The sequence below is a fragment of the Dermacentor silvarum genome, chromosome 5 (genome assembly GCF_013339745.2).
Source record: "Dermacentor silvarum isolate Dsil-2018 chromosome 5, BIME_Dsil_1.4, whole genome shotgun sequence".
NCBI lineage: Eukaryota > Metazoa > Arthropoda > Arachnida > Ixodida > Ixodidae > Dermacentor > Dermacentor silvarum.
The window spans coordinates 170,542,603-170,686,781 of NC_051158.1; the positions used below are offsets into that span (position 1 = coordinate 170,542,603).

The 144,179-nt window shown below is 47.6% G+C and overlaps 1 protein-coding gene across 2 annotated transcripts; it reads left to right on the plus strand.

Moving 5' to 3' along the window:
• Positions 1–4,969: 4,969 nt before the first annotated feature.
• LOC119453898 (zinc finger protein 271-like) lies at positions 4,970–67,966 on the plus strand. Of its 2 annotated transcripts, XM_049667043.1 has the most exons (6): positions 4,970–5,432; positions 16,889–16,981; positions 26,595–26,795; positions 30,757–31,395; positions 43,850–44,404; positions 66,595–67,966. In XM_049667043.1, exons 1-6 carry the CDS (start codon positions 5,198–5,200, stop codon positions 67,053–67,055), a joined length of 2,184 nt encoding a protein of 727 aa, XP_049523000.1. In that variant the 5' UTR covers positions 4,970–5,197; the 3' UTR covers positions 67,056–67,966. The 2 variants fall into 2 exon arrangements, with proteins under 2 accessions (XP_049523000.1, XP_049523001.1); XM_049667044.1 differs by lacking the exon at positions 16,889–16,981.
• Positions 67,967–144,179: the final 76,213 nt, after the last annotated feature.

Sequence of the window (144,179 nt, forward strand, 5' to 3'; positions counted from 1 at the left end):
AAAATAAATAAATTTTAAACAAATTGAACTATTCGCTACCTACTAACGTCCTACCAAACTAGCCAAGAAACTAAAAAAGCATGAAAAACAATATATATAGATAGCTCGGGTACCCTAACACTTCTATCAACCAAATAAGAATAAACAAAAATTGAACTTATTCACTGCTCCTGCTGCGCTGAGCTCCACTCGGCCACGACCGTCCTGTTCGGCTTCACTCGAGAGACTCCGATCTACTGCAGCGCCATCTGTCGCTGAATTCTGAAGTCATTGCTGGCAAGCGTAAAAGTAATAGTGCAACACAGGGCCTCCGGGATCTGTAATTATAGTTGTCGCGGAGGTTATGCATGTCCGTGCCGATCGCTTGCTGCGGCTACTACGGCTGCGTTCGCATATTTTGCATGAGTGCGGTAAACGCTTGGTGTGGAAATTTTTTTTTTTTTCTGTGCGTTGAGGTTCCTGCACAACTATTAGAACAACTCGATCCGAGCTTCTTCAGATCGGGCACATTGAGAACATTGGCCACGGCCGCCTGGATCGGCGCGCGCGGCGGGGTTGCTACGGCCGTCCCATTCGACGCGCGCCCCATTGAAAACATGTAATTGAGGAAGTTCGCCCGCGCGCCGTGAGGCGGCGCTGTGCTCCCACCCCTCTGCTGACGGCGTCGCGGCCGTGGAGATGCTTGGAGAGATGCGCATTCGACATCGTCCAAGGGGTGAAGATGGGTTGATTGTTGGCCTAAAGTGGCCTGACAGTTGCAAGCAACGGCACGAGAATCAAGACACGTGGTGATAGATTCTTAAGCCGGCTTTACACAGCGAGGGTGTTTCTTTGTAGCATAATACGATAGAGATGCAGCTAACGCATAGGCAGGGTGTTTACGCGACTTTGTGTGGCGCATTGCATGCGCCTTGAGACGTATTCTGGCGAGTGAGTTGCCGCTGTGCCTAAGCGCTTCCCGTGACCACGCTCGTCATTCTTTTCTTGCGCTTGCTTTTCCCTTCAAAAAGAAACGTATTTCATTTTCGTGGTCACTGTATGGCTACGTTCTCGGGTCGAGCGCTGTGTTCACAGAAGTCTTCATATACAGAAATCACGGGGGTAATAATACTTTTGCAGTACATCTTCTCCAGCCTGATGTACCGGCCCAATTAATTATTCGGGGCCCTTGCATGCGCGTCGCATTGACATTGTGAAGTTCCCACGATACATCAGTGGTGCTGAAGCGGCTTTTCCTTCAAGCCTCGAACTACTATATGTTACTTGGAAGTGTTGCTGCTGAAGGCCCTGTGTAACTAGCATATATGCTTTCATATGCATTTCATATTGTTGTACCACATTGAATTGAGGCAAGTGATTTGTTTTGATAATCTCGCCTGAAATTCTGCGTGTAATTTACTCTATTTTTCAAAAACATGCCGTACTGCTGCGTGCCGTGCTGCAAGTAGAGCACCAAGAAAAAGCTTGGTCTAAGTTTTCACGCATTTCCAGTGGAGGAAACTGGAGCAGTGGAGCTTTAATTTGTCCTCACTTAGAGAGCTGCCCTCTTTTTGCTTGCCAGGCAAACGAAGAGCATGCATAAGCGATTTCTTCATGAATTGCAAGCAAATTTATAAAGCCCCTACTCTCAAATATTGGCGCAGTCGTTACGGGCACAGCGGCTTACCGCAAAAAACTAATGAGTAAGCCACTGAGCCGAAAAGTCCTCCGCGTTTGAAGAAGTACTGCGAGTGCACATGCGCTGTGTGTTTGCTATCGTAAATAAATTGTAGGTATTGTGAATGTGTTATGCTGGTAATTTCGCCATGAATACAAACATGGCATTCAATATTTACTGATGGCTCAGAAAATTGCTTAAAAATGCCTGTCCGTGGCTGTCGACTCAGGTAAGCAGCTTGATACTTCGTTCAGGAAGACGCGCGATGAGTTCGCTTACTTAACACGCTTATTTAACACAATAAACAGCGCATTCACATGTACAGATGCAAGAAAGCCGCGACTTCAGCTCTCCATTTAAAAGCACCGAGTCATATCTCTCGCTTTCCAAGGCGTATTTTGACAGTCAATTGGTCAAGCTGGGGAAAATGCAAGTCATAAACAAAAGTTTGCGGGCTGCGGATTCGCGAAAAAAAAAAAAAAACATCTTGGTTCCCTCGTCAGTCAGCTGGCATTCCTTCTAGCAGATAGCGCTTAAATGCCTTCTTTCGCGTGCAGGCTTTCCATTGGCATGCTGCGCTTGAGCGCGCGGAAATAATTTGCCCGCAAAACTTTGGCTTACGAGTGTACGCGTTTCGGGCAGCATCATCCTGACAGAGGCTGGAGTGCAAAGAAGAAAAAAAAATAGCGTCAAGGGACATCGGTGCTTTTGTGTGCCTTTTTGTTCGGCACAACTTCTCGCGGTTTCTTATAAAGCGATATTTTCATTATAGCGCGATTTATAGCGCAAATCGTCTCGCGCGCAGCCGTAGCAAGGGAGTTGAGGGGTGGGAGGCGCGCGCCGCGGTGCGGCGAAAGCAGCGGCCACGCCCCTTTCCGCAATTACACCCTCTCCGTCCGATTGGGACGGCCGGAGCAACCCTGCCGCGCGCGTCGATCCAGGCGGCCGTGCATTGGCTGTATTGTTGCCATTCGGCGCCTTGTGCGGAGCGACATGTCCTAACGATGGTAGCTGCATTCTTCACAGAACACTATTATTTTTTTAACCAGGCGAACGCTTTTCTGGCTTATGCAGCATGAAGGGAATCTCGTGCAACCCACCAGACACAGTACAGGTGCTCATTCCGGCCCTTCTGATCCTCGAATGTCTCGAACTAATTTGATTGCAAAAACATATTCGTGCTTACTGAATGGAACGAGCAAACGAGTGTTTGTCTTCTGCAACCGAAACGCTGAGCAGACGATCAAGAACACTGCATGACCAGTGGTTGGAAACGTGCAAGTTTAGGCGGCGGTATTAATGTATCCGAACAGTTTGTATGATTTTTTTTTTTCAAATTATAATAACTTCAATTGGGTTTTGAGAGCATTTTACTTTATAAATGCGGAAAGCTTTGAAAAGAATATTTAAATTTTGCGCGCTAGAGTGCACGACCTACTGTCGTGCTAGAGTGTACCACCATACTACGGTGGCTAGATGGGTAGGTGTGCCGACCGGCCCGTCTGGAGCGTAGTTCACCGCTTCTCCGCGTTATGACGCAAAATTGGCGCTGCGGTCAGTAGAATGGTTCCGCAGCGCGCGTCGTCTGCTACAGGGGGCTGGCGGCGAGCAAAAAAAAAAAAAAAAATAATAATAATAAAGCCCGTATTGGAATAGTTGTATGTCGTCTGTTCGTGTAAATTTCAAAGATGAAGAGCTCTGCGTCTCTCGTACTGTTCGCAAGTTCCTAAGCGATGTGGAATGTTCCAGGTCGGAACAATGATCAGCGAGATTAGCGGCTGCATTGCTCGAGATCCACCAAAGAAGACCACCAAAAAGACTTACTGCTTCACTCCGAACTGCAAGTCAGGCTCTAAATTTGTAAGAAAGAAAGCGGAAATGTTCCGCTGTCTGACAGCGGAAATGTTCGCCCGGGCTGCTCAGTAGCTTGCTCAGTATCGGCGACGTTATATAATGAGCAAGCCGTACACCGATAAGCGTACGTCGATTACCTCGACAATGGAAATTTACAAGCCTCACATGAGGTGTTCAGCGCCTGCGACAACGAGCACCGCTGCGCTGCTACGGGGAAAAGAAAAGTGACTCAAGGAAGTTCCTGCAAAGAACCAATTGAGTGCTCCGATTGCTAAGGGACATTACTGAATTCAACAGAATGAGTAGGTCAGGGCTGTTGCGCTCCCTTCTGAAGCACTAAAAAAACTGGTAGCATCACTCGAAGACGCCTTCAAGCTGTGCTTCAGTTTAAATGAGTTACGAAGGAACCATATCGCCGACTTTGAATCCTTTCTGCAGCTGAATCCTCTAAGTTTGATCGGCTGTGAGCGGCACAAGAAGGAGCTCACAAACGATGTTGTGAAGTTGTATTCAATTACACGCCTTTACTTTCTTGTCAAGGGCAAGAACATGGTTCGCGAAAGGAATCACCTGAAGCGGAGGCGTGTGCTGTGAATAATGTTATCATGATGTGGTGGACCAATTAACGTTGCGACCTTGCTGGCGCTAAGGCTGTTGGTGCGTCTGCTGACTCAAGTTATGAGAGCGTTTCTTGTATATTAAATATATTCATGATTCTAGCCCAAGACGTATTGCTTTATTTTATTGCAACCAAACAGTGAACCATATGCACTTACCAACACAATTCGTCTCGTAACAATTTAAATACCGTAACTGAGGCAGCAATGAACACAATAGCTGGATTCCTCGAAATTGAACCATTAGAACTCACTAAATATCTCGTAAACACGTTTCCATATGCCGTATAAAACCACTGCAGTATTGTTTTAATTATGCATGAAAAAAATGCAACTACCTATTTAATGCAATGAGCTGGAGCGCCGCGTTTATGCCAATAAATGTGATCAATCGCCAAGCTAGAAAATTAATTGACTTCAGCATAGCGTGTCTTCTGACTAGACGACAGTAACAAATTCCCCATTCTGGCTTTGCCTACACTGCTCAAAACGGCATTATGTGACGCGTACTTCAAAGCTAAAATTAGAGGCAGCGATACCATCAAACACGCTCTCGTCTACAGAGCGCACCCGACGTTGCGCGCAGCTGAACCGTTATACTGTCCGCAGCGCCACTTCTGCGTCATGGTGCGGAGAAGGGGTGAACTACGCTCGGTCGGCACACCTACCCATCTATCTAGCCACCGTAATCATACCCTACTGTGACCACGACTACTGTATTTGAGTAGGTCGTCGTGACTTTGACGGTGTTTTCCCTCGTCAAATTTGGCACGTAGTCTGGCAACATTGACCCCTAAGTCTGGCAACAAACTTCTCAAACTGATAACCTGCACATAGCCTATGACCTGCATCGCCTGCATCGTGGACACTACACTGCGGACTCAGCCGTGTCAACGTGATGGGGTTTTGACAGTTACCCCAGCTCCTGACTTAGCCAGCTTCTCGGTTTGGCTGCGCCGAGGGAACGCTAATGGCCGTAGCGCGCATCAATCATTTGGCTTGACAGGTGGTTGCTAACAAGCCACCTCCGCGCCTGCGCAAAGAAGTTTGATATGTTGCGTGCGATGGTATGGGTAGGCCGCGTGTAGTGCGTACTGCCAAAGAACAAGCTGCTCACGAGGCCCAACTTCGGCACCGCAGGAGTCAGCGTGACCGAGAGCGGCGGGCGGCACGAACCAGCGAGGAGCGGGCTGAGGAGGCGGCCCGCAAGCGGCGGGCTCGAGCGCAAAGCCCCCCAAATCGCGAAGCGATTAATGCGGCACAACGACGGAGATACCACGCTCGGAAGGCCGACACTTGCAGTGGTGCGTTTGCTTTTGTACAGTGACCTTTGCGTAGTTCTTTTACAGATCCGCTCTTGTAGCCTACATGGAATGGCTGCGAAATTTTAGAATATCAACCGTGAACTCAACAGGACCCTACACTCATGCTGCTTACAGCTAAAAAGATTGTTTTTCTTGTTGCATGAGGAGCAAATGTTTCTATTTGTGGCAGTGACATTGTGAGGAGCCCGAGGCCCAAATCTCTGGCTCTGTGTGCAGCACTTGCCCAATTTGATTCATTGTGCGGCTGCTGCTGCTGTCTTTACTGCTTCAGCCGATTTATTCTGCCTGCACCTGATATTTCTTCTGATGATGGAGATCTAGCTTGACTCTGCCTTTTTGACAACAAATATAGCCGCAAGTACTGATACAAGGGAGGCTGACTTGGTTTCACCTCCCATTTGTGTTGCTGGCATCAAAAACTACGCTATTGTTCCTACTAATCTTTAATATCCTTACCACAATAAAGTCCAGCACCTTCCAAAACTTGTACATTTCTATGATGAGGGAGACTATGCCGCAATGAACTTGGAATTAAACAATTATATCCTGCATTTGAAGATATATGCACTGATCAAGACATTAATGGTGCTTAGAGCATTCCTAAACCCGAGATACTTGCATTGATTTTGGAATATATAGCATCAAAACTGCGAAGCACAAGACATATGAAAGATAAACCATAGATGACCATTCATATTCATTGACTTAGAAGACAATTACACTGGCTTTATGCAAATTTTTACAAACCTAGAATGCAAGTTATCATTGAAGGAAAATTTTCCCTAAATGAAATATGTAAGGCAAAAATTAGACCAAAGAAAATGAATTTTCTTTAGTACATTCGATGGAAAGGTGCAAACCAATAAGGTCTGGAAGCTTGCAAAAAATGCCAGTAAAGGACACATTGGAATACCTTATCTTGCATCTGAAAATGGCAATGTAACAAATGAACAGAAGGCTACCACTTTCAATTGTTATTTCAAGTCTGCTTGTTCTAGTAATTCACTAATGCGCATTTCCCCTTTGCCAGCCTGTGCTGCAATTTCTGAGCAAATTCACAATGCTATTTGGTCAATGAATGGTGCTTTTCAGGTTCTCAGTGGCCTAGATACTGCTAAACGCAGAGGGCCGGATGGCATAGCAAACTGAGTGCTGAAGGAATGTGCCGCCCTTTGTGGAATCTTTTTCATATTGTATGTCAAGTCACTGATAGCAGAAGATTTGCCAGATCAATGGAAATTGGATCATGTTGTCCCTGTCCATAAGCAAGGATAAAAAATTCCATGGGAACACATAGCGTATAGTAACTCAATAAAGCACTTGAACCTGCATAACTTTTTCTACTCACGACAGCATTGTTTTCATGCGAGATTTTCTTGCGACACTCAGCTAGCAGAATTTATTTTTGACACCATATGCATTAGGTGACTGTTAATTGCTTGTTCCTAGATTTAAAAAAATTATTCGTGATATTATAATGCACAAATTTCGATATCTAATTATCAGTGCTAACCTAATGAATTGGTTGAATAATTAATTCACAAATTGTCGACAGGTTACTGGTGGTCAGTGGACACTGCTCACCATCTATTCCAATTATGCCTGGCGTGCCACAGGGGTCTCTTTAAGCTCATTATATTTTATTTGATCAATGATATTGCTGAAGACACGCAATCCAATCTGCAATTGTATGCGAATGACTAAATTGTTTATCGCTTACTGAACATACTGAATGAAAGCGACATTTTACAAGACCTTAACAAGATTTTACAATGGTGTGCCATGTGGTGTATAACGTTAAATGACCTGCCGTGGTGGCGTAGTTGCTTTGACGCGCTGCTAAGCCCGAGGGCATGGGATCGAATTGCGGCCATGACAGCCGCATTTCAATGGGGGTGAAATGCTTGTGTCATTAATTGGGGGGTGCACGTTAAACAACCCAGTACCGTACAAAATATTCACCAATTCCCAATAGAATCGGGACAACACTTGAATTCACTCAACCAAGAGAACAGGTTGGCTTCAGGAAGGGATATTTTACAATGAATCACATCCATGTCATCAATCAGGTAATCGAAAAATCTGCGGAGTACATTAAACCTCTCTATATGGCTTTCATAGGTTATGAAAAGACATTTGATTCAGTAGAGATACCAGCAGTCATAGAGGTATTACGTAGTCAAGGAATACAGGAGGCATGCATGAATATCTTGGCAAATATCTACAAGGATTTCACAGCTACCTTGGTTCTCAACAAGAAAAGTAGGAAGTTATCTATCAAGAAAGGAGTCAGGCAAGCACACACAATCTCTCCTATGCTATTTAAAATACTGCATGCTTAGAAGTATTTAAGCTCTTAGACTTGGAAGTCTTAGGAGTGCGGATCAAAGGTGAATATCTTGTCAACCGTGGTTTGCAGATGACATTGTCCTATTCAGCAGCAATGGAGATGAATTACAACAAATGATTGAGGACCTTGACTGAGAAAGTGTAACGGTGGGGTTGAAAATTAATATGCAGAAGACAAACATAATGTTCAATAGCCTGGCAAGGTAACAAGAATTCAGGATTGCCAGTCAGCCTCTAGAGTCTGTAAAGGAGTATGTTTGTCTAGGTCACTTACTCACAGGGGACTCTGATCATGAGAAGGAAATATACAGAAGAATAAAATTGCCAAATCATGACTGGGAACCAACCAATGTCGTTGAAAATGAAAGTGTACAATCATTGCATTCTACCAGTGCTAACATATGGGGCAGAAACTTGGAGGTTAACAAAGAAGCTTGAGAACAAGTTAAGGACCGCACAAAGAGCGATTGAATGAAACATGTTAGGCCAAACGTTAGGAAGGCGGTGTGGCTCGGAGAACAGATGGGGATAGCCGAGATTCTAGTTGCCATTAATAGGGAAAAAATGAAGCTGGGCAGGCCATGTAATGTGTGGGATGGATAACCGGTGGACCATTACAGTTACAGAATGGATACCAATAGAAGGGAAGCGCAGTCGAGGACGGCAGAAAACTAGGTGGGGTGATGAAGTTAGGAAATTTGCAGACGCAAGTTGGAATCAGCTGTCTCAAGACAGGTGTAATTGGAGATCGCACGGAGAGGCCTTCGTCCTGTAGTGGACATAAATATAGGCTGATGATGATGAAAGAACACCAGGTGGTCAGAAATATTCTGGAGTCTACGGCATGCCTCATAATCATATCTTGGTTTTGGTAAGCGGTACCTCAGGATTTAATTTTAATTTTGGATCACATTAATTTTGTGCCGTGCTGTCAATTCAATGCGTGCTACATTAAATCATTTCCGAGCATTACAAAAGCCCGCGATTATCTGTAAAATTTCCACTGTGACTGGCCGTTCGAGGCACTTTTGCATATAGTCACGGGCTTCTTTCATGCTCGGAAAAACACTTATGCAGCACGTATTGAGCAACAGAAAGCTGTATCAGGAGTTTTTCATGCTGCCTTACAATTTTCTGATTTACACTTTCAATCCAATAATGTTTCAGAAGTTGAATAATTAAGACTAATTATGTATTTAGGCAGAATGCACAAAATCTGCGTATCTCCAAGCGACGGCAAACATTACCTTGGTTCTGTCCAGCTATGTGGTATTTGCATATTTTTCAATCTTGGTGCATGATAGTCGGGACACCCTGTATAAATGTGCTTGCTTGGAGAAAGTTACAGTCGTATTGCGCGCTTCCCCACCCCCAAGTTGGCTCCCATCCAAATTTGGAGTTGGCCCAACCCCAAATTTCATTTAGCTCACTCCTACTGTAAGCTTCCCCATGCATTTTTATGGAGCCCTATGTATCCCTATGGGTATTCCTTCTGATCAAATTTTTTTATTGTTCCTTATCTTTTATAAAGCTACCAATCATCTACATTTATATTATAATGAATAAACATTTTAAGTTCAAAAAATACTCATTTTTGTGCAGATACAAGGCATTACACTTTTTGCTTGATGGACCTGTGGTACTCACCAAAGAATGGTTACGCATTAAAAGTTGTGCTTAGCTGACTACTTGTAGCCACTTGTTCAACCCGGTGCAAAACACGTCAGCATATCGCATGCTCGACACAAGCCAGGCTTCACACCTCCGCAGACCAGCAGGAGTACTCAAACCTCCGAACGAACTTCTGCAGGACGCAACGAATGCGCAGCACCATAACAACCACAAGGGACGCAGCCGCAGCAAAGACGCGCAATCGAAAGTGCTGCCGGTAGCGCGACTCGATTGCCGCGCCATTAGTTCTCGCGACCGCCATGGAGCCGATGTTTTCAGCGGAGCTGTGAAACTGAGTTGATTCTATTAACATTGTTACAGACCCATCGGTAATTATAGCCCTCATTCTAACAGCAGTCTTAACACCGGTGAGCCTTGAGTGTTTCACATTAATTCAGAGCATTTGATTCGCCCACATTCTGAACTATGTACCACACATGGCATGTGTCCGTAGTACCGGCACACATATGTTATTTCTGTGTCAAAAGAAAAGCAACACTATCGCTATACTAATACCGCACTATCATCTTAGCACGCATGCCACCTGTAGTTTTTCTGTGGTGCACGTACTAGTAAGTTTTGGTATAGTTAGTTTTGTCATTTTTTTGAAAGAGAACATGGTACACCAGGGAAAGCAAACAATCACCAGTAAGAAACCACGCCCGTTGCTGGTTCAACGACGGAAGGCATGTCAGCGGAGGATGAATAAACGCATGCGCAGAGCGCCGAAGAAGAAAGAGTAGCAGCAGACCGGTGTGCCCAAGGTTATTCGAGTACAAATCAAAATGGTAGACGGACGTGTGCAGACAACGTGGTCGCGAATAAAAGTGCGTGCTGTTGTCCGGTATGAATGGGCATGTTGGACTGGTGCGTCCGTCATTCATGAACGCCTACAGATTGTGTATGGTGAAGAGGTCATGTCTCGTCAAATGCTGAGGTGGAGCAGGCTGTACGACAATTTCTTGCATCGCAGGACACCGAGTTTTGCCAGAGTGGTTTCTTCAAACTGATTGCACACTACGACAAACGTCTCAATGTCGGTGGCAACTATGTGGGAAAATAGTGCAAGGTGTATAGTTCAAAATGCCATGATGTATTTTGTTTTGGCGATAAAGCCTCCGTGCGGAAATAACTGAATTTATCTTTGGAACATCCCTTGCATTTAGTGAAAAGGCCATTCAGAAATTAAGTTACTGATCAAACCTTATAAGGTTGCTGTCAGGCATATTGCCGTTACTTTTTATAGCTACGCATAAGAGACTTCTTGCGACATTGAGCCTTAAATGTGGTGATACCATCTCAGCATATCCCGGCCCACATTGCCATAAGCAAACTGGAAAAAGCCAACACAGTTCCATGCCCATAATTGTTTGGGGATGGAAGCAAGCAGTTTGTGACTCCGAATTTTCATATTCGAGTAACATTGTCTGTACTTTTACAAATATTTTCATAAGTAACATTGCATGTATAATTTTCATAAACTGCTGTCTTGCCCTGCTGCTATTGCACGATCCGCTTTTCACCTTCGCGACCTACATGAATAGACCTTGTCTGCACCTTGAGTGATCGCATACACCAGGCTGCAGACGTGAGGCAGTAGACAGCATTGGCTAGGAGTGGCACGTGCGAGTGCATGATTTAGGATGCTTAGCCAGGCAGGTACATCTGGCATGCCAACAGACTGTGAAGTGGGTCCAGTGGGAAGGAAGAAGGAGTAGAGAAAAAAAATGCAGTGCCAGAGTGCACGTTATGCATGCACTTATCCGGGCACGCGGGGGCTGCCTGGTTGAAGAAACCTTTGCTGCAGCCGCTTATTAACAACAAGTGCTCAGTACCGAACGTGTCCGCATAGTCGCTCTTTGGCTTAGTGTGTGTGTGAAAAGTAAGTACGGTTGCCGAGTGATTTTTTTTGGACATGGATGTGGTCTAAAAAGTTTGTGAAGGTTGAGGCTGCAGATGCGTTTCGCGTTGGCCCATCACAAAGTACAGATTTTGCACATACAACCTTGACTCCGCGACGCTGTCACTTTCAGTTGTGTTCCGCAAATTCAGTGTGGAGTGTTCATTCTGTTCAATCGTAAGTTTCTGTCATTCCTACCAGCACAAACTTGCTGTATGCGTTCACAGCAATTACCGGCTGATTGCCGCGAAACAAACCTTTGCTTCACGTGCACCGCCGTCAGTTCAGCCAGTGCACGTGATCACACACGTAATCTCTGTGTAACATCTATGAGTACGAACAAGAGCTGTGGAGTGGAAACTCAGGAGTTCGAATAATTCCGGAATTGTACCATGTTTTAAAATGCTGACACTAGTTCGTGCATATGGAGTGGAAGCCCCAGATTCCGGAATGGAGTTAGACTGGAATGGGGGGGGGGGGGGGGCACATAGTCCTGGAGCACTAAATGTTGCTTTTAAGCGAGACTACAAAACCAGTAAATTGGCCAACTAGACTAATATAGGCTTTGATGATGTATTGCATTTCTCTATTTTTACTCTATACTGGGTCTGTCACTATGTGCCTATAGGTGACTAGCTCTGCCGCAGTAATTATAAACACCATGGCGTTCTACAAATTCTACACTTCTGAAGACCTGGTCAATTTCTTTGCATTACTAAGTTTAAGTGAATATAAAGACAGCAGCATTTACTTATCAAGATTGATATTTAGCAAGAGCCTGCTTCTCCTATGACACAACGATGGTTGCCACAAACAATGTCGCTAATGGTTGCACCCTGTGCCAGTCCATGGTGATCTGGAACGAGTGCCATGTATTTTCGCACACTGTCAAGTATCCAGAAAGCACCATAACAAGTGGTCGGACAGGTGCACAGGAAAGAAGTTGTCGGGATTTGGAAACCAAAGTTGTGGTTTCATGCTGTTGACTAGGCGCCATCTTTGCTCAGAGCTTCCATATTTGCGACATCAAGCACACAGTTAATTGGCAGAACACCTCGTGGCATTAGAAATTGCAGCTATTGCTGTTAGACATCGGTGCTAGGGGTAAGGTGGTGCCGCAGGAATACTGCAGGTTGGAAAATTGTGTCTCTGAAGAATTGGTCGTCGACTACATGCTTTTGCTGCCAGAATATTTATTTAGAGGCTTGTTTAAACAAAAAATTGCTTCGCTATAACGATATGGTGACATAGTATTCAACATTCCCGATTTTGTGATAGCAGATGAATACTCCATTGACATAAAGCATGACGCAAAAAATGTTCTGCTTCTTTATTCGATAAATATTTTGCTTTGGCTGTTTTACTGTTCATCAGAGGAGTAGGCTTCTGATGCGAAGGCCACCACTGGTTGGTACTACAGAAGGACTGAGCCCAGTCCATAGTGGCTGGCATTGGCAGACATGGATGTTAGGAATTCTGGGTTGTATCGAGCTATGCATGAACATGAGGCAACTGTTTCCTTCAAGGAGCCAAAGATTGTTGCTTGTGCAGTATAGACGCTTTTCACTGCACTCCCGTGGGTGCTATCATGTTTGACCACGTGGTCCATTGCTTGCCTCAACTGGCCTTTGCAGCCTCTGTTTACAGTGACAGCGCAAGATACCGGTGTGGTGCAGCATGCCACTCTTTCAGTGTTTTTTGCCAACAATGACTGCCTCAATGGCACTGAACTTAGGCCAAAGCCTCGAAAGACATGTAAAGGTCACATATCTATCTCTTTGAGCTAATTACGCCTTTCCCACATGCTACGGCTGCTGCCGTATGTTGCGTGTACTAAAGGGCAGGGCTAGAAATTGTTTTCCAAGACACAGTAGTACAGATTTTCAGCTGCTGTATAAAATCAGAATTACTGTCATTCATTTTTTTATTTCCAATGGCTTGGATGCCATAGGACATCATGTCCTTGGTTCAGTATAACTTTCACTGTTGCAGTCTCATTACAATATTCATTTTTGATGTAGTCACTGCTGAATGTGTCAGCTGCACTATATTCGCTTTTAGCTGCAAGCTAAAACAGTTATGTTTAGAATTTTTTTAGTAGCTTACAAAAAAGACATAGTGTCATTTGTCACTCATTTGCGTGGTTGCTCGTGATGAGACAGATTTTAACAATCTTTTGTGATACATGTAAACAACTCATTGGTTGGCATACTCACTAACGAGGGCATTATTTTCGAATACATGTGCGACTGAGTCTCAATAAGTTTGAGTGAATGGGTGGACATTAGTGGAGACCAAAAAAATTAATGTATAAGTGCAAGGGGGCCTCTACTAAATTTACAGTGCTATCTGGCTATCAAATTTTTCATAGAGCTTCACCTTTGAAAAAGAATAATTGCAAAACTTCCACTTGCTTAGAGCAAGAACCTTGGTTTGGGTTAGTTGATGCTTTTACATTTCATTCCAGGGTTGCAGCCACGAAAAAACAAGCTGTGAGGGACTGATTACTCAGGGTTAATTTCGAGATTTATTAGGGGAGGTATTCGCATGAAATACTGCACCAGGAGGGCTAGTATCTGTTCTGACAAGTAAATGTCTTTTTTGAACCTGCATAGGCCGTGCTTATCTAATGGCACCTGGATTAGTGGAGCCCCTCTGGTTCGCTATTCTCTGTGTTTTTTTAATTCAGGTGTCACCTGAAGCCGTGGCTTCGATGAGGATTCCAACTTTGGACCCTAAGTACAGAAACTCAATGCCTATCCTCGATTCCAGGCCATTGTGCCGAGAGTGATTTGAAAAATTCGTACTGGCTCATTGTACTGCGTCTGGAACATCACTCTAGGAAGTCTACTTTAGGAATGGCACACTATAATCTGGTGTTATTGGGATAGCAATTGTACAGATGCTTGAGGCATGTTCGCGCTGTTACCATTGGCACAACCATTGTTGTGTTCGCACTATCACTGGCGCATGCGGTGCTCACACGTGCATGTTTAGTGAGTGTCGAGAGACACATAGTGCATTTTCTGCAAAAAAGAACTAAGGCAAATAGACGCACCAACAGTGCTTTACTCAATCGGCTCGGTGCCAGAGCCAGGTTAGTGTTCTTCTGCCATGAGTGTTGTGTGCAAACAGACTGTAAGCACTCTATGGCTGAGCTGCTGGGCTCAGCCATTTCAGCCGTCTGAGCAGAATGTACAGCAAATGTCAAGCTTGCATTATCTATTATTTCACTGGGTCTAAAAAATGCCGACAGTTTCCTGCAGGTCTGTCTTTGTGCACCATTGCGATGCCTATAATGCTACTGGCGGTGCTCCTCATCCTACCAGTGTTGTGAGATGCCTGGTAGTTGCAAAGGTGCACTTCCTTGAAGCGAGAACACTGTTCAAGGTGTTCAATCGTAAAGCTTAACCTACAATTGCACCCAATGCTTCGCCCTTCAGTTGAAAGTGCCAAGTTTTAATAAGCAATAGCCTTTCTTGGGTCTTCCTCCCGCATTGTGTCATGTGTTTCTGGCCATTTACTGCAAACTTGTGACTCTGTGTGTCGCTAGGTACTACTAGGTTTATTAATAAACCTAGTAATAATAAACCTAGTCCCATGGTCATTTTTGAACGTGTGCCCTCCAGTAGAAAAGCACAATGCTCAACTGAAGATGTGGAAGAAGACGCCTTTAAGAACTTTTCTATTGTGAGCCACGGCTTGAGAGGTTTGGTGTGTAAAGTGTGTCGTATAGCCACAACTACAAAAAGTGCATGCATCTTCTAGCTGGTGGTGAAGAAAGAAGCTACGAGACAGGGTGTTCATTACCGAAATTTGCTGCTTGTCTCTCGTCGTACTGTGGCACGTTTTCTACAAGGTCAAGCACGTCCCGTCTTGTAATTAAACTCGGTATTGGTTGCATGCTGAATAAACGTGCTGCTTTCTCTACAAGGACCACCATGGTAGGCTCAGGTAGGCGTTTCATCACTGAATCTGTCTGTATCTGTCGGTCCCGCAGGTTTGAGTCGCCGAGTTGTCTATGGTCTAATGTTTAGAGAATCGGACGGCTGTGATGTGGGAACAGGGTTAGAAGCCAGTCGTTGGGCCAACTCAGGTCATGGGTATGTGACGTTGGGTGTGGGTCGCTCAAGAGCTAGCTCATTTGTCGTGAATTTGGCTTACTGGGTATGCCACTCTTCAGTTAACCTCAGTCATCCAAACTTGAATCACTGGGTATGCTAAACTTGGTTTGGGCCACTCTTCGATGTACCTCTTCAGCACCAGCTTGGGTCACTAGCTAGTGTAACTGGGTACAATGGAATCTCATTGAGGACGGTGCTCACGGGAACTGGAAAATCAAGCGTATCGTCCAACAGATTATTCAACTAAATCGTATTATCGGGAAAAGCAAAAAAAAAAAATCGTATTGCGCATAATCGGTTTAATGAAGAATGATATACAGTGGAACCTCTTTGAGGACGACTTGGGTCACTGGGTATGTGCCTCTCTTTGTGGACAAAAAAAAAAAAGAATCATTTAAATTTCTGCCGTGCTGGGTAGGGTCAAACCCTCGTCATATACAAGGATAGAAGTGCTGTACCAATTGCATCATCTTGCCCCAACCTGCCCCATCTTGTGCCAGACTTGCCCAGAAACCCTAATTTCGAATGAAACCCCTAAATTTTGAGGAATGCGCATGTTCACTAGCAGCCATGTGTTGGCTAGTGTTTATTCGTTTTGCCTTGCAATCTAAGCAATCCGTTTCAGTGGCGGTGTAGTTGGAGTGTGGGTGTGTTTGGTGGCACATGGTAACATGGCCATAGGAAAATCAAACTCGTTTTATACTATTCAGTGCATTACGAATGTTTTATGTGTCTTACGGGTTTGCATACGATGCGGACCAGCTAAAGATGATTTGAACTGACACTCATTTTTATGGGGAAGGAAAGCCACGCTCTCAGCTGAATAAATAAGTTGTACTGTCTGTTCAGTGCATAGCTCACCACTTTCGTTATAGCTTTTAGTGCTCCAGCCTATTAGTAAATCTTAGTCACTTAATGTGCCGAACACTGTATGTGTAACATTCCAGGTATTCATGCAGGTTTTCTTATTGTTACTACTGACGATGACAAGAACTTTTATTGGACCTGAGAAACTGGCCAGGGGGAGAGGTCAAGTCGGTGGCTCCGCCCACGATGGCACCAGGAGGCGAAATCCCGTTGCAATGTCATGTTGTGTTGCGATTGTTACTACTATTTATGTTTTGTTGTTGTATGACCCACTCCTGCCAAAGGCATTGTATTGGAGGTCAACAGTACTTCCGAAATAAATTTTGACGAGCGTGCTATGGCTACCGTACGTTTCATGACCTGTTGTCTAGTGATAAAGCTTACGGTCATTGTGACTATTCTTGGCCTTTATATTTTTGTATTAAAGTGGCAAATGTTTAATTCTGTGTGAAGTTTCGAAAGGTTCTATCTTCCATGGTCAATCTTGGGAGGTGTTAATGAAGGGCTTTCCCAAACCCATGCAGTTCCAATCAGTGCGAAGCGATTGCATGGGAACCGACTGGCCTCCTTAGATCAACGCATTGCTGAAGAGACAGTGAAGACGTCCAAATCGACAGGTATATTTTTACATCATGATCAGCCTACATTTTATTTTTCACTGGAGGGTTAAGACCTCTCACAGTGATCTCCAATTACCGCTGTCTGATTCAACCTGGCTGATTCAACCCGGCGATCCATAGCCTACCCCCCCCTGCCCCTAAAATGTCATTACCGGAGTGTTGTTACCCAAATAATTTGAGGACTCTTTTGTGATGCCTCCACATTTTCATTTTTACGGTGGCTAAAAGCTTAGTGCACCATTGTTGGCATGGACGTGCACGGCTTTTAATTTATACTTTCGCTTTATTTCGGCAAATCCTGGCAATAGGAGGACAAGCGCATTAGAAGCACCAGCGGCGGCTACCTCATCCGCGTTTTCTCTCATGGACATTTTAAGAAAATTTCCGCTGAGAACACCATGCACAAACACAATATATTTAAATATATACAAAAGACAAAGTTTATTATATTTTTTAAAGAGAAGGAGGTAGCCAACTAAATGGATAGCCTATACCCAGAGAATGAATATGTTGATGTATGTTCACCTCACTTCAAATTACTTTGCCTGCTTTTTGACCCTGAAAAAAAAACCTGCCGACTTCAGTGACCCTTTCGGCAGAGTCTTCTATCAAGGGCGTGTGAAAAGCACGTGAGTGATGTGTGTCTCAATATTGATTCTCTTTGCAGTAGGCAATGCTAATGACTGGCTTCAAAATAAATGAAAAAAAAAAGCTCTTCTTATTATTTACAACATTTACGCATTAGGGATGGAAACATCGCCTCTTGCATGCAGATGCCATAAATACGGGGTGTTTCAGCAAACACTTTCAAAAAATTTTTAAAGGTTGCCTGTGGCAGATAGCACAATTCTAGTCATGAGCTGGTCTGCAGAGAAGAGGTGGACATTACTTGCACAAAAAATTGAAATGCATAATCAACTAATTAAAAAAATTACCAATTAGGTTTTTAACCTTAAGTTATGGCCCGTGTTGCAATTTACAAATTCTAGCCGTGCAATTCGCAAGGCGAATAGGAACTACTTCTCAGGATGGCACCAGTTTCGAGATATTAATTCCCGAATATTGCAGAGAAATGCATTGGCGTTCCAGTTACTTTTGCGCTTACCCGCCGTGCTTGTTTAGTTGCTATGGTGTTGGACTCCTAAGCATGAGGTTGCGGGATCAAGTCACGGCCACGGCGGCTGCATTTCAATGGGGCGAAATGCTAGAACAGCTGTATACTTAGATTTAGGTGCACGTTAAAGAACCCCAGGGGGTCTAATAGTAGAGTCCTCCACTACGGCGTGCCTCATAATCAGATCGTGGTTTTGGCACGTAAAATCCCATAATTTGCTATTTTCATACTTATGTGCTTTGATGCAGAAAACGACATTTTGCTGAGAAAGTGGCTGGCACGCCAATGTATTTCTCTGCAAAGTTAGAGAATTAATATCTCGACACTGGTGTCAGCCTGAGTTTTAGTTCAAAGTGGATCTGCACTCCACAGCTAGAATTTGTAAATTGCAACATGGGCCATAAGGTAATTAGCTGAAAACTTAATTTGTTAATTTTGTTCATTTGTCGATTATGCATTTCAATTTTTGTGCAAGTAATGCCCGCCTCTTCGAGTAGACGAGCTCATGAAGTAGAATTGTACCATCTGCCACAGGACACCTTTACAAATTTTGGAAACTCTTCGTTGAAACACCTTGCATATAGAATTCACTCAGTAATCGAAATGATGCAAAGCCGGATTCACTCCAAATCAGAATAAGTAGAAGTCTAGAAGTCATGCGCAGCATTGCTTATACTCTGACTCAAAGTACTAAAAAATAAAAAGGGTGCAGTTTGGCCAGGAAGGCGAAGCAGTATTAGTGATAGCGAAATAGAAGACAATTACATGCAGGAAAATTCTTACCGTTTAAATCCGTGTAAGGATCGCACCAGTGTAAGGGCCGCACCCATAACTTGACAGCCAATATTAGAAAAAAAAAAAAAGACATCCAACCGAGAAGAAATTGCATTCCATGCACTGATTCTGATCGGGTTCAAGAGCGAGTTGTCGCGCGTAGCGTACTTTCGTGCGTCGCTACTGGATGTCGAGAGGAGGCGATCGCGGATGTTTGCGGCGGATTTCATACTCGTAGTTGGAAAAATGAGGTCAAATGACCCAGTCCCACGAAAGGCTCGTCAAAATCGCGACCGAAAAGTGTGGCCCTTACACGAGTCTACACGTTAGTTATAGTGGCCATATAAATTGTAGTAAACATTCACCTAAAATTAAAATAGCAAGCATAGTGGACATAGTAAGCACGGACCATGTAAACCTGTAAATACCTCACTGGATGACCTGCAGCACTCACTTTCACAACGCAAGCATTGTGAAGAACGTCGGCAGCGGGGGCGAACGGTTCGTACAGCCACTCGATTCACCGCAACTCCGAAAATTAGATTCATCATCATTATCTGCCTATTTTTATGTCCACTACTGACAGCCTCTGTGAGTGATCTGCGATGACCTCTGTCTCTTAACTCTGCAAAACTAGGGGCGCAGAAAGACAGCCCAGCAAGGAAGACAGCACGCATGAAGTTAGCAGCCATCCCTGGTCGCCCTTTATCATAGCACCCACCAATGATTACCAACTATTAGATATGGCACGTGGGCCCCATAAGCATCAGACGCGCACAGTCATTCACAGCTACGGCAGGGCTAGAGGAGAAGACGCGTGCTCTCCTTCCCATTCACGCTTGATTACGTGACCTACAACTCAACCGAATATTGAGCGCGTGGGAAATAATGCACCTGTATTTTTGTTACTATTATCTATGCTACTTTTATAGAAGGTTGCCCTGAAAGTTTTACTTTGAGACCTCCTTTGATAACTTTTATCATGCAGTATTTGTAGCAGGTTACGAAGTTTTGACTGTCAATGTGCCACTCTTCTTGAAAAGAAAATTCTACAATCATTGCTCTTTACCCGTACTAACATATGGAGTAAAACCACTGAGGTTGACAAAGAAGCATAAAAAGAAGTTTTTAAACCATGCAAAGGAGCGATGGAACGAAAAATGATAGGCGTAATGTTAAGATGCACGAAGATTGCTTTTTAGATTAGGAGCAAACGGGACTAGCTGATATTGAAGTTGTGATTCAAAGGGAGAAAAATTGACAGCACATCCATCCTTTGGAGATGATTGGTGACAATAATGCAATGAAAAGGGTGGAAGTGCTGCGTCATTTGCGCCACGTTGCATCAGTGAGCTTTTCCTGCTCTATCCTGCTCCAAAACGCATTTATTGCACCGAAACTGCTCCCACGCGGTGCCTCCATGTGCTGTCAAATGAGAGGCAACAGTGACATGTTCAATGCCAGCCACTTTGCACAGGGAGCAGGTGAGACGCATTCATTCATCTGTCATTCGCGACGTGGCATGCTCAAGCGAACTCCCTGCTCGATACCCGCCCTGGTTGCTCAGTGGCTATGGTGTTGGGCTACCGAGCACGAGGTCGCGGGATCAAATCCCGGCCTCGGCGGCTGCATTTCGATGGGGGCGAAATACGAAAACACCTGTGTACTTAGATTTAGGTGCACGTTAAAGAACCCCAGGTGGTCCAAATTTTCAGAGTCCCCCACTACAGCGTGCCTCATAATCAGATCGTGGTTTTGGCATGTAAAACCCCATAATTTCTTTTTCTCTCTGCTCGCTCCCTGGCGGCACGGTTTGATGGGACCAGCCCGAAAAAGCTAGCGAGCAGGAAAGGGCAGGAAAGAGCTACAGGAAAGTGGTCGTCCAGCTATTTTCCATTTTCAGCCAATGCAGCTGGCATTGTCCCACCAGCAATGTGCGAGTCTTGTAGCGCTCTTTTCTTGGGCTTCTTTGGGTTGTTGCTCATTCAACGATGGTGTTGTGATAACACAAATATTTTTTTTTATTTGTCGTAAGTCTGGTCAGCTGTATCTATTCAAAACATCACTTATCTCTAGTTTCCCACGCTACACGTTCGTGATGTCGGAGATTACAAACGCAGGCCGGTCGCGATTGGTCGAGAGCGATTTATCGCTGTTAATAAAACGCAAAATGAAATACACCTTAAACCTACATAAACAGCATTTGCCAACTTTTTAAATCGTTTTAAGCGAGGAAGTACAAGCTTAGCCCAAAATTAAATCCGCGCTACATCCGGTAGTGATAGTTTCGTAGTTTCGTTCTTGCTCCATGCATCATCGCGCACGCCTGTTTTGTTCTACAGTGTTTGGTTGCGTGTTGCATGGCTCGAAAAACGTTGACTTCACGGGAAACAGCCAGAAAATGCCTCGTGTGTGTAGTGTTGAGGGCTGTATAAATGGCCCAAGGCGCTTGCTCAGGGGCAGCGGTCCTCGGAAAGGATCTTGGCGTGCCCCAGAGGCCAGTCCTTTCTCGAGCTTCCCTCAATGCGGCCTTCATTAAACTCCCTACCGGTGCCCCTGCAGCAGCAAACTGGCGTCTCGGTGAGTGCTGAATGTCATTAAATAAAGCCACGAAATAACCATACTGAGTATGTGCACGCTTGTTCTGTCGGGAACATCGTCACCAGGCGGACCGGACGCCTCGCCTTCCATCTACAAAATGAAGCTCTGCTTTCTGCCGGCATAGCCGGCGGCGCACCGCCATCGCACCGCCATCGCACGCGCAAACACCTACCGCTCGAGCACGGAGGATCATTTCGTGCTCCGTTTCACTGAATATCGCTGAAATGCAGTCCTGCTTCCCTGGCGAGCTCTTCGTTGCAAGGTTCAGCAGCAGCAATGGTATCCATCGCGGGGAACGCAAATGCAGCTGCCATGCAGCCATGATACAGCAAGCGCCTCGGCCGTTTACGCAAGCGGTGACGTATCATGGCGCATTCTGATTCGCTGAGAGCAATGAAATCTGTGACGACACTGCTTCAGCACCAAATCTGGAGTGAGACAAATTGAGGAAGAGATATTTGGTCTTTGTTTACGAATTTCTCCGCTAATAACTCATATTTTTGCATCCAACAAAAACTGCGTGCATTCCTGAAGGTCCCTCTTTTATTCCAGCTTAACTTCCTGTTTCACTTTAGTGTCCCTTTAACATGAACATTTATTTTTAATTTGTTTGAAGTCTAGTCAGGTTTAGCTTTTCAAAGCATCGCTTATCTCTAGTTTTCTCTTAGTTATTACTCTGTCAGCAGTGATGATTTAATGATGGGAACATGTATATACATTTTTAATTTGTTGGAAGTGTAGTCGGTTCAGTATTGAATGTTGAGTAAAAACCGTCTCAATTCTTTTCTTGTGTTTACCAGAAATTGCCATTACCAGTGGTGCTTGACCCTAGAAATTTGCTCCAAAACAGACTGGCACTGCTCCAAAACTCGCCTTTTGATGCTCCGAATCTGCTCCAAAGCAGCATTATTCTTGCTTCCCGAGCTTCTCCAAAAGACTCAAGCCTGCTTCCACCCCTCAATTAGCAATCCATCCTACGCTGCATGTGTAGTTGGCGATATGTTTTATATGTAACAATGAATATTATGAAGAAGGGCACACCCAGTGTCGCATAACATTATATACAGTCGAACACACTTGTAACGATACCGGTTTTAGCAATATATCGGTTATAACAATGAGAAGCTGCTGCACCGTCAACTTTTGGTATGTTTTCTATGGTGAAATAACCCGCTTACTACAATGCCTCCATGCTGCATTGTCAGTTATAACGAAGTCTGGCTACTGGGTGTACACACTGAAAGGGAATGGGAAATCCTTGAAGGGGAAAAAAAAAAAGAATCCAGTAGCTGACACGCTGCCGTGTGCTGTTTCCCAGCCTTCTCCGCATCGCCAGCCTCCCGCGCCTCTCTCCCGTCGCCCTTCTACCTCTCCGAACACGAATGGGCCGCCCCAACTGCGCTGATAGCCCTGATTATGCTGGGCGCTAATCCCCGATTGCGCGCTAATCCCCTCATTCTACGCACTTCTGCCAACAGATGAGGTCGCTCGTGCTCGTCTTTGTTGGTTGCGTCGAAGTCCTTCCGGGCCACGTGGTTTCTCAGTCTCGTTTGACTCACCGCCGAAACAATAGATGGCTGATCCACCCGCTCATCATTGGCAATGCACGATGTTGCCAGGGAAAAGAAAGCACACTGCTACTGATTTGGAAATGATGTGCTTTTAACCGATGAGGCAATCGTTGCGAACGTGCTTGCATCGGATAGCGACGATGGCAGCGATGACGCAGTAGGGCAGGCTGCCTCAACGTTGTCCTTGCAACAGGCCCTGCAGGTGATTCAGTTCCTGCGAGGCTTCGTTTTCGTGAGGGACCTTCGCAAGAAAAGGATGTCGGCAAGCTTCGCATAAAGCAAGCAAAGCTGATGGACATGGGGTTTTCTCGTGCAAGCCAGTGAGAAGTATGTAGCTAAGCGCTTGTGGCAATTTCACCCCAGCATTTCTTCTGGATTTCTCAAGGTGAGAGGCTGCCACAGCAACCTTCTCTCAATTTTTTAAAAGGCCCCTTTTGAGGCCACCAAAGCGATGCCTCGGCGGAGCTCGCATGTCACTTGCCGTTCGTGACCCTGCTTTGCAGTTGTTATAGCAGAGCCATTCTTGAATGCCGACAATTGCGGCTTGTTACGAGTGATCGGTGCATGCAGGAAGCAGAGTTAAACAGTTAAACGAGTGAACACAATCAGCAGCCGGATGCAGGAAGGTGGTGGGGAGAGGCACTGGCCTCCCTGACATCATAGTTTTCTCACGACAGCTCTGCCATCCCCCCATTTTGATTTTTTTCATGCAACCCGGCTATAACAATTATCGGTTATATCAATGGAATTTTCATGGCCCTTGAATATTGTTATATAAGTGGGTTCGACTGTATATGCGTGTAATGGCCACAAGTACAGTATAGACCACTTATAACGTAACCGCTTATAGTGCAGGACCGGATATAGTGCGGTCTTTTCAGACTCCCGTTAATTTTCCTATAGCACTCCATGTATACACGTATTGCTTATAGTGCAGTTGCGGGAAACGAAATACCCGTTACAGTGCGGCTGCCTGGGAGTATGGAAGTCAGCGGAGACAGAGAACGCTCGCCTCAAACGAGCGCCCCAAGGAGTGCTCGAGGAAGAAAGAGAGATGAAGTGGAGCAGAAGGGCACGTGGTGCGAACGAACGAACAGCCAGTGAGGCTGAAACCAGAATCTTAGTGCGAGTCGTGAAATATCACGGCGCGCATAGCGAGCGAGGGCCACGAAACTGCCAATGCCATCCGATGCTCGCTTCACGATAACGGCAGTAAACGAAACTTCAGGGAACGGGCGGTGCCGGCACAGCACGGCGAAGGGTGCACACGGAGACCGTGGAATGTGAGGGAGGAGGGCGACAGGGAAGCGGATTTTGCCTCGGCAACTCTGCCGCTTCGGTGGCTCCCCTCGCCCTCCCTCATAGCTCCCTCACTTTTGACTGTCACCGTGCGCGCCCGCCTCCGTGCAGGCGCCGCCCCTCCAGCCGGCCCGGCGCCAGCTCCCCGAAGTTTCGTTTTCTGCCGTTATCGGGAAGCAGGCATTTGCCGGTGTTGGGGGGCAGTTTCGTTGGCCGGCCTGGGACGGCGCCGCTGCTTCCCTCTGCGCCGTAGCCGCAGCGTGCAAGGTCAACATGTGACTAGAAAGTAGAGGAAGCATAAAGGAGAAAGAAGGGTTCACTGCCATTTTCTACGCGTGGCTACGGTAGCATGGCTGAGACGTCGGCACGTACACGCATGTTCCGGCGCAACGCAGAATTGGCGACCTTGCCATTTGAAAGAGGGTGAAATTTCCGCCGCGTTTTTGTTTTGTTTTGTTTTGTTCGCGCGCGACATTGAGGGGTCTCTCCTAAGCTTTTACTCTATGGCGATGCCGAAGCAATGCCATTCGGAGGCACCGCCGCGTGATTTGGTTCGAATTAACGAGATTCGACTGCAAATTGAATGCAAACGTTCTAGCCGCATTCCTCGACTGTCGCATACACGTGGTGGCTCGGTGCACATGTTTTGCATATGTGCGGGCCTTGAAAATTGTTGCTTTGGTTATAGTGCGGTACTGCTTATAGTGCGGATATTCGAGACTCCGGCGACTTACGTTATAAGCGGTCTACACTGTAGTTCTAAAAAGTTTGGGGTGTGAATCGGGGGTGCAGTCGTTACTCATTGAAAAGGGCAAAATATTTTTTTCTCACACATTTTCGGTTTTACTTGCCTTATCTAAGCTAAGTACTTGCAGAAGCGCTCGATCTATTCATTAGTGGCTTTGAACACCGTAGCCGTGCGATGTTGAGTGCTTTTATATACAGCATCTTCATTGAAACTGCATAGCTGTTGCTCCGCATCTCCGTCATGTACTTGAGAAGTGTCTTCTTTCTCCGCGAACATGACCTGCTTCCCTCAGAAAGCACGCCTTCATACATTTGTATTCCACAGTGCATGTTATAGGGAGCGCCATCGTGTACACATTTTTCGTCAGCCTCAAACTTTTGTTTAGCCGCTCTTTTTCCATCTCATTTTGGAAAGTCAACCACTCTCTATTTAAAGTGAGTGTTATAGCTCATTTATTTCCCCATCCAGAGGCGATGATAGTGGTGAACTTGTGAACACACGAGCGCAGGAGCAAACGTGGAGGATCGATGCATTCCAATTCAGAGATTTCACGTGATTGGCGAATAAGATAAAATGAGAAGCGTCAACAGGCGGCGGTGGCACTGGCCATTCTTGGCAATTCCCCGATGTTGCGAACTGCACCACACATGATTGTTGCATGTCACCTGCCAGGAGTAATTGAAAAAAAAAGGTTCTGGAATTCTCACATCACACAGTAAGTGGCAGTGCGCGTAATTTTTTTATTTTCTTTTTTCGCATTTTGTTTACAAAGTTATGGGTGAGGGTAACAAAATGAATGCGACCATTATACGCTTATTTATAGAATTCACTAATCCAAGCTAGTCCAATCGGTGGTTTCGAATATAGTTCTCTCAGTACTGCTGCCATTCTCTGCAAATACGACCATGGGCTACCCAGTGACCCTAATTGACTGGAAAATGGTGAGATATTAGGCAGAAAGATGCTCTAAAGTGCGTGAATTACCCTAAAAATGCTAATTACCTTAAAATAACTTGGGCAGGCAATGTAATCTGTATGGTCAGTGGTCTGTTACAATTACTGAATGGGTACCAAAGGAAGGGACATGGACAGCAGATAAAATGTGGAAATCTACAAGCAGATGATTCTACCAGCTGGCACAAGATTGTGGATAGAGGCCTTCATTCTGCCATGGACATAAACAGGCTGATGACGATGACCCTGCCATGTTGCAGTCAGCTTACATTGGTTGGACAACACCAGTAGGTTTAGAACTTATGACTGCATAAGATGAAAACTTGTCAGATGAGTCTGAGATATGTTGTTCTGTCATGAACCTTGCACAGAGAGAGGTTGTCCTGCTTTCAAGTGTTCAGTGTGCATTGTTCGTGGTAGCCCTTTACTGAACCCAAATGTTAGTTTTGTGTTCTACAGCTATGTATTGTAGTCTGCATCATTTTTACTATTGTATTTTTCCCTTGATTCTGTAATTGCACTGCAATTGCTCGAAACTATTTTGTGCAGGACTGACAAAAGTGATGAGCCTAGGCATCGCTGTTGCCGAAGCGTCATGCCACACTCCTCTCGAGGTTGGTCAGGTCAATGCTGCTATGCAGTGCAGCTTGCCTGTGGCTGACAAGTCTGTCGGATGCTCCTTCAAAGCAGGAAGCGAGTCGAGGAGCTCGCAAACTACACAGACTGTGCATCAGTCCAGCTCCACATCAGGTAGGCAGTGAGAGCAGATGTGCACACTTATCTTACTTTTGCTTGCTTGTGTGAGTTTATGGTAAATGGCGTAGTTTCCCTAGCTTGGTGCGATGACCTGCTCAGATGGTCACAACATTTGCTACTGACAACAACTCAGAAGGTGGGCAGAATTCTACATTTCAAATGCAAGCTGGAGCACCACAAAAAGCTTACAAGAATAGCTGTGTTTGATAGTGAAAATGAAAGAACACGTCATTTTTAGTGTTTAGGACTGTTCGACACTTTTGCTAGTGCGCAGTGATGAGGAAGAAAGAGAGTCATTTGGGAGTATTTATAAAAATCAAAAAGAACCTTTAAATATATATACAGAGAGTTGGTAAGCTGCGGAACGGCAGTCAGTAGGTCCACACGCAGCACACGAGGATAAACGGGCTGAAACAGTCCCGTGTTGCGAGGCTCATGGTCTGTCGTCACGGCACTGTGGGTTCACCCGTGCTCGAGCCGGCTGCGACGACGGCGCATTCAGGCCCCGTCCAGCACTGTTTTCGGGCTCGGCACGCTCAGGAGCAGCAGCGGCCGCAGCCAGGAGACGCCTTGTCCAACAGCACGGCCTCAGGGTCCGGCTCGTACGCCGCTCGCGACCGACGTGCTACAGTCGCACGTCCAGCACGGCCTCGGTGCCCAGCTCGTATGCCGCTCGCAATCCACGTGCGGCGCTCACACGTGAGCACGGCGACTAGCACAGCAACATCTGTGCCAGACTGAAACGCTGCTCAGCACAGCTCAGGTACAGCAGCTCAGGGACCGGCGGCCCTCGGGTCTGCCAGCGTCTCGAGCACTGGCAGCTGGAGCCCTGGTTCCTCGGACGCCCTCGTCCGCGCTCGGCTCCGCGATCCTCCGCACCTTGCCACGGAGGTCTCACCTGGCAGGACCTCTCGCCTCATTCACCCCAGAAGCTCGGCACTGCTGCCCAGCTGGTTCGAACACTGCGAGATCGTGCCTCGTGCTGCCATGCTCGTGCACCCGTTCACTTCTTCACGGAGCTTCGGTGGCTGCTCCGATCTTATAGCGGCACTTCGCGGCACTTATGACATCGTTATGAGTCGCTGGAAGAGACACGGCTATTTTTTGTGCCCCTCTGTGAATGAAAGCAACCTAAATAAAAGTGTGGGAAACCTGCACCACCACAGGTATCGCAGGTTTAAACCCATTAAACATAAATGAAAAGGGGTATGAACCCAAAACAGTTTTGAGAATAAGCCAATGAAAAAAAAATAGTAACTGGGAGATAGAGCCGAACCAAATGCCAAAATGATAGCGCGGGCAACAGAGAGTTCAATAGACCCAAAGGTCAGCATCGGCATGGTGGGATGTGTCTCGACTGCGTTTATTAAGACATAGTTCACAAAAACACTTGATGCAAAGAGGGAAAAGAGACACATGACTTAATGTGTGGCTCCTTGACATGACCTGCCAAAGTTACAACGGGTGCTTCCCAGATTGCAACAGGTGCCTCCAACATTGGGCCTGTTCGATTTTCTGTCCCTGACAGTCCCAGACTGATTGGGACTGCTGTCCCACACTCCACGATTTGCTCGAACAGCTTCAGAAGCTCCGCCCACCAGTCGAAAAGTTGTCTTGTTTTTCATTGAAGTCGCGGACTGTCCGTGGACTCTGAGCTGTCAGCTGATTTTTGCTCGGACAAGCAGCTAGCAGATGACAGCTGTCTTAAAACGATGCCCACGCCGTTAGATGCCATGATGTGAAAGATGCCATGTGCTTCTGCATACTTTGCACATTCCAGACAGCAAGTACTGTGCAATGAGCTATCGCTTCTGTTACATTGGTGGTTTGTGTGCCATCATGCAAGTTTTTTACAAGTGGTCTACTGGCTGTAGCTTTAGTCTTTGTGTTATTTAAGAGAGAAGCACTGTGATCAGGTGCACATGCTTGCTTTTCTTGATGTGTTTTGCAAAATCTGTCATGCTCATTAGGATGGATAGTTGGGCGTGTTGGTTAAGCATGATGACAGCTGGCACCCTGTGTCTGTGTGTGCTCTCTCTACGTCCGTCGTCGTTTTCGCACCTTCACTTCAGATCCTGTCATGCTCATTGTTATATGCGTTGTAAATAGTAGGTAGATTTCGCTTTTCAGGTGAGTGGAACTGGTGTGCGAGGAAGCATATAAATATTGCATGTGGCTATTTCACGCCGGTAGCTGGGGTGGTATACAATCAGATCCTCACCGATTGCTGTTGGCATATATGTTGATCACTTCTGTTGGCAAGTTCGAGCGTTTGTTTTTTACCATGCAGGATTAGTAGACAATGTACACGCGCTCTGTCCTAGACACACGTGGGGTCTTTAATTAGTAGACGATCTCACGAGCTTTGAAGATACCAGTGGGTGCTTTCTGCATGGAAAGCAACGTGGCACGATCGGGATTTTGCTTACGTCCGTGTGGGAATTCCACTAAAATTTCGCAAGCAATGAGCTAGCCTAAATACAGCGGTTAAGGGGCACGAAGGGCGAGAGAGCGACGTAAACTGCGCTTTGCAAACATAATCTATGCGCTCAGGCTGTGATTCCGCTATCCATGCTTTATGGTTGTGTCAGTGACATGACCTCTGAGACTGCGCCATTTCGGAGGCCAGGGTAATGAATTTGTTGGGTAGGGGGCTATCTACGAGTAGCTAAGATCAGACGACGGAAGCCAGGACAGTGATTTCTGGTCACGGTGGTTTTGTCACATGTTGCTAAATGATTGTCAAGGATGAGAGAGCAAGCTGGGTCGAAGCTTTTTGACACGGTTCTCTATGGTTTGTTGGGAACCTTGAGCATTTTCAAACAGTCTATGTTCTCTCATTTTATTATTTCTTACCTATTAGTTTACCTATTTATCACCTAAATAATGTACTATACTCGACCGCGTATTTTCATATAAGTACCTCGGAGTTCACATCAGTAGCAATCTAACATGGGATACTCCCATCTCTCATGTTGTCTGCAACGCTAATCGCATGCTCGGATATCTTCGTCGTAACTTGGCAAAGTCGCCTTCGTCTCTCAAACTAATGCTATATAAAACACTCATTCGTCCCAAGTTAGAATATGCCGCTTCGGTTTGGGATCCGCATCAATAATTTGGTACATTCGCTAGAAATGGTGCAAAATAATTCGGTCCGTTTTATACTCTGTAATTACAATTGAATCTCGAGCATCACGGTAATGAAAGCTAACCTTAAACTACCTACGCTTGCTTCTCGGCATGCGATGCTTCGTTTAAGCCTTTTTCACAAACTGTATCATCATCCTTAATTGCGCGATTTACTAATACTTCCTCCCCATTACGTTTCGCACCGTCTGGATCATGCTTATAAAGTTGGAATTCGGTTGTGTAAAACAGAATCATTCCTAGAGTCATACATACCACGCACATCAAATGATTGGAATTGCCTTCCCAAATTGGTAGTAACAATCTCAGATCATGAAAAATTTGTGACTTCATTAACGAATGCATTGTAACATCTTGTTGTATTCTGCCTCTTTATAGCAATTATTGTATAATTAGAAACACTGGACTGCTTCTTTGTATTTATTGTATTTATAGTATTTTTTGTAACATGTATTCTGCCTTTTCATAACTATTATCGTATAACCAGAAACATTGTGCTGCTTCTTGTAGTTAAAATTTTGTTGTTCTGTATTTTATACCGCTCCCCTCTGTAATGTCTGTTGACCCGGAGGGTATCATAAATAAATAAATAAAAAAAAAGTGTTTCTTGGTGAAAACAGGTAGATTTAGTGAGCAGGGTCAACACGCTTCAAACAAAAATGTTTTTAGTAAATAAAAAAGGTCAAGCAAAATCTCCCTCAAGCCCTCTCCAATGAAAAAAAAGAACAGAAAGCTCATCATTAGCTTTAGGATGTATGTTCTTTCGCATGTTGTAATAAATTCCATTTTTATTTTATTTGTGCAGCATCAAGGCCTTTTATATCTCCGTCAACAGCTGAGGGTGACAACTCACACCAGGGGCTCCGCCACCGCTGTCACCTCTGTGACTATGAGACCGATAAGGGTTATCTGCTGAAATTACACACCAGGGTCCATACTGGCGAACGTCCATTTCAATGTGATTTTTGCCCTCGAAGTTTCGCAGTAAGGTACAAGCTGAAGATACACCTGCGCACCCACACAGGCGAGAAGCCATTTCAGTGCCCTTCATGTCCTCGGAGTTTCTCGCATAAGCTCAGCTTGCGAAGGCATGTGCCCATCCACACAGGTGAGAAGCCATTTCAGTGCCCCTCGTGCCCGGAGAGCTTCTCACAAAGGTACAAACTGAACAAACACTTGCACACCCACTCAGGCCAGAAGCCATTTGACTGCCATTTATGCCCTCAGAGCTTCTCGTGCGAGTATAACATGAAGCGACACCTACGCACCCACATAGGCGAGAAGTCATTTCAGTGCCCATTGTGCCCTCAGAACTTCCCACAGAACTCCAAGCTGAAGGAACACCTGCGCACCCACACAGGCGAGAAGCCATTTCAGTGCCCTTCATGCCCTCAGAGGTTCTCGCATAAGTTCAGCTTGCGGAGACACCTGCTCATCCACACAGGTGAGCTATTGGCACGTGTACTTATTTATTGTTTTCTTGGGGACTGCCTTTCACCCTACAAGAACTTAAAGTTATCGCTCAGCGAAAGACGTGTCTGTGTGATTTGGAACTTACTCGAATGTTATCGTTGATTCTATGTGTTTTGTGGGTTCTCACCGAACCTTGTATAATCAGATTGCATGCGCAACACGAATTGTGTAGTGTCTGGAAGGCACGAGGGCACCAGCCAGGAACTTTCGACGAGTCATGCATAAAAGCCGACGCGCTGGACTCACAGATCATATTTTCGACGCTCACCACTATGATTGGGCTCAAGTGTTACTTGTTTTGCTGGGCACTAGTTTGCCCAATAAAGAGTTAAATTTGTAACTCACAGTTTTGACACTGGGCTTCTTCGATTATCCGTCTCTGACAGTCCTGCACTGTCCGGAAGACTGCATATGCAATGCTCATTGGCTGAAAGCATCGTGTCGAGTAGTCCGGGACTGTCGGGAATGGATAATCGAAGAGGGGGCCCAGTGTGTCACTCTTCACCGTCACTACAATGTGACAATATCATCTCAGTGCCTTTTGTGCTTTCACAGCTTCTTGCATAAGTCCAGCATGAACCAGCACCTGTGCATTCGTACAGGTTACCAAACACCACTGCACCCTCCACTCCATGTCCTTTGGTCTTGTTACCCGAAGTTGATATTGGGAAGGGGCCAAGGAGGTCCATTCCCATCTGTTGGAAAGACTTTGTTGATGGCTGTACAGGGTTTAGCAGTCCATCTGATCTGGTCGGCAGCATCTTTCGTCGCTGACAGTCACAGGAGGTTCTTATGTACCATGCAGCATCAGCGAACAGTTGTGGCCAATAGTATGTCTTGGATCCAACTCGGGTATACCCGAGGTGCCGAGCTGTCGGTTCGTTGTGGGAAGCTGGTAGAATTTGTTCTCGAAGGCTGTTGGGGACGACAAGAAGGTATCCATTCTTGCTGGGTGCAAAGTTGTTCACAACAATGCCACGAGAATCCACGCCTGAATGCTGCGGGGGTTGGAGAGGCCTTGCCTTCCAGGTATTGGATTAGATGCTCTTAGTCGAGGTCCAAGCGCTGCTGCTGCGCAAAAGTGCTGCTACTGGTAGGCCCAAGGAAAGCGTCATTGTCGTCGTCTTTCGGGGGTGCATTCACGGTGCTTTTGACAGGCACTCAGCGTCTGAATGCTTCCGCTCAGACTTGTATATTACGGTGACGTCTAACTTTTAGAGACACTGGCTCCATCGAGCGAGGCCGCTGAAGGGGTTCTTCAAATTGGCAAGCCAGCACAGGGTGTGATGGGTGCTGACAACCTTGAATGGTTGGCTGTAAAGGTATGGACAGAACTTTGATATTGCTACGATGAAACCTTCTCGGTAGTTGAATTGCAGAGTTTACCTTGGCATTTGACATCAAACAGTTAGCGTTTACAATGACTTTCTCCAGCCCGTCGTTTTTTTGAAGAACAGCACCTAGGCCCACGCTGCTTGCTCTGGTATGGATTTTAGTATCAGCGCTTTTGTCAAAGTGTGCAAGGACAGTATGGGACTGTGAATGACAGTGAAGTTCCTTGAAAGCTTCTGCTTGTAGCGCTTCCCATTTGAATGGCACCTCTGCCTTTATCAGCTGGGTCAAAGGCTCGGTGTTGCGCGAAAAGTTCTTGACAAACTGTGGGAGCCGCACGATAGCGATTGTCTTCTGCGAGTAGGAGCGTACACTGTCCTTGCTGATGATGTGGCCAAGAAACAGCAGCTTCTGGTACACAAGGTGGCACTTCTCAGGCTTTAGGGTAAGTCCAGAAGCCTTTATTGCGTCCAGTACTGCCTTTAGCCTCTGAAGGTGTTTTTTGAAGCTCGCCGTGAGGGCCACTACATTGTCTAGATATACGAGATAGGTTTGCCACTTCAGGCCAGCCAACCCTGTGTCCATTACTTGTTGAAACATTGCCGGTAGGGGAACAAAGCCTGAATGGCATGACCTTGGAACTAGAATAACTCATTGGAGGTGATAAAGGGCCTCTTTTCACGGAGTCTCTTGACGGGTTAAAATCTGCCAGTGCCCGCTTTTGATATCTATGGACAAGAAGTACTTGGAATTGCGGAGTTTGTCAAGGGTGTCGTTGATCTTTGGGAGCTGGTAGACAGCGTTCTTCTTTATGCTGGTAATATGCGGTAATGGACGCAGAACCGTAGGCTCCTGTCTTTCTTTGTGACAAGGGCGACCAGTGCCGCCAAAAAACTCTGCGAAGACTGAATGATGTCATTGCAAAGCACTTTATTCACTTGATCCCGGAGGAGTCTTGTTCTTACGGCAAGACAGTAGGGGCTCCGGCAGAGAGGTCAGGCATGTTCACCACTTATAATGCAATGCTTCGGCAGACTTTTATTGAGGATGCAGAACAGTCCCTGTAACTCCGAAGGAAACTGCGAATCTGGTCTTGTCTGTGCCTGGGCTGCACTGGGTTGACGTCGAAGGCAGGTTTGGAGTCTTGGTTATACGAGCCTTGTAGGGATCGGCCGAAAAGGCAGAAGGCATCTCGAATGTCCTCTAGTTCGTCCAAGAAAGCAATTGTGGTACTTATGTTGATGTGTTGGAATTCCGTGCTGAAGTTTGCCACCAGCAGCTCGACTTTTTCATTACATAAATGGGCTGTGACCCTTGCGACGCCCAGACCTCGGTCTTAGAGCAACTGCTTGTTTCTCTCGATAATGTCCTTAATGTTCTCGGCATTTATGGTAAACATGAGACGATGACGCCTGGTCAGGCTGGTATGCTCGCTTCTTCATCAAGGACACTTGGGACCGGGTAATGCTTCAGGGTCGTCTTTCATGGTATGGCTTTGTCCGTGGAAAGTGTGATCAGCTTGGATCGAAAGTCGATGCTCAGTAAGGAAGTCCATGCCCAAGATTACATTGCGGTACTACGAAGCTAGCAGGATAGGTAGTTGTGTCAACATTCACTCATGCAGTGCATCGTCCCGTCGGCAAGACGAGATGGCCTCCGGCTGTGCGGATCTGGGACCTCTCTCATTTTATTGTCACTTTTTCTTAGCTGCGCAGTGAGTCCTCCGCTTATCACGGAATAGTCTGCTCCCGTGTTGATTAGTGCTGTGACATTACGGCCATCGATAACTACGTCCAGGTCGTAGATTCTTGCACGTTAGTCTTGGTGTCAGGTCCCGGCTTCGGCGGGTGATGTGTTCGTGGCTGGGGCATGTCATCACTTCGCTGAGTGGTGATATCATTTTGAAGCGGGAGTGTGTAATGGAGCTTCTTTGTATGTGCTATCGTCTTAGTAGCCATGGTGGCATCATGGGCGCGCCATCGTCGTGTGGCGTGGTCGGAGGAGTCACTTTGCCAGCAAGCAACCTCACTTCCAGAATTTGCTTTTGGTTTCCCCAATGAGGGCTAGGGAACCTTGTTGGCCGTTCCGCTGCATAGCTGGGGCTTGGTGATGCGAAGCTTTTGGATGAAGCTGATGGTGACCTTGATGAACGGCTAGGCGAGTAGTTGGCGAGGCGCACCTAGTCTTCGATTTAGCTCGATTGCTGTGGGGGTCATGGTGTGTTGAGGGCGAAACCCCGAAGTGCCATCTGTTTGTATGAACTATGTCACAGAATGTGGCCGGCCTCACCACAGTAGAAGCACCATGGACTTTGCCGGTTGGGGGTCATCCAGGGGTCTGTTTTGCTTGGCGGAGCTTGGGGGGGGGGGGGGGCAGAAATATGAATGGGCGGGTGGACAACTGTGGTGGCAGGGGCTGCACATAGAGCTCCCTGCGCGGGTTGGCGGGGTGTACTGCAGTGGCGTGCGTTATAGTTTGAGGGTTTCTGTTCAAAGTCATCGTGTGAGGAATTCCCTATGCAGTTTGAACTCCTCAATGGACAATGCTGTCAGCCATCATTCTTGAGGCTGTGGTTGTGATGGCAACAGTCGGTGCTGTTCTTCGCAGTCAACTGCACATGTAATCTCCTGAAAGCTGCAAGTGCTTGCCAGCGTCACGTGCAGGTCGATGAGTGTTTCTGTTTTGCGTGCAGTGCAGGCACGCAAGAGAAAAGAACCCACATTGTCAACGATGCCTCGTAGTTTTCGTAGCATGTTTTCGCATGGCTGTCGAGGGCAAAGAAAACGTAATGGAGTTTCATGTCATCCTCCGACATGTTGAATGTAGCCACACGCTTGAATTGGTCGAGCCATTCTTCCAGGTCTTCTCTAGGCGTGCTGTTGTAGGTGGCAGGCACCCGAGGCTGCTACAGGATGATAGGTGGATGCCTCTGGCAAGGTCATAATGGGCACCGAATTTTTTTGCATGTCAAGTATGCTCTGGTAGAGTTTCCTGTTCCGGCGGTAGCCCTAGAAGATGGCGGCTACTTCGAGCCTCCTCGCTGGGGTTGGCAATCCAGTCTTTTCCTGTGGCTTTTTCAGCAGGGACTTGGTGCATACCCAGCACCTCCACCAGATGTCATGTAGTGGGGACAATGCAGGCGACAAAAGATGGGCAGACTGTGACATAGCACTGAAACAAGTCTTAAGTTGACTTGCGCCCACAAAGAAATGAACAACTCGGCGGGGGTGATACCAGCAAACGTGCTCGGCGGTGGTCAAAAAGCAGAGTGGCACCCGCTCTCGGCTGCGCTCAATTTTATAGCAGACGAGTGTTTGTGATAAGGCGCGGACAGTAAATACAACAATCTCTAAGAATGTAGAAGCCATTCCATGAGGCTGTGATTATTCCATATAAGTTTAGTTGCGTCATACACCACAAAGTGATAATGCCACGTGCTGGTGTATTCGAGCATAAACATTGCAAAAGTTTGTGGGAGTATGCAGTATGTTTTTACAAGGTGTTGCAACATGCTAGGGTATCCCTATGACTGGCTATGTTGAAGGTTGCAGGGGCATTGACGGTTGCATTGCATTCATCGGAGATGTTAGTGTGGTAGTCCTTCATCTGAAGGTGCAACAAACTTATAAGTGCTTATTCATCAACTATGCCTTCATAAAAAAGAAAAAAGTTGCAGTGGCTTAGCTCGGCTATGCCAGGATATACGTAGCGTTAGCAAAGCAGGGTTCGCACAGCCCCTTGAAATCCTTGAATATCCTTGATATTGACAGTATAAGTTCAAGGGCCCTTGAAACTACTTGAATACCTGTGAGCTCCTTGTGATCCTTGAAAATCCCGTGGGATTTGTTCCGCTAGAGGAAATTAACGACGTACCTCCTCAAGTCACGCTGATTTTTAAGGCCCTTTCGCTTACGAATGCCCATGAAAACAAGCTGTGTTGACTAAAGGGCAACATCGGGAAGTTTCGGTTTTAAATCTCGCAGCCCCTACGTCGTCTGGCAACTAATATGCACTGGAAATCCAATCCAATGCGAGGCATATCGCTCGCTCGGCTTGTGTATAGTGCCTAGAATATACTCTAGTGTGCCATCCACCGAGCGTTTCCAACGCGGGACGGTGGCCACGGGCAGTGATGCCTGCCACCGCTGGCCACCAGACGGCGATGCCTGTCGGTACCATGCTAAACCCTGCGGTGTTCGACTCGCGTTCGTTTGCGATGCATTGATTGCTACGCGTCGATTGCAATGCGTAGTTAATTTCTCGCTTTGCTGCCGCTTTCGTTGCAGTCTTTTCTTGTGAGTGGGTGTTTTGCATCTATGTGTGCACTCGTCTGTCTAAAGAAACTTTGAACAGGTCACGAAACCGCGATTTCCCAGACAGAGACGCGGAAAGAAACGGCTCATCTCATTACCCAGCGCGTCCGCAGACCCTGAATGTATCGCGGATTGGGACAACAATATAAGAGGCAGATCGCCTGGCAAATGGGGAGACTCGCGTCATGTCTCGCCTGAAGTCCGCCCATGTCTCAGCATGGTCCAGCACAGTCTCGAAGTGCAGCGCACCAAGCGGCCGGCGGCAGCAGGCATCACACTCGATGCTACCGCGACACCCGCTCTCGGCACACTAGTAAGTGTCTTTTAGATAGTATAGTCGGGGGCCGTCTGTCGGCCTCGTGCGTGCCATTTCAGTGAAGTTCGCGTTTGCGTTGTGTGTTTACTTTGGCAAGATGCCAGGCGGGAAGTGCGAGTTTCAGTCTGCGTGGCTGCAACATACGGACTATCGTCACTGGGTGAGACCAGAACCAAGCGATCCTTATCGAGCAAAGTGCACAATATGTCACAAGACGGTCGACATTGCAACGATGGGGGAATCTGCCTTGAAGAGCCACCAGAAAGGCGCGAAGCACTGATCCAAAGCTGCAGCAGGTGAGGGCTGCTTATCCGTCGCAAGTTTCATGCAAGAGGCAAATCTGTCGTCCGAGGCTGCTTGTCAGCGTGAAAGCACGGCAACTTCCTCTCGGGCTGCGACACTTGACGAAGACTGCAGAAAGCATTGATTCCGTGATCGAAGCCGAGATTTTGTGGACGATGAAAGTTGTGTCGTCACACTACTCCTACAGCTCCAGTGGATCCATTTCCCAGCTATTCCAAAAGATGTTTCCGGATAGCGAGGTCGCGAGAAGCTTCACTTGCTCCTGAGAAAAAGTGCGCATACGTCCCCTGCTGCGGTCTGCGCCCATTTTTCACTTCACAAGTACAACAAATGTTGGAGAAGTCTGACAATTTTCTTGTGTTTTTTGACGAAACCTTGAATGCATACCTGCAAAGAAAAAAACTTGATGTTCACGTCAGATTGTGGAATAACTGTGAGGTGACAACCAGATATCTGACTTCCACATTCATGGTTCACAGCACAGCGGACGACCTTATGCAGAAGTAGACGAAAACACTCGCTTCCTTTCCCCTGAGCAGGATTGTGCAGCTCTCGATGGACGGCCCGGCCGAATGTCAACTGGAGCCCTTTCAACAAGTTGCAGCAGCACATGAAAAATGACTTTCAAGTTCAGTGCTTGGATATTGGTTCATGTGGCTTGCACACAGTGCATAATGCTTACAAAGCAGGAATGCATGCGACAAGCTGGCCAGTTGACACCTTTCTGTCGAGCTTATTCTCACTCTTCCATGATGCACCGGCCCGCCGTGAAGATTTTGTTGAAGAAACAGGGAGCAAGCTGTTTCCACTTCCTTTTGTACCCCACCGTTGGGTCGAGAACGTGCCAGTACTGGAGAGAGCCCTGGCTATGTGGGAGCATTTGAGGCACTACACCGAAGCAGTGAGCGACCATAGGCTACCCTTGCCGAAATGTAGAGCGTATGAGAACATCAGTGCTTTTCTAAAGGACCAGCTTGCACTTGCGAAACTGAACTTTTTCCTAAACGTTGCAATGGTTGTGCAGGTGGGGTTGGCAATTTTCTTGACTGTTTTTCAGAGTGATTCTCCAAAGACATTTTTTTTAGCAAAAGAGCTTTAAACTGTTTTGAGGAGCCTCCTTGCAAGGTACGTGAAGCGCTCAGTATTGACAGAAGCCACGAGCATCACGAAACTGCTGCGAATTGATGTTCATGATACTGCCAATTACACGTCACTTGAGAAGGTGGACGTTGGACGTGTGGCTGAGAAGACCTTAAAGAGCGGAAAAGCGAGTACCAAGTGTGTTTTTGAATTTAGGGGCAAGTGTCGTAAGTTCATTGTGAACATGATCCTGAAAATCATGGAGAGAAGTCCTCTTAGGTACCCTCTGGTTCGAGGGTTGTCATGTTTCGACCCCAGAGAGATGGCAAAGACAGAAATGTGCCTTGGGAAGCTGAAAGTTGTTAACTGTTTAAATGACAGTAAGCTTCTTTCTGAGCACAAGAGAGATATTGTGTGTACACAGTACATTCAGTTCTGCGAAGAAAAACGGCATGAACTGCAAAACTATGAAAGAGACCATGAACGCCTTGACGTTCTCTTCGTGCGCCTTTTGAAGCATGACCCAGCATTCTAGATGTTATGGGAAGTACTGAAGGTCCTTCTCTTGCTTAGCCATGGGCAGGCTTCAGGCAGGCTTCAGTAGAAAGAGGTTTCAGTGTAAACAAGCAGATCGTGGTCGAAAAAAAGGCCAGAGCTCTCGTATATCTTACGAGTCATCTGCGAGGCCGTGAAACCCACGGTGGGCTGCTTAACATTCCACTGTTGAAAGAACTGAAGTCATCAGTGCGCCAAGCCAGGCATAGATATGCGTTATACATGGACGAACAGAAGAAGCAAGCTGTAGCACAACAGGTAACCTTGAAGAGAAAAGCACTCGAGCTAGAGCTACAGAGCATGCAAGAGAAGAAGACAAAGCTCCAAAAAACTCTGAAGTGCTTGCAGGAGTCAGCGGATCGCTTTTCGGAGACGCCGAAGCAAAAAATGACCTGACTTATCTTGTCAAGGTAAACAGTTTCCGTCGAACAGCCAAAGATAAAGAAGCGGAGATAACAGCTCTTGAAAAAGAAATTAGTGCGAAAATAGGGCTCCTTTCCTAAGTCATGTGAGGAAAGAAAATTACGCTCCTTGAAATCCTTGAAATGTCCTTGAATTTTCAGCCAAAAATTGTGTACGAACCCTGGCAAAGGTTCAGCTGATTATTCTTAGCTTTCCTGGTTGTCTCCTACGCTCAACCGCTAATTGCCAGGCAACTACTTCGGGATCCGATGAGTCAAGCTTCTCCGTTCTTCTGCGCTGTTGAGCAGCATTTGCGCTCTCCTTCTCCATGGCTATACCACACTGGCAAACGCCAGTCAGAAGCGCAGCGGCTCCAGCGCAGTGTGAGACGGCGACTGCACAGCGAGCGCGCACCGGCGCCAGTGCGTCTACCACGGCTACGACGTCACTCCTCTGGAATGCGCAGACCGGCGGCGGTGAGTCGCGCGCGGCGGCGGCGGCGGAGTGCGCGAGAGGTGCCGGCTCCGGTGGCTCCGGTGCGCAAGCTGTGTGACATCACTGATCCTTGCGCATGCGCAGCACGGCTCTTGATGTGCCGCGCGAAACGGGCTTGGCTAGGCCAGTGTAGCTAACGCTACAAAACTAAGTAACCAGAATCTAACAATGTACACCCTTACCTCTCTTGTGCATGCAGCTGTTTAGATTATGTTAGTTTTCACCTTTGTGCCCTAGTATGAGTATTCACATTGCTCTTAGCAGAGAGAGAGGTTTGTTTTGACCATTTCTTAATAGTTCCTGCAAGAATTGGCCAGAATTGTGTGATGACAGATCACAAGGAGAAGAACATGTATCCATTTGGTTTCTTTTGGGCAGAACTACAACTCAAGATGTTGTTACATTTCCTTAAGTTTATAAGGATTACTGTTAGTAAAGCCCAGGTCTGCGAGTAGTTTTCTTGGATGAACAACGGTGACATGTGACAGGCCGCGCTGGCTGTTTTCAATCTTAACTTATGAAAACATCCCCAAAGTTCTACATGCAGTCAACAAGGAGAAAGTTACTGATGAAGTCTCATATGAGATATATTTGTTCTGGTGCCAGTGATTTGTCAGTGAAGTTTTGCAAGTGTCACATGTGGCTACTAAATGATTGTTGAGGATGAGAGAGGAAGCTGGGTTGTAGCTTTTTGACACAGTTCTCTATGGTTTTTGGAAAACCTTGAGCATCTTCAAGCAGTATACATTCTCATTTTATTATTTGTTACCACTAAAAAAAAGTATTTCTTGGTGAAAATAGGTAGATTTCGGAAGCAGGGTCAACAAGCTTCAGACACAAATGTTTTATTGCGATAGCAATTATATGGACACTCAAAAGCAGATTTCTGCCGTCGGCGTCGCCGTGGGGTTCCGTATGACGTCGATGGAGATGAAATCGTCGCCGCGCGCCGAACGCTGTATGTGCGAGTGAAAGGGCGCGAGGGGCGCGCACTTTTTAGTAAATCAGAAAGGTCAACCAGCCCTGCCTTGTTCCATCATACCTGAAATCTCTCTGAAGCCCTCTCTAATAAAAAAAATGAGAAGAAAGCTCATCGTTAGCTTTAGGATGTATGCCCAGGTGAAAATTTCCAACTGGGAATGCAACTGGTTCCAGTTAAACTGGTTTATGGAACAATTCCCAGTTGGTCCCCGTTGCAACTGGTCCCAGTTGGACCCCATTGCAACTGGCGCATGCAGAAGCGTATCAAAAGTGTATTCTGCTGATGGATTTCATACAACTAAGGCAGTTCAGCTATTATTGCTTAATTCCCTAGCAAAAATTCTAATACAAACCCTAATAGCCTATTCGGTTATTGACACTACTACAGTCTGTTAGTGAAAGAAAACGTTGCAATGTACCAATACATAACGAAAAACAGGTAAAATTGCTAAAAGCATTTATTAGCACAGCATGTATTTTTACAGATTCATCTTTCGAGATCTTCATCAGGTCAGCAATCTTGATTGCGAGCTTTTCGTTGACTTCGACCAAAGGACGTGCTTTTGAGGAAGTGGTTAAAAAACCTGGACACAAAAATACACACATATAGAAGAATTAGAATACAGAATTACCAAACTAATTTTAGGACAGTGATATATGCTAGCTCAAAATGTTTATCATAATAAAAAATGACGCCACGTGACACGATAGGACAATTATAAAGCACACAAAATCAACATAACATGTGTGTTCCATCGAAACTGTAGACAGATATAAGGAACTCTAGACAGAAATCTTGCACAGCGTTGTCGGAAACAGGCATGTCATTGCTGCAACGCACACAGCAATCGGCCCGACGGCACTGTACAGAAGTACTTACGGGAAAAAAAAAAGAAGAAAACACTTCATACTAAGAAGAATAAGAAGTATAATTACCTCGAAATGGTGAATCGGCGCCGGGGAGAACACTGCACATCGATGCACACTGATAAATCCACAAAGCCGCGAAGGGCAGGGGTAAAACAGTTGCCTTGTGTTGTTTTGAAGTCACAACAGCAGCCATAGATAACACTATTCAAATATACTACTGCGCTAATGAGATGCGCAGGCGCTAACACCACGGGTTCCTTAAAAACACATCGTTCATTCACTAACATGCACGCACGCCTCGCGTGACGCCTCGCGTGACGCCTCGCCTTGACATGGCAGCCGCCATGGCACACGTGCTGTGCGCAACTACGGCTGACTACGGTCGCAGCTTTATATTCTTCCCGCCCGCCGTGTTCCCTTCTCTGCGATACAGCTCTTTGATGTCAATAAATATTACGGCCTTTTATATGCGATATCAATTTAGTAATTTAGATTAAAAGTTTAACATCTACTTTATGCGCACTTCAACAGAAAATACAACACTGACGAAACTTCAGCGGCAAACAAATATGGTTGCTGCTATTGACCGTCGTTCGAAAGCTGACCGGGCACCGCGATCTGATGGCTGGTTGTTCGGGTTTTTCTTTTTTTTTTTTTCTCGTGTGCTGTAACACTAGCTGTTTCCTCAACGACTCATCGCGACGAGGCTCAGTGAAGCAAAATTGGCAAGACCGTGTAGGCGCACGTCGCTTTTGTGTATGTCGCTGAGAGATGGTGCGCTGAAACAAATGCAAATGTGCGAATGCAATCTGCTACACAATTGTACAGCAGAATTTTTAATTATTCAGTGATTAATTAGAAACACCTCTCCATGCAAGCAAGCGGTCCGCTAGTCTAATTTCTGTCGATTTACTTTCACCAGCAAACAAGAGCTGCGGAATCTAGCAGTACATGTTGTATAAGACCAGCAACAATCTGCATAAGGCCAATAGGACCTATTAGTCTAATAGAGAAACTAGTAGACACGCAACACTGCTTGTGTAAGACTAATAATAATAAGTCTAATACGCACGGTCTATTGATCTTATAGGTAAATCAGTACGACTAATAGAAATTTATATTGGTCTAATACAAAACTTAATACAAACGTATTAGACTAATTGTTACAAACTTCTATTAGAATGTTTGCTAGGATTGCTAAAACTGCCAAACTTAATTGCTCAGTATAAGTAGGACTAGCTGCTGCTGTCTTAGCAAGCACTGCATGTTACTTGCTTTCATTTAAACTTCTGGTCACCATTTCATTTGGATTCAAACTGGAACCAGTTGCTACCAGTACAACTGGCCATTGTTTAAGTTGGTTCCAGTTGCTACTGATACAACTGGTCAAAGTTCCAGTTGGAATCCAACTGGAACTTTGATTCCACTGCAACTGGTGAAAGTTCCAGTTGCCTCTCTACTGGAACCAGTTGATTCCAGTACAACTGGTGAATGTTCCAGTTGGCTCCCAACTGGGTCCAGTCACTCCCAGTATAACTGGAAATTGTTCCAGTTGGATCCCAACTGGAACCAGTTGCTACCCAGTTGCTACCCAGTTGCTTTCCAACTGGGTCCAGTTGGTGTATAACTGGGACCAGTTGGTGTGTAACTGGGACCAGTTGGTTTCCAGCTGGAACCAGTTCATCCCAGCTGATCCCAGTTGGATCCCAGTTGGAAATTTTCACCTGGGTGTTCTTTCGCATGTTGTAATAAATTCCATTTTTATTTTGTTTGTGCAGCATCAAGGCCTTCTAAATCTCCATCAACAGCTGAGGGTGACAACTCACGCCAGGGGCTCCGCCACCGCTGCCACCTCTGTGACTATGAGACTGATAAGGGTTATCTGCTGAAATTACACACCAGGGTACATACTGGCGAACGTCCATTTAAATGTGATTTTTGCCCTCGGAGTTTCGCAGTAAGGTACAAACTGAAGATACACCTGCGCACCCACACAGGCGAGAAGCCATTTCAGTGCCCTTCATGTCCTCGGAGGTTCTCGCACAAGCTCAGCTTACGGAGACATGTGCCCATCCACACAGGTGAGAAGCCATTTCAGTGCCCCTCGTGCCCGGAGAGCTTCTCACAAAGGTACAAACTGAACAAACACTTGCACACCCACTCAGGCCAGAAGTCATTTGACTGCCATTTATGCCCTCAGAGCTTCTCGTGCGAGTATAACATGAAGCGACACCTGCGCACCCACATAGGCAAGAAGTCATTTCAGTGCCCATTGTGCCCTCAGAACTTCCCACAGAACTCCAAGCTGAAGGAACACCTGCGCACCCACACAGGTGAGATTCCATTTCAGTGCCCTTTGTACTCTCAAAGCTTCGTGCATAAGTCCAGCATAAAGTAGCACCTGGTTACCGCTACATAAATACAGATTACTGACCACACCACTGCACCGTCTGCTCCATGTCCTTCGGGTGAGCTCAGCACTTGAGACATTAGGAAACAAATCACCATAGTACCGTAGAGTAGGTAAGCGGCCATTTTGAACGAGAATCTGAATTAGAAATATTATAGATGTGTAGCATGGTGCATTGGATTCTACTGCATCAGGTAGCGCAAGCGTCACCATATGCTCTTAAATGTCAAACTGCCAAGTTACTTCACGGGATGTTCCAGCATAATATGGGATATGGCAAGGACATTTGTGGCGCAGTGGAACCTTCAATTTATTACTTTCTCGGGAGCTAGTGTGAGCGTCATAAGTACTATTAGCTGAGGATTTGCCTAGTTGTTTCATGCATCTTATTAGCACACACGTCTTTATTCTGAATCGTAATAAATTGTAGGTTTTCTATTTTTGTGCAAGCTAGTCATTATTTGTGCATCTACCATATTTACCGGATTTTAACGGGCCAATGACTCTAACGTGCGCCCGATTTTCATGAGCTTAAAAGTAAGAAAATAAGAATGCATTAGACTTCCCCCTGTTCATAAAAAAATATAACATTTCGCCAACATTCACAATAAGAATAAATGAAAGGTGCAGCATTTACCTTCACAGACTGGGAGTTTCTTAAAGGAGCTTTCAAAATGAAAGTACAGTGGACTCTCTTTAAAGAGAACCTCAAGGGACCACTGAAATTGTTCCTGTTTATCAGGTATCAGGAGTTTCATTTACTGAGAGACAAAGCTGAAGGGTATACACAGTGTTTTTTTTATAGAGGCAACTACTTTATTACATAGTAGAAATAAATTGTATGGTGCAAAGACATAGCATAAATTTAGGAAAAAGGAACATTATCCACAGACTCATATATATCTAATTGCAACTCACTGTTATCAAACTGGCTAGTAGGATAGCCACTGACTAGCACTATATCAGACACAGCAATATTGTCATGTACTAGTGGCGGTGAAGAAAACAGTCGTAAAACTGTGAATGATGGAACGGACTTATTGGGCGAACCTGTGCCCACACAAGCAAGCTACACTCAAAGCACAATGATAGCAGCGAACACAGTCGGTGATCGTCGAAATCTGATCAGCGGCGAAATGCGTCGGCTTTTATACATGAGTCATTGAAGGTTCCAGAGTAATCCCTGGTGCCCACGTGTCGTCCAGAATGTACTACACAATTCGCGTCGCTCTTATACAATCACATTACGTAAGCGTCGGTGGCAACAGACGATGGATAGAAGCATCGATAACGTTCGGGAAACTTTCGATACATGCAAGCGCGTCTTGCACCGAACGATAATGTATAATATTCGTTAGCCAGTGAAAATTGGGTACCGGTGAAAGATAAACACATACATACATACATGTGTCAATTCCCTCCCCTTAAAAAGTATCGTCTCGATGCTACAAGCACGAAAGCGAAAACAAAACCATGCATAATAAAGAAAAGAACAACAACAACAAAGCAATAAAGTCCCTAAGTTCGTCAGCGGGCATAGAAAGGCTTAAGACACACCACGTGGATGACTTCAGGTCGTGCACGGCGCAGCTGTGATTGCGAAATGCCGTCTAGCACGACCTCATAGTCCAGTGCGCCAATACATCGGATGATCTTATAGGGTCCAAACTAGTGTCATAACAGTTTCTCGCTAAGTCCTCGTCAGCATATCGGTGTCCAGACCCAAACACGGTCGCCAGGCTGGTACTCGACGTCATCGAAGATTGTAGTGTTGGCTATCGGTCCTCTGCTGGTTCTTGATGCGCAGGCGGCTGAGCCTGTCGACCTTCTTCGGCACACTGCAGTAGGTGGCAACGTCGAGATTGTCTTCGTCGGTAGCATGGTGTCAGGCATAGTTGCCGGGTTCCTTCCGTAGACCAGGTTGAACGGCGCCATGTGCTTCATTTCTTGCACGGCTGTGTTGTATGCGAAGATCACGTACGGAAGGATGGGCATCCCCCACGTCTTGTGTTTGACGTCAACGTACATTGCCAGCATGTCGGCGATGGTCTTATTTAGGCGCTTGGTGAGGCCATACGTCTGCTGGTGGTAGGCCGTTGTCCGGCGATGGCTTGCCTGGCTGTATCGCAGGATGGCTTGACTTCTGCCGTAAAGGCCGTACCTCAGTCGGTGATGAGGACTTCTGGTGCACCGTGACACAGGAGGATGTTCTCAAAGAAGAATCTAGCGATCTCGGCGGCACTGCCATTGGGCAAGGTTTTTGTTTCGGCGTAGCAGGTGAGGTAGTCCGTAACTACGATGATCCATTTATTCCTGGATATCGACATCAGGAAAGGCCCCAGTATGTCCATCCCGATCTGCTGGAACGGTCGGTGAGGTAGTTCGATCGGGTGTAGAAGTCCGGCTGGCCTTGTCGGTGGTGGTTTGCGTCGCTGACAGTCTCGGCATGTCTTTACCTAATGGGCGACGTTGACAGTGAGTCGAGGCCAGTAGTATTTTTCTTGCATCCTCTCCAGCATGCGGAAAATACCAAAGTGTCCAGCCATTGGGTCGTTTACGGAGAGCTTGCAGAACCTCTGGACGCAATGCCGAGGGTACCAGGAGGAGGTAGTTGACTCGGAGTGGCGAGAAATTCTTCTTTAGGAGAATGTCGTTTTGCAAGAAAAACGACACCAATCCTCGCCTGAACACCTTCGGCACAACGACAGTGTTACCTTTCAGGTAGTCTACAAGGCTCCTTAGTTCCAGGTCGGCTCGTTGTTGTTCGGCAAATTCGTCGGCACTGATGGGTCCCAAGAAAGTGTCATCATCCTGGTCGTCCTATGGCGGGGGTTTGACGGGGGCGCGAGACGAGCAGTCGGCGTCAGATTGTTTTCGCCAAGACTTGTAAATGACGATGATGTCGAATGTTTGAAGTCTCAGACTCCACTGGGCGAGGTGACCTAAAGGATCTTTCAAGTTAGCTAGCCAACACAAAGCGTGGTGGTGGCTCACAAATATGAAGGGCCGCCCATAGAGGTAGGGGCAAAACTTTAATGTAGCCCAGATGATAGCGAGGCACTCCCTTTCTGTTGAGGAATAATTTGCTTCCGCCTTCGATAGCGACCGGCTAGCGTAACTTACAACCCTTTCTAGTCCGTCAGTCCTCTGCACAAGCACGGCGCCGAGTCCTATGCTGCTTGCGCAGGGGGGACTTCGGTATCGGTGTTTTCGTCGAAATGTGCTAGTATTGGCGGCGATTGCAGGCGTCGCTTCAGTTCTTCAAGTGCTTCGACTAGCGGTGTCTCCCACTTGAACTCTGTGTCGGCCTTCGTAAGGTACGTCAGTGCCTCGGTGATCCGTGAAAAGTCCTTAACGAAGCACCTGTAATAGGTGCACACACCAAGAAATCTACACACTTGGACTGTGCACCTTGACTGCGCAATCTACGGCGGAGGAAAGTCCGCAGTCCTCTGTGGGTCAGAGCACACTCTAGACTTGTTTCAAGGTGCCGGAGGTGTTCCGCGAAGCTTGAGGCAAACACAACGTCGTCCGAATAGACGAGGCAAGTCTACCACTTCAAGCCTGCCAGTATTGTATCCATGACGCGTTGGAAAGTCGCAGGTGCTGAGCAAAGACCAAATAGCATGACCTTGAACTCGAACAGTCCGTCTGGTGTTATAAAGGCAGTCTTCTCCCGGTCCCTCTTGTCGACTTCGATTTGCCGGTAACTGGTTTTGAGGTCCATTGAAAAAAAATACCTTGCGTTGTAGAGTCGATCCAAGGTGTCGTCTATCCGTGGGAGTGAGTATACGTCCTTCTTTGTGATTTTGTTGAGGCGACGATAATCGATGCAGAAACGTAGGGTTCAAACTTCTTCTTCACTAATACCACGGGGGACGCCCACGTACTCTTGGACGGCTGGATGATGTCACGTAGCATTTCGTCGACTTGTTGCCTTATGGCCTCGCGTTCGCGTGCTGAAACTCAATACGGGCTCTGGAAAAGTGGGCGGGCATATTCGCCGGTTATGATGTGGTACTTGGCGACGGGGGTTTGTTGAATTTTTGACGACGATGAGAAGCAGTTTTTGTATTGCAGGAGCAGGGCTTTTAGCTGTTCTTTCTTATGCCTGGGAAGGTTCTGATTGACGTCGAACGCTAGTTCAGGTACTACAGTCATCGTTGCAGGGGCGCTCGAATCCGTGAAGGCGAAGGCACTGCTAGCTTGTACTATTTCATCGATGTGGGCGACCGTGGTGCCTTTGTTAATGTGTTTGTATTCGAGACTGAAGTTTGTGAGCATCACTCTTGCTTTCCCTTCATGTAGCTCAGATATGCCTCTAGCGACGCAAATTTCACGGTTGAGCAGCAAGTTATGATCGCCCTCCATGTCTGCAGGCACTTCGGTACCAACGGAAATCATTACGCAGGAGCGAGGCGGAACGGTGACTTGTTCTTCAAGCACATTCAAGGCATGGTAACTGATGTTTGTATCCGGTCGTATCACTTTGTGCGTTGAAAGCGTTATCGATTTGGACCCTAAGTCAATGACTGCACCGTGTTGGCTTAGAAAGTACGTGCCTAGGATGACATTCCTGGAGCAGTGCTGCAGGATTACGAAGCTCGCCGGGTAAGTGCGGTTGTTAACCGTGACTCGCGCTGTGCAGATTCCAGCCTGCGTTATTAGGTGTCCTCCCGCTGTCCGGATATCGGGTTCCTGCCAGGCCGTTTTCACATTCTTCAACTTGGCGGCGAACGGGCCACTGAAGACGGAATAGTCGGCTCCAGTGTTGATGAGAGCAGTGACGTTATGACCATCGATTAGCACGTCTAGGTCGGTAGACCATCGTCTGGCATTGCATTAAAGTCGTGGCGTTGGATCAAGGCTGCATTGGTTTGCTCCGCTGCTGCTACATCGGGTCGGCAGATCTTCTTTGGCGGTAAAGTGTTGTCGTCAAGGCTCTTACCAATCGGCTGTATCGGGAAGTGTTGCGCGTACAAACGGACAAACACAGGAAAAAGACGTGAAAAATCCGTTCACGTCTTTTTCCTGTGTTTGTCCGTTTGTACGCGCAACGCTTCCCGATACAGCTATGCACCAACTCGCCCAGCAAGAAGTTCTTCTAAACTACCTGTCTAACACAGAGGGCCCTTTTATACCGTTCACGTCTTTTTCCTGTGTTTGTCCGTTTGTACGCGCAACGCTTCCCGATACAGCTATGCACCAACTCGCCCAGCAAGAAGTTCTTCTAAATTACCAATCGGCGTGCTGATAGCTCGTAATGATTCGCGAATCTTCTTCGTAGACGGCGGAGGATCTTCGGCATTGCGTCATACAGCAACTGTACCTCCATCGGTAGCTGCTTTTAGTTTCCCGCATAAGAGCTGGAAGATCGGCCCTGGATTGGGTCGGCATAGAGCCGGCGATGTGGTGAGATGTAGCGGCCTGGTGACGGCGAGCATGAGGGTCTTCGTGGTTGCCTCTGGACTCCGGCAAAGTTATCAGCGATGTCACGTGGCCACTCGCCAAGCTGTGGACGTGGTGCGTTGACGGCGAACCCTCATAGGCCCATCTCGCGGTATGGGCATCGGCAGTACACATGGCTGGCTTCCCCGCAGTGATAGCAGAGTGGGCGGGTGCGCCAAATGTCCGTCTTCCTCTGGTAGCTGCGCTGGGCGACGGGCAGGTGTGCTGGCGGTGGCGGCGATGGACGACGGAACTGCGACGTTATAGGGCCCTGGCGCAAGCGCAGAGGGGGACCTTGATGGCGGCGTAGGTCATCGGTTCCGGCTGTGGTTGAGGCAATGCCGGGACTTCTGGGACTTCCAGTGACCGCTGAATCTCTTCTTTAACTATGTCAGCAATTAAGGCCACCTGAGTCTGCGACCTTGGGCATAACTTCTGCAGCTCTTCCTGTACAACCGCTCTGATTGTTTCTCGCAAGTCATTGGCACGTAGTGCTTGGGCTTCGGCGTAGTTTGTCAGCGCGTGGTGGTTGTATTGCCTGGCACGCATTTCAAGCATCTTCTCGATTGTTGTGGCCTCCGAAACAATTTCTGCTACAGTCTTGGGCAGGTTGCATATCAATCCGTCGAATAGTTGCTCTTTGACACCCTGCATCAAGAACCGAACTTTCCTTTCTGAAGGAACATGTCGGGGTCGGCGTGGCGGAAGAGGCCAGTCATCTCCTCCATAAAGATCACAATGTTCTTGCTCGGCAGTTGCACTCTGGTTTCCAAGAAAACTTCGGCCCTTCCTTTCGTACGACACTCATGGCGCAGTTTGTCGTCGTTGCTCTATTTGTTGAACGTCGCGGTCCTCTCGTAAGTCTCCAGCCAGGTTTCAGGGTCTTCAGCCGATGATCCACGGAAGGTCGGTGGCTCCCGAGGTTGTTGCAACAGGATGGGGGCTGTTGGAGCGGCCATTGGGATTGTTGACTTGGCCTTGATCGCTGTGGTCTTCTCGGGAAGAAGTCCGTACTCCGGCAGAAGTCCTTGCTGCCTACGGCTAACTTGCTGGTCCTTGGAGACGGTGTCGTCCTCTGGTTTTGGTCTTGGATCATGGCTTTCCGGGGATGTTAGGTGCATGAACACATTAGCACCTCCACCAAATGTCACATACTAGTCAGTGGCGTAGCCAGAAATTTTATTCGGGGGGGGGGGGGGGCTCAGGTTTCAGCGCGGCCTCCTCCTTATAGAATTTGTCGAGGCATCAAATACATGAATAATAATTGCATTGCCAATACCATTGTATATTAGATGCTGCAAATGAATTATTGAATGCTGTGCACTGTCAAGTAAAATATGTATTTTTACATAAAGCATATATTCGTATGTCCCAAAAATTGTGGCAAAAATAACTGATATCAATGCTGCCGCATTTTTTTTTGTCTATTAAGTATAGAAAATATCACACGGACTTTAGAACTATATGAGTTCGAAACCAGCAAAGCAGTGCATGCAGCTGCTACGAAAAACGTAAAGGTCATGAAATTAATAAGTTGAGGACAAATATTTTGATGAATCTTTGTCATTCAAGAACCTTGCTTACATTTTTGCACATATTTAACGGCCAGGAAAAAACCCCAATGACCCTGTCCCTCCTTGCAATAGATTGCGCAGGAGCAGCTGTTACCGGTCGTGTATTATAATTACACAGAGATTATACAGTTAAACCTGCTTATAACGAACCTCCATATAACGAATTCCTGGATATAACGAAGTTTTTGTATTCCCCGCCGTGACTCCATAGAAGTACATGTATTTAAAACCTCTACAACGAAGTGGCAGCGGGAGACCCCCTCGATATAACGAATTTTCCCTGCCTACAACCTAGAGATTTTGCCCCAAATTTTGTCATTTTTGCGCGAGCAGCAACCGGAAGCACCTTCTTCGCCGGGACGGAATGCGAAGCGGCGGCGGCGCGCTTGGCGAGCTCGAATTCACGGCATTGTTCACGGCGCGAGAGAGAGCCCACGTGTGCGTGCGTGCGAGCGTGCCCGAGGCGGGCCTGCATCCCTCAACCCGGCAATCTTGCCGCCGCGGGCGTAACCTTTCCCCTTCCCTTCATTCAAACCTGAACCCGCCGCTTGCTGCAGCTGACCCAGCCCGCCAAGCCGGCACTCTCCTTTTCCTGTTGATGTTGCCGAAGGAAAAAAAAACTTTTTTTTTTTCAGCGCGCTGGCTGCGTCACTCTCTGGTTACTGCGCAAGTCTCTGCGCTTCACTTCACTAACTTGACACTGTGCTACGACGCCATCGTGTCGCTCGCTCTACGTTTCCGACGCCTCGCGCTTGTGCGAAACGACACGTGTCCACGCATCCAGTACCTGTGTCACATTCGAAGGATGAGTGCTTCGACGAAGAAACGCGAGATATTGACCTTGTCTGTATTTCCCTTTGAAGATAAGCCTGCGCGGGCGCACACTTTTTCCACATCGCAGATCGCTTTCAAGATACGGCGGCCACCACTAACCTTCCTTTCTCGCCTTCCCCGCCGTACCTAGCGCGGAAGCGCCCTTCCGCCCTTCTCCCTCCCTCGCACGCGCAAGTCTGACCCCCGCAAGCTTTCACTCGCACACACAGCGTACGGCGTGCGGCGACGATGTTGCCGTGTTTGGACCTCAAAGCGATGTCCACGGCGACGGCACAAATGCGCTTTGCAATAAATGTGCTTCTGCGCGGTTACGACGGCGACAGCGAATTCGCACCCCCTACCAGCAGCTTCTCCGCGTTACAAGGAACTTATCTCGAAGGCCATGCCTTTGTGCACGGCAATCGGCAGGAAATACGTCATGGTGGCCAAGTTGTAAGTTCACTATCGCTGGCGACTGTCGTCTGGGCGTCGCAACTCGAGAATCGAACGTCCGCGCGCATGAGATTTTGCCGATTTTGTGCCTGTGCATGTAGAACAAGAAAAATAGTACGCACTAACCGTTTGGTGGGCAATGAGCGACTACGGCTTTAGCGGTCAGCCAATACATGGCGTTCATTGGGGGCTGGGTGAGGGAATCTGCGCGGTTTAAACCGCAATTACGCATTAAGTGGGTACGTATTAATGAGGTTTGACTGTACTATCCCCACTTATACCCCTGTCACACGGACAGCCTTAACCGAGGTTAAGCTAACTACGGTTACGGCTGACCGCAGTTACCGCTAGCTTGACAACCTCGGTTTACTCTCGCAAACCGACGAACAGGCAAGATGGCGGACGCCATCAGCGTCGTCCGAAATCGCAATGAGCCAAAGGCGCAGTAACTGGTCCGACGCTACAACAAGGACATTTATATGCGTTTGGGAGGATCACCTTACCGCACTGCGGTCGAACACAAGGAATGCCCGAATATATGCTAAAACTCGAATCACACACACAAACCACTTGAGCACAGAAAACACACGACGTGAATTATTCTCAGCAAAGCCTACTGGCCATACGACACTTGTAACCTGTAGCAGAGGAAATAATGCGCACAAACTGCTAACACACCGCAACTACCACGCTCAACAAAAAGAAACGCAGTGGAATGCGCTGGCTCTCGTAAAGGCTACTAACCGGCTACTAGCCACTGTAAACCGGCTACAGCAACCAGTGTTGAAAGACTTAATGTGAAACCCGCCAAGTTCATCAACATTATTTAGTTATAAAGGCTTGTAGTATTGAAAATGTGAGCGTATATTTTATTGCAACATTTATCTGCATGTTCGTTATTATTTCTTTATTATGCACAGTGAACTTCGCGCAAAATATTTTGCACACATGAGGACCACGTGATTGCATCGGTTTGCTTAACCAAGTCCGTGTGGCAATGGCAGACCGCGCTCGCGTTAACCACGGTTAACCCTGTAAACAATGGTTAAGCTTAACCGCGGTTATATCTGCTCGTGTGACAGGGGTATTAGTATAGCTGTCTGCTAATTTGCTGTCGCAATCGCAAAGACCTTCGGCGGGCGAAACTGGGACATTTTTGTTCATCGCAACTTTAGTGTATTGGGGGTAAATCTTGTGCGACAGTACATACAGTAAGCGTTTCTTTTTCCAATTTTCGTGCCGAACCTGCATATAACGAAATCCTCTTTATAACGAAGTTTTCGGGAATTTGTCAATTTCGTTATATCCAGGTTTAACTGTACTCGCAACAGTGAGTACAAATAAAAAGTGCGAGTTCTGCAAAATATACATTAGAAATGCGAAGATAGACTGGAATATACAAATGCGAAGATACAACTCGCTAAAAGGCAAAAAGAGAGTCACTGGAAAAAAGTTCGCTGCTTGTATACACAAAACCTCGCAACAAGAGATTTAAATACATGTCTAAGTCTCCAATAAATCTACATATTTAAGCAAACGTCACTGTATATAATGCGTCAAACAAGACAAATAAACATGTTGCGCAGTCACAGATAGTAAACTTTGTGCACAGAAAGACAGATGATCTAGGCAAGAACAAAACTATGATCGCAGAAATCGTGATGTGTACTCGGGCCATGCAGCGGTCGTGACAACGCCATGTGGGTAGAATAATGGAGGAATAATAGAGAAATCAGTACGGAAATGTGTAATTTAACTGCCTGCACAGCGCAACAATTATTCTGCACCCAAAATTAAAGGAGGGTATTGCTTCGTTTCAAAAAAGAAATAAAAGCAGGTAGCTAAAAAGGAAAAAAAAAGGACAAACGAAAGCCACAGATGATGCGGCAAGTTGAACTACCCAGTATCCGGGTGTGTTTTTGGCAAACGCCGCGTGGGCCGGGCTTTCAATGAGCAAGGTCGGTCAAAATTGGTTACTGATGTCCTAGTACTTTTCGTATTCGCATGATAATTTTGATCATGATGTTAACTGCTAGAATAAACGGCTAAAATTTCTGAGGTTTTAAAAGCTAACGCACAGTCATACGTTTTCATAATTACGAGCTTATGGACCTGAAGGAACAGAGTTTTTTACTTGCATTGATTTTTGATTCTTCGCTATCTAAAGGACAAACTTCTCTCGGTGGCGACGTTGAGCGAAACGGTCAATGACTTTGGACACGTTGATACCGACGTCTCTGTGGGTTTATAGAAGCGCCAGTCTAACCATGCGTTCCACAGGCAATGTAGAACGCAAGTAGTTTTTTAGTAAACTTATGTTAAAAAATATTCTCTCTGCCCTGGCAGTGGTCACTGGAAGGGTGACTAGAGTCTGCAGCAGTTTCTACACATTTATATAGAACCTGCAGTCGCAATGAGAGAGAGCACCTATTCCGGTGCTAAAACCTAAAACACTCCCTCGATGTCGTTGGCATCCTTGTTTAGGTACCTTGCACAAACAGTAGGCTGTTCGATTCCAGCGATGTCCGTCGTTTTGTCAGGAAGTATGGAGAAACAACCTGCTTTTGCAACTAGGCTTTCTTTGATAATTTCACCACAAATTTCTATAATTTGGTTTTGTGCATCTGGGCTTAAATACGAGGCATTACTGTGGCAACTTTCCAAATGGTTCTTCAGATATGTATCTTCACAATCAGCTCACATGCGAAGAAGTGCTCTGAAAATACCTGTATTTTCAGGGGGGGGGGGAGCTATGCTTAAATCCATAGGGTCACTGTCCCTGTGGCCATGGAGAGCCAGACCTTGTCGCCCGCAAAAATAATTTCCTCCATAATAGGCCATTTACTTTCTCCTGTTTTCTCACATTTTACTTTGCCTGCCCTGGTCCAGCTGATCGATCACATTGGACACGCTTCCTGAAAATGTTTGGAGAAAATTATCAGCTGCTAGCTCACAGTCACGGTAACATTTAGTATTTTCGTGTGTGGTGGGGGGGGTGGAAGATTGCAAGCGCGTGCTTTCATTTCTGGAATGGCTTGGACACGAGGGCTCCAGTGCACGCATGTTGGCCCAAGTTTATAAGAGCATTAACCCTATAAAGTTGCAGAATTGAAAATCTTTTAAAGCACGCCTTTGGAAATGTCAGTGAGCCTTTCGCGTCAAAGTTAGAGAACTTTATACCCATAAAGTTTCGTAATTGGAATCCATGCGCTCCGTAGATTCCACGGCCACTGCGAGTTGCCTCAACGCGTGCGCTTGCTATCGAAAAGCCCTTAAAGTTTGTGCTCGGATAGGGCTCCTTGCGTTATGTGACTCCAGGTGCAAGGGCGTGTCCACGAAATCCAGCCCGAGTTCGCAATGTTCGTGCCGAAATGTCTTTTCGATCGTGAAAAAGACATTGTAGACAGAATCCAGAATGATTCCCGGCATCGGTGGTAGTTTTGGTCGGCGGTGCATGCCGGCACGAAAAAATTTCGGGGGGGTGGGGGGCTGAAGCCCCATCAGCCCCCTCCCCTGGCTATGCCCCTGATGCTAGTGACTGTGAAAGATAAACAAGTACATGTGTCAATATGATCAAAAAGCACAATGAACATAACAAACGAAAAAGATAGTTTGCAGTCTCGCACTGGCTACATTTTAAACTGTGAGAAATGGCTGCACCTTTGGTTGCTTCATCTGTCGCAGCCGCTTTTCTTTAATGAAGTTGCCCATCTCTGAAAGATTCCGCAAATAACATTCCAAATCTTGCTCCTGCTGGGAAAAAATCCAGAGTGCTTCCAATGCCAACTCTTTTTGCTGTGCAGTCACGATGACAGGTTCAGCTAACACTTCATCCTCTAGTTCTGCTTCGTCTTCGCTGTTGTATTGAGCAAGTTCAGCAACAATGTTGTACACAGTGTTTTCCGTGCAGGTTGTGACATCAGTGTCGATGTGAGCGTAGTCATTAAAATCTAAGGAGATACCACTCGCTTCTTTGATTTTGAGCAGGTCTTTTTCTGTGGTGCCCAATCAAGTGTGTTCACATCAGGTCCGTCATGCGTGCTTGGCTCCTCAGTGAGTTCTGCAAATCCTGCATGCCCGAGGCAATTGGCTATTGTGCTAGGACTGACTTGCATCCATGAGAGGATACACTGCACGAAGAACAACTTTGTACTCCTTTTCCTTAGAGAGCAACATTCTCTGCAAGAGGCTTTTTCTGGATATGTATTTTAAATGCCTCAATTGCACCTTCTCCATGGGTTCAAGAAGCGTAGTGGTGCTGGCTGGCAAGAATTCTAGCTGTATAGAAAACAGTCCTGGCACAATACCATGTATCGAGCAGTTGTCCACAAGAAACATTACCTTTCTCTTTTTTTCTTGACAACCACATGGCCTCGTCACGAATCCAGTCGGCAATTATTGCTTGCGTCATCCAGGCCTTACTGTTAGATGTGTATGGCACAGGCAAGGGGGTGACATTCTTGAAACAGCGAGGACGTTTCAACTTGCCATTACCAGCAGCTTAATTATGTCCATTCCTGTCATATGTGCGGCCAACAGAAAAGTCACTGGCTCCTTACCGAGCTTTCCACCAGTGCATCTCCATCCTTTGCACAGGGTTTTAGACGGAAGAAGTTTAAAAAAGAGCACTTTCGTCCGTGTTGTAGATGTAATCTGGATTGAACTCTCACAGAATTTGCGGCAGCCATTGTGCTTGCCAGTCTTTGCATGCAGTCACATTGGCAGCAGCACTTCCCTGGACCCGGCACGAAGATAATGCATTCTTTCAATCTTGTTAGCCATCCTTCGTTGCAGGCAAAGTCCTCAATTCCAAGTCGGAGGACAAATATGATGGGTCCACTGATAGGAGGGTTCTCACTCCAAGCCCTCCTCAGCCACATCACCGAGCACTGTTCGAGATGCTCATGGTTCGCCGACCGCAGTCTCTTCCTTTGCGTAACAAAACTGGCAGAGTCCCGCAGCTTGTTTTTTTTTTTTTTTTTCTTGAAGGCTCCTGGATGAGGGTGCTCTTTGGAATGCCATGCTTCACAACAAGTGACATTTTCGTTATGCCACCATTCTCGAATTTATTTGTGGCGTTCAGCTTTGTCTCTAGTGTGAGTGCATTTTGCGGGTGTTTCGGTGTCACCATCGTAAATGCTCGGGAAGCTCACTGACCAGAGGCACCAAAGTCAACCTTGAGCATGACTTCAGCACAAGCAATGAAGGATCAACTACCGCAACGTAAAAAAATGTGTAGAACAGTTGCTTACCACAATGTTGGTGATGCATATTTCGATGTGGCTGAAATGCCCTGTTTAGTTTTGTTTCCATTGATTCTCACAGTTCCGTTTATCCGGAGGTCGCAAAAGCGAAGGTACCATTTAAATGATTTCTGTTTATTGAGGTTCCACTGTAATGCATAATGAAATTTACAGTGTATTGGCCACAGGTACCCAGCACGCAGTATTGTTGAGCTACCACCTTTAGAAAGCACTTTCATGAGACTGTGCATCAGACTTGTCGAAGTACACTGCAGTTCACTTATAACAATATTAAGAAGAACAAAAAATCCAATCGTTATAACCGATCATAGCTGTATCTGAATTGCCGTGAAAAAAAAAACTGCCAAACAAACCTTTGTATCTCTGAGACCAAATTTGTCACTTGCGATAAAAAAGAGACCTGTAAATTAGACTGAAAAATGAAACGTTTATCTATACCTCTAAACAGCATATCAAGTGTTACGCTGAAATTTCAGTGTCACGCTGAAATAGTCAGAAATCTGCATGTTCTTTCGCGGAAGTTTCAGATTCACAACTGTGGTGTGCATCACGTCCAGCTGCTGCAAAAACACTGACAGCTATAATTCAGCGTGCATAAAATCAGTTAGCGACTCAATTGATGACAGTGCACTTTGGGTGAACATTGGCCTTTCAGACAAATGCAGGCGATAAATGTATAAGTGCAGCATCACTCAGTCTAACAAAACTTGACATAAATTTTCTATATAAGCACCTCTACTTGTAGGCTGTACACATGCCTTTCAACTTTTTTTTTTTTGACATGTTACAAAGCTGGTTGTTCCTTCAATAAAATGTCCATTTGGCAGTACAGCGCTCATCCTGTTGTGTTTGTTTTCAATTCTTGTCCTCGCCTTCTTTGCACTGCTTCGAGTTATGCCTAAAAAATATGGTCATAAAGTAGTAATATCTTCCTAAGACCCCTTGTACAGTACATTGCACATTGCTTTCAATGTTTTTTTAGAAATTCACTCGGAAGTTATTACGCAAAATGTTCACTCTGAGTATGAAGTACAGTACATGTGTAACCGTAAAGAAGTGGTTTACTCATATTCTTTTCTCTCCGCTTTCAAGAAATTTGACAATAAATTGGTCTAGACCCAGACGTTGTCCCAGACGGCCTAAAGCAACCTCTAGGTGTGTTTCAAAGTCACCGAGATTGCGTAACAATACCAGAAGGAGCAGCAACGTGGCAGTATACTACATGCATTTCCATCTTCATCTCAGCGTTTAAGCAATGAAATGCAGTTTCTACCACAGCCAACATGAGGAGATGATGGAGATAGTTATTTTTTTCACGTACATGGAGACGCAGCTTTTGGCATCCAACCTTGGTATTCAATTTTTAAAAATTGTTTTTCCAGCTTCATAACATAACAGTAGACAATACTAAAATCAGTGCCATTCCACTCTGTGAAGATGAATGACCAGTGAAGCTGTATATATGGTGATAAATTACATTGATTTAAATAAAGACACATACCGCATCAATTGTCATTTTCTACCGTCTTTATTATTTTGTCAATAAGGTGACTATAGCTTTGTGGTAGCTGTGGCAGACGGCCATGGGTTCTGTAACGACGCTATGTCACACTGCTGTATGTTTTAGCGCAAAGGTAAAAACATTTCATCTTGACCTTTATTTTCTTGTCTAATAACAAACCTATTACTTTGAAATTAGTCAACGTAGAGTTTTTAAAGAAAAGTCTAGCAGCATAAACTGATTTAATGTGTCTGTATAGTGTCCCTGAAAGGTTACGACGAACAGCAAGAAACATACGCGGAAGCCAAAGAGATACACCCATTGGCTATTTTCAGTTTTCTTCACAACAGAGCCAACTGTGTAAGAAGATGACGGCGACAACGAACCCATGAGCAGTGGCACGAGCACATTCGCGCGGTTGTGCCGAGGGGCGCCAACCAGCCAACTGTGGAAGAAGACGGCGCTCGAGCCATTACTGATAATGATAGTTTTGGTCTATGCGCTCAGTCTATGCATGCAGCGATCCACTGGAAACTAACATATTGCAGCTACGCTGTAAAAATCACCTTGAAGAGCGATTACCGTATTTTCCGGTGTATAACTCGCACCTTTGTATAAGAAGCACCCCCCTCAAAACGGCAGTTTTTCCGGGAAGAAAAACATATATCAGTCGCACTGGTGTATAAGACGCACCTGTTCGCTTCGTAAGCGATTTAAAAAAATTACAGTGACGTTTCACTCCATGAACGCGGGTCTCGAGTAAGTGTATGGGTGCCATATATTTCCACTCCGCCTGAGTGTGCTAATCACATTAAAATATTGTGGCAGAACCCATTTCACGATGGGTGACTGTCGACTGTAATTCGTTAGCATTAAATCAATATAGAGATACAACGTATGTCCATCGACGAAACGAGCTATGTATGAGGTGTGTACTACAGCGGGGCATGTGTTTCGCACTTCTCCAAGAACACTCGGCACCGTCTAGTGCCACAGCCGCGAGGCCTGTGCGTGGCCTCCGAAATGCAGGCCATGCACAGGCCTCACACCGGTGCGTGCGAACACTGCGAAATGTGACGTGCAGCAACCAGGCTCCTCTCTCGCACTTCTTTCTTGATGCGCTGTGCCATCTGGTGGCTCTGTAGAGAAGTCCACACGTGGCTTCCGAGACGAGAAGCGTGGCGTGCAAATGCTGGGAATTGTTCCCTTGCTTGCTGCCCACTCGGCCTGGCGCTCTTTGGCCATACCTGGCCCTTGCGCCATTAAACACCATACATCATCATTGCTGCCCACTCAGTGACCCAGGTTGGCGAGAAGGTGCGTTCATGGTGCTGTTTGTTAAAGCATTGGCGTGAAAGGCGTTCATTGAAAAGTGGCACATGCCCAGTGCATTTTTGGTGCATCCTGCTAATGCATCGGGTGGCTGTTCTTGAGGAACCCTTGTAACGTGGGTTTGATTCCGCTCAGCACCGAAGAATATTAAGGGCTATTTTTGGTCATTGTAGAGCTGCACATTCCCTGTGTCCCAAGTTGGTGTCGGAAAGACGTTCATTGAAGAGCGGCGCACACCTACTGGCACAAGTTGACATGAACAAGGTTCACTGAAGACCAGCACAGGCAGGGTGGCACGAACCCAGTGCTCCAAATTGGGGTCAAGGAGTTTCTTCGAATAGAGGTGCCAACCAGTCCCACTGGTTAGGTGGGACTGGTTGGCTGGGTGGGCTGAGAGTAGTTGTTCTGGAAGAATATATGGGAGCTCTTAAGTTTCTTAGCATTACAAGTCTATGGCTTTCTTCTCATTAAAATTTTGAGAGTATGTGATAATGGGATGTTTTCCTGGCTGTTTCTCAAACCTATGTGTGCAACCAATAGACTCAACCTTCACCCTTAGCTTGTCTTGAAATACTTCCTTAACAATTTTATCTTTCAGACGAGTTTTGTTTCATTAGGGCGCTCAGGAATGCCGTGAATAATGAGGTTTGACGCTGGCTTCTGTCCTCAAGGTCTGATAGTTTTCTCGCTTCAATACACAAGTTTCCTATTGATTGCAATGTGGAATGCGTTTTACTGGCATGCCCGGAAACAGCAGAAGAGTCGGCAAACTTTCTTTCCAGCTGATCAGCAACATGATGCAGGTCACCAACCATCTTTGCCGTTTTAACAAACTCGGTTTTCAATTCAAGCATTTCACTTCGAAGTGAAGCCTGATTTTCAAGCAGTTGTTCAAACATTTCTCTTTGCGGGGAGACCAGGGTTAACTTCGACGTCGGTGCAAATAAGTAATTCACAAGCAAGAAAACAGCCGTATCCCACTTCAAAGCATCAACAAGGGCATGGCAGAACCACAAGACCACAACAATCACTACGCAAGGAGGTGGTATGTGAACCAACCTGCAGTACGTAGAACAGAGTCCTCGTAAATGCCATGGCCATCCCGAGTCTACCGTGCCTACAAAAGGTGGCCTACTATAAGAGCGTTGCCGTTTTTGTGACACCCTTAGAGCCATATTGTCAGGTGACGAAATCGCTCAGTTCGCAACCAGGCTATCAGGGACATGCAGATTGCCATCATGGGAAAGATGGTTGTAGAGGTGCACAAGTTCAGGTGTCGGTGATGTGGCTAGCCCATGATGACCCTGCGTTATGTAGAACAATGTCCCCATAAATGCCATTGCCATCCAGGGTTCGTCGTGCCTTATTTATATAAAGTAAAATTGTCAAAAGGTCTAAGATTTACTTATGAGGTGTGCAATAGCAAAACTTGCTCTCACTATGTCCTTGCTTCTCTGCGCTGTTTTCTGGAAGAACTGCTGTTGTTTTCCAAGGGCTGATTGCAAGTACGGCTATGCGGGTCGCATGCAGTCCCCGGTAGTGCATTTGAGATCCCTGAAATATGTGATCATTTGGCTATCACAGTGTGGCAGACTTTTGTTACGTCACCAGGGGAGAAAGATTTGGTAGATGCATTGCACATACTTTCGTCTCTGTTGCAATAGCGTGACAATGGCTGAGATCTGCTTCGAAATACTATTACAGAAGCGCATTTTTGGTCAATTCTATGTCACTCTTATCGTCCATTGTTCTCTGCCAGCTGATCCGTTAACACGGGCAGAGCACGGCCCCTCCGACACATTGATTGGGCCTCTTCGATTATCTGTCGCTGACAGTCTCTGTCTGTCCCAGACACTGCAGGCCCTACTCTCATTGGCTGAAAGCGCCGCCTCGGACAGTCTGGGACTATCGGGGATGGGTAATCAAAGAGGCCACTGGCAAAGTGCAAAAAGTGTGAAAAGGAAATCACTACAGAATCATGGCCACAGATTGCTAGTCTAAATATAAGTATATGTACACCCAGCAACGTATTTACAAACTTGGGTCTTATTTTTGGACTGTCAGCTTGGAAGATAATTTCACTTTTGCAATATTTGCTGTAATTAGCACCAGACTCGCCGACGGCCTACAGCTTTATTGGCACTGTGATAAGACCGTGTGCTTGGCACTGTACCAAAAATGCTGTCATTCGTAGACACCGAGGCGTCTTGCACTAGTCGCACGAAATCAAAAGTATTCCCACAAATGACCATCCGAGAATACTGCACACCTTTTTTGGCCACTTGTGGAATGATGTCACTTATTTTCTAGCGAATGCAGTATTTTGAAATCCCGATTATTCACATATTTTGGCGGTCACTGTCAAGTTCGAATTATCAGTATAACTTAGTATGTATAACTTGTTCTTGGACGAGTTGGTTGATATTTGCTGAAGCCATTGTAGCACACTTAACACAAGGACAAACAACAGAGGACTGGACACTGCGGGTGCTATAGTAGCAACTACACTCGCAACTGATCATTCGGCGGCTGTACTTCACTGAGTTACTTTCAAATATAGCTAAAGGTACACACACACACAGGAAGACACGACAGACGCAGACGAGCTGGTAACTATGTTAGACCAACTAGCCCAGCAGGTGGTCCTTCTGAAGTACTTCAGTGAGCCCATTAAAGACTACATCGTGAATAAAGCCCAGGTCTTTGTACACTCTTCTCAGATGAAGAAGGGGGAACTGTCACTCAAAGACAAAGGGTGTCTTGACCGGATAATTTTGATCTCACCCTATGAAAATGTCGCCAAAGTTCTGCATGCAATCCAAAATGAGAAACCCACCGATAGTCCCACACAAGATAAATTTGTTGTGGTGCCAGCGAATCATAAGTTTTGGAAGTGTCAAATATGGCCTCCAAACCTCAAGTGCTTGTTGTGCCTGAGAGATCAAGCTGGGTCAAAGCGTTTTGACACAGTTCTTCACGGGTTGTTGAAAACTGTGAGCATCTTAAAACACTCCACATTCTTGCACTTTGCAATTTTCACCATTCGTAAAGTTTTTTTCTGGGTGAAAGTTTGGGCACATTTTACTAACAGGGTCATTAAGCATTCAGATACAAAGTTACCGTATTTTTGCACGTATAACCCGCACCAAGAATTCAAAAACGTTAACCATAAAGTTGGGGTGGGGTTATACGCGAATTTTACTTGAAAGTGTGGCTTCACGGCAACGCGGCATGCAGTGCCTTGTCAGATGTTACGTGACTGATTCGTGCGTGATCACATCCGTCGTATGTGAATCCAGCTTTATCAGCATCCCTGAAGAGGGTGGAGCAGAGCCGCTGGCCGAAGATACTATGTGGACGAGTCGTGCATCCGTGAATGGACTGTTTTTGCAAATATTTGAGTGTTGTTGCATGCAGTTATTTCCAGGGGTTATACGCAGGGACATTTTTTTGCTTTCCCGGCTGTTGTAATTTGGGGTGCAGGTTATACATGGTGGCGGGTTATACGCAGAAAAATATGGTATTAAGCAAATAAAAAAGTTGAACTAGCCAGGCTTCCTTCCAACATACTTGAAATCACTGTCGAGGATAATCAAGCTAATAAAAGAAAGCTAATCATTAGCTGTGACATTTAAAGGGGCCCTAAAACACTCTTTATTAAAGTTGAAAAATGCATTTTACGTTAAAATAGACTATTTCAGAAATACTCTGCAGCAAAAAGTGCTTTAATGGGTTCTGAAGAAGCAGAGTTATTGGCAATCAAAAATTGATTTTGATACCCTACGCGGTGCTCTCGCTCCTTCTTCAACTGTGCACCCACAATGCTCAGCTTACTGAATGGCACCATGGCAAATAGTTCAAGTTTGATTTTAGATGTTTGCCTGGACGCCAATACCTTGGATTTTAGCACCTACAACACACCAAGCTTGGAGGCTATCCCTCAACTGGAGTTTGAGTTCACGGTGTCTTACCCCTTCGCTGTGCTACAATGTACCAGATAGCTACATGCGGCTCTGTTTTCTCACACCGAGTGGCAAGTAGCACACTTCCTTTCGCACTTAACTCTACAGCAATCACACAATTTCCAAGGGTCGAACGAAAGGTCTTCATGTTCGCTTGTGCGGCTATGTCATCAGCGCCCACTTCGAGTAAGCAGTGGATGTCGCACTGCAGACTCGCATTGTATAATTCTTAACGTAACAAGCGTCAACTGTGGTGGCAATGCACCTTGAAGGTATGCAACTCGGAAAGCAAACAACTTGTTCCAGGCAAATGCTAGTGCTCAGGCCGCCTATATATGTGCCTGGAGCCACATAACCCACAGAGACTCTGAACATGTGGTTGTCCTCAGCAAGCAGACCTGTCGCAGCACCGCACGGGGGTATCTATGTTACATAGCAGACAACTAATGCAACTGTGTGCAACGTTTGCCATGTGCATGACAGAGGCTGGAGTGTGCGCTCGCGCTCATGTGCTCAAGCCTGGCCGTGATACGGGGTGCACACAGCTTTGTCCTGCACCAACTTGACCGACAGATACTAGCCGCGTCCAAATTGCACGTTTTGAAGTGCTATTAATGGCTCACTATGAAGTGATGTCTGCCAAGGTGTCTAGCCGGAAGCACCCAGGACTGAGTGCGCACTGGCAAGCATAGTTGTCTTACCTTAAGTTTCACATGGTTTGACGCTAGCTGAGTGTTCAAAACAGATTGAAATTGGAGAGACCCAACAGCTACGGCACCGATAAGCAGTGTTGCCACAGTTTAATTCCTGTGCGGGTGACTGCAGACGAGAGTGAGCCGACGATAGTCTGCTTCTTTTGGAAGTACATAATTTGTATTAAAATTTGTGATGGTTTTGCACAAAGCTTGCCCTACAAACGATGGCCAGGAAAGGTTTCCTCCACTTTTCAGTGCACAGATGCACTATGGCAGGGTCTGTCCGGCACAGTGCAGAGAAGGCTCCGAAGTCAGATCACCAACAAATATGGATTTATTAATCCAAGATACAGCACAGTACAATAGTCCTGGTGCTTATGGGCGAAGGCTTACCGCAAGATCAATCGAGCGCTAGAGCTAATTGGGTAGCGGCCCACCTAGCAAGCGAATGAGAAGTTGCGAGAGCAAAGGTCCCACGTAGCCAGCTGGTTACGGGCCTGTGATCATCTGTCGGGGCGCACCCCTGATGATATATGCTCGGGCGGTGACACGACACCGGGATGGAGAGCTTTGGCACGCTAGCCAAGTTGCCACTGGGACGGCGGTTCCCATAGATCTGGCTAAGCACACTACACGAGCTGGGGGGCGAGGAGTGGGAAGGCACCTCAATCCCCACAAATTCGAAATGCAGATTTTTTTTTCTTACTTCAGCCTATTTATTAAAAGCAGAGCACTGATCTAAACATCATTCTCGATTAATGTCAGCTATGGTTCAATATCAGCCCTCTATGGGAATCTTGCATATGACGACATATGCAAGCTGCCGGTAGCTTCGAAATGCGGGAGGAGAAGGCCTCGTTTGAAAAGAGAATTATTGAGAAAAAGGTGACTTAGTGCTCTGCTTGTGAGCTCGATGCACCGTACACAGCTGCAAAATTTGGTGGGGATGTTCGCATCAGTGTATGCTATCAGCGAACTGTTTTAATTCACCAAGCTCAAGGGTTGGTTCAGGACCTTTTTAAGCTCATTTCTTTGGCATTTTATAATGAAATTTTACTTTTGTTTGTGCAGCAATGGCCGAGGGTGACAGCTCAGAGTCGGGACACCGCTTCCGCTGTCACTTTTGTGACTATGAGACTGACAAGACTTCTCATCGGGATGCACACATCAGGGTCCATACTGGCGAGCGGCCATTTAAGTGCCATCTTTGCCCTCGGAGCTACAAACAACGGATCAACCTCACCATACACGAGCGCAGTCACACGGGCGAGAAGCCTTTTCAGTGCCCTTCATGCCCTAAGAGATTTTCATATAAGCCCCTACTTAAGAAACACATGAACATCCACACGGGTGAGCGGCCATTTCAGTGCCCATCTTGCCCTCAGACCTTCTCGCTGAAGTATACCATGACGCAACACCTACGCGTTCATACAGGTGACTTACCGTACTGCTGCGAAATGTGCTCCAAGTCCTTTATGAGGGCTGATTACTTGAGGAAACATAATAGAAAATACCATGATACCCTAAAGTAGTTTCACAGCCGTGTTGAACTAGAGTGAATTAGGCATTTATATTCACGTGAAGCGTGCTGAATGGTGTTCTCCTGCATCAGGTAGCACAAGTGTCACCATATGCTTTCAAATGTTCAACTGCCAAGTCACTTCAAATGATGTTCCAGGCTGATCTAGAAACTTTCAGGGACATTTGTAGTAATAAAATTGTAGTGGATTACAGTGTCCATGTTCATAGTATATTCTTTCATGCAAAGGCACAACAACGAAATGCGCACTCCTCAGATATACCTTATCTATTCAAATCTAGGCTGATAGTTTTTTCAAATGATCATATACCAAACTCTAAGGTCGGCTTAGATTCGAGGATATTAAAAAACGCGCCAGTTCTTAACTGAAATTGATAAATATGGTGCATAGCTAGCACCGTCTAGAAAAGTCATTATCGCAGCCGCTCTAGCCGTGCCAGTAGCCAACTAAGTACACGAGTGACATCGCCAGTTTGACCTGTGTCATATCGGTAGTATTGGTATGATATCGTATCGGCATGCAGTGTGGCTTTATTGTAATGGCACCAAGCAGGTGATGCCACTATAGTACCGCTTTCAAACGAAAAGTTGTGCTAGCCATGGAGGCATCGTCAAACATTCAAGCAGGGCGGGACTTTGGCATCGATGAGAAAACGTACAACCTTGGAGGGGGCAACGGGAGATACTTCTTGCATGCGCTGCACCGAGGAGGGCATTTACCCAGAAACTTTGATTGTGCACTGCTTCAAAAAGTGCAGCTCTAATGCGCTTGATGGTACTGAATATAATGCGCTGTTTGAAGATGACAGCGATAAGGAAGATAGCGACGAGGTTAGCAGTGATGATGATGTAGAATGAGCTCGGCATGTTCGTATTCAATAAATGCTGTTTTCATTTTGTGAACGTTGTCCTCGCTTTTTAGTTCAGCCTACATTCAAGGTAAGTTTTTCTTTTTTTTTTTCTGGCCTCACAATTTCAGGGGTCGGTTTAAAATCGGGGTTGGCCTAGGTTCGAGTAAATATAGTACCTTCAAAAGACTCAATGTGTGCAATCCGGCACCCACTGTTGGGCACCTTGGCACCTCCCGCACTTACGACAGAGTGCGACGTCGCTTCTTCTGGCCAGACCTGCACTGCTCTGTGCAACGTTACGTTGCAGCTTGTGACGTTTGCCAGTGGCAAAAGAGGCCATGTTCTCAACCTGCTGGTCACCTTCATCCAGTCAATGTTCCCAAGGAGCCTTTCTTCCGTGTCGGCATGGACCTTCTTGGCCCCTTTCCCACATCCATAAAAGGGAACAAATGGATAGCCGTTGCAACAGACTATGTGATGTGCTATGCTATTACACGTGCCCTGCCCGCCAACTGGGCTACAGATGTAGCATATTTTTTACTTCAGGACTTGATTCTTCAACATGGTGCGCCGTGGCAGCTGCTGGCAGATCATGGCTGCTTCTTCCTGTCCCAAGTTGTCGACATACTTCCTGCTCCACCAAACACAAGTTCGCAACCGCATATCACCCACAAACGAACAGACAGACTGAACGACTATATCGCACCCTTACAGAGATGTTGTCTATGTACGTTTCAGCAGATCGTCACAATTGTGACAACGCTTTGCCCTACGTGACATTTGTATACAATTCGTCACGTCAGGATACCACCAGTTTCTTGCCTTTCTACCTCTTGTTTGGTCGCCATCCCACTCTGCCTTTTGACACCCTGCTTCTTCTTTCTGAGGTTTTACATGCCAAAACCAGTTCTGATTATAAGGTACGCCGTAGTGGAGGGCTCCGGAATAATTTTGCCCACCTGGGGTTCTTTACCGTGCACTACAACGCAAGTATACAGGCATGTTTGCATTTCGCCTCCATCGAAATGCGGCTGCTGCGGCCGGGATTCGATCCCGTGATCTCGTGCTCAGCAGCGCAACGCCTTAGCTGACTAAGCCACCGCGGCGGGTTTTTGACACCCTGCTACCTTCGGTGTGACAACGCACCATGGAATACACCCATTACGCCGTTGGGCGGGCTTGTATGGCTCGCCAGATTGCCTATGATCCACACACAGCAGCTCAGATGTCACAAAAGGCTCGCTACGACAGTCGCCACTGGAACCTTGGCTTCTCTGCTGGAAATCTGATTCTTCTGTGGACTCCAAGTCACCACGTTGGCCTGTCCGAAAAACTGCTGTCATGCTATGCTAGGCCGTACCGTATATTGCGACGCCCAAGTGGCATAAATTATGAAAATGCCCCTGTAGAAGAGATGCCATCGTCATCTGAGCTACAAACTGACATTGTCCACATGTCCCATTTTGTTCATCTAGTTCGCCATCATTTTAACGAGCGCCGGGACGGCGCTCTAATCCCCGGGGATTATGTTACGGTCCATTCAGACAGGACCGTGAGCACAAGAGAGAGACAAAGAAGAAGAAGACCTGCAGCCTGCGTGTTTACCGCTAACTTTTTTCCATGTAAATAGTTGTATATACGTTTGTGCATCAGGCTTCTGCTTCGTTGCAATATTCTCAGTCATGATAAATTTTGGTGATCAGGTGTCTCACTCAAATGTATATTGCTGTTCTCAACATGCTGCTGCCTATTTGAGGTTTCAAATATACGAAGAAAACAAACAGTGAAGGTTGAGAAAGAATGAAGGAAAATAATTGTGGTGTTTAAGTAAAATAATAAAGAAAAAAGAAGTGAAGAGATAACTTGCTGCAGGTGGGACCACAACTTCCACGTTGTATGTAGTGCTTTACCAGTTGTGTCTTTTGGTTGATAAATTAGCCCCCGAGGCAATTGAGCCATCCTTGTCTACTTGTATTTGCGTATGTGGACAAAATTGGAATGCATGTGTACAAGGGTATAAGGATGTTTCATTATTATTCTACTATAGCTATAGTTAGACCTGGATAAGGCACAATGGCAATTAGGCAGCTTTTTATTATTTTTTTAGCAATAGTTACATAGATGCGGCCAGTCTAGCTTGTTTAAGCTATAATGGATGCATATCCAAGCGCCCTGCTTATCGATATAACATATTTGCATATCAAGAAATTGCTTCCAGAGAGATATCAGCATTTGAAGGCCAATGAAATCAAACGAAACAGCTGAGAATGATCAATCAGTAATCATCATAAATATGCAATAGATATCCAATTTATATGCCTTCCACTAATGTTTGATCTCACTTTTCTCCTAGGCTTGTATCCAGAGCTGCTGAAGATAGTGTGTAATCATCTTACAAAAGCTGTGATCCAAATGAATGATCAAAGTACTGTCTTATTACTATCTCGTCATTTGCAAATGACTTTTTTCAAAAGCTTATTGCAAAACTAATTGTAGCATAACAAGGCTTGCTGCTGAGATAGTTGGTTCATGGTATGTAGTAAAATAAAAATGTGCAAAAAAGATGCGGACAAGACTGAACAACACAAATGCTTGTGTTCAATCTGCTTCGTGTCCTTTTTCTTGCTCTCTTTTAATTTTAGAATTGTAGCATGTCTTGAGAAGTATAACATAATCTACAAGCCAACATTATTAATTTTCTATACTCGTGCTCTTGTTCGAGAGCATACTTTTTTCTGGGGTTTTACGTGCCAAAACCAGTGCTGATTATGAGGCACGCTGTAGTGGAGGGCTCTGGGTTAATTTTGACAACCTGGGGTTCTTTAACATACACTACAATGCAAGCACACGGCCGTTTTCATATTTTGCCTCCATTGAAATGTGGTCGCCGCGGCTGGGATTCAATCCCACGACCAGCAGAACGCCTTAGCCACTGAGCCACCGCTTTGGTATGGCAGGTGGGCAATACTGTGTTGCAAGGCAAATAACTTAAGCGATAAAGAAATGAAGGCAAACATAATTAGTCATACAGTGTGAAAGGAGCAAGAACACATGTCGAATGAAACTAGGCAGGTATAAAGAAAGAACAACACAGCCGAACTTGATCATATAATGAGGCCTTACAGAAATTATAAGCGCGTCAGTTAGCACAAGTAAATAATCACGTAAGACAGGAATAACGCACAGCTGGAAGCAATATGTACATTCAGGTAAAAAGTGGCATCCTATATCTGCATAGTGGAACAGGCTACACCACTGAGGTAGTCTCACTTTGCTGGTCACACAGTGATCATTGACATTTTCTGAAGAATCCTGTGTAGGTGAACAAGCTGCTTGTCTTTTTTTTTATATATAATGCTTCCTACGTTTTTAAAATGTGTATTTCAGTGTAATGCATTCTAATGCTTATGATTACACTGCAGAAGTCTGATCTGCTTTGCTAAGTTCCGTTATGAAATGCTTTATTTGCTATGTGCTTCTCTGTATAATGTCTTTTATATACACTCGAACCTTGATGTAACGAACACCCATATAACACATTTTCGCATATGATGAACTAAATATGAAATTTGGTTGGTCATGCTTTATTTTAGTGGAATTTCTCCTGCTTTAACAAAATAAAGAATGAGGGATCTGTCATGGTGTTGGTCGTAGCAAAAGAAATTTTTGTTTGCATGTGGCTTAAGATATCTATATTCTGGCAGCAAAGAGATCAAATACAGTCCCCTGCTGATTTTTTGGTCTAAACGATTCCTGATTCACTGCTGCCTACCCCTATCACCAGTGTATAACAGCAATAACCAATATTTCAAGCACCATAAGGGTTTTTGGCCATGAACCGCGTGTGCAATGTTGCAAACATGGTGGCCATGAACAAAGGTGCCATCATGTCGACTGGCACGGCACAAAACTTCAGCATTAGTTGCCTATTCCCAACGAAGTGGTGCAGGTTAACCCTAGCAGCCTAAGCACTGTGGCTGGCGGAGTGGCTGGTAGCCAGCTGTTGCAGGAAGCATGCTGCCAGCATGTTTGTATTCATAGACCTTATTGGTGTTTGAGCATGGGATCAGATGCAGTTTTGCCAGAAAATGTTGCAGATAGCGAGGTCACAGTTTATTCAGAAAGGCGAAGCGCTGATAGAGCAAAATATTAGACTACACAAAGTAAGATTCGTAGTTTTGGTGGTCTTATAAATAGCAGTAAACATTTGCCTACAAATTTAATTAATGAGCATTGTATCACATGTAATAAGGCAAACATGAAAAGATCTCACTCGATGACCACAAGCACTCGCTCTCGTAATGCTGGCGTGATGGAAGAGCGCCGGCAACAAGCAGCGAGTGTGTCTGGCTGTGTTTCGGTGGCCCTTCACCGTGTCTCCGAAACCTGAGATTACACAACCTTCAACCCTAGGCACGCTTGAACATCGCGCATCAAGGCACTAGCCATCTCGGCCAGCCTTTGAGCTTTCCGCAGATTACCTCGAAATCAGGGTGTGTCGCCTGCATATGCGCTCAGCCATGCGGACACATATGCACGGACCCGCTTAGCCTGCACTTGATCATGTTACTACACACTTTCCCTCCCACCCACTCCCATGAAAGAAGCAAATCGACTAGGAAAGAGCATTAGGTCATGCAGTCTGCTTTGACTAGTGAACTCTCCATGATGCCATTCCCTTTGCTTTATCCTTAGCAGTATCTGCCCAACACGTGGCGTCTGGGACTTGGGCATGTTGACCGATAGCTTCTAATTGATGTGCACTTGTTCGGTGGCCCCTCCATTGCTCTGCCTGTGGAGTGGAATCACTAAAACCTACCATGCGTGACATTCGTGCTGAGCCAATACATTGCTTTGTGCTCTCTCCTAATATGCCCCCTCCCCCTCTTGCCCTGAAGGAACCATCACTAGGGGGAAACTTGGCTGACAATACATTTGTCCGGGTCTACAAATCGCTTCTGGCACCTTTAACCTGCCTGTCAAACTGAACCAAAAAACCGGCACTAAACCGTTATCTTCAGCCGAACCTGATCTGATCAGATAATTTTCTGCCATCTCGGAACTGACAATAAACCAAAACCTAATTATTAAAGAAACAGTTCGACACATATAGAAATATTGGAGGAGGTGGAGGAAACAACTTTATCATATTGTCACCTGTAGTAGTGGGAATAGGGCAAGCGCAGAGGCGCAAGAAGAAAGAAGTGCGCGTGCTAACCGCCCCGCTCAATGGTTAGCTCTCGCCGCCATTTTCTCCAGAGCCGAGCTGTTCATAAATAAACGTCGTTAGCCCCCTTTGAAGGCGCGTGGCAAAGTGGTGGAGGTGCTGGGTACTTCTCACTCATGCCGCAGACTCCTCCTGGGAGCGGAAGCACCAGCCCTGTGTTAGTCGATACTCCCGTCCATCGGACCAGCCGCAGGATCCGGGGACTGCCTCCTGAAGATACTGAAGACACCGCAGTGCTTCAGACTACCCCAACCGGTATGGAACGTGCAGTGACGAATCGGTATACGCTTCAAAATCCACTGGTGCCTAAGTCGTTCCATGGCGACGTCTTCGAAGACGTCGAAGACTGGATGACCGACTTCGAGCGCGTGGCCGAATGCAACGAATGGGATGACGCGACTAAACGTAGGAATGTCTACTTTTGCCTGGAGGACGGCGCGCGTACATAGTTTCAAAACCGTGAGGAGCAACTGACGTCGTGGCGCGACTTCCGTCGTCAGCTACTAGACACCTACGCCAGTCCCGATCGCCGCGAACGAGCCGAACGAGCAATCCAGGCCCGAGTCCAGCTTCCCAACGAAAGCGTTACTGCGTTCGTCGAAGATATGACGCGCCTCTTCAGACGAGCAGACCCTGGAATGACCGAGGACAAGAAGCTGCGTCACCTGATGCGAGGGGTGAAGGAGCAACTCTTCGCTGGTCTGGTGCGCAATCCTCCCAAGACTGTCGCCGAATTTTTAGCCGAGGCTGTAAGTATGGAAAAGATGCTTCAGCATCGCTCGAACTTTTATGATCGGCAAGTGAACGCGAGTACAGACATTTTGACGGCCATTGGAAACAATAATGACAACCTTCGCGAACTCATCCGCACCGTTGTGCGCGAAGAAATAATGAAGGTTTATGGCACGCCACAAGCCACGGTGAGCTCCATTGCGAGTGTTGTAAAAGATGAAGTGAACCAAGCGCTCCGGTCCAACTTTCCTTTTGCTAACACCGCGCCTGTACCTTCTGTACACCACCGTGCGACCTACGCAGAAGTGTTGAGACAGCCTGCTTCGTCCCCGCCGCTGTTTGTCCAGGCCGCTCATCCGGTTGCACTTCCACCAGCCCAACCGGTGCCGTACATCGAGGAACGACGCACGCCTCCACCGTTTCACCTTGCCGCTCCTCCGGTTGTGCTTCCGCAGGAACAACCAGTACATTACGCCGACGATCGACGCATGTCCCCTCTGAAGTCAGATGTTTGGCGCACTCCGGATCGCCGTCCTCTGTGCTTCCACTGTGGTGAGGCAGATCATTTGTACCGCCAGTGCCCATACCGACGCCTTGGGTTGCGGGGCTTTTCCGCCTACTCGCCACCACCCCGACTGGGCCAACGACCTCGGGATATTAAAGATTATCTGGCTCAGCAACGCATGCCACCGCCTACCGGGCGACAGTCGCGCTCGCCGTCGCCAAGGCGATTTTCACCATCGCCTCAGCGGTATTCGAGCAGACGGTCGCCAAGTCCCCGCCGGGAAAACTAACCCCAGCGACCTTTGGGGGCGAGGCCGCTGGCAGTCGACGCGCTGAAGACCTCCGATCGACGCGAGTAACGAAGGGTACCGGACCGACATCAACCGCAGCTGAACGGAATGACCGGCTTTCGCTCGACATACCTGTGGTGATTGACGGTCATGCGGTTAGCGCTTTAGTGGATACCGGAGCGGACTATTCTATATTAAGCGGGAAGATGGCGACGTTTCTGAAAAAAGTAATTACACCTTGGCATGGTTCGCAGATTCGTACGGCTGGTGGTCACGTCGTTACTCCACTGGGAACCTGCACGACAAGAGTTCGGATTCAAGGATCGACATTCGTGGCGAGTTGCCTTATCCTACGCGAATGCTCCCGCGACGTCATTCTCGGAGTTGACTTCCTGCAGGAATACGGCGCTGTTATTGACTTACGGGGAGGTGTAGTCACGTTCTCAGCCGACCAAGCAATCGAAACAAACGCCGACAAACGACGTGACGACGCGCTACGTGTTTTCTCCGAAAGTGTTACGCTTCCTCCACGAGCCAGTGTTCTAGTCGAAGTGATGTGCGGTGGATTGCGCGAAGGTGGAGTGGTCGCAGAAAGTAACTTAGCGTATCTACTGACGCAAGGTGTTTGTGCGGCCAGGAGTGTGCTACAGCTTCGTGATGGCCGATCTAAGTTGCTAGTCACCAACTTTAGTAACGAGCATCGACACCTTTTCCGCGGTACTTCCATAGCGTTTGCCGAAGAAATAGAACACGTTGCTGAATGTTTTGCCCCTGAACCAGTGAGGATGGCTGACAAGGCACTGGGCAACATCGACATTAATTCAGAGTTGTCTCAAGACAAACAGGCAGCACTGCACGAGCTCTTGCTTGAATTCAGGGCATGCTTCGCAAGCTCGTCTAAAGTGCGCCAGACTTCAGTTACAAGGCACAGGATCATCACATGCGACGACGCACGCCCAATACGCCAGCAGCCCTACCGCGTGCCGGCAAAGGAACGCGAAGCGATTCGTACGCAAGTACAAGAGATGCTTGAAGACGGCGTGATCGAACCTTCCAACAGCTCATGGTCGTCTCCGGTCGTTCTTGTCAAAAAGAAAGACGGAACGCTACGCTTTTGCGTCGACTACCGGAAGCTCAACAACGTAACTAAAAAGGACGTGTACCCTGGGTGCATGCACTGCCACGTATCGACGATTCGTTAGATCGACTGCGGCGTGCCCAGTACTTTTCGTCACTCGACTTGAAAAGTGGATACTGGCAGATCGAGGTAGACGAACGAGACCGCGAGAAAACTGCCTTTCGTGACTCCCGATGGCCTTTACGAATTTCGAGTGCTCCCTTTCGGGTTTATGTTCAGCCCCAGCTACATTCCAGCGAATGATGGATACTGTCCTCGCTGGATTGAAGTGGCAGACTTGCCTTGTGTATCTTGACGACGTAGTTGTCTTTTCTGAAACATTTGAGCAACATCTTCATCGCCTGCGGCATGTGCTAGAAGCGCTCCGATCGGCTGATCTCACGCTTAAACCAGAAAAGTGCCACTTCGGTTATGAAGAGCTCAAGTTTCTTGGACACGTCGTCAGCGCCAAAGGAGTTCGACCCGATCCCGACAAACTTGCCGCTGTAGCAGCTTTTCCTCCTCCTGCCGACAAGAAGGCCGTCTGACGCTTCCTGGGCTTGTGTGCGTATTATCGCCGCTTCATCGACAACTTCTCGAAGATTGCGGAACCCCTGACTCGCCTTACCAGGGATGACACGCCATTTACCTGGACGCATGAGCAACAGACGGCCTTCGCTGACCTACGACAACGCATGCAGTCAGCACCCGTCCTGGCACATTTCGACGAAGAGGCTGACACCGAGGTGCATACTGACGCCAGTAACATCGGCCTTGGCGCAGTACTCGTCCAACGTCAAGACGGCATTGAAAGAGTAATTGCTTATGCTAGCCGCTCGCTGTCCCGTGCCTAGGCGAACTACTCTACTACAGAAAAAGAGTGTCTCGCGGTCGTCTGGGCGATCACGAAGTTTCGCCCTTATCTCTACGGCCGCCCCTTCAAAGTGGTGACAGACCACCATGCTCTATGTTGGTTGGCGAACATACGCGATCCTTCAGGACGACTGGCACGGTGGAGCTTGCGGCTACAGGAATTTGACGTCACTATAGTTTATAAGTCTGGCCGCAAGCACGAAGACGCCGACACGTTGTCGCGTGCTCCCGCTGAATCTGTCAGTCGACAGTCGGAGGACGACGACGGCTTCCTGGGCGCCCTTACTACGTCGGACTTGGTCAGATGGCAGCGTGACGACGCTGAAATTCGACCTCTAATCGACCACTTAGAGGGCCGTCAAACAACCATACCACGCCATCTACGCCGCGTCTTGACGTCCTTCTGTCTACGAGACAATGTGCTGTACAAGAAGAACGCCCGCCCGAATGACCGAGCCTACCTCCTAGTAGTTCCCAAACACTTGCGGGACGTTATTCTTTTCGCTTGCCACGACGAGCCTACATCTGGCCACCTCGGCTCCTCACGAACGCTTGCTAGAGTACGCGAGATGTATTACTGGCCCGGGCTGTCGGCAAGCGTCAAACAGTATGCTAAAGGCTGTCGTGAATGTCAGCGGCGAAAGTCACCACCCCTGAAGCCCGCCGGGCTATTGCAACCCATCGAACCACCTCATAAGCCATTCAACCAAGTCGGCTTGGACATTCTTGGGCCGTTTCCTCTATCAACCGACAGCAACAAGTGGGTGATTGTCGCCACTGACTATTTAACCCGCTATGCTGAGACAGAGGCGCTCCCACGAGCCACGGCTTCTGAGGTAGCGCAGTTCTTCATGTGTCACATTGTCTTGCGCCATGGTGCCCCATCCATTGTTATCACAGACAGAGGAACGGCGTTCACGGCACAGTTCATGGACGAAATTTTTCAACTAAGCAACACCAGGCATCGAAAGACGACCGCTTACCATCCGCAGTCCAACGGCCTTACGGGGCGACTAAACAGGACCATCACAGACATGATCTCTATGTACATCGACGTCCAGCACAAGACATGGAATCGTATCCTGCCTTATGTGACCTTCGCGTATAATACCGCCGTACAAGAAACAACGCGCTTCACACCATTTCGCCTCGTCTATGACCGCGAAGTACAGACGATGCTGGACGCTATGCTTCCGTGCCACGACGCCGAGCACCTAACTACTGACGCCGAAGAGTTTGCTCAGCGCGCTGAGGAGGCTCGCCAGCTCGCGCGGCTGCACATCGGTGAGCAACAAGTCTCAGATGCACGGCGCTATAACATCCGTCACCGGCAAGTGCGCTACAGTCCCGGAGACCAAGTGTTGGTGTGGACCCCTGTTCGCCGCCGTGGCCTTTGTGAAAAGTTGCTCAGCCGGTATTTTGGCCCATACAAAGTGCTGCGCCGCATTAGTGACGTGAACTATGAAGTCGTTCCAGACAGCGCGGCGCAAACACGGCGTAGACAACCACCTAGCCCTGACGTCGTTCACGTCGTACGCATGAAGCCCTGCGTTGCGCGTTCGTGATTTTTACGCTCCCATTTGCACCTCATGCGCTTACCTCTCTGTTTCTAGAGACGTAGAGAACTGTTTCTAGCTACGCTGATGTAGCTATCACTGTGTTCTGTGCGCGAGCATTTTCATTGAGCGTGTTTTCTTTTTTTTTCCCCTTTCCCACACCACTTCTTGAGCATCGAGGCGATGCTCTTTCCGAGGAAGGGGGGAAATGTCACCTGTAGTAGTGGGAATAGGGCAAGCGCAGAGGCGCAAGAAGAAAGAAGTGCGCGTGCTAACCGCCCTGCTCGATGGTTAGCTCTCGCCGCCATTTTCTCCAGAGCCGAGCTGCTCATAAATAAACGTCGTTAGCCCCCCTTTGAAGGCGCGTGGCAATATAGTAGGGGAAGGGGGAGCCAGGTCATGGGGGGAGGCTAGGTCGGGGCCCAGGGGGCGGCAGTTGTCGCCACCCATTCCGCCAGCCTGTACTGTGATTCTTCGTTGACACTTTTCGGCGTTTTCTCCCATTCCTCAGGTGAGGGGGCTAGTTATAGCAGCTCTTTTGGGGGGTGGGTGGCGGTCACATCCCCATAGGATGTGATCCTGTCCAGCCTGAGCTAAGCCGTAAAACGTACAGGTCGAGACGCTGTCATCCCTTAGGATGGTAGCTAATCTCCTGGGGTTGAGTACACTGTGCGTTTGAGCTCTGCGCAGGGCCTCAGTCTGTGGTCTTTTTAGTCCGTCCAATGAACATGGGTAGATCTGCTGCTCCTCTCTCTGCTGACGGAGGAGATCTCTGTAACGTAGTGACAGTTTTTCGGGGTTTTCCGGAGGAGGCTGCCCTTCCGACCGGTTAGTAGTTGCACGGGCTGCGAGGTGGGCAGCTTCGTTGCCAGCGTTTCTCTAGTGGCTAGGAACCCAAAGAAGACTGATGCTTAATTCTGGATTTTGTAGTTTCTCCGCCACGATTTGACTTGGCCCAATCTGAAGCTTTTTATTGCTGACATCGAGTCCAACACTATAAAGAGTGCCCCTGTGACAGCGGTTGCACAAGGTGTGGTGGCATCTTCCACTTCTAGGATAGGCCTCGCTGTGATTTCCTTGGTTCGGAGGATTCTCCCCGATCTGTCCACAGCCACTATCGCATATGTGCCGTTCCCTCCAGGCAAGGCATCCACATACGCGGCCGGTTTGTCTGCTAGAATCTTCCTGAGCAACTCCGCGCATCCGCATTGCCGTTCCTTGTGTTCTCCCATGTTCTTCGGGAGTGGTCGAATGACCCGTTTGCTCCTAATCTCTCGGATGTTTGACTTATCTTGGTGGTCCCTGTGTGTGGGAGGGATTCAGAAGTTGCAGGATCTCATGTCCTTGCTGTGTGCATGCCAGCCTCCACCACTGCACCACTCTTTGTGCTTCCACGATTTCGGTGACAGTGTCATGGAGTCCTGATTGCACCAGTATTTTGTTGCTTGGCCATGTAGGGACTAGTCCAGCAGCTAATCTGTAGACTGAATGCAGTAAAGTGTCTACCTTTGTGATGTCAGTCTTTCGTTGTTGAAGGAAAGGGTACGTGTTTGCTATCCTGCAGCCAAAGTAAGCGTGGATTAGCCTGCATGCCTCTTTCTTTTGGAGTCCAAACTTGCGGCCAGTAATACGTCAAAGCAGCCCGATTACCTGGCGAGAGGTGCTCGCCAGAATCTTCATGATTTCTTTGCGTGCATTCTTCTAGGAAAAGCCCCAATACTCTGATGGTGGGGACCTGGGGTACTACTATGTTGACTACGATTTGCAGTGTAGTTTTGATTGCCGGCGTTGTTTTGCCAGCAAAATAAAGCTGGGCGTTGCCTTGCCTCATCCAAATGGTCACATCATCCACATAGATGGCATGGCGGATGACTGGGATCTTGTTAAGTTCGTTGGGTAGGTTCCTGATTGCACAATTAAAAAAAGAAGACAATACTGCACCCTGGTTTATACCACTACTGCCGAGCTTGATCTATGGGCTGTTACCTCTAATGCTGAATGTGGCTGTCCGGTCGCAAAGAAACGCAATGATATACGTAACTGTGCGCCCGTGCCCCAACGTTCATGGCCCATAGGTTTCTGAGTATGGCCTCGTGTTTAAAATTATCGAAGGCCTTGTGCACATCGAGCCCTAGGATTGTGCGCACTGCCCCTGGGATTTCACCATCCACAGGGCCCCTTTTGAGCATCCACATGATGTCTTGTGCGGACACAGCTTGCCAAAAGCCAAAGAGGGTGGGCGGGAATAGTTGGTGTTCCTCTACATGCTCGGCGAGGCAGGTTAAAACCACATGCTCTAGTGCTTTGCCCAGACATGGCGTGAGGCTGGGCGGACATTCTCCAGTTGCAGATTTTTTCCTGGTTTTGGAATAAAGACTACACAGCCTCGATCCATGCCTCTAACAGTTCCCTGGTGCACCACACCTGATTGAACAGGCCGGTTAGGCTTTTAGTCCACCAGTCGGCAAGGTTGCGCAGTTTTTGTTTGTTATGCCATCCGACCCCCCCGCCGAGGTGGTTTTTAGATCAGCGAATGCAGCTCTCTCACCTCATCCTCAGTTATATCGGCATCTATGTTCTCATTCACTTCGCCAGTGTATTCTGTGTACCCACTGTGGCTCCTTAGTGACTATTATGTCGGGCTGCTGAGCACGAGGTCGCGGATCAAATTCCAGCCATGGCAGCCGCATTTCAGTAGGGGTGAAATGCGAAAATACCCGTGTACTTAGATTTAGGTGCACGTTAAAGAACCCCAAGTGGTCCCTATTATTCCGGAGTCCCCCCTTCGGCATGCCTCATAATCAAATTGTGGTTTTGGCACATAAATTCCTATAATTTGATTAATTTTGTATTCTGCGTATGCCAGCGCATTTGTTTCCATATTAAAATACCAGCTGGCGAGCTCCTGTATGATCTCTTGTTCCGAGTCCGGATGTCGAGTCCAGTGACTACAAAGATCAAAGTGCTCAGGCTACTCGACGTGACCTCGGCAAGAAGCTGTGTGATGCAGCGTGAAGCAGACGAGGGACACAGGGAAACGAGGACAAGCGCTGCACCACACAGCATCGTGGAAAACCAACTAGCCCAAACCCTTCTCAGCAAGAAGTTGCGACACCACCAGAAGCTTGTCGACCACCTGTGGATTCGATGGACAAAAGAGTACCTCCTCGAGCTGTGGGCACTTCACCTCTACCCATTGCATCCTAGTAGCAGTCTACAAGTAGATGTCTACAAGTACAAGTCCTACAAGATCCTCATTGAGGAGCCTAACATCTCTAGAGGTATTTGGCCATTGGGATGAGTCGGGGACGTCTTTCCTGGTAAAGATGGAATTACCAGAGGGGGGCCTGCCGTGTGAAAGCTCTACATGGCAAGCTTGTAAGAATGCCAGTGCAGAAATTGTACGAGCTCGAATTGGACAATGCTACTGGGGGGCGGGAGTATGTATAAAAAATGAATAACGTGCACAGGCGGGCACTGCGAAAGAAGTTGGAATGAAGACTAGCATTCTGATTTCGTGTCTTCTTAGTTTTCTATGCACCTCATCAGGTTTATGGAGGAATATACATTGTCGTTGTAGTTTTGTTTTTGCTTCCACTGACCTGGCGATTTTTAATAAAATTCTGCATAAATTCTGCATTTCGAAAAGCTTTATAAAATATATAAATTGTTTTTGATTTACCAAACTTCGCTGTAGTTTTCACTATTTTATTGACTGTGACTATTGTCCACTTTGTTGACTGAAAGAAAAAAGGCGACAGGAATAAGATCAGTGGTAATGCAATGTACTTCTTGTCTACTTATTATGGGTGTGCGAACATCAAACATCACCGAATCGAATATGTATATTATTCGATTTTTCGAATATTCCATATCTTTGGTGTACGTAGAGACCTGCGCAGTGCTAAGTGTCAAGTTGCCACTGAGCTCTCGTGCTCGATGCCAATCAAGCAAGCATTTCACTTCGTTTTCGGAGCAAAACATTGCGCACTGGCTGCCTCGGCTAATGTGGTAGCACTGCGAGCGCTTCTCGATATCGGTCCGATATTCTCAGAATGGCACTGCGTTGGCCGGGGCCGCTTCTGTCAGTTTAAGGTTCGTCTGGGTCGACATTACCTGTCAAAATGATATGGCGATGCGGACAAAGGCAACATCAACGAAAGCAGTGCATATTTTCGTAAAGTGCGAAAGCACGTGCGAAGATCAGGCCTATTAGCCACCTATAGGCACGCAGGTCAAGTTAAATATCTGCGCCAACAAACTCCATGCCACTTTGAGAGCTGTCAATTTAACCTGCACATGCTATGTCGGAACCGATCGCTGATGAGCCACCCGCGTGAACATATTAGCATTCCGCGACAGTTTGCGGCCCGTTACCACATCGGCCGGCTGCGAATTTTCGTTACGGCCACACTGCTTTAGCTTGATAGGCACTGCTTTATGGTTCTTCTTCCTCCCTCTCGATGATAGATGTATTACTTCTCCACTTGAGCATCCGAGACACACCACCAGAGACGATTTAACTGAAGAAGTACTGCTGCCAAGGGTAACGGCGATAGGATCGATGGGGAGCTTTGAATGGAAGAAAGCAGACTCGGGTGAAGCTTGAAGACACTTTGTATTTACAACATTTTACAAGTAATTACACCCCAATGGGCCATGAAAATCCGGTGGACATCCGAATTATATCCGAACATCCACGTCCAGAGGCGATTATCCCCAGGATTACCCAGGTACGTTGTGTTCCGGAGTTATATTGAGCGTTAATTTTTTTTTAAAATCTCAAACCTTCTAAGGACATCAGCACTGGATTTTATACAGACGTCATGCTTCAGACGATAGAGAGACATCCATGGGACATCATCTATTTGATTATTTCTCAACAGTTTCTGCACTGCGTATGGTGCAAGCGACATCTGCAATGAACATTGCATAAAGTCTCTATCGTGAATTCACAGAATTTTGATGGCAAAATTGCACGCTTCCAAAAGAAAAACAAAATAAGAATGCCCATTGTTCAAGCGCCCCGAATTTGCAACCTCGTACGTCGCTGCAGAATTTGTTCCTGTGGATGTCCGATGGATGTACTGAAAAGGCCCAAGTGCATGGTTTTGCATGTCCCTGTAACGTCCGAATGTACGATTCTGGCAGCCATCGGATGTTCGACGGACTGCCAATTTTCTTGCGCATAAGCGTCCTATGGACGTCCGTAGTAAATCCGGTGGATTTCTGTGGATCACCGACGGACATCCATATGTCCAAAACTGGCGGACCAGTGGATGTCCACCGGACTTTTAATGCCCATTGGGACATATAAATACAAGGTGGAACTAAAACAGATAGGGCGACCCTGTACGCACTAGGCATAGCCCGAGCCGTGGAGCAGCTGCGGCTTCACGGAAGCATGCTCGTCTCGCACCCCGGAGGCTCGGGTTCGATTCCCACCCAGACCGAAATGTACCAAATTTTCTCTTCCAAACCACTAATTTACTTTGTTTACAGGAACCTCGATCCCTGAGAAAGGTGACGTCAATCTGAGTATTTTTTTACGTGTTTTTCTCTGCGGCGTCGACCATTTTTCCTAACGGTGCAGTTTCGCCAAGGTCACCCGCCAACATAGACACCTAAAGCTTTCGCCTTAGTAATGTGAAGACGCGGGTCCCCTTCAGAAATGCAAACCTCCTCTTTATCTGACACTCTGTTTGTATTATTACAGTATAGTCCACTTATAACGTAACGGCTTATAGTGCAGGACCGGAGATAGTGCGGTCTTTTCAGACTCCCGTTAATTGTCCCATAGCACTCCATGTATACACGTATCGCTTATAGTGCAGTTGCAGGAAACGAAATACCGGTTACAGTGCGGCTGTCTGGGAGTACGGAAGTCAGCGGAGACGGCGAACGCTCCCCCAAACGGGCGCCCCAAGGAGTACTCGAGGAAGAAAGAGAGACGAAGTGGAGGAGATGGGCACGTGGTGCGAACGAACGGCCAGTGAGGCTGAAACCAGAATCTTGAGTGCGAGTCGTGAAATGTCACGGCGCGCATAGTGAGCGAGGGCCACGAAACTGCCAACGCCGGCCAACGCTCGCTTCACGATAACGGCAGTAAACGAAACTTCAGGGAGCGGGCGGGGCCGGCACAGCACGGCGAAGGGCGCACGCGGAGACCGTGGAATGTGAGGGAGGAGGGCGACAGGGAAGCGGATTTCGCCTCGGCAACTGCGCCGCTTCGGTGGCTCCCCTCGCCCTCCCTCGTAGCCCCCTCACTTTCGACTAGGGTGCCTTGATGCCCAGCGCCGCGGCGCTGGCATCGAGGCACCCTACTTTCGACTCACCGTGCGCGCCCGCCGGCCGGCCCGGCGCCAGCTCCCCGAAGTTTCGTTTTCTGCCGTTATAGGGAAGCGGGCGTTTGCCGGCGTTGGCAGTTTCGTTGGCCGGCCTGGGACAGCGCCGCTGCTTCCCGCTTCGCCGTAGCCGCAGCGTGCAAGGTCAACACGTCACTAGAAAGTAGAGAAGGCATAAAGGAGAAAGAAGGGTTCACTGCCATTTTTTACGCGTGGCTACGGTAGCGTGGCTGAGACGTACACGCATGTTCCGGCGCAACGCAGAATCGGCGACCGAGTACGGTGTAGCGCGAGCGACCGCGTGCGTTGTTTTCGTGACGGCGAGCGCGACCTCATCAACCAGGAAAGGTGGCACGCAATACTGCTGTGTTGTTGATTGCCACAAGAGCCTCGAAAAGTCGAAAGCCGCCCGTGAAGTTCTACAGAATTCCGGAGAGGTGGTACGAGGAGGACAGACGACAAGCGCGGATAACTGCGGTGCGCCGAGTCAAGTAAGTCACGTACTTTCGCATTCACGTGCAATATCACGGCGGCTCGATAAAAACGCAATAGTAATGTGCCTGTATTTAGCGCATGGCCGTTTGTTTAGACGTGTCGCGTAGTTGAATCGTACAGTGAAATCCGCCGTGTTAGCTTAGCGGTAAATGCATACGTGTAGCGGCGCTAAGCTCGACGACGCGAGCTCGATTCCCGGCCACGGCGGCCGCATTTCGATGGGGGCGAAATGCAAGAATACAGTTCTTGCCATGTACTTTGATTTTTGTGCACGTTAAAGAACCCCCGGTGGTCAAATTTATTCCTGAGACCCTCCATTACAGCGTGCCTCATAATGATATTGTGCTTTTGGCACGTAAAACCTACGAATTTAATTGATTGTACTGTTCGTTCACTCGCGATCGGCAAAGACTGGCTCAAGATAATTATACCCTTTTTCGAAACGCTGCGACTTCACTCGCGACGGCAAACAACCTTACCTTGGTTCTGTCCAACTACGTGGCATTTGCATACCTTTAAATCTTGGTGCTTGATAATTGGGGCCCCCTGCAGTGGCGCACCGACGGAGGGGGGGGGGAGGGGGGAGGGGGGTGTAACCCCCCCCTGAGGCCGAGTTATACCCCCCCCCCCCCGGTCCCGTGTCCAGCCCCACCAGCCCAACGTGTACCTTTAGTGTTCTGTTCCCATTGTCATTACAATTCAGGAGGTGGCTTGAGGTAGAATTTTGCCCTGATTAACAAACACCCTCTATCACTGTTTTGTATTTATTCGTTCACTCTTAAATTACTTTGAGTAAAATGCTGAAGAAATAAACATCGTCATCATCCTTGGTGTCATCATATTATTATAATTATTAGGCATTTTATTTGCTGTTGGATTCCTCTGGGTAAAGCAAGAAAATTGCATAATATCCAAAGTGCTGGCTTCCCCCCCCCCCCCACTACACAAATCCCCCCCCCCCCCCGTCAGAGATCCTGGGTGCGCTACTGGCCCCCTGTATAGTATACGTTACGAGCACTGCATGCACACATCGGTGCTTCATGCATATCACGACGCACCCAGTCTCTTAATTCGCTTGCACGACTCTTGCACATTGAGTGCAGCTCCATGAACCACAAGACATGACATTTTGGCCGCGCTATTATAATGTCGCTTTCAACAGATCGAAAAGCGCAGACGAGCTCTCGAAACAAAGAAACGCAGCCCCCTTACGCGATCTCCTTCCAAATTAACACTACAAAAGATAGCCTCTACTAGCATAAATAATACGTGCAACTTACGAGTAAATGTAGACGTCCGTAGGAGGTGAAAATCCGTAGGCTCGAAATTTCCATTTTCCTGAACAAGAAGCGCAGCGCCATAGAAATCGTGCGAAGCTGCGCCGACCAAGCAGCCACTGAACGTCTCTTCCCGCCAAAAGCTCCCTCAAAAGGCCACCATGTACGCGCCTGCCTCTTGCCAGTTCCTCCCCGTGAATGCTGCCTGAACCGACTGCCACAGACGGTTTTGAGGCGCCGTCCTTCTCTATTCTCTCGCTCCCCAATCCCGTCCCCACAACTCGGAAGTCGACGCCGACTAGGCGGTGGGCGGGGGCATCCTATATCATATGCCAGCGGCGTCAGGCCAGCGTGAAGCCGACGTCTCTGACCAGCCAAAGCTTTCGTGCTCGGCATTATGCAGCCCTACGCATCCGGGCCAGTATCCGTGACCAAGACAGCGCCGACGTGGTCTGCAACATAAGTTGGCCTTTTTACGGCCCAAACTCTTCAAGCCGACATGATCGGCTCCCAGCGATCTGCCGAGCACCACCCGATGGTCGGCCCTCGGCCAATTTTGCTTGGGTGCTGGCAAGTACCACACAACAGCTCAAGTATCATGCGAACAGTACGCAGGAAATAGTAGCGTATGAGACAGCTAGTTGGCGTTCTCTCTTGTTATCCAGCACGGAACCAGTGAAATTACGCAAACGAGGGACAAAGACCGGCGCTTGTCTTCGTCCCTCATTTGAGTCCTTTGGATCACCGACACCACTCCGACAAGCATGCCACATGCCACAACGCTGATGATACATCATCATCTTGTTAAAGTGCATTGTGCTATATTAGATATCAACTGTGTTCGCTAAATAAAGCGGACAAGGCATTGCTTGTGTCTTGATTGGCGCCTGGAGCCAGAACGAGTTCATAATAAGGCACAACGGCAAGACCTTCTATGCCTTGGAGCAGAGTGCATGACGATCTTCGCCTCGGCAGGGCTGAGAGCCCTAAGAAAGGACGCCATTGCAAAGATTAAGTTGCCAGGCAAAGCAGACTACAAAAAGCTCATAATACTCGTGATATTATTGACGTGTAATCAGTATAAATGCTGATGGTGACCTCGATGTACACTCGTGAGCAAAAGTATACGGACCACGGGGTCGCCGCAAAAAGAGAATTTCTTCGTAATTAACACGCATAAATGGAAACTGACGAGTGCACTAGAAAATTTGCAATGCCAAGTTTGGGCGGCAGTCTTTAATTTCAAGTTACACTCGCAGGCAGATGAGACAATCAGTTTTATCATGCATTTCCTGGTCCGTATACTTTTGCTCACGTGTGTACATGTATAAGTTGTTTGCCACAGAAGTGCCTCTTACTGAACTGTCATGTCATTCACATACCTGCCTGTTAACAAAACATTAATAAAAATACCTTAGTCACTTTGTGCTTGAGCACACGTCTTTTTAGATATATTTGCAGCCTATTGATGACGATACAGGGGTAGATACAGCAGAGAAGCAGCAGCGATAAACTTGTAACATCAGCGACTGGCAAGCACTTAATTATTGTTATTAGATGACATCAAAATAAAAAAAGTCGCAGTTTCGCCCAAAAGGCGAAGCATCGATTGCGATAGCCAATTAGTAAGCTATACGAAGTAAGGATAGCTTTATCGGCCGTATAAACTTTGTGAACATTCGCTTACTAACTAAATAAACAATAAGCATGGTGTCACACTCACCGTCAAAACGCTGGAGTGAGAAAGCGCAGCGGCTGCAGCGAGTGAATTGACCTTCGTGCTGCCTCTCGCTTCAACGCGAACTAAGCGATGGAGACACAACACGCACCAAGCTACCAACCCTCGGCTCACCTAGATTCTGTACTCATCGCAGATCGCTTTCAAAATAGGGCCCGCACCAGGCCGCCGGAGAAGACTGCCCCGCTCCCTCCCCACACCCTGTACCTTTCACGCGACGGAAGACGCCCTCTCCCTGCTTTCTTCCCTTGCCTTGTCGGCTCACTCTCGCATGCTATCACTCGTACATACAGCATACGGCGCGCGGTGACGATATCTCTATTGGACTTTATACAGAACATCACGGCGATGACAGAAATCTGCCTGGAGTGTCCATATAATTGCTATTCCAATAATAGACACCGAAATGTCGCGAAAACAATCACAAAGCCACAGTGGCATAGCTGGAAAGTTAGTTCGGGTGGGGCTCACGTTGCAGCGCGGCCTCCTTTTTATAGAATTTGTCGAGGAATCAAATGCATGAATAATAACTGCATTGACATTACCAATGTCGTTGTATATTAGATGCTGCAAACAAATTATTGAACAATGCACACTCTCACGTAGAATATTTATTTATATATATATATATATATATATATATATTGTGAAGACAAAGATGGGCACTGGGGCTCGCGTGCTCGGACCGCGAGCGAGAAAGAAGAGGCAGAAGTAAACCAGGCGTTCTGGCGGAAGGCCGATTGTATGTCTGCTTCTCCTCATTACAATGGCGCAGCCGCTCAACGAACCTGTACTCGATGACCCGTCCTCGTCCACCGTGCTGCGGAGCGGGCGCGTCCTCCGGCATCTTGCGGCGCCTGCTCCAGCGCCGGCCGCCTCTCTCGGACGCGACGCCCACGGTTCCTCGGCCTCGCATCTCGTCGGTACCGTGCCTCTCGTCCCGACTACTCAGGTCATGGATTCACGTCCCGTCTCTTTGCAAACCACTGTGCCGCCAAGGGACGCCGTACACGCTCCCTTGGACGTGGATTCCGCTGCCACCACTCCAGCGCCTACTGCATCGTCGGTGGACGCTGTCCGTAACCCCTCGACTGCGGCCTCCAGCGATGTCGCTACGTTCACACAGGTCATAGCAGCGCTGTCCAAGCGCCTCGAAGACGTCACGGTATCCGTCACTACAGCCCTTGCGCGTAGCGCACTTCCTGTACCATCGCCCCTGGAAGTTCCAGAGTTTCGTGGCTTCGAGGACGATCCAACGTTGTGGGTACACGCAATTAATTCATTGGCCCGTAGACACGCCGGGCCGGAAGACGTGACGATGTCACTCGCCGAAAACCGGCTTCGTGATGCCGCCAAGGCGTGGCACAGATATGATGGCTCTGCCTACACTGCCTGGGCCGAATGGAGTGCGGCTTTAGTGACTGCTTTCAGCCAGCTCCCTTCTGCCTATGACGATCGCTTCATGCTCATGCGCTCACGCCGGCAAGCACCAACTGAAGCGGTGGCTCTCTACGTCTACGAAAAGGTGAAGCTTCTCGAGGACTGCGGCATCACCTGGCTCTCTCCTGCTGCTCGCCAGTATGTGGTCGACGGGTTGCTCGACCCTACGCCTGCAGCCATCCTCTCTGCTCAGCCTCCGGAAACGTCACCCTATGTTTTCGCTCGAAAGGCAGCCGAACTGCAGCAGAGCACTCGCCGTCGTTTTACTGTGGATATGCCGGAGGCTGGACCTTCACCGACCGCCACTACACGGCGCGGCTGCTTCTCTTGCGGTCGTATTGGCCACAATGCCAAGGATTGCCCTCAGTCGATTAAAACCCGGATCCATTATCAGGCCTGTCAATCCCCCATGTTATCGGTCTTTGTGGAAGGGATAGGCGACCTGCTGGCGCTTGTGGATACCGGTGCTGCGAGGACGGCGCTACACCAACGTCATGCTCCTGACACCATGCGCCCATGGACGCAACCCCCGCTCTACGGACTCGGAGGCAGCGCTATGCCAGTGGGCATGCTCGACATTCATGTCCGGACATCGGCCGGGACAAAATTTATTCCAGCAGTTCCTGTTTTCGAGGACCTCCCTGCCGACTTGATTCTGGGGACGGACTTCTTGCTGTCCGACGACATTCGCATCACCATCGACCGCGGTCGTGTTGAGCTCTGCCCTTCTACAACCCTGGCCCAGGACACCTCGGCCACTTCTACGCCACTCCCGACACCAACAGGTGAGCCTGCAAATTTGCCTACCTTGCCCTCGGTACTCGCTCGCCACGCTTCATTGTTCGCCAAAAGCACGGCCGACCTCCCAGGCACTAATTTGTTGGTGCATCGTATACCTACGGGGGACCACTCGCCGATATGTGTGCCACTGAGGAGGTATGCGGAACGGGAGCGCACCGTGATCGCGGAACACGTGCGTGAAATGCTCGACGCGGGCATCATTCGGCCCTCTTCAAGCCCGTGGTCAGCGCCTGTCGTGCTTGTTCGGAAAAAGAATGGGTCTTTAAGATTTTGTGTAGATTACAGGCAGCTCAACAAGTGTACGACGCCCGACGCGTACCCACTACCTCGAATTGATGACGCTATTGATACGGTCCGTCATTCCAAGTTCTTTTCATCGCTTGATTTACGCGCGGGATACTGGCAGATCAACGTCGCGGCAGAAGATAAGTGCAAGACTGCCTTTCGGACTCCTTCAGGCTTGTACGAGTTTAACCGCATGCCGTTTGGGCTGCGCACGGCTCCTAGTACCTTTCAGCGCGCCATGAATTGTGTGCTAGGACCTCTTAAAAACCAAGCTTGTGTCGTATATCTGGACGACATCTTGGTCGTTGGCGCAACGGAAGACAACATCTTCGCAATTTGGACGAAGTACTACATAGGCTCTATGAGGCAGGGTTTCGGTTGAACCGCGACAAGTGCCAGTTTGGTCTCACCAAGATCTCATACCTAGGCCATACTATCTCTCCAAACGGCATCCAGCCGTTCCCCGAGCGCATCGCTGCTGTGGCGGAATATCCTACACCAACTTGCCTGAAACAAGTTCAGTCGTTTGTGGGTATGGCTTCATATCTGCGCAGATTTATTCCCCACTTCGCATCGACTGCCGCTCCCCTGACCGATTTACTTTAAAAAGGAGCTTGCTTTGAATGGGGCGTCCCACAAGAAATCGCTTTTCTAACTTTGAAGCAGCAGTTAACTCATTGCCCCGTACTAAATCACTTCAATGAAGACTGGACTACGGAGGTGCACACAGATGCCAGCCAGATGGGCCTTGGAGCAGTACTAGTGCAACGTGACCCTGATGGTATCGAACGTGTTGTCGCATATGCGAGCCGCAAACTTTCAGATACAGAGCGCCACTACCACTCCAATGAGCTGGAATGTCTAGCGGTGGAATGTCTAGCGGTGGATGATAAATGCCGGCACTATCTTTTTGGCCGCAAGTTCACAGTCGTGACCGATAATGCTGCATTAACATGGATGTTCTCAAAGCAGCAGCTGAAGCATAAGTTTGCCCGATGGATTATCACGCTGCAAGAGTACGATTTTGACGTGCGCCACCGTGCTGGGGGGCTAAACAACATCGCGATGCCCTCTCACGGAATCCCCTTGACCGCGTGTCCGAAAACGAGGAGAGTCGCATTTTCTTCTCGCAACAAGGTTTCTCCAAAGCCCAACAGGAGGATAAAGACTTAGCTTCAATCATTGCCTCAATCGCTGCTACGGGAAAGAATTCCACATATGTATTGACACGCTGTATCGGCGGCAGTGGCACAAGGACCACTCAGAAGAACGGCACCTCCTAGTGATTCCCAATTGTTTTAGATCACAAATATTACGAGCCATTCATGACACTCCGGAAGGAGGGCACATCGGCCAGCGAGCCACGCTCCGGAAAATACAAGAACGCTTCTGGTGGCCGAAGATGGAAAGCAATGTCCGCTCCTACGTCGCCAGTTGTGAAGTGTGTGAGCAATATAAGCGACTGCCACGATGCCAGCCTGGATTACTGACACCTATTCCGCTGCCAGAAACTATTTTTCATACTGTTGGCATCGCCTACATCGGACCTCTACCGATCACTACAGCAGGAAACCGCTACATCATTGTGGCCGTGGACTATTTGTCAAAGTACGTCGAAGTGGCCGCTGTGCCATCTATCGCGTCCGGCCACCTAATCGATTTCCTGAAGCTACGATTTGAATGGAGACATGGCCTGCGAAAAAAATTAATATCAGACCGTGCCACGACATTCCGCAGTCGCGAACTAAGAAATTACCTGAGTACGGCAGGAGTGCAGCACCATTACACGTCCGCATTTCATCCCCAGGCAAATGGCCTTACGGAGCGAACTAACCAAAGCATCCAGGCACGACTCGCTCCGTATACGAAAATCGGGAAAAAAGGAGACGCCGACTGGGACGTTCACCTTCAGTCAGCGGTTTACGCCGTTAACACGGCGTTGCAGACGTCTACCGGGACAACGCCATATGAAATCGTCTACGGGAAGGTGCCCCAGCTGAAAGCGGTCCTTAGCCTAGACACTCCAGTTACCATCTCCAGCTCCGCCGACCGAGCGTCCGCCTTTAGAAAGATTAGAACAGCAGCGATCAGAAGAGCTTCACAAGCGCAAGAAACGCAGAAACGACACTATGACCGCCGACATCGATCTGCTCCGGTGTATAGCGTCGGTGACGAGGTGTGGGTACAAAGGGGAGTCAGCGCACCAGGCCAGAAGTTACTACCGAGGTTTGACGGGCCCTTCAAGATTACTGAACGCATAGGAGAGAATACCTGGCGCGTGAGCACCGCAAGTCCAGGTGCTATAGCCTCGATAGGCGTAAAAGAAATAACTTCGCCGTGCACGTGTCACGCCTCAAGAAAAGGTTCCGGCGCTTGAACTGAACTGCCAATTTTAAAATGAACTGTCGATCTATTTTTTTGCAGGTCCGCAGCGTGGCCGAGTGTGAAGACAAAGATGGGCCCTGGGGCTCGCGCGCTCGGACCGCGAGCGAGAAAGAAGAGGCAGAAGTAAACCAGACGTTCTGGCGGAAGGCCGATTGTCTGTCTGCTTCTCCTCATTACTATATATATATATATATATATATATATATATATATAATATCATAAGAAGCCAACAAACAATGACACCAAGGACAACATTGGGGAAATTACTTGTACTTACTAATTGAATTAAAGAAATGATAGATTAAGGGAAAATGAAAACAGATGAAAAAACAACTGTCCGCAGGTGGGGAACGAACCCACGTCTTCGCATTACGCGTGCGATGCTCTGACAATTGAGCTACCGCGGAGCCGTATTCCCATCCGCTTTCTGGGGTATTTATGTTTTACAACTAGAATTAACCCTGGGAGTGTTAGCCAGCGCCACCACTCACAAGCCTAGGGGCGGATGTGGAACATCCTTTCTGCCGCAGGCGTCACGAGCACGTGATCTTTTTGGGTGATGGCAACTGGTCAATAAACCCACATATGCTACCTAAAGGCATCAATGTTGCCGGATGCGAGCCCTCGTTATGTAATGAACGAAAAGAAAGGGAACCAAGGGGTCCGATTTTTATTATCATATCATAAGAAGCCAACAATATATATATATTCTCATATCCCAAAAAATGTGGCAGGAATAACTGATATCAATGCTTCAGCGTTTTTAAAGACGATAATCTTTCTTAGGCTACCTAAACGCGAAAAACTTTGTTGTCTCTCTGTCTGTCACTCGATTCAACCACCCGGCCAAAACCAAGCATGAGGAGAGGAGGTTCAGAGAGAGAAAGAGAAACAGACAGAGAGCGGAAGTAATAAATAAAAAATGTGGTTGATCCCTCTTATATAGGAATCGGTATAGAACACGAAAGTGAAACGTGTCTTCACAGAAGTAGTGTAATGTTTATTGCACATTGATATATAATGTCTATTGGTGTTTTGTGGCTAAAGCGCCCTTAGGCGTTGATGCACCCACGCTGACGCCTGGTGGCACGTCTCCTCCATCACGACTACCAACGTCGATGACCATGAGCAACCGTCGTGCATATGGAAGCTGCACTACGCTGCACACGCTAGCACAACGCGAAAGACGAAAGCACGTAACTGACACACTAATACAACGCGCAAGACAAAGCACGTAACTGAATCGTCACCGAGTCAAATCAGCGCGTACAGCGCGTTGTAATTGCAGCCTCCGCGATCAACTTCAGAAACTTCAGATCAACTTCAGAAACACGCTCCGCTGTGCTGAGTACGGTGAACGCCACCTAGGTGGCGTTGGTAGTGCTTCTTGATGCCAGCGTCCCTTCGAATGCTGGCATCGAGGCGTCGTAGTGCTGAGACCACCTAAGCGTTCACTGTCGGTGCGCGTTAGTGTCATAATGCAGTACTTCTCTTTTCTGCTCGTAGGCGGCGGCACCGCCCCGAGCAAGAGCGCGGGTACACGGAGGAGTGTTAGATATATAAGGCGCGTCTGTGTAGCTCTCTGCAAATGCGTTTGTGGCGCAATGGGTTAAACGCTCGGCGATCTATCGTCGCGGACCGAGAGGTCGTGGGTTCGATTTCCAAATTTTGCATGTTTGTGGAACTTTTTCTTCTGGTTTCTTTCTTTGTATTATGTTCGTGTATGTTCGTGTGACGTATTTCCGTGACGGAAATACGTCAGTGAAGTCTTGGTGGACCCCGGCATAAAACACTTTCGTGTTAATAAATAAATAAATAAATAAATAAAATAAATTTTTTTTGGCGAGGCGGGTTCCGAATCTGGGTACCCACGGTCCGAAGGCAAGCGTCATAACCACTACATGCATTTAAGGGAATCGTATGATTGCGTTGTACCAACAATTATAACAGAACTCGCTATGGGGGAGGAAAAGAGAAAATGAGAGAGAGAGAGAGACATTTAAAGAAAGAGAGAGAAAGAAAGGGAGACACAGAGAGAGAGAAAGAGAAAGACAGAAAAAAAATGAAAAAGGAAACGCTTCAAATTAAAAATATCAACGCATTAGATATAGTGTCGAAGAGACGCTACGCGTTAAAAACAAGACGACTGAAGCCGCGGCTCTGAAGCCGGCTTTAAGCCAACATCAATAAAAGCTGCCAACAGACGGCACCAGAGCAGAGCGAACGAGGGAAATTTGAATTGAATTCAGCAAAACCTCCATTGCATCCATCATGGGAGGAGTGAGAGGGGAGGGGGAGAAGAAAGGGTGTAACGTATCAGGGGCGGCATAAGACTATCGCCTTTCGACGTCATTTGAAGCGAAGCAAGCAGATATGCGGCGAACATTTTTTGTCTATTTACTAAGTAAAGAAAATATCACACCAGCTTTAGAACTATATCAGTTCGAAACCAGCAAAGCAGTGCATGTAGCTGATATGAAAAACGTAAAGGCCATGAAATGAACAAGTTGAGGACAAATATTTTGATGAATCCTTGTCATTCAAGAACCTTGCTTACATTTTTGTACATAAGCAACGACCAGGGAAAAATCTCAATGACGCTGTCCTTCGTTGCAATAGATTGCGCAGGAGCAGCTGTTACCGGTCGTTTATAGCAATTAAACCGAGAATATAGTCACAACAGTGGTACATGCGCTGTTGTCCCCCTTAATTTCTTTAAAAAATGTCTTCTTAAGCACTGTAGCACAAGTTTAACTGGAAGATCCGTATATATTGCCGCAAGTTTGACTGCACTTATATCTAATCTATAGCTTCTATTTTACGTCGAACACTTTAAAAGTTGCTACAGAACTTTCTCAACTTAAGTCACTTCAAGTTCATCATGTGCCCAGGGAAAGATAATTTGCGAGAAAATAAAAAAAATCAATAAACAAACGTGTATAAGTTAAGCAACCTCTATATATTTACGTGCCCGCGGGATTATACACATGGGACCGCATTGGGGCTCAGTGTGTCTTGTTCAGGGCTCGATGTAGTAAGTGGTGTAGCTTGTTTTGACTAGTGTATATAAGGCCGTCCTCACCTTTTGAGGCGGCCCAATGAGGCGGCCTACCAACATCCTCCCAGGAAGGTGGCCTGGGATCAAGGACCCCCGGCCTCCATCATGGCGTCGTCATCGGCCATTTCACAGGTGAGGGAGCTGGCCAGGGAGAACTCTTTCCTTAAAGCTCAAATCTCTTCCCAACAGTCCCAGATTGCAAAATTAATGAACTACATTCAAACCCTCGAGACTAAAATTGACAGGGCACTTTCCACTAACCACCACACACAAATACCTCCAACACCTACGCAAACACAAGAAGTACACTCTTCCCCTGCAGCCAGCAATACGGCGCCAATGACGGAAACACCACCACAACCAGTACAGAACGCCGGCAAGCGCAAGGCTGCCACATCCACTGCATCCCTTCATGCCGAAGCTGACATCACCACGGCAGTTAATGCAGCGGTGTCTGCGGCCATTTCTACACTAGCGACAAGATTAGAAGCCCAATTTGATGCACGCTTTAACGCGATGCAACAGGCCATTATAGATACAAACAACTTCTTTGCCACACTCAAAAGCTTTACAGAGGCCACGCTAGCCGATTTCGGCGTGCAGCTGGCCAAGAAACGCACCTCATCAGCAAGCCGTACAGCCATTTCAAAGCCATTTCAGCATTTCAAGTGCAGGGGGTCACTCAAGAGCAGCCGACGACAGATTCCCGCCTCCTCCACATGTGAGAAGCGCACGAAGGCCTCCACATCAATGACCACGTAATCCATTATGGCTCCCCGTCACCCCAAGTTAACAATTTGGCAGTGGAACTGCAGGGGGTACCGTAAAAAAAGGAGCCACCTGCAGCAAATTATCCAGCATATTCAGAATAATCCCCAGCAAAAAGATGACGTCCCTGACGTCATAGCTCTACAAGAAACGAACGGCCACGTGAAACTCTCTAGCTACAAGGAGTATAACCAATTAGGCACACACAACAACACCCCCAGTACGGCCATCCTAATACACAACAATCTGACGGCCGTGCAGCACGAAATTGAAATCACTAGCATGCAACACACGCTCATTGAAGTTCTACCGAAGAGAAGAGGACTCAAAACACTCTTAATATTAAACATATACAGCTCACCCAGAGAAAGGAGAGCAGACTTCCCACACATCTTTCGAAAAACATCTGCGCTAGCCAAAGATGCACAAATACTAATCATTGGAGATTTCAACTCTAAACACCCAGACTGGGGCTATCCCAAATCAGACCCAAAGGGCGTCCGGTTATGGGAAGCCATCCAAGACTTAAAGCTAACCATTCTGAACGACGCCCAACAGCAGCAACGCGGATCGGAAACAGCGTGTGCAAGGATACCTCGCCAGACTTGACGCTGTGCAGAAACATACCGTGCGCTCGATGGGAAAACACGGGCCTCTCGGTAGGCAGTGATCACTGCATCCTCTCCACTACCATTGCAACATCCACCAACAAAAGAGCCAAGACCACTGCGCGAATCACGGAGTGGAACAATTTCCGACAAATGCGCGAAGAAGCGGCACCCGACACCATTTCGGACATAAACAAATGGGTCGAGTCGCTAAAGCAGGACGTGACCACCGCGACGCGCGAAATGGAGGTCACTCAAGAGCAGCCGACGACAGATTCCCGCCTCCTCCACATGTGGGAAGCGCACGAAGGCCTCATGCGCAGGTGGCGGCGTCAACGGCACAACAAGAAGCTTCGCCGTCGCATCGCGAAACTCGAACGAGACATTGAAGCCCACAGCGCCACACTCGAACGCCAGCAATTGGGCCAAATTTGCAACAGCCTGAATGGCCAGATGGGCTGTAAGAAAACGTGGCATCTGCTGCGACACCTCATTGACCCCGGTAGTTCCAAGTCGGCAGTACGCAAGCAATTCGAGCGTATAATCCACCAATATCCGGGTACCGACGAAGAGCTGCTGGAGGAGCTCGCCAACCGGTACATCAATACCTCCCACCAGAATCAGAAGAGCAGCAGCGCTAATGCAACAACAGTACAACTGCCACAATACGCTGGAATCCCCAACCAAGAACTGGACGCCGACATCTCGGAGGCAGAGGTCGGCGCCGCGCTCCACAAGCTGCGTACAACATCGGCGCCCGGCCCCGACGGTGTGACCAACAAGACGCTGCGAAACCTCGATTCAAAGTCGGTAGGGGCCATCACCAAGTATATGAACGAATGCTGGAAATCCGGACAATTACCCCCGGAATGGAAACACGCCAGAGTAATCTTTATACAGAAACCGGGCAAGAAACTCGACCTCGGAAATCTTCTACCCATATCCCTGACCTCTTGCTTGGGCAAGCTAATGGAACACGTCGTGTTCTGCCGTCTACAAAACTACACGGAAGAGCACAACCTACTTCCCCCCACTATGCTAGGCTTCCGAGCTCACCTATCCACCCAGGATGCCCTCATCCAACTGCACCATGATCTCCTAAGACCAGAGAGTGGTACAAGCACCAAAGCCTTACTCGGCCTAGACCTTCACAAAGCATTTGATAACGTGAAGCACACTGCCATAGTAAACAGCTTGGCCGAGTTGCAACCGGGAGAACGCACGTACAATTACATATGCGCTTTTCTATCCAACCGTACGGTCGAACTCTCGGTGGGCAATCTAGTCTCCAAACCGATCAAACTCGGAGATCGCGGCACTCCTCAAGGAGCAGTTTTATCACCTTTCTTATTTAATATCGCAATGAAGTCGCTACCATCCAAACTCAACAAGATACCCGGCCTGCGACACACTCTCTATGCCGACGACATTACGCTCTGGACGACCACGGGATCCGACGGACAAGTCGAAGAGACCCTGCAGAAGGCAGCCGACACAGTCGTCCAGCATGTGAGTGACGCGGGTTTAGAGTGCTCGCAGAGCAAATCGGAGATACTAATACTGCGACCCCCAGACCGGCGCAGAATAAAAACCCCACTACCCAACATTAACGTGTACGTCAACAACACTGCAATACCTCACGTGGATTATATGAGGGTCCTGGGCCTTTTTGTGCGAAAGAATCGCCACAACAACTTCACCATTGATCGTCTCACCATAGCAGTGAATCAGACGGTCCATTTAATCACCCGAGTGAGGACACGCAAGCAAGGTATGAAGGAGGAGCTACTCCAAATCATCCACTCCTTTGTCATCTCAAGGCTCACCTACGCCCTTCCCACCTACATCTACTCCAAACTGAAAAAGCAAAACTGGACCGTCTCATTCGCAAAGTGTACAAATCTGCGCTGGGGCTCATCTGTACTACCCCTACTGAGCACCTCCTAAGCCTGGGGTTGCACAATACCATGGAAGAACTTCTAGAAGCACACCGCATGGCGCACATTCACCGACTACAGGGAAGGAGACGACGATTCTAGGAAAGAGTAGTGACAAGACAGCGCGCATCAGTTTGGAAGCCTACCACATCAGGAAGTTCGGTAGCAAGTGCTTCAGCACCCCTTCCCTTGCTCTCTTTGACGCTGAATTTTATATTCTGGATGTGGCTATCGGGGGTTCAGATTAGAAAGAAAAATAATTGTTTGCGTCTTGTTGCGCTTGGTTGGCTGTTTTGCGCTTGCGTTGTTGGCACGATGTTACCCTTGTTATGTTTTCCCCTTTCCCTTGCTTCACTCTGGCATATATAAGGTGTGCTATCCTTCACAATAAAACCAGTTAGTCAGCGCCTGGTGTCCGTGTCTCCCTTCTTGTGGTCGTCTGTTTGCGCTGTTACCCAAAGTTTCAAGATGTACCAACTCACCCAAAAAGTATTGATGAAGCAAGACAAGCCGTTGGATCCTGGACCGCATCGGGCACAGAGTGTCTCCAACGCACAACGATCCTGCCACCGTTCCCCCCAACATCAGAAAGAGGTTCATCATCAAGCCACTGCCAAAGAACATGCTGGCAGGTCATCACGACGGCAGACGAAAAGCAAGAGCTCAATCCCTGCACAAAACCCACGGGTCCAACTCCGAAGCAGCATACGTTGACGCTGCTCAATATTCCTTGCCACATAACACGTACGCAATTAGCGTAATTAGCCTCCCCAAGATAATCAACAACAATAACAACAACCTATTTACTCCCCGAGCAACACCAATACGGACGGCCTGTTCTGTGCGTGCCCTCAACTCGGCGGAGGCAGAAGAGGCGGCCATTGCCCTCGCTGCAGCAGCCGGATTTACAACCATAATCAGCGACTCAAAGACCGCCATATCCAACTTTGCATGTGGAATCGTGACCCCAGCCACACTACGACTACTGCATCCCCTACTCTCCCCTAAACAACAAGATAGTGAAGAAGAACCCACCCCAATTGAATTGATATGGGTCCCGGCTCACGCAGGGAACCCGGGGAACGAGGCGGCCCGCCAGTGTGCTCGAGGATTCGTCAGCCGAGCGGTGGGTCCCGTCTCCGACCCAGGGGACCTGGTCAGCGAGCCACTGACCACATACCACGAAATTGCCCAATACTACCGCCTCGCAATTAAGACGGACGAAACCCCCACCTCATCCCAAGCTCACCAAGGGACAAGAAGTCACCTGGCACCGACTCCAAACGCACTCCTTTCCCAGCCCACAAATATACGCACACTTTTACCCTGACTTGACAGACCCACACTGCTCATTATGTGGGTCCATAGCCTCCTTAAATCATATTCTCTGGGACTGCAGAGAAGATCTCCCCCCACCAGATCTCCTGGCCGCTCCCTCGCCTGAAGCGTGGGAAGCGATACTCATGAACCCGAACCTGGAGGTTCAACTTCGGGCCATCAAAAGAGCTGAGGAGGTGGCTGTAAGGCACCACCTGGTAGCCACCCCTCACTAAGCAAATTAACAAAATAAAGTTGTTTCCTCCTCCTCGCCTTTTGACCATTTATTGTTCTAATGTTTCCCAGGTGGAACCTGGCTTACCTTTTCTATAGCTCACTCCGCTCTTATTTCTCGACATGTGGCGTTTCTCGTCATCATATGTGATATGTAACTCGAAGAGGCCGTCAGGTGTTACAAAAGCTGCCTTCTCCTTGTCTGGGGGGTGAACGCATTGGAATTTGCCAATACCCTGACCGCAAATCAACAAGAGAAATACGACGCACAATGGAGGTAGTCGACAGCGTCCTCTATTCGGGGTAGGGGGTACACGTCTTTCTTTGTGACGGTGTTTAGGCGGAGATAGTCACACACAGTCTTTTTTCTTGACTAGGATCCCAGGAGCAGCCCAGGGGTTACAAGATTCCTGGATAACTCGCTTCCGTAACATTTCTTCGACCTGCTCCGCGATGATTTTTTTTTTCTGTGAAGGTGAAACGGCGATAAGGCTTCTGGCGAAGTGGCGGTGCTTGCCCTGTGTGGATGCGGTGTTGCATACGAGACGCCGGTGGTGTATGGCAGCTCGTTGGTCTTGAGCAAAATCAAACACTGTGGCGTAGCGAGCCAGCAGTCCTTCAAGTAAACACTGCTCACTTGTTAATCATGTACTTAAAGTCAGCGGAATAATCATGGCTGGAATCAGGGTTGGATTTCTTTCCAGTAGTCGTCATTTCGACCGTTCCAACGCTGACAATTGATTGTTCGTCAAAGCTCGCTAATTTAAGTCCGAGCTGCAAAGTTACCGATTGCGTTGAAACGTTCACTGTCCACAAACGAGTACAACCATCAGTGGTGACCACGAGGGAGCGGGGGATTAGCACGTTTTTCTTGAGCGTGTTATTATAATGGGGCTCGGCTAAACCACAGCAGGAACACAGCAGGAAACTGCGAGAGGAGTTCACAGGTGTTGCAGTCCGAGGGGGGCAAGCACACATCTTGCGACACAGAGAGAACTGCATCACTGGTGCTATCTGTCATGGGGGTTCGCGCGTTGCGGTGAAGAGAAATCGCGCCAGTGCCACAATCCAAGTTGCCCCCCACTCACGTAAGAAATCAATTCCTAAAATAATGCCATGCGTTGCGCGTGCAAGCACAGTAAATTCACTCCGAAATGTTTGGTCCCCTACCGTAATTGAAGCAGAATAAACCCCAAGAGGGCGTAACATTTCCCCGCCAACTCCGCGAAAGGTAGCGTTCCGATCTCAAGAAAACAACTTTTTGTTCGAGACGATTTTTGAAGGCCAGACTCATAACAGAAACTGCAGCAACGGTGTCAATTACAGCAAAAGTACTCACATTGTCCTCTGAAACACACGCTTTATTTTTAAGCATGATCGCACAAGGGGGTCTTGATGAAGATGAATGTATTACGGCCACTCAGCCCCGTCGGTCGCACCAGCTAGTTTCCCAGCGGCGGCGGTGACAACGAGCGACGACGAGGTGACGGAGAGCGCCGTTGTCGTGTCGGTGGTGGTGTGAGGCTGCGCTCGGAGACAGGAGAGTCACTGCGGTTCGCGCGTCCCTGCTGCAGCCGTCGGAAGGAACTGGTAAACTGCCAGGGCTCGTCAGCGGGCACTCGGGGGGTATAGGCATTAAACCGTGGAGCACGCTGCTGGCGGCGGTGACAATACCTAGCAATGTGTCCAGGCACACCACAGCTGTAGCAAATGCGGGAGTCGCGGCTTATCACGGGCGACATGGGTGTCGCAGGTGAAAAGGAACTCGCAGGCTGGTTATATTGACCCTTTTCGCGGAGCAGTTTGCTCTAGAGGAACGAGATGGCGCTTTCGGCCGCGCGCCATACGTTGCCTCAGCGAATGCGCACGAATACGAAACCATTACAGCCTCTGCCCTGCTACTGTGCAATCAGCTGTCGAAAATGCAACTGGGTGTGCGCTAATGCACTGTGCCCAATTCATACTGCAAAATGTGTAACGATAAAGGAAAGACGTGTGCGGTAGTTCGCTGCAAAAATAGTGATTCACATATTGAATGGAATCAACCTGTGTCGCCGCTGCTACATAAGGGCTGCCTGTGTTGCCGCTGTTCGCGATGCACGGCTTCCTCAATGATAAAAAAAATATAATTCATCCGCCTGCGCTGTATAGCTAACCTCCAAAGAAAGGACTTCAACTCCGGAACGTCGGCACTTGGGAGTGAGTACCGCTCGTTACAAAATGAAGTAGTGCCACTTATTGGCATAGTAAGTTTCCCGCACATTAGCTACACACATCCACCCTTACTCGCACAAAAACTTACGCCCACCCTATCGCCAACGTGTGAGTGAATAGGTGCACACTTGAAGTGATCCCAATCACGCCTACCGTATCTTTCTGAACAAAATTATAGCCTGCTATGAAAAACACTTCCCTTTGATACATAACACTAGACGAAGCAAAAGAACACGCAAACCTTGGATCACAACCAGCTTGCATAAGAGAATAAAAGCTAAAAACAAAATGTACCATAAATTCGTTCAATCACCTGATGCTGTCTTGCTCACAGAATTGAAATCATACCGCAATAAATTAAACGCTGAATTAAAAAAGGCAAAGATATCCTACTATCAGTCCCTGTTTGCTAAAATATACAACAGTCCAAGAAAATTATGGCAGGAAATCAATAATTTGTCTAATAACTCTAAGATTCAGTGCTCGATTGATATTGCAGCTTTTGCTCAAGGCAGGACGGATGTAGACGCCCTAACAAAAATGAACGAATTTTTTTGCAGTGTTCGCGACTACGTGTCTCCGAATAGCCATTGTGTTTGTACTAAAACGCCATTGTTAGCACGTACTAAACTGGCTAATTCAATTATTCTTTCTCCGGTTACTGCAGAAGAAATCGCAAATTTCATTTCCAGAATTAGAAACAATGTAGCCGCCGGGTTGGATGGCCTGAGCGCTGTCCCTATTAAGCATGTGACGTCTATCATAGCCTTACCGCTCACATTCATAATTAATCAAATGTTAGAGACTGGTATATTTCCGTCTGACCTTAAACTGGCGCGTATAACTCCTGTTCACAAAGGTGGAGCCGTCAGTGATATAACAAGCTACCGACCTACTACTGTCAAATAATATTCTACTGTCAAAGCTGCACGACTATAGTATACGTGGCGTCGCCCATGATCTCATAAATAATTATCTTTACAATAGAATACAGTGCGTGAAGGTCGGTGACTTGTCATCTCCGACTGCTGTGGCAAAACACGGAGTGCCTCAGGGGTCGATTCTGGGGCCCTTATTGTTTATACTTTACATCAATGGCTTATGTGATGTGCCTAATTCTCCGAAACTGGTCATGTATGCCGATGATACTAATATTTTCTTTTCCGCACCAACTTTAGCTCAATTAAACACAACGATAAACAATTACCTAATTAACCTTGAACAGTGGTTGAACTCCAATAGATTAACCATAAATATTAAAAAAACGAAATACATTATTTTTAAACCGCTCAATAAACAATGTGACTTCGAACTCGCCCTAAACTTTCAAGGAATGCCCCTGCAGCGCGTTACATCCGAAAAATTTTGGGGGGTTTGGTTCGAAGAAACAATGTCTTGGAACATGCATGTTAATAAGCTCACGATTGAATTAGGCAAAGCAGTTGGCTGCCTCTACAGACTGAGGGAATTAATTCCAATGAAAATAAAGTATGCAATATATTATGCTAATTTTTACTCACGTCTTTCATATTGTACTTTAGTTTGGGGTACTACAACAACCACCAACTATAACAAACTGGAGCGGCTCCAAAAGAAAGTACTAAGAAGCTTTGAGAACTTTAATGGACACCCGAGCCTATTACCCACTGGTCCCCTATTCGTTAAACATAATATGTTGAAAGCGTCTAAGTTATACGATTATAAACTATCTCTTTATATGTATAAAAATAAACTTCCAAGCGATACAGAACATTCCCCGTATGACTACAGCATACGTAACAGGCTAATACCAGTTCCGCGTACACGCACAAATTACGGTAGATCTAGGCTGGATTACTGCATACCAACACTATACAACCTCTTAAAAACTCACATCGATTTCAGTGCCCCTGTCGGCACATTTAAATCAGAGGTGCGTGATTACCTGATGAAGCAATGATCTTTTTGTCTTTTCTTCTCCTGGCTGTATCATTTCCTGCAGTATTTATAGTGTCCACCATGTATGCTGTACCTGTATCGAGCAAGTTCATTTCTTCTTCACAATGACTGTATGTATTGTTTATAATAATTGTTCATAATGATTGTATGTATGTACTGTGTACTGTATAATTGTTCAAATTAGTTAAATCCACTGCCTGTTGCTCTCTGTAGGCCCCCAGGTCCCGTCAAGCTGTCTGAGACAGCTTTTTGCCTGGGGGGCCCCCAACTTGTGTGTTGGAAATAAAGTGGATTCTATTCTATTATATTCTATTCTATAAATGTGCCGAAGCATGAGTGACGGCGACTACACCGACAAGACACGAATGTTGGAAGCTGAATGTTTCGTGCCGGTCCACAGAGTAAACGAGGGACTAGCGATAATACGTCTTTGCTACGAGCTACCGCAAAGTACAGAACATTTAAATTCCAAGCTTCGTGCGCAGCAAGAACAAATTTATTGCAGCAGAGCACACCCACGAGTGATTACGCTGAAAATAAACAATCAGATAGCGGCCGCACCGAGGAACTTTACTAAGTCAGAAATATGACAAGCCGCTGGTTCAAAATGTTTGCCAAATAAAGAACGCAGAGCACACTGATCCCGATTTAATTGATAAGCGGAAAGTTTGGACAGCTTGGAATACATTTCTAGCCCCGCTTTTAGTACAAGCACCGTATACGCTGCTTGCGTCGTTTGGTTAATCAGCTCCGAAAGCGCTTTCGCATGTTCTCTGAAGCTGTGCTCAAAGCTTCGTGTCGTCCACCTAGTCACCGTCTACGATATATCCGAAAACAGAGGTTTTCTAAGCCGCGCCGGCGTCATACACTTCCATTGTAAACAAGGAGGCAACGTAGGCAGTTGAGGCAAGCATTGGACGCGTCACCACGTGATCAAACATGGCAGCGTCCACGGGATCGCCGCGAAAAGGGTCAATAGGAGGGGGGCGCCCGCGCAACAAATCGTTGGGGTGCATCTTGCCGGCGTCCCAGACCATAACGTCGGCCACAACGCTCATCTGATGCAAAAGAACTTGGGGAAAACTTGTCTGAAAGTCGTAAAAATAGTATGCTACTAACGTGCACCGAGGCCCGAAGGACGGCTCACTATAAGAATGAACGAAGAAGAATATAAGAAGGACGGCTCACCATAGAGCAGCGTCGCAAGCAGTTTTTGACAAGATATAGCTGTGAGAACGCTTGCCGACTAGCGTATTGTATGCACTTTACTACGGTAACTAAGGGTGTATTAACCACAATGAACAAACTCGCGTTTTTTTTTTTTTTTTTTTTTTTTTTTTTTTTTTTTTTTTTCTGCGTGCGACGCGCAATCCGCTTTGACACTACAGTTGCTGCAAGCGCGCTCGCACTTTCACAGACTGTATTCGAGACACTGCTATGGTGCTCTACAGCGTTATAAACAAAACTCTGGTCACCCAGTGGATCGTTGTTCCACCATCGCAGCAATTAAAACCGTCGTCGTCGCGCCCGCCGCGCAGACGGGAGACGCGGTGGCACTCTACGTTGGTGGCGCCCTCAGCGAAATGAGCGGCGGCAGTGTGCAACTCTGCCGACGGCGCCTCCCTATTGTTGTCTCGGCGTCTTGACAGGCACAGAGTTTATCGAGGAGGCTATGCCCAGATTTGTCGGTTGCGGTCGCCAGTTGCTGCTGTCCGCACGATCAGCATAGGCCCTGCAAGGCTTTCGGTAACCCTGACGTGCCCAGGTGGCCGGTGGTACATGAGAGCGCTCGTCAAATGCACGCTTATGGCAGACATGAGCGTCGTCAACAACTTTAAGGTGTGCGAGCTCTTTAACCACTTGTCGTATCACAGAGATGTCGTCATGGGCTGGCATTGACACACTTGCAATAGTGGTGACATTGTCTAAGCGTCCGAACTTTGGTACAATCCTCATTTTCCGTGCTTCAAACGCCCGGCAATGTTTCGTCAAATCAGCTGGAGTATTAAGGTCTTCTTTTGTTATAATAAAATTATAAACATCTTCAGAGATTCCCTTAAGGAGATGTCCTACTTTGTCTTCGTCGGACATGGCGGCGCTGACGATTCCGCATAGTTTCAAGACAGCCTCAATGTAGGTTGTACAAGTTTCTCCAGGTAACTGAGCTCGACGGGAAAGCGTCTTCTCGGCCTTCTTTTAGGGGCGAAGCTCCTTATGGCGGCACCCGTTCCGTCCCCGTCGTCGTAGTAGTAGGGTGTAACCAGTCTGAGAAAAAATGAGAAAAAAAATTCCGAAGTTGTATCCGTAGCGCGGAATCGAACCAGGGACCCCTCGCTTCCGAGCGCGCGGCGTTAGCCCACTACGCCACGAAGCGAACATAGACACACACACCACGATGGCAATAAATACCCAACATTAACGAAACGCCGCGTTTCTAGCGCGTTTCTAACGCGTTTGTGCTAGCGCGTTACGGCCCGTGTAAGAAGCTGGTGTAAGACGCTGTGGCCTCTCCGCCTTACCTTCAACGCGTTTCGAACGCGCTGCCCAAAGCGGTGGCAAGTCAAGTTCAAGTCGAGGAACGTTTATGAATACGGGGGGTATACTCTCTCAGCAGTCATGTGATGGCGTCGGCAAACGCGGTGCACGTTCCGGCATATGTAAATGGCTGCGTAAGACGCTGTGACCGCTCCCCCTTACTAGAGAGTACTGCACGTTTCTAACGCGTTTGTTCTAGCGTCCCCTTAAGCGGGAGATCCGATGATTCCCTCCGGAGCTTCGCCCACTCATCATCATTCACCCCGTGAATATGCTGTGATTTTTTTTTCTTGGAGATCGGGCCCCCAAAGCACTTTGTAAATTCTTCGACAAAATCGTCCCAGTTGTTAGCACGTTCTCGTGGTTTTAAAACCAGGGGAGCGTGGTTCCGGCGAGCAAGAAAATCACGTTATCGAGCTGTTTCGCAGTGCTCCAGTGGTTGTGGCGACTCACTCTTTTGTAGTGCTTCAGCGAGTCATCAACGTCTTCGGTCGCCTTCCCCGAAAAGGTGGGTGGCTCTCGCAGCAGTGTCCAGTAGTCGGCCTGCCCTGTGTGACTGCTGGCTGGGTCGATGCCGGCGGGGTCATCAGTGCCTTCTCCGGAATCCGCCATGTCTGCTGACTGTGGTGGTAACCAGGCCAAGCGTCTACTCTGTCGCAGCGTCGGTAGAGCTGGATCGTCCAGGATCGTCCAGGGTGTACTCCGCACCTCCACCAAAGATGTTACGAAACATGTTTATTTACAGAGTGACACGAGGTACGGGAGGAAGCCACAGGAAAGGCCAGCCGGCGCGAAGTACAGCCGAGCTCACGCGCCCCACTCTACTTCTTTCTCGAGTTGAGACGCGCAGTGCTGCGACAATGTTTTTTCTCATTATTATGGGGAAATTGAGTAGCCGCTACGGGTTTACGATGAATAAATTTAGTAAATATGTAAGCATTTATGTGTTTACCCAACGAGAAAACTGTCCGTGCGTCCGTCCGTCCCTCACGTAAGATGATCGCTTTCAAGATAGAGCCCGCAGCAGCAAGCCACTTTATCTTCGTGCTTTCTGGCGCTTCAGCGCAAACGAAGCGGCGAAAAAAAAATTGGATGTGGCTTAACTCAGTTATGCCTGGGTGTGCGTAGCGAGAGGTACGGCTAATCTTATTGTTTAGCTTGGTTCTCTCTACAGTTACATCTTTATCGTTTAGCTTCGTACGTCCGGGTGTTTAGGTTTGGTTGTTACCTTTCGTTAAGTTATGGTTACATTAAAGACTAGACATTTTGAAAGTCTTCATCTCGTTGTTTCTCAATTGCCACAAAGACGACCCGATGGTCGGTGAGGCGGGAGGATAAGGGGTTATCGTTCAGTGATTTGAACACGTTTCGAGTGCTATCCTCATCTGAATCCACTCGCCTGGCTGCTTCGTACTTACGACGCTTCTCGAGGCGTGCGGCTCGTTCTTTCTCCGTCTCGTCGGTTCACTGTCTCCTCTTGGTTTCGTTCCGACGACGAAGCCTGACTTCTTTCAGTCTCTCCGACTCACTTTCCATATCTGCCGACGAATCGCACCGAGCCGCCCTTTCTATATATACGATGCAACGCCGGCTCCTCCTTTGTTGATGCAACGCGGTTTCACCGGCTCTTCCTCTGACGTCGTGCCAGATTGGTGCGGCGAGCGGTGCTGCCAGCTGCAGCGGTTGCTAGGCAACGGCTCAGCTCGCGGTGCGGCCACGGGCCACAGCGAAACGGCCAATGTAGCTCTCGCTACAAAACACAGTACGCGGAGTTATCAGAGTCGGCACTCTCTGTCCGCTTCACAGATCACTTTCAAGATGCGGTCCGCGCGGCCGTGCCATAGTACGTTTGATCGGTCCGTGCCGCTGCCGGAGTCCTTTGACCACGGTTCATAATGGTTCGACATGGATGGACAAGAATCTAAAGAGCGATAACTGCCTATCAGAACGTCATCAGCGCACATGGCGCCGCCACCTGCAGTACTTTGCTTGCGTTATCAATCCACCTTGCGCCGCCGTCCGGACCAGTTCGTGTCGCCGCAGCGCTGTGGTTTTTACTGACTGGATAAAGTGTCATAACACTGATAATGACACGGAAAGTCGTGATGAGCAAGTGGCGCCATGCTTACGTATACTTCGACAACTCCCGGGGGAGTTTGCGCGTGTACTTTTTAGGTGTGAAGCACCTTAAGCCCCAACTAGACGTACGCGTTGGAAAGCGTCCGCACGCGCCGCATCGCGCCTGGGCGCGTACGGCGTCAGGCGCGGGGACTGCTTCGCGCGCGGACGCGTTGCGCCGTGGACACCTACCACTGCTAGGTTTTTTACGCCCGCGCCGGAAGCTGCCACCGCGTCGCCCGCACGACGCTCCTCACGTGACCACAGAACGCCTATGACGTGACCACGGCGAACCAGCGTGACTTCCCGAACGACTCTTCGCGCCGTCTTCGCGCGGCATGCAGACAAGCCTGAGCAAGCTGAGTGCTTTGTGTTCGTCGTTCCGCGCGTTTGGTAGGTGAACATGGCAGCCGCGACGAAACGCGCCGGGACGCGTGCCAACTCGTGCATCGTTTGGGTGCGCGCCCTCTTCCTCTATCGGACGCGACGTGACTACGAGTGAGCGCGGCGCGTACGAACGCTTTCCAACGCGTACGTCTGGTAGGGGCTTTATATGCGCTCGGGCTATCGGCGTCTCCTGTCGTCGTCGTATTCACTGTAAGCAACCAGCTCGTGCTCGCGCTCGACACGCGCTCGTGCCACTGCTCTCGCGTTCGTCGTCGTCTTCCACAGCTGGCTGCGTTGCCGCTCGTCATTCCAGCTTAGAATTTCACTTCTCTTATGTCGTCGTAATGGGGAGGCCACGTTTACGGGGTTATGAACTATTCCTTAAGGCAGTATGACCCCATTAGTGGTGGATCATTGCATGCTTCGCACGTCCCCAGGTTTCACATTAGTGGAGCAGTATTTCACTCAATGGGTCATCTGAAACTCACGCATGAAATTTAATTCACCGCTCAAACCGAGCCTACGACTAAACTCGTGGTAACTGTAATAACTAATACATGCCCACACCGCCATGGGGCCGTACTCGTGCCAGCCAGTTTTTTTCTTTTGTTTTCATTTATACAGAAAGTATTTTTTTAACTGTTCGCTACATTTCTTCGGTAAAGGACGTTGTGAAATATTAGAATGCTTCGTATATATACACACGCCGCATGTGCATACTTCTCTATTCAGTACTTCATTATCAAAATAATAACCTGATAGATGTATCGGTAGCACAGGCAGCGCTATCGTAATATTGTTTTGCGGGCCCGTAATAGTATCTTGAACAGAATAGAAGTCCTTTTTAAACACATGTCATCATTATCATCGTCAGCGTATTTTTGTGTCCACTGCAGGACGAAGGCCTCTCCCAGAGATCTCCAAAGACCCCTGTCTTGCGCTAGCTGATTCCAACTTGTGCCTGTAAATTTCCTAATTGTATCACCCGACCTAATTTTGTGCCGTTCTCGACTGCGCTTCCCTTCCCTTGGTGCCCATTCTCTAATTATCCACTGGTTGTCTGCACCAGGGGCGTAGCCAGGGGGGGGGGGTGGTTGGGGGGGTTCAAACCCCCCCCCCCCGAAATTTTTTTCGCAACCCCCCCCCCCGCCCCACTTACCCAACCTTTGTTCACGTCGCTTCGCGCTGACATAATTCAAGGAACCGGTGCTACTATCTCACAGTTTCATTCCTGGGCGCTTCCGTTTGGGTTGGTAATTTACAGCGAATCATTTCTGCATATGGAAAAAAACTGTCAGGGTGTTTGTCAAGGCTTTGACGCTCTCTGAGGTTTTGGGCGAGAATGTGGCGGCCGCATTCTGAAGCAACAAATGCGGCAGCCGCATTTTAGATGAAGGCGAAAATGCTCGAGGCCCGTTTACTTAAATTTAGGTGCACGTTAAAGACCCCAGGTGGTCGAAATTTCCGTATACATTTCCGCCGCTTCCCTTCAGGTGCCGGTTAGGCCGCGCTCAAGCAGGATCTTAGGCTACGTTCACACTTGGTCTCGGAGCTATCGGAAGCGGCAAAATCTTGCAAAAATCCACCCGCCTAGGCGGCAAAACAGGCAGAAAAACGAGTGGCGAGCCAAATCGGTCTCGGACCGATTTTTTCGCTATGGCAAAGCGGAAACGCGGTGGAAAGTCGTTCTGCTCGACCGGAAGCTACACTAGCATGTAAACAACCGGTCGTAAATTTGAACATGGCACCAAAAGTGCAGGCTGCAATGCTGATCGACGCGATCAAGAACCAGCCCTTGCTCTACGACAAGAGTGGCACTAAAACGTACTGTCAGCAATACTCGCTATAGTATTCAATGTCGCGCGACCGGAGGTGCGGCAACGAAGCCTTGGCGTGACCCAACTTCCCACGCTTTTGCAAAGCCAGGCGAAACCACCACCACCACCGTTTCCAAGGTGTCCTCGTCTTCCGTTTATTCATTGTCCATTTCTAGAAAACAAGTAGGTAGAAGTATAAAAGCCATTTCTTCTTCCACTTCCATGGCAGACAATAGTTGGGCCGATTCCTCGTTGGCGCTCCATAATTCTCCTCGCACGTGTACGGTATGTTGCAGAAGTCGCGGGGTGCTTTTTTCGCGCGACGATAGATTGGGAGCGTAAGTCTCACGTAGGACGCGCAGGCTTTGGCGAGCCCCAACACAAGGGCCAGCTCGGGTTTCAGCTGTGGTGTTCCCGTTGCCCCTTTGGTGTCCTAGAGGCGCCGACAATACGAAATGATGAAATGTTATTACAACTTGTAAATAAAATCTATTAAAGAAATATAATCACGCCTAGGCACCAACCTGTGACACAGCGCTACCGCGCCCGTGAGGAGAATCACGGAACGCCAGCGAGGAATTTACCGAAGGTCGCAAATGACACGCGAAGTTGCGCAAAATGATCACTTTTTATGACGGGTGGGTCAATGAATGAACATACCGCTCGAAATAATGCGATAATGAGCGCCACCACGCCGACAAACGTACGCAGACTAGATGGATGTGGACGAAAGCGGCAGCGGCGGTAGCAAAACAAATGTGAACAACTTGGACATGCGCGGAAAATATTTTCCGGCCGCTTTGGCCTTTCCGCCCGCTTGCCGCTTCCCAAGTGTCAACGTAGCCAGTCTGCGCGCGAAACGTCTCTTGTATGCGATTGCGCCCCTACGGAAGGCTGGTTGTTACTGTTGTGTTGTTGAATCCCAAACCACCAATTACGCAAGGCTGGTAGTTGCTGTTGGGTTGTGGAATCCCAAACCAGCAATGTACACACGAAGGGGTTGATGCCAGCAGTGAAATTCCACCGACTCGCAACAGAATGAACGAAACAGACAGCCGACAAGCATGGATTACTGCTGTGCGGAGTACAGCGTAAGTAAACTCTTGTTGCAGGCGCTGACAGTTCTCGTCGGAGTTCACGCGTCCTGAGCAATTGATTATGTGCACTATGCACTGAACAAGACCGGAGTTCATTCCTGCATCACTACTGTAGAGCACTGCACGGGCCGATTTTTTCAGCCCGGGCCCGGCCCGGGCCCGTTTTTACGTTGGGCGGCCCGCCCGAGCCCGATCAAAACTTTTATGGCGAGACCCGGCCCCGGCCCGGGCCCGGAAATAATCGACGTTACCCGCCCGGCCCGGCCCGCCACCCCTTTACCTTAGGCCCGAGCCCGGCCTGAGCCCGACTCGAAACCGGCCCGAAACCGGCCCGAGACCGAAAAATAATGTTTTTAAGAGTTGAGACGCCCGAGAATAACTCGCTGCGCGTTACATGCACACCACCAGAAAGCCCGAGCCCGGCCCGGACCCACGTCAAAAAACTCGAGCCCGGCCCGGGCCCGGGTCAAAAAGCACACGCCGTGCCCGGCCCGAGCCCGGCCCGAGCCCGGCTCGAGCCCGTGAAAAAACTGTTCTACCCGGCCCGGCCCGGCCCACGGGCCGGGCCGGGCCCGGGCTTTCGGGTAAGCCCGAGCCCGTGCAGTGCTCTAATCACTAGTGCACCAATCAGTCGAGATTCTGTGAGGTACAAGGCCGCTTCCTGTTTGCACCGGCGTAAGTGAAGCAGAAATGAGTTGCACGCACTACTTAAAATGCGTACACATGCCATATCTATGCTGTGCGGTGAAATATTCTGTACAATTCTGAATCTGTTGACGTAAACGCAAATGACGGATGCACACTCGCACACAGCGAAAGACACAGCGGCCCATGCACTTGCCGCAGGAAATGCAACCCTCTCGTATGAGGGAGCAGGGTGACGAAAGCTCCGAAAAAAAAAAAAAAAGCCTTCCCCGTTTTTGCGCGTACTTAAGTTTTCTAGCGCAAAGACGCAGCGAACAAGCTATTGCTATGGGAGTAAGTATAGCCTGGTCACGCATGTATTTTCACGTGTATAGCCGGCCTTGACTTGTGAAACGCACTTCGCCTCGACGAGGACGATGCCATCTACACTTAACGAAGATTAATAATTAATGATGGCTTCACCGATCGGGCGGGTCGTCTCAATGATGCGTTTTCGAAGACTGGTCCATTCAGTGGCGCGATGAGAGACCGTTGCGCAAAACGCCCACTGTACCTGTCGTGCTTACTATATTTTACTGAGCTTACTTTACTTTTTACTTAATTTCTTCACAAGCACACGCACATGCGAGGGGGTCCCATGTCTTTGATATACATGTATAGAGTCTACCTAAACTACCGATATTTATTATCGATCACGGCACGTAGAGAACAGCAGACGCTTGCCCCCCCCCCCCCCCCCCCCCGGTCGGGCCGGTGAACCCCCCCCCGAAAAAAATTTCTGGCTACGCCCCTGGTCTGCACTACGCATTACATGGCCTGTCCAGCTCCATTTCTTCCGCTTAATGTCAACTAGAATATCGTCTACCCCCGTTTGTTCTCTGATCCACACCGCTCTCTTCCTGTCTCTTAACGTTACTCCTAAGATTTTTCGTTCCATTGCTCTTTGTGCGGTCCTTAACTTGTTCTCGAGCTTCTTTGTTAACCTCCAAGTTTCTGCCCCATATGTTAGCACCGCTAGAATGCAACGATTGTACACTTTTCTTTTCAACGGCAGGGGTAAGCTCCCAGTCAGGATTTGGCAATGCCTGCCTTATGCACTCCAAGCCATTTTTATTATTCTTTAAGTTTCATTCGCATGATCAGAGTCCCCCCTGAGTAATTGACCAAGATAAACGTACTACCAAACAGAATCTAGAGGCTGACTGGCGATCCTAAATTCTTGTTCCCTCGCCTTGTCTGCTGCATATAATATTCAACCCCACTCACCGATGATTCGGCGCATTGATTCAAGAGTGCGCCCATTAGTTTATTTTTGATACGTGGCCGATATCGTGGGCTGAAGTTTGAGCGTGAATTTGGGGTCAACGTGTGCAGATCACGCCTGAAGAACTCGCTACGCCACGAAACGTCGCTACTCTCTTCCTCACAGTGAATGGAGTGGTACTCACTCTTGCCAACGTTCCTCGAGGTTCAAGGCCTTCCTTTGGAGGTCAACGGCACAACGCTGGCGGATGAGTGATATTTTTTTTTACCTCGAAGAAAGCCATGCGTCACGAAGGGCCGGCAACAGACGCACTCCTGTGTAGTATAGCGGTTCGTGGAATTGGTCACTCAAATGCATTCCTTTTCTTATTGGGCCAGCCACTATTTTTGCAGCTATCTACTGTGCATGCATTCCGTCTACCGTTCCGTATTTTGCAGCATTAATGATTTTCAACCCCATTTCAGACGCCCGCCGTACGCGCACGTGGTCAGCAGCCGTCGTACCCCGTGCGGTGACTATACTGCAACATGACCGGTTGCTGCGTCCCGCAGGGCTTTAATCATTTGAGAAATGCCAGGCGGATGTTTTCATTACCGGGAGATGTGAAATATCTGTATGGATAGTGAACATTAAACGGATCAATATACTGCCGCGAACGCCTCGTGCGCGTGCACCAATTTCCGCTTCCAAAGGCACGTTATTCCTACAAATCACCAAAGCAATGCCCATTGTATAGTTCCTTTTGGTCTCCTTGCGATTATTACAATTTCGCAAATATATTGTGGTCACTAATCTCGCCCTAAACCATTCGAATTTCAAATCAAATGAAATCACTTTATTGGGACATCAGCATGTCTACTCAGAACATGCCCAGGGGGGCATGTTCGCCGGCATGTTCTCGAGGATATGTGTTCTATTCGTAGGAGCTCTTACAGCGAAGCTGTTAATGAGAATGGAAGCGCGCAGAAACGTTATATGCCAGTTGTCGCGTTTTTTTAAAAAAGTATATTATTTATGAAGCTTAAATTTTAAAACAATGTGGAAAATGTTTGAGGCAGTATGCAGGCAAATTTTGAAGTGTGTGTATCAATTAGGGCTTAAATTAAAATTACTTAACCATCGTTAACGTTCTTGGCTTGTTTAGAGGCGTTTTAAGAAAAGTTTTAAATGTTACCGCATATTCCCAAAAGGACGTTAAACGACAAAATCATATATTTTCAGAAAATAAGGACCGCTATATATGTGACGTGCACCGAAAGATTGAAGTGTGTACTTTAAATATGTGCATTCAAAATAAATACTGAACGCTTTATACGAGCCATGTGGCTGCTTTTCCTCGGTCTATTCCGTGAAATATGCCAGGCACAGGGCTTGTATTTCGTTTAAGAAGGAAGCATGTTGAATGACAAACGTGAATAAACAGTGTAGGGTAATAGCAGTCTTTGTGCAAAGCTAGTTAGACAAGCGTTACACAGTGCCATACAGCCGGCTTCACAGATTCCTAAAACTGTGCAAGAGGCTAATTTCAATTTGGCTGATAACAAGGCAAATGTTAAGTTTAATGCGTTGCGAAACTCACGTTAGCGAGTTAATTAGGAGCATTGCGAATAATTAGTGAAGCCTCGTTTTTTGCTTATTTTCATGCTCCATTCGGGGTTCGTGGTTGGTTTCTCCAGTCTCCTCGACGAATATAACTAGGCGCCTTGTTTATATGTGGCGAAAGTAAGGGGCACATTATGGTATAACGTATAGAAAAAGTGAAGCGCGTGAGTTCATTGCACCTCTTGCAAAGAGTCATCAATGGATTTTCTAAGCGGTGCAAGATTGAACATGTGGCTCTGGCGTAATTAAAAATGTCACCCAGATCACATTTAGTAAACACGGGGAGAACGCCAATGAAAAATTGAGTGCATAGTTAAATAAATGTAGATGAAATTAGGCGTTCGTTAAAAAAATCACTTAAAGGGATACGGACACAAAAGTTGGCGGTTGGTTTTTGCGTCGGAACAAAAGTTGAACTGTTGAAAATGACGAATACAACAAGCTGCTTTCAAAAAAAAAGAATGAGAAACATATTTCCTTTGCGATTTTCTGTTACACCTTGCCTCCAAGCGGCCGCCGGCAGAAGCTGAAATTTGACGTCATAACACCCAACCGCGCGCGCGTGCGCTCGCGGCCAAGGTCGGCCACAACCGTCGCAGTGTTAACGGGGGTGTCGGTCCCTTGCAGCGTTTGTTTAAACCATTTCGGCGATCTTCGCATGTGGCCCGTCTGAAACATTATCCCCGTCGGCGCTCCACGCAGGTGGTGTGTCTTACATGCGCCTTCCCGCGGTCGTCGCTCGGTATTGACGCGTTCATCGCGGTGGAAGGAAATGCCCAGACATTGCTGTTATAAAAGCATCCTCGGTCGTGACACGCCATCGCACACGTTTTCCAGAGACAAGAACGTGCGTAAACTTCGGATACCAGCCTGTCACCCATCACGCCCAGCATGGATACCTCTAAAAATGACTTCATTTGCGCGGGACCCCTTCGTCGACGATGATTATGTGACCAGCCCGGCTGTGCTGAAAAGCCTCGGCATGCCGCTCAAAAGGCATCGCCTAAAGCCTGACGCTGTGCCATCGGTCTTCTCACGAAAACGCAAGGCAGAAATGATCAGCGGCGCGTTTGAACGGAGGAGGCGAAGAGATGTCGGTACTGTTTTCGTTCACTTGCAGCCTTCTTGAGCAGTGTGAGGGCGAGGCTGGGGAGAGATGCCCGAGGCGGGGCACGAAGGCAGTGATGTCTTTAGAAATGTTGGCAAAGCATAGTAAAACAATACAAGGCTAGCGCGCCCGCCAGACACAAACACGGCTCTGCATCTCCACACTGTCCACAGGATGAAAACGGAGAAACTGGGGAGAACGCCAGACAGGTGCTGCCATCTGTCGGGCGGCTGGCGAAGTGGACGTGAGAGTCTCGGAGGTACTATAGTGTACTAGAATATTGGGTAGTGTGCTCTCTGCCCGATGCGGCGCATGCTTCCGGCTGAAGCCGCGTATGTCGCCGGAGCCGGAGGCCGCTAGGGGCGCTGGAGCTAGTTCCACCTGAAGACCCGTGCCAGCGCATGCGCTCCCGTCACTGCCATTCGCTTGCTGCAGCCTGCACACGAGGACGCGAATCGACTTGATTTTCATTGTTTTTGTGAAGTGCAACGTCCTCGGACATCCTTTATGCTTGTTCTGCGGTGCGCTAAGGAACTATGCCTAGTCGCCGGCGCAATTACTGTTTTGCACCAGGGTGCCGGACAGGCTATAGTCGAGTGAAAGAGTCGCCGAAGGCGTCTCTTTTGTGCCACCAGACGAAGAAAGGAGACATCAGTGGGAAAGAAACTTGCACCGGGAAGATAAGAAGCTTGACCAAACATGTGCCGTGTGCGAATTGCACTTTGAGCCGCGTTATATAATCAGGGACTTCGTTCACGTCGTTAAAGGCAAAGAGGTACGCATTCCACGTACGAAGGCAACATTGACAGAAGACGCTATTCCGACGATTCTTCCGAATCTCCCTGCGTGCCTCACCAAAAAAGCTCCGAAACCTAGGAGCAAGCGAAAGCGGCAAGAATCTGAACCTTCGACCAGCAGCAAGAAAACTCGGAGCACGCATTACGCACGCCTCATTTACTATGTAGCTGGTTATGCTGCACGGAAGTGCATAATGAAAACAAACTGTGACCCATGTATGCAATCTTTGACGTTGTCATTCGTTGCAGAAAGCTCTGACGTTGCTATGTATACACGGCAGAAGGATAATGGAGGTGTTCTTTATCCCTCCAGTGCGCTTTTTCATTTTGTGGAAATGCTTGAAAACCTGTTTACAGAATGTTTTAGCAAGCAAGAACTGCATGCCGACAGTATTATGGATATACTCACCCTCGTGAGGGCAAGGTGCATGAGCAACATTGGTTGCAATGAGCACGCAGCTGAAGTTACAAGAAAAGTTATCAGCTTCTACTTAACTACACGGCTCCATTTTTTTTCGTGAAAGGCATCAACGCAGAGCAACGAAGCCGAAGGGAAGCAGCTAAGCATCGGAAAATAAGTAAAACTGTATGAGAAAGCTGTGCAGTACATGTTTAAGACATTTTCTCCGTTTTTTTTATTTGAATTAAAGTTATGTTTGTTTTGAATTAAGAGGGGGCAGGCAGATCTAAAAAAATAAAAACATTATATGTCAACGTGAATGAAGCCCTTATGTCGCGGTGGTGCACCTTATGAAAAAGGGCATGAAAGAACCAACACCGTACTTGAACTCTTAAAAAGTCAGGTTCACTATGACCTTAATGGGAATTTTGTATATTTTTTTCATTTCGCCTTACTCCAAATCCTTAGGCATGCTCTTAAAGTGCTTTGTATCTGGTGCGTGCTCTGTGAGAAAAAAAATGGTTTGTTTTATTTTGTAAACATTGTTATTGTAAAAAGAAATATTTCCTGCATGCACTAACAGTGAGATTTGTAATATTTTTGGAATCTGTGCATTTCTTTGAGTATTCTTCGGTTGGGCTTATTAGATTTTGCTTATTTTTCACTGCTGCAAAAATATTGTACATCGTTTTTGTTTCAATGCCGTTTCTAATAAAATGTACGAACTTGAAAGTGTTTTCGAAAATAAAAGCAATTTTATGCGCTCAGAACAATGTCGCCCGCTCGCTGAAATCATTGCTGGAAAAATTGTATAAAATTAGAAATAAGCTTGTTTGATATTTCAAGGAAAATAATTTTTCATAAATATATGCGCCGTATTTTTCTTTCCGGCGATGTGTACCCACACGTCGCATTTATGACGCAAGAAAACCGTCCGCAACTTGACCAAGTGCGGTCAGCTTGGGCAACGGTCCACTGCTAATGACAGCGGCGCTGGCCTTAGTGGAGCGCAGTGGACGATTACACGGGGATTACTGGTACTAGATGTAGATAAAACGAATCATCGCGCTCACATTATCGTCACAGTAACTGCTACGAACTACCGCAAGCTGCCCACTTTGGTGGCGAACCAGCACCCACATTCATGTACTCGCGAGGTCCTCTATAACGCCTCCCGAGCCGTCGCAGTCACAATGGTCGTTTATATATATATATATATATATATATATATATATATATATATATATATAGCGCAAAATGCGAATTGACACCTTTCCGGGGATACAGATAGCAATAACTTATTTAGATTTACGCTATGCGATGAAATAACCCGCATAGCGTAGGTGCAGGCCCAAAACGTTTCAGGTGACAATGTTTGTAGCGCCATCTCTCGGAGGCGACATCAAGGGCCTCAAGCGGAGCCGTCATCTGAGCCCACTACCCCTATTGTAGCACACTGTAGAGGTACTGATACTACTGATACCTCACAGCAGTTGTTCACGCCGATGGCATAAACTACTATTCAGTCATCCACGCAGTGCTGAAGTACCCCACAGCTGCCTCGCCTGCGTGCGCTCTTGAAAAAGCAAGTTTACAGAGGAAGTAAACAATTCTTGCACAAGTGTATGGTGCAGAGCGAAATCTTCGCGCTACGGTTCGCGAAAACCTGACAGGCACTTCCACGGCTGCCTGCTCTTCTTCGTCGCTTGACGCGAAAGGCTCGTAACCGCAAGCAGTAATATTTCTTGCCAAATTGGAATGGTCCTCGTCTTCAGACGTGTACTCATCGCTGGTAGAGGCACTAGAACTCGAATCCATGCTCGCGATGGCGGCGTCGGCGCGCTTCGAATGACCGCGGCCGGCCGTCTGGGTATCCGACGAGGGTGTCGTGACGTCACGCCTTCCAACTCCCGCGGGTCGGGCGGCCAGGTGCGCGCTCACAAAAACGCCAGAAATAACGCCATCGGCACAAAAATGAGCTAAGTGACTACTTCTTTTCGGTGTAATCACACACTAAGAATTCATTTTCAGTATTTTCGTAAAATTTTCATATTTTTGTCCGCATCCCTTTAATAAAGGCTCTAAAGCGTACATATGATTATTTCACGCTATGTTTCTAGGTGTCCCGAGGGAACTCTACACAAACTTCATATTTGCGAAAAATAAAGGACACGTTGAGGGTCGTGCGTAGACGAAATTTAATGTTTTGTGGGTAATTATGGCTTGTACAATAAATTACGTATTTAGGTGCTCCTAAGCGTATATAATTCATTTTTACGAGCAGCCGAAATATGTTGCACACAGCCCTGGCATAACTACAAATGCATGGGGATGAAATGTAACAACGCCCGCGTAGAGTGCGTAGGTGGTCCCCTGGTGGTCAAAATTTCCGGAGTCCCCTACTACGGCGTGCCTCATAACTACATCGTGGTTTTGGAACCCAAAACTCTGGAATCTAATTTTAATTTGGACAACAAATGCGAACAAAATTACATTTAGCGAGAGTGAGAGGGCATATGCGACAAATGACCGTGGGTAGTTAAATGCGCGTAGATCAAACACCGCCTTTACGAACAGTTTCTTAATCAAGTGCTACAAAGTGTTATACTCCCGTAATTAGTTGCATTTCGCGGAGTCTTTAAACAATGTTTTAGGCACCAACTTTAAATAAATTCACCAAAAGGGAATGTCTAGTTTAATGCGTTCAGAAACATTCAGGTTCTTGGCTAAATTGGAAGTCTTACACTTAATAACTGTACTCTCGTTTTTTCTCCTCCTTTCGTAAGTCATAAGACAGTTCGCTATTGGTTTCCCCGGTGTCCTCGATAAACTAAACAACCCACTTTGTTTGCATTTAGCGAAATAAGGCGCACGTTTTTAGTAATGCGTAGGCAAAGTTCGAAGAATGTGGGTTAATTGCGGCTGCAATAAAATACGCATGCAAGTGCTCCAGACCATTACGGGTCTATTGTAGGAGCAGCGAAAACTTACGCGCACTGCCCTGCCATAACTACACATACCACCAAGATCAAACGATGAAAAATGATGCTGATTACTGTGGCAAGTGTGTGTGCGAATCCGAATGTCCGTTGCAGCGTTTGCGAAAGACTTCTTCAGCAAGTGTTATTACATACAGTGTCATATTCATATTCCGAAATAACTCTGCTTTACAAAAACTTTATACTGTGTCGCAAAATATTACCACTTTTGGCTCCATTAGAAGCAAGCATACAAATGTTTATTGAACCGTTGTTCTTTTTTATTTTCTATGCGTTAGCTTCACCCGGTATCCTCGGTGAAATAAAAAAAAGGCAGTTTGTTTACTTTTGTTAAATGTAAGAATCGGGTAATAGGTAATGCGTAGGCGAAATTTGAGGCGTCGGGGGGCTTAATTGCGTTCGTTGCAATAAATTGAATATGAAAACGATCCGGAGTGTTATCAAAGCTTCTTATACGAGTTGCAGAGAATTTTGCTCGTTGCCCTGAAAGAACGACAAAGACCAAATTTAGCGAAAACGGGGAGAATGCTATTGAAATTTACTGAAGTTAAATGCATATGGCTCAACTGCAAGTTTTGCAAAATGACAAAAAATTGCATCAAGTGTTCGAAAGTGTAATACAATTAACCGTTTTTAGCTATATGCTAGCCAATGCCCTCCAGAGATAACCTTACGTTGCACCAAGTTTATATTTTGTGAAAATGGGGGTCATTTTAGGTGTATTGTGGGCCAAAACTTTACCGCTTTTGGGCTTATTAACCCTCGTTTTAACGTACTAGCGTTAAGGGCCCCGTGTCGCAGAAAATCCGGCGTCGGCGTGCGCCGTCCGCGGCCGAGAAAATAATCCCCAACCACGCAGGCTCTCCGAATATATTGAGGTGTCTTATGTGACATGCGGTATATGCGGGTTGTATACCACTCTAACGCTGATGTTGCTCATACCTTGTCTTGCATTCTTGGCAAAGCTTTTCCTCGGAATTTTTAGAATGACAACCCACAAACAAATGTCATGAAACAAAACACCCACAGCGCATGCCTTTCATTTTAAATCTTCTCAGACTGAAATATGAAAAGTATGAAACAAAAAAGGAAACCTTAAACCTATGTAATTTTTTTGGCGCGGCTGTGCACTATCTCCGGGATCGCCCCAAGCAAGAGGCCGCGTTCCTACCAAAAAAGCTCGTTTTCGTGTATAGCTGTTCGCCGCCAGTGTTTCCCCGATAACCATTACGGTTGCATACGCTGCGATTGTCGGGGAGCGTTAGAAGCAGTCAGGGATCCTTGAATGCTATCGCGTTCCACTCATAAAAGCGAAGCTTAAGCATTCTCCAATTTTTGTTTGGCGCCCTACAATCAATGCAAAAGCGCACAGAACCGCCTTTTTTTTACAGCGAAGCTGTTAAAGGCTGAATCTTCGCTGGTCGCGTCATAGAAAAAAATTCATTGGCCGTATGCTGTATGTGCGAGTGAAAGCGTGCCAGCGCGCGAGGGTGAAGGACGCGCGCTTTCACGGGTAGGAAACGCACGGCGGAGAGCAAACGCGACTTAAGATGTCTTGAACGGATAATTGAAAAGTGTAATAGCTGTCCTGGTCAAGACATTTTCTAGCCGTGGAAGTCTACAGGTACTTCAGTCAGCACTGCTAACGTTACGCTAAAAGTTGGCTAATAAACATCTCGATGAGAACAATTTCAAGAATTGGATTAGACGTTTCCAGAATTCTGTAATAATGACTTTGGAAACATTATGCAGGCTTTTATAAAACATCTTGACAAGAACAGGTTAAGAATTTTATTAGACGTTCCCCGAATTCTGTTATAAATTATAACAGAATTCTGGGGACGTCTAACAGAATTCTTAATTAAGCTGCATATTGTTTCCGAAGTCATAACGTATGTTGGCTTCAGAAACAATACGCAGGCTTTTATAGCTGTCTTTAAAGTAGCATTTATAGATTGTCATTCTACAGTGACGTGTAAGCAAAATTATGGGCCACTTCTTCCGCATACCATGCATCCGTATGCTAGCTTCGTAGTACATATGTTACTATATAGAACTGAAAAATAAATTGAAGCATTACATCATATTATTTTTAATAACTTGCATAAAATTGTTTAACATATATCAAATGTGCAATACACATCCTGAAGCAAATGTGCATAACAACATGCAGAAAAAAAATTACCTGACCTTGTGAGAAAGCGGCTTTATTGACTAATAAATTAAAGGGCATGCAGAATTACTTTACAAAATTTTTTAATACAGTAAAAAAGGTGACCACAGAAAATAAGATGTAGCTGCAGTAACCACAGCAATCCAGGTCCTTTCCCACTTGGATACCGCTGGCTGCCCACAGAAGTTCGCTCTGTAATACAACAGTGAAGAATAAAGTGAGTAAGCCACACTTGATTTACAATAAAGATGTGTACGATTCGGTATTTCAAATAGCAACATATGTGCCGTTGTTTTAACTCGGTCACATTTACTTTATAAATTTAAGCAATACTTTCAAAATCTCACGCTGTACGAAAACGTTCACAATTATGTTGCAGATATGATATGAAAAAGCTACCCTAAAGTTAAATTAAACTGGCAAATGGTTTGATCCACACACGACTTACAGTAGGTCATTAGCAGTTAGATGATTTGCAAACAAATCTCTTACAAGAGTATGCTACTTTTATTTAAGTAGTGGTGTTGGTGAGTTGTAGCAACGGGTGAGCTTAGCCTGACAATCAAGGCCGGCAACTGCTCCTTCCGAGTGTCTCTTACAATATCCCTGCGGTATTGTACCACATGTAAATGAAACCATTCTCTTCCTAAAGGGACCCTAAACACTTAACTAATCATAGAATGGCCTCACTATATTAAAGGACGTCGTCTCACGAATGTCATGCCGCAAAAAGTTTTCCAATCCTCCAACTATATGTGAAGTTACCACACCAATGCAAGACTATTTTCCTGCCTGCTAGCGTGCTGGAAGCTACACAGAGGAGAAGCCAAGAGAGCAAAGCCCCGGTATACCACGCAATGCAGCACGCTGCTGCCATCTTAAAGGCCACACACAGCTAGAATTTCTGTGATCATTTAACCAATTATGTGAAACTCCGGCTTTACCTCCCAGATCACAAAAGAACCTTCTGCTACATATCGTGCATGCAAATATATTCGAGTCTAAACTTCGCGCCAGCACGGGCCCGCCAAAACAAAAGTGGCGTGCAAGTTGTAGCAGGTAAACGTATACGTACCGTAAGGAACTGCACCGTATCTGCAGGCGCTGGTCAAGGCTTGAACGTGAGCAAATGATTTGGGAAGAGAAGCATGAGCACTGGTGAGCGAACGCTTGCGAGCATGAGCACGGCCCTTTGAATCGCTCGCGGAAACTTCAGCGCGCCCCCCTGGTGCGGTCCAAGACACGTGGTCCAAGAGCAGATCTAGCAGTTCGCTCAAACGGAGCGCACGTTTGCGACTGCGCGCGGCCAGATCTGTTGGTGACGATAGATGGTATCGCAAATCCGGCTTCTTCACCGCTTTTTCACGCAAAGGGAAAGGAAGGCACGGACGCTGAACGGGTGCGCAGGTGTGCGCCCGGCCGTTTTCTTTTAAAGACGATAGTCTTTCTTGGGGAACCTAAACGCTGAAAATTTGGTCTGTCTGTCTGTCTGTCTGTCTGTCTGGCACCCGATTCAGCCCCCCGGCCAAAGTTGGACCACTTGCTTACCGCCCACACTACTTAAACTGGTACGGCTGTTCATACTTGTGAACGTTATCGATCACAAAGTAAATATTACGCATATCTGAGGCGCAACATCACTAGGTAAGTATTAGGAGGTGTGTTCCTTTAATAGAAAATACATAGATACGTAACTCTAAAGACCCTAGTTTCTTAAGCTGCGCTGAAAATGCCATGCTATGCGCGCCGACGAACGACGTTCCCCGACTGCGCGCCGACGAGCGCCCTCTGCCATGGAGGAAGGAAACCCTCTGCACAAGCTCATGTTTCCCGATGTATTGCCAGATGGCGTCCATGTATCACGCAGCGCCTCCTCAATTTTATCACTGCCAGCCAGATGCGGCCGATTCGACATAAAGGAAGCGCTGTCTGAGGCAGGGCAAAACATAAATGGCCGCTTGATGAAATAATGCGGTAAAATGAAATCTGTTCAAACAAACCTCCATTGCATTTATCATGCCAGGACGGAAATGGTACGAGAACAGCATCACGGGTGGCCGCGGATCAGACCAGCACTCATGTAGTACGGCCGGCAGAAGACTATCGTCTTTCGACGACATTTGCAGCGAAGCACGCAGATACGCGGCAATTTTTTATATGCACGCTTCCACCGGATTTCTGCCGTCGGCGTCGCCGTCGCCGTCGCCGTGAGGTTCCGTATAGATAAAATCTTCGCCGCGCGCCGTATGCCCGAGCGGAAGCGTGCGGGGACGCACGCTGTCACGGAGAGCGAACGCACTCAATCTCCCACGCGCAAGCAAGGAAGCGGGAAGCGAGCGCCGGAGGGAGCGGGGGGGGGGGGCATTTCTACTCTGCCAACAACCGCGTTCGTCGCTCGCACCGTCTCTTATCTCCACACGGCTCTGACCTTTATGCGCTGTCCATTCGCCGCTCAGTTTCCGTTGAAGCGATAGACCGCACGTATACCTTCGCCTGCTGCGGCGTATGTGCGCTTGCTGCCAGCGTTTTGACAGTCGTTGTCTGCAGTCATTCAGTGTGATCTATTCATGTTTGTTTGTGCGCGCTCACACCACGCTTGTGCTATCAGTTAGTAATAGTCGGGCCACATTTTCCAACGCACGCTACACATGCAATGCTGCCCGGGTCGGCAGTGCAGCGCTACAGGTGTGTCCCTTCGCACGCGCGCTGCCCGCGGGAAGCGCTTTTCATCAACACCACCGTTTCACACGCGCCTTCTCGTGGTCATCGAGTCTCTCTTCATGTCGGTCTACTTACACCGCAGCACACCTGCTTACTTAATCAGCTCATGTTTACTACAATTCATATATTGCTACCAAAGCCGCTCACCTTACTTCGTATGACATTGCTTGTTGCTATCGCATTCATTGCTTCGCCCTTAGGGCGAAACTGTGACATCTTTTTTTCTAAACTTTGACCGTCGTGACAAACTGATCGAGTGAAAAAATCGGAACGGAATCAAATAACCCCGCAGGCTTTTTCTGCTTGTTCTCCCAAAGGGGGAAGCAGCGAAAGGCAACATGATGCGACGTTAACGGATTGCATATGGCTTGTTAAAGTCGCACGGAATGTAACGCTGCGCGTCGGGCACGCGCATTTTAAATATTTTTCACTTTCACGCGCACGCCCAAGCATGTCGCACATTTTCCGACAAAAACATCTAAAAAAGTTATTGAGTTCTTCGCTCTCAAGGCGCTCACCAAAGTATACTCCGGTGACGCCAGAGGGGGGCTGTTACCATAGCTGAAACACAATAGCATATTTAATTAACCGTACGTCCTGCTACATAAGCTTTCCAACAACATCTGTTTAACGTCTTCGCGTAGACCAAGACGTCTATAGCCGTTTGTAGCCGTTCCGAGAAGTTTTCAAGACGTTTTGTGTTTCGTGGGCAGCCATCAATGCAAGGCGGCAACTACGTGGTTCCCTGTGCAGTCTGGACGGAGCCCTCGCCGCTTTCTGTTAAAAGTGGAGTTGCAGTCTTACGCTACGCACGTTTTCGGTACCTCACCGACGTCGAGCTACCAGTGAAGTTTTAACGAGGTACACGGTACGAGTTTGCACTTGCGCGCGTCCGAGCGCATTTTTTTCCGGGGGACGTTTCCCCGAGACGGGGCCGCACGGCCGCGCGCGCGACCCTTCCAAAACGTTTCGCGACTAAAATCCGCCAGGACAGGCCGCATGCGCCGTAGCGCCGTCAAAAAGGCGGATTGCGATGTTGGCTAATAGCAACCAAAATATCAGGCTCGTAGCAGACGCCCGCCGCCTTGGCGCGGCTTCCGCAGCGGACAAAGCCCACGATGATGATGATGATGATTTATTGGCATCCCCTTTGAAACGGGGCGGCGACAAATAGTCACCTCGCCTGCTTTATTTAATCACGTATACTATACATGTTCTTTATCTAGCATTTTTGTATACCTCTCATTATTATTCTTTTTCAAAAATTTACCTTGTGCCGCTGCCTATGATTTTAAGAGATCAGGTCGTATCCACCTTTTCCCTGCTTTTTTTTCCACCAGTACTCCAATCGTCTCTTGCTGATCTCTACGGCTGATCTGTTTATGTTTCGTTCCACTTTGAAACCAAGCGCTTCTGGGAGTTGCACTTTACCTACGGTTCTCGCTGGGTGGATCCCGTCGCATTCCATCAGGATGTGCTGAGTGGTTTCTGGATCTTTACTGCAGCATGCACATGTCTCATCTAGTTCCGAATATTTGTTCCGATATGTTTTCGTCCTTAGGCAACCGGCTCGAGCCTCAAATAGCAAGGCACTGCCCTTTGTGTTATCGTACAGATTTTCCCTTCTAATTTCTTTCTTCTCATTCTTGTAAATCTCCATTGTCCTTTTTGTTTCCATTCTTTGCATCCAATTCACGGTCTCTATTTCTCTCACTTTCTTTCTGATGACTCCTGGTTGTCTATTTGCAGTTTCGATTATCCTGTACTTGGTTGCCAACTTCCTTGACCTCTTCCTCCATTCTGTGTCTACGCTTTTCATGTAGAGATACTTGTGCACTTTAGCCGCCCATTTATTTTCATCCATGTTCCTGAGCCTTTCTTCAAAACTAATTTTGCTCTGTGCTTCTCTGACTTCAAAAGAGGCCCAATCCATGTCACCCTGCACTGCCTCATGTGGCAAAGCCAACCGGCCCACTGATCTTTGGTTAACTTCCAAACCCGCCAATATATCCGATTTTAAGCATATAATGTCATTTGCGAATGTTAGCGCTGGCACCATTACTCCTTTCCAGATTCCCCGCACCACCTCATACTTATTGTGGCCCCACAGTGCTCTGTGTTTTATTATTGCTGCATTCCGCTTTCCCTTTATTTTCAGATTATCTTGGTGGTTGTTTGAGTAATTCTTTCCTTCGTTTATGTGTACGCCGAGGTACTTATATTGCTTCACTATGGGTATTACTTGCTGTTGAATTGACACCACGAAGTTACTCGTGTGTTCATTAAAGATCATAATTCCTGATTTCTCTGTGCTAAACTTAAGGCCTAGATTTGTCGCTGCATTCCCACAGATATTCGCAAGTATCTGTAAATCTTTTTTATTGTCTGCTAGTAGCACAATGTCGTCTGTGTACATCAGTCCGGGGACCTTCTGTTGCACCATTTGTCCATTACGCATGTAGGATAAATCAAAACCTTATTCGCTGTTTTCCAGTCGTCTTTCTATACCCTTGACGTAAAGCGTGAACAACAATGGTGACAGAGGGCATGCTTGCTTCAATCCTTGGTGAATTCCCACCATTTCATTTCCTTTTCTACCTTCCCATACCACTTGTACTTGGTTGTCTCGATATATCTCCCTCAGCAGCTCCACGAAATCGTCATCTATGCCTTCGTATTGAAGAATAAGTATCCCACAACAATTCCCTGTCTACGTTGTCATAAGCTCCTTTAATATCTAGAAATGCTACGCATAAAGGTCTTTTCTGAGCTACTGAAATCTCTATGCACTGAGTTAGTACAAACATATTGTCTTCTAAGCGTCTGCCTGGCCTGAACCCATTCTGTAGTTCCCCCAATACACCGTTTCGATACCACGGGTCCGGTACAGCGGCGCCGCGGCGCGGGAGTTCACACAAAAAGGTCCTCGCTCCTCCCATGCATTCGCACTGCGCTTTGGACACTCTCTCGTATTCTAGGTCACTCTAAGCATAGAATAGCTGAAGCATAGCTGAAGAGAGAAAGTATAGTGTTCTAGAATAGGGGTAGTGGGCTCAGATGACGGCTCCGCTTGAGGCCCTTGATGTCGCCTCCGAGAGATGGCGCTACAAACATTCTCACCTGCAACGTTTTGCAGTCTGGCGCGTACGCTATGCGTGTTATTTCACTGCATAGCGTAAATCTAAATAAGTTCTGGCTATCTGTGTTACAGGAAAGGCGTCAATTCGCATTTTGTGCTATATATATATATATATATATATATATATATATATATATATATATATATCTTTACCATTGTGACTGAGACGGCTCGGGAGGCGTTATCGATGACCTCGCGAATGCATGAATTTGGGCGGTGGTTCGCCACCAAAGTGGGCAGCTTGCGGTAGTTTGTAGCAGTTTATGTGACGATAATGTGAGCGCGATGATTCGTTTTATATATATCTAGTGCTAGTTATCACCTTGTAATCGTCCACTGCGGTCCACTAAGGACAGCGTCGAGCTAGCGCCGATCTCATCAGCAGTGGACAGTTGCCTAAGCTGACCGCACTTGGTCAAGTTGCGGACAGTTTTCTTGCATCATAAATGCATATACACGACGTGTGGGTACACATCGCCGGAAAGAAAAACACGGCGCATATATTTATGAAAAATTGCTTTCCTTAAATTATCAAACAAGCTTATTTCTAATTGTATACAATAATTCGAGCAATGATTTCAGCATTGCTCTTTGAGCGCATAAAATTGCTTTTATATTTGAATGCACTTTCAAGTTCGTACATTTTATTAGAAACAGCATCGAAACAAAAACGATGTACAATATTGTTGCAGCAGTGAAAAATAGGCAAAATGAGCCCAACCGAAGAATACTTAAAGAACTGCACAGATTCCAAAAATATTACAAATCTCCTTGTTAGTGCATGCAGGAAATATTTCTTTTTACAACAATAACAATGTTTAAAAAATTTTTTTTCTCACAGAGCACACACTAGATACAAAGCACTTTAAGAGCACGCTAAAGAATATGCAGTATGGCGAAATGAAAAAAACAAAAAACCTCTTTGCCGTTAACGACGTGAACGAAGTCCCTGATAATGTAATGCGGCTCAAAGTGCTATTCGCACACGGCGCATGTTTGGTCAAGCTTCTTTTCTTCACAGTGTAAGTTCCTTTCCCACTGCTGTCTCCGTTCTTCGTCTTGTGGGACGCTCAAAAGAGACGCCTTCGGCGAGCCTGTCCGGCACCCTGGTGCAAAACAGTAATTACGCCGGCGACTAGGCATAGTTTCTTAACGCACCGTAGAACGAGCACAAAGGATGTCCGAGGATGTTGCAGAGACAAGTCGACGAACCTTGCACTTTACAAAAACAATCAAAATCATGTCGATTCGCGTCCTCGTGTGCAGACTGCAGCAAGCGAATGGCAGTGACGGGAGCGCACGCGCTGGCACGGGTCTTCAGATGATGATGATGATGATTTATTGGCATCCCCTTTGAAACGGGGTGGCGACAAATAGTCACCTAGCCTGCTTGATTTAATCAGGTATACTACACATGTTCTTTATCTCGCATTTTTGTATACCTTTTTCAAAAATTTAGCTTGTACCGCTGCCTATGATTTTAAGAGATCAGGTCGTATCCATCTTTTCCCTGCTTTTTTTCCACCAGTACTCTAATCGTCTCTTGCTGATCTCTACGGCTGATCTGTTTATGTTTCCTTCCACTTTAAACCCAAGCGCTTCTGGGAGTTGCACGTTACCTACGGTTCTCGCTGGGTGGATCCCGTCGCATTCCATTAGGATGTGCTGAGTGGTCTCTGGATCTTTACTGCAGCATACACATGTCTCATCTAGTTCCGAATATTTGTTCTGATATGTTTTCGTCCTTAGGCAACCGGCTCGAGCCTCAAATAGCAAGGCACTGCCCTTTGTGTTATCGTACAGATTTTCCCTTCTAATTTCTTTCTTCTCATTCTTGTAAATCTCCATTGTCCTTTTCGTTTCCATTCTTTGCATCCAATTCACGGTCTCTATTTCTCTCACTTTCTTTCTGATGACCCCTGGTTGTCTATTTACAGTTTCGATTATCCTGTACTTGGTTGCCAACTTCCTTGACCTCTTCCTCCATTCTGTGTCCACGCTTTTCATGTAGAGATACTTGTGCACTTTAGCCGCCCATTTATTTTCATCCATGTTCCTGAGCCTTTCTTCAAAACTAATTTTGCTTTGTGCTTCTCTGACTTCAAAAGAGGCCCAACCCATGTCTCCATGCACTGCCTCATTTGTCGTATTACCGTGTGCTCCCAAAGCCAACCGGCCTACTGATCTTTGGTTAACTTCTAAACCCGCCAATATATCCGATTTTAAGCATATAATGGCATTTGCGAATGTTAGCGCTGGCACCATTACTCCTTTCCAGATTCCACGCACCACCTCATACTTATTGTGGCCCCACAGTGCTCTGTGTTTCATTAATGCTGCATTCCGCTACCCCTTTATTTTCAGATTATCTTGGTGGTTGCTTGAGTAATTCTTTCCTTCGTTTATGTGTACGCCGAGGTACTTATATTGCTTCACTATGGGTATTACTTGCTGTTGAATTGACACCACGAAGTTACTCGTGTGTTCATTAAAGATCATAATCCCTGATTTCTCTGTGCTAAACTTAAGGCCTAGATTTGTCGCTGCGTTCCCACAGATATTCGCAAGTATCTGTAAATCTTTTTTATTGTCCGCTAGTAGCACAATGTCGTCTGCGTACATCAATCCAGGGACCTTCTGTTGCACCATTTGTCCATTACGCATGTAGGATAAATCAAAACCTAATTCGCTGTTTTCCAGTCGTCTTTCTATGCCCTTGACGTAAAGCGTGAACAACAATGGTGACAGAGGGCATCCTTGCTTCAATCCTTGGTGAATTCCCACCATTTCATTTCCTTTTCGACCTTCCCATGCCACTTGTACTTGGTTGTCTCGATATATCTCCCTCAGCAGCTCCACGAAATCGTCATCTATGCCTTCGTATTGAAGAATATCCCACAACAATTCCCTGTCTACGTTGTCATAAGCTCCTTTAATATCTAGAAATGCTACCCATAAAGGTCTTTTCTGAGCTACTGAAATCTCTATGCACTGAGTTAGTACAAACATATTGTCTTCTAAGCGTCTGCCTGGCCTGAACCCATTCTGTAGTTCCCCCAATACACCGTTTTCCTCCACCCACTTCGACAGTTCTAATTTTATGGCTTGCATTGCCATTCTATATATCACCGACGTTACTGTAACTGGCCTGTACGAGCTCGTCTTATCCTTATCTCCTTTGCCTTTGTAGATGAGATTCATCTTGCTTTCACGCCATCCAACGGGAATATTCTTTGTTCTAATCACTTGCTCTATGGCATTAGTCAGCAGTGCCTTGCTTTTTGGACCGAGGGTTTTGATTAGCTGTATTGGGATTTCATCGGGTCCTGCTGCCGTGTTGTTGGGGACATTTTCTGCTGCCTTTTTCCAATAGAAGCTTTCTATGCTGAATTTTGATCTCTCAAGCCTCTCTGTTGTTGCTGGATCTGTTGTCTGAACTACACTTTTTCTCGTACCGAAGTTATGCCTGATAACGTCTGTGATGTACCGCAGCGCATCATCGCCTTCATATAGATGTTACCGTCTTCATCCCTTATAGCCGTTTGCGAGTTTCTAGTTGGAGCTCCGAGTGCTTTTATATGGTTCCAGAATCTTTTTGGGGCGCCTTTGTCTCTTTTGTGAATGTTATGCACAGGTGGAATGCAGGTGGAACTAGCTCCAGCGCCCCTAGCGGTCTCCGGCTTCGGCGACATGCGCGGCTTCAGCTGGAAGCCAGCGCCGCATAGGGCAGAGAGCACACTACCCAATATTCTAGTACACTGTAGAGAAAGAGAGCGGGCGTCGGGAACGAACCGTGTAGGGTTGCCAGATGGCCCCAACAAAAAATAACCAAATGATCTCAAAATGTAACCCAAAGATAGCCAGACTCAAATTTTTTGTGACCCAAAAGTAGCCACAAACATAGCCAAAAGTTTGATGATGTTCTGCAGGTGTCTTATATATGGTGCAGATGGTTTAGCGCGTATTTCCGGCTCCAAAATTACTTCCGCTGCATGCAGCCAGCACAACAGCGGCCTCAAGATCTGCGTAAATAATTCTAGTGAGAGCTGCCACACAGAGATGGATTTGGACACCACTTATTGTTACAACGAGCCGAAGGATTTCGTTTCCGATTGATTCATGACGCTATCAGTATTTACTGAGTTACGTTCTGAGCTAACTTTAGTTGACGCCTCGCTTTACTCGAGGCATTTTTCTATAAGTGTCGGGCGAAATACTGCCAGGTCCAGCCTCCAGGATCAGCTTTGACATGGTCACGATCGAGTGCCCAAGAGGCGGCCCGAGCTTAATGCATTTTAGAATAGCCATGCCTTTCCTATGCTTGATTCATAAAATTAGCATGTTATTTCTATCCCGCTCTCTCTCTTTCTCAATTTTGTATATTGTACTGGAAAGCAGCCTGACGCTGAGTTAGCAAATGCTGCCGCTTAGAGGCACACTGGACTCTGGAGAAAACTTGAAACCTTCTTGCAATTTCCTCGTGTGAAGAAGGGACAGTTGTGACTGCAATAGTGCAAAAACGGAACGACCTGCTGGCCCGTAGCAGAAGAAGTGAATTAAAGTTTATAATTTCAATTGCAACCTGGATTACGGCGATGGCACTAACCCAGGTGCTATTAGTATCGAAGCGTTGAACTATGCAATATTTAAACAGGGATTCCCTGGCAAGATTCGTGTAATCTGAAAACGTGTGCGTAAGTTTCTGTGAATGCAAGCACGAATGCGTGTGTTGCCAAATTTCTGAGGGGGGCTGTGTACCTTACCTTCAGTGGGACTTGAAAAAAATAAAGAAATGTAATTCCACTAGGGAACACATACGCGCGCGGCGACGGTGTTACCGTGTTTGAACTTTAGGCGCAACCTCACAGTGACGGCCACGACCACGGTAGAAATGCGCTTGGAGTGCCCATATAATTGCTATCGCAATAAAAGGAAATACCTCTTGCTCATTTACCTGTTATTTTATCATAGGCAACCACTTTTGTTGAACCTAGTGAAAGCACTCTCACGTTCCAAAAATACTCATTTTACGGGTGGTCAGCCCGCCGGGGCAGACAACAGTAAAGGAAACGAGCCCGCGCACTCTGATAACCCGTTCTTCTCGCACACACTCGGCTTAAACAGGCTGGCGCACCCTCCGTTAACGTCACTACGTCACACTAAGTGAAAATGGCGCACGTGCGTTCTTGCTTATGCAAAAAGGAAACGCAATAAATATCCTATAGCGCATTCGATTCTGCTTTCTTTAACAAAGTCGGTGGGCCGGCAATATCTGCGTGTTTCCAAAGACTAGAAAGCCAAGAGGGGACGGAACGGCAGCGGCCCTCCACGCGCGCCGTGGCTACCGATCTTGAGATAACGGCAGACGACGAGCGAGTACAAAGTGCGTCCGCCGCTAGTACGAAGTGCGCTCGTGCCTGTGCCGAAGTTCGTGATCATGTGGGAGCCTCGCGCAAGACCTTGACCCTACCTTAAAACATCCTCATTCTACACTGCAATATTTTAAATTTTGAATGGCTTTATGCTTTGCAGATGCAAGAGTTGCCTTCGAATGCGGAATGAATTTCGGACATTTTGTAATAGAGTAAGAAATTTGCCGAATTTCTTACTCCATTCCGGAACAACGCACCACCAGACGCTTTTAAAACCAAATATGCGCATAAAGTAAAGTTTACCTTTGAAAGAGGTGTCCTCCCATTCCTTCTTATATGCACGGCTGTATTTCGCCCACTCGCCCATGCTTGAGAACGGTTTTCTCACTAATCGAACCACACGTGAAGCGGCAGCAGATGGCGCCGAAACCAAAACAAAAAGAGAGCTTAGTCTGGAAGGACACGGAAGCGATGACTTAATGCCATCCACTCAGTGCCGACATTGCCTAAAACACAGCCTTCGAGACTGCCTACATAACTTTTTAGCAGCAATGAGCTTTGGGTTTTTATAAACCGGCGTTCCCAAATTTTGTCAGTTCTGATGTGGTCCCCGGAAGTCCTTAATGCAAAAATAGTCCAAATATAGCCATGTAGCCAACTCGGAATTTACGACGCCAAGCCGCGTAAAAAGTAGCCCAATTTGGCTATTAATAGCCCAATCTGGCAACCCTAAACGAACGCCCTTGTGCACCGCAGCGCCCTCAACGGATTCCATGCAAACCAGAGCTACGGACGTGAGAGAAAGAGAGCGCGCGTCGGGAACGAGAGAGGAAAAGAGCGCGCGTCGGGAACGAACGCCCTTGTGCACCGCAGCGCCCCTAGCGGACTCCATGCAAACCAGAGCTACGAACGAGAGAGAAAGAGAGCGAACGTCGGGAACGAACGCCCTTGTGCACCGCAGCGCCCCTAGCGGACTCCATGCAAACCAGAGCTACGAACGAGAGAGAAAGAGAGCGAACGTCGGGAACGAACGCCCTTGTGCACCGCAGCGCCCCTAGCGGACTCCATGCAAACCAGAGCTACGAACGAGAGAGAAAGAGAGCGAACGTCGGGAACGAACGCCCTTGTGCACCGCAGCGCCCCTAGCGGACTCCATGCAAACCAGAGCTACGAACGAGAGAGAAAGAGAGCGAACGTCGGGAACGAACGCCCTTGTGCACCGCAGCGCCCCTAGCGGACTCCATGCAAACCAGAGCTACGAACGAGAGAGAAAGAGAGCGAACGTCGGGAACGAACGCCCTTGTGCACCGCAGTGCCCCTAGCGGACTCCATGCAAACCAGAGCTACGAACGAGAGAGAAAGAGAGCGAACGTCGGGAACGAACGCCCTTGTGCACCGCAGCGCCCCTAGCGGACTCCATGCAAACCAGAGCTACGGACGAGAGAGAAAGAGAGCGAACGTCGGGAACGAACGCCCTTGTGCACCGCAGCGCCCCTAGCGGACTCCATGCAAACCAGAGCTACGGACGAGAGAGAAAGAGAGCGAACGTCGGGAACGAACGCCCTTGTGCACCGCAGCGCCCCTAGCGGACTCCATGCAAACCAGAGCTACGGACGAGAGAGAAAGAGAGCGAACGTCGGGAACGAACGCCCTTGTGCACCGCAGCGCCCCTAGCGGACTCCATGCAAACCAGAGCTACGAACGAGAGAGAAAGAGAGCGAACGTCGGGAACGAACGCCCTTGTGCACCGCAGCGCCCCTAGCGGACTCCATGCAAACCAGAGCTACGAACGAGAGAGAAAGAGAGCGAACGTCGGGAACGAACGCCCTTGTGCACCGCAGCGCCCCTAGCGGACTCCATGCAAACCAGAGCTACGAACGAGAGAGAAAGAGAGCGAACGTCGGGAACGAACGCCCTTGTGCACCGCAGCGCCCCTAGCGGACTCCATGCAAACCAGAGCTACGAACGAGAGAGAAAGAGAGCGAACGTCGGGAACGAACGCCCTTGTGCACCGCAGCGCCCCTAGCGGACTCCATGCAAACCAGAGCTACGAACGAGAGAGAAAGAGAGCGAACGTCGGGAACGAACGCCCTTGTGCACCGCAGCGCCCCTAGCGGACTCCATGCAAACCAGAGCTACGGACGAGAGAGAAAGAGAGCGAACGTCGGGAACGAACGCCCTTGTGCACCGCAGCGCCCCTAGCGGACTCCATGCAAACCAGAGCTACGAACGAGAGAGAAAGAGAGCGAACGTCGGGAACGAACGCCCTTGTGCACCGCAGCGCCCCTAGCGGACTCCATGCAAACCAGAGCTACGAACGAGAGAGAAAGAGAGCGAACGTCGGGAACGAACGCCCTTGTGCACCGCAGCGCCCCTAGCGGACTCCATGCAAACCAGAGCTACGAACGAGAGAGAAAGAGAGCGAACGTCGGGAACGAACGCCCTTGTGCACCGCAGTGCCCCTAGCGGACTCCATGCAAACCAGAGCTACGAACGAGAGAGAAAGAGAGCGAACGTCGGGAACGAACGCCCTTGTGCACCGCAACGCCCCTAGCGGACTCCATGCAAACCAGAGCTACGAACGAGAGAGAAAGAGAGCGAACGTCGGGAACGAACGCCCTTGTGCACCGCAGCGCCCCTAGCGGACTCCATGCAAACCAGAGCTACGAACGAGAGAGAAAGAGAGCGAACGTCGGGAACGAACGCCCTTGTGCACCGCAGCGCCCCTAGCGGACTCCGTGCAAACCAGAGCTACGAACGAGAGAGAAAGAGAGCGAACGTCGGGAACGAACGCCCTTGTGCACCGCAGCGCCCCTAGCGGACTCCATGCAAACCAGAGCTACGAACGAGAGAGAAAGAGAGCGAACGTCGGGAACGAACGCCCTTGTGCACCGCAGCGCCCCTAGCGGACTCCATGCAAACCAGAGCTACGAACGAGAGAGAAAGAGAGCGAACGTCGGGAACGAACGCCCTTGTGCACCGCAGCGCCCCTAGCGGACTCCATGCAAACCAGAGCTACGAACGAGAGAGAAAGAGAGCGAACGTCGGGAACGAACGCCCTTGTGCACCGCAGCGCCCCTAGCGGACTCCATGCAAACCAGAGCTACGGACGAGAGAGAAAGAGAGCGAACGTCGGGAACGAACGCCCTTGTGCACCGCAGCGCCCCTAGCGGACTCCATGCAAACCAGAGCTACGGACGAGAGAGAAAGAGAGCGAACGTCGGGAACGAACGCCCTTGTGCACCGCAGCGCCCCTAGCGGACTCCATGCAAACCAGAGCTACGGACGAGAGAGAAAGAGAGCGAACGTCGGGAACGAACGCCCTTGTGCACCGCAGCGCCCCTAGCGGACTCCATGCAAACCAGAGCTACGAACGAGAGAGAAAGAGAGCGAACGTCGGGAACGAACGCCCTTGTGCACCGCAGCGCCCCTAGCGGACTCCATGCAAACCAGAGCTACGGACGAGAGAGAAAGAGAGCGAACGTCGGGAACGAACGCCCTTGTGCACCGCAGCGCCCCTAGCGGACTCCATGCAAACCAGAGCTACGAACGAGAGAGAGAGAGCGAACGTCGGGAACGAATGCCCTTGTGCACCGCAGCGCCCCTAGCGGACTCCATGCAAACCAGAGCTACGGACGAGAGAGAAAGAGAGCGAACGTCGGGAACGAACACCCTTGTGCACCGCAGCGCCCCTAGCGGACTCCATGCAAACCAGAGCTACGAACGAGAGAGAAAGAGAGCGAACGTCGGGAACGAACGCCCTTGTGCACCGCAGCGCCCCTAGCGGACTCCATGCAAACCAGAGCTACGGACGAGAGAGAAAGAGAGCGCGCGTTGGGAACCATGAAGGAAGGGAAAAAACTAGGAGGGAGCGTCACGTGACAATCTTGAAGCCTAGTCATAAAAAATTTAGAGGAATGTGATGATGGGAAATAGGCCTTCACGTGATAGGCAAGCGGTAGATTTTACTCGGCTCGCCTCGGTGGCTTCGGTTTCGTCTGCTGCGGGGGTTTCGGAATATGCGCACATACTCGGCGTGGCAAACGCGCGCCGAGGTTAGTGAAGGAATTCGAGTGTGTGAAGCAGTTGAGTCTCGCCGCTTAATTAGCAGACAGGCGCCAAGGCTGTTGCGAACGAAGGCGTCGGTTAACCGGCATTGCGCCCAACAACCCGGGAGGACCACCTCAAGGACGACTGCGTTTCGATGTGGTTTCAGGGAAACGAGGGAACCTTTCGCCCTGCAAACGTGTGAAGGCAACCAAGCCGCCCTTTCGACGACGATTCGTTGCGTTTGACGACGTCTTCTGGGAAACAATGATGCCTTTCGCCCCCGCAAAATGTGCACGCGATTAAGCAAGCGTCATACAGCTTCGAAACAGTCGCTTCGTACAGGGTCCGAAGCGACTGTTTCCCTACGGGAAAAAATGCGTCCCGTCTTGTGCCCAAGGATGGACTGGCGAGCCGGAGACTCCGAAAATATTTAGGGCCGTGCCGGCCCGTAGTTAAGGTAGCGCAGTCGACACTGTTGCTCGAGATCTGCTCAAAGTCTTCGGCCTATTAGCAGACCGGCGAGAACTCCCGTCAGCAGTAGGCGCACCTGCGTGATGAAGTGTTTTGTGCCAGGATGCCCTAATCGAACAGAAAATCGGCGCGATGGCCTGTCCTTCCATAGGTAAGCACAATGAACGTTTCTTTTATTTATGAAAATGGAACTGCAATATTCGCGATCGTTAGTGACTACGTGCTCGTGTGAATTATAACCACGGTAGAAGAATATTTAGGTGTTGACACTGCGCGCGAGCGAGCGTCCAGATTATGTTCGGCCGCGCGCGGGCGCACCGAGTAGCTCCGCTGCGAGCAGATAGAGGGCGCCGCGGCCAGCGGTCCCAGCTTAGCGGCGCCGGCGGTTTGGCATTCCTCTGCCTCCGCTAAATTTTCGTTCATAGTGGAGAGAGTAAATCTCAAAGTGCGAAAAAAAAATCGTTATTTCACATTAAAGTGATAAGTGTACCAGGCTTCGCTAACATGAAGGTTCCTTGTGCAGGGCGTGGATGACGTGAACACGGATCAATCGGGCAGCACTCAAAGCCCACTGAAGTTACCCTCGCGCCCGCAATTTGTTTCGTCCGGTCTAGCCGTTCATCCAAGCATAAAAAAAATCGAAGTGTTAGCCCACGTGCTACTCCTCGATCAGAAGAAAATAGTGACTGCACCAGAAAATGTATTTCATGCTTATCGCTGCTTCCATTCACACTCAGAAAACCGTTCAATCATCGTTGCGCGAATTCAATGTGGCCGCGATATAAATTAAGAAATGAAACGGTGCAAGCTTCCGATATGCAATGCACTAGAGCAAAGTGGCTGTTCATAGCTAGAACTTAAGATGAGAATGCACATCAGCTTTGTAAAAACTCTTTCAAATGGGAATTTATTAGGCGGGACGAAGGGCAGGCGTCTATCTTGAATTAGAGCATCACTACCACAGTTTACCGATGAAAACCTCAGCAAATGCCTTTTTTATTCCAATTCCACTTAACATAGACCGTGTATATCATTCATTTGGCTTTCGTCCACTGAGGACTGAGTGGCTCTTGCAAGATCTAAAAAAAAGAGATGACTTTCTTTTTTTCTTAAATTGCATATGAGAATGTGCCAATGTAAGCGTGTTTGACAATGCATGCTACAGCCTGTCCACAAGTACACTTACACCCACCACACAATAATCCCATAGACCTTTTATTTTTTTTTTATTTTTTGCAAAGGCACAATGCGAAAGAAACTTGTGCATGAAGCAGCTCGATAATTTTAATAGGTGATAACCATCCCAGAAGCTTGCGGTCTCATACACTCCCACAATGGAAAAATGTATAAAAACATGCAAGCGTGTAATATACACCGCACGCGCATTGTAAAAAAAAATTCAGTAGCCAGGATGGAACAAATTTGAAAATCAGGCACACATCTGCACAGAAAACAGCAGTATTTTACAGGGTGCACAAATATTTCAAAATATGCAAATGTCACGTAGCTGGACAGAACCATAGTAATGTTGTTGCCATCCCTTGGAGATACTCGGTTATTTTTTACATTCCGTCTAATTAGATAATTAGTCGTATTTATTGATCAACTTCTCAATTATTATAATTAGATTAAAAGTGTCAATGAGAAAATTGTAGAGCAACATGAAAGACTCCTGATACAGCTTTGTATTGCTCAATACGCGCTACGTAGAATTGTTTTTCCGAGCATGAAAGAAGCTCACGAATACACGCAAAGTGCTTCGAGCGGCCAGTCGCGCGGCAATTTTACGTGTATTCGCGGGTTTCGTTCACGCTCGGAAAACACTTTTATGTATCACGTATTGAGCAACAGAAAGTTATATTGGGAGTTTTCCACGCTGCTGTACAATTCTCTTGTTCATACTTTTTATCCAATTATAGCATTAAAAGAGTTGATTAATCAGTTATGAAAATAATTATGTAATTAAGCGGAATAAAAAAAATAATCTGAGTATCTCCAAGCGACGGCAGACAACATTACCTTGGTTCTGTCCAGCTACGTGACATTTGCATATTTTCCAATCTTGGTGCATGATAGTAAACCACCCAGTATATATATTTTACATGCAGCAAAATTTGCACAAACTACTGCGGCACACAGGAGGTTCTCTCTTCCGCAGCGGCTGTGGAGGTTTATTTGACCGTGTGAGGTTCTTTGGACAGTTTGGAAATAAAGTGGGAATCCTTTTATCGAGCGCTCCGCGTAATATTGCCACGTGTCTAGCGCGGCGATGACGATGGCATAAGACACATCGGCACTTATGAAAAACATAGCAAGAAGAAGAGGAAGCAGTGACTAGCACGCGCAATTTTAAAACCGTCCGTTCTTGTTACTGCCTCTGCCGACAAGTGCGTTTCGTTTGTCCCTCGAGCTTTCGACGTCGTGACAATATGCCATCACCATCGTATCCTCTGAAAAATGGCTGGTGCAGACATGGTCGGTAGGCGTTAGAGTTCGGTCTGCCCTCAGATTTGCACGGCGTCACTGCTCTAGACGACCGCTGTCGGACGGCGCTTTAAGTAAAGGCACACGCTCCGCACAAGTCAGGTATCCAGACTTGCAGTTCGGAACGAAGCACTTTCTAGCCATTTCAAACGCCCCTCAGAAGGCCGCTGCCACCTTCGTCGAGGGCCCGTGGCGACAATACCCAAGCACAAGCTCATGAAACAAACGCGAACAAAAATCGTGCCTTCAAAACAGCGCAACCGCACATGCAAGCAGAAAGACGAAGCAGCGGCAGCACGCGCCTTGCCGCCGAGGCTGGGACCGTAGGGTGCCTCGATGTCAGCGCCGCCGTTCAGGGTGGCGCCATCCTTTGACCACACCCGCGCCGCCGCTTTCTCGCTGCGACGCCATCTTGAGTCACAGCGAGCGGTTGCGAGTGCTTGGTGCCGGGGCTTAGTTCGAGACACAGTGCGCGCGGATGCTTCGCTGACGCTTCTACTTGCTGGACAGTGTTCAGCCGCATGAATGACAAGCTTGTCAAGTGCATCGAGTCGACATGACGGGCTGTTGTGTTCCCAAGTGCACCGGATCGACGCGTAAAGGGCTTCGTTGTTTACGCTTCCCCCGGAACCCAGAGCGAAGGAAGAGATGGGAAGCCCAAGTAAAGCGGTATCACTGGAAGGCAACGGATAGCTCCTACATTTGCGAGGTAAGTGTCAAGAAAGTTTAGACTATCGCACCGTGTTTTTCATTTAAATAAGAAAGTGTTCTCTGATCCTCGCTCACGTACCTACGTTCGCTCACGAACTAAGCACTGCACTGATGCTGTCTGAGTAGCCTATGGTTTGCGAGCGCGCGTCGCATAGGCTTTTGCCGTTTTGATCGGCGCAGTCCATGCGAGTAGTACCGTTATTTTAAGGACTGACGAAAATGCTTCGCCGCGAAATAGCCTTACATTAGCTACAAATCGTCATGTAAACCACCTATTTTACTTTTTCACGGGAAGCACACATCGTGTGTCTCTTGTTTCTTTTTTTCCCCTCAGTTTCTTTTTTCGCTACTGGTTATTTGGGACTAAAGAACGCAGTGCTTTTTCTAGGGAGAGCGGCTGTTGTGTACGTGGCAAGCAAAGCATTGTGATTTTCTCTGATTTCTCAGCATATATCTTGCGGATCTCAGGTTGTTACGTTATATAGCTGATTTTTTAGACGAATATATTTGTAGCGTGGTGCTCGTAAGCCGATGGTCATTCGTGCTCATTCCCGATCGTAGTGGGTACTGTGACGGTCTTTAAATGCCTGTGCACGGTATGCCCAGGTGTAGTAGAGTTAAGGGGCATCATGGGACCAAAATGTTTCGGCGCTTTCTGGCATGGTGTCTGTTGTAGCCTGTGCATTTCTTCGAAACGTGTGAAGCGAGGTAATACAGCATTACTTCTGCGAAAATTTATTTTTAAGCACTGTAATGGGTTCTCTGTATTTACAAGGCAACTTTTCTTATCAATAATCACTTTTGTTGTTTTACTTGTACTTAGAAACACTTTGAAGAGGACCAGTACGAGGGAAATCGACAGGATGGGCGCCGTCTGTTAAAGTCAACAGCCCTACATCATCATGGACTATATTTTCGAAGTGAAAAACATTGCTAATCTGTATTTGACTGTCTTAGTTTCATTTACGGTTTTTGTACGCGATATGTATGCAGTGTTGTTTATTTTTTCAATGTAGTTATCAGTGTTCTAATGGTTATTTATAAAATGTTCTGCACTCGCCATCGATGTGTTTGGCTGATGCGACGTATTCGATGGTAGCTGATGTATTCTGGCTGGATAACTTGATTAATATTACCCGCGGTTGCGTTTTCTTGTTTGCATTCTTGTTTTCGATTTATATTGTGTGTAATAAGGTTGATGTACTCACTTGAACTCCCCCCCCCCCCATGTAATGAA

Coding starts and splice junctions, on each gene's coding strand:
- LOC119453898 (XM_049667043.1), top strand. CDS start 5,198: ATGGGTAGGCCGCGTGTAGTGCGTACTGCCAAAGAACAAGCTGCTCAC. Junction 5,433..16,888: donor GAAGGCCGACACTTGCAGTG/GTGCGTTTGCTT, acceptor AAACCCATGCAG/TTCCAATCAGTGCGAAGCGA. Junction 16,982..26,594: donor GAAGACGTCCAAATCGACAG/GTATATTTTTAC, acceptor TATTTTGTGCAG/GACTGACAAAAGTGATGAGC.